The sequence below is a fragment of the Chiloscyllium punctatum genome, chromosome 21 (assembly GCF_047496795.1).
Source record: "Chiloscyllium punctatum isolate Juve2018m chromosome 21, sChiPun1.3, whole genome shotgun sequence".
NCBI lineage: Eukaryota > Metazoa > Chordata > Chondrichthyes > Orectolobiformes > Hemiscylliidae > Chiloscyllium > Chiloscyllium punctatum.
In genome coordinates, this window is record NC_092759.1 from 85,762,810 (window position 1) to 85,906,988 (window position 144,179).

Sequence of the window (144,179 nt, forward strand, 5' to 3'; positions counted from 1 at the left end):
TCACGATGTAAAAGTGGAAAATGTCTCCATAAATACTGTGTGCGGTAGTCACCATTCCCAATACGGTCATTGAACAATGTGTCTGCAGCCAGTAGGTTGATGATGGTGAGGGGGATGGTGATGTTTCTCCCTATCAGTCGTTCCCCCCGACCCGATGCAGACGCAGTGAAGCAGTTGTGTCCTTTTAAACTCAACCACCTCGATCAGCAACGCTGCTGCTGAGCTCCTCTTGGTGGTGGTTTTGAAATGGCCCACCCAGGATACATCCGCCAGCTCTGTCAGTCTCTGTGCTTCCTCCAAGTGTTGCTCAATGTAGAGGGACACTGATCCACCAGCTCAGGCAGGGGAGTCAGCAGGAGGTTTCTGTGTCAGTGTTTGATCTGACACCGTGAGGCTGAGGGAGGGGGGGGGTCAGCAGGAGGTTTCTGTGTCAGTGTTTGATCCGACACCGTGAGGCTGAGGGAGGGGGGGGTCAGCAGGAGGTTTCTGTGTCAGTGTTTGATCTGACACCGTGAGGCTGAGGGAGGGGGGGGGGGTCAGCAGGAGGTTTCTGTGTCAGTGTTTGATCTGACACCGTGAGGCTGAGGGAGGGGGGGGGGTCAGCAGGAGGTTTCTGTGTCAGTGTTTGATCTGACACCGTGAGGCTGAGGGAGGGGGGGGTCAGCAGGAGGTTTCTGTGTCAGTGTTTGATCTGACATAACGAGCTTCAAACCTCCTCCAAACCTACCCCCTTCGCTATCTCTCTCTCCTTCCCCAAACCCTACATTCCTCTCTATCTCTATAACCTCCTCCAAACCTTCCACCCATCCGATGTATATAACTTCCTCCAGCCCCTACTGCCTTTGCTCTCTCTAACACACCCTCCACGCACTGTACCCCTTGTATATCTCTCTAACTTCCTCCAAACCCGACACCCCTCCCTATCTCCTTAACCCTTTCCAAGTACTGCACCAGTTCCTAGCTCTCTAAACTCCTCCAATCACTACTCCCTTCCCTATTTCTTCAACCTACTCTAGACCCTGCACCACACTCTATCTCCTTAACACATTCTAAACCCTGCTCTCCTTCCTATCTTTCTGAACCCTCTAAACCCTATACTTCTCCCTACTTACTCAACCCTACCAAACCCTTTCCCTGTCTGTCTAATCACTTCCAATCCCTCCACCCTTCCCTATCTCACTAACCTGTTCCAAACCCTATGCTACTCCGTATCTCTCTCAAACCCTGCACGCTCCCTATCTCTCTAACCCCTCCAAACCTACACATTTCCCTATCCGTCTAACCCCCTCCAATCCGTAACCCTTCTCTATCTCTCCAACCTCCTTCAAACCCTATACTACTCCATAATTCTCTCAAACCCTGCACGCCTCCCTATCCCTCTAATCCACTCCAAACCCTACACCCCTCCCTATATCTGTAAGCCCCTCCCAAATCATATACTCCTCCCTATCTCTCTCACCCGCTCATACTACCCGCTAATGTTTTATCACGCCTCATATTTACGCTTCTACTTCCGTTTTAAGTTTAGCCCTACACATATGGTAGTTGCCTCCATTGACCTGCTCAATTTGTACCTGCTTTAAGCTTCTCTTTCCGATTTAATTCCCTTCTTACTGCAGTAACTGACTCCATTATGACTAATAATGTATCACCACCTCCTCTTTTACCCCTCTCCTGTGCTGCCTATAGTTCTTGCACCGCAGAATATTGAGTTGTCAGCCCTGACCTCCCTCAAGCACATCTCTGTAATAGCAAAAATGTCACAATTCCACTTGTCACCGCGTTCCCTTATCACATCTGTCTGTCCGATAATATACCCAACATTAAGGGAAAGCACATCCACCCTGGAATATATTACCTGGAATATTCTGTAGCTCGGAGTTCTTCAGTCATTGACTGCTCGTTATCAAGCTGCCTAATTCATGAATCAAAACTGTAACTCTGGGACTTAATGAATATTTGTTGAATAGTAATTTCGTTTTCAGTAAATGTATTCATCAAATGCAACTTTTCAGAACTGAACGGTCAGCTCTAAATACAGCGAGTTTCTGCTGATTAATTGCCTGCTTAGTGTGCAGAGGGGACAGCCCTTTGTAATGAAGGGAGTGAGATCTGGAGATGCTGGTGATCAGAGTCGAAAAGTGTGGCGCTGGAAAAGCACAACATATCAGGTGCATTTGAGGAGCAGGAGAGTCAAAGCTTTGGGCATCAGCCTTTCATCGGGAAGGCATTGGTGCCTTCCCATGTTTTCCATTTCATGATTAACAGGTTATAGGGAACCATATGTGTTCAGGAAAGCAGCACTGTATAGAGCCCTGAAATGGAAAGCAGTCAATCAGATAGTTGGAAAGTGAGTAGACATGGTGAGGTGAAGTACAGACTGATTGAAATACAAACATAGGGATAGATAAATCTCCTAGGCGAGACAGGATCCACCCTGGCTTACTACAGGAAGCGAGCGAAGAGATTACTGCACCTTTGGAGATGATCTTTGCGTCCTCACTCTCCATTGGCGTCGTGCCAGATGATTGGAGGGAGGCAAATGTTACTCCCTTGTTCAGGAAATGGAAAAGGGATAATCCTGAGAATTACAGACCAGTCAGTTTACATCAGCATTGGGCAAAGATTTGGAGAGGATTCTGAGAAACAGAATTTATGATTACTTGTAAATCATAGTTTGGTTAGAAATAGTCAGCATGGCTTTGTGAGGGGCAGGTCATGCCTCACAAACCTTACTGAATTCTTTGAGGATGGGATCAAACACATTGAAGAAGCGAGAGTAGTGGACGTGGAGTAAATGGTTTTTAACCAGGCGTTTGATAAATTTCCCCATGGCAGGTTCATTCAGAAAGTAAGGACGCATCAGATACAGGGACACTGGCCTGTCTGGACGCAGAATTGACTGGCCCATAGAAGACAGGGGTGGGTGGTAAATGGCAAGTATTCTGTCTGGTGCTCGGTGACCATTGGTGATCCATTGGGATCGGTTCTGGGGCCTCTGCTGTTTGTGATATTTATAAATGACTTCGATGCGGAAGAGGGTAGGTGGATTAGGAAGTTTTTCAAATTAACAAAGTATGGTGGAATTGTGGGTAGTGTGAAGGGCTATTGTAGTTTGCACAGGACATTGACAGGATGCTGAACTGGGCTGATAAGGGACAGTTGGAGTTCAAACTGGAAAATTGTGAAGCGATTCAGTTTGTAGTATTCATACGTTGTAGAGTAACAGTGGGATCTGATGATCCATGTCATAGCTCCCACAAAGTTCCACCCAGGTTGATAAGGTTCTTAAGAAACCGGATGATGTTTTCATTAGCATGGGGGTTGAGTTTAAGCAGTGAGGTTATGCTGCAGCTCTATGGAACCCTGGTGAGATCACACTTCGAATGCTGTGTTCTGTACTGGTCGCCTCATTACATGAAAGATGTTGAAGCATTGGTGAATGCACTGAGGAAATTTATTAGGTCGCTGCTTGGACTGGAGGGCAGGTCTTGCAAAGAAAATTCAGGGAACTAGGTTTTTTTTCTCATTGGAACGAAAAAGAATGGAACTTGACTTGATAGAGGTGGACAAGATGATTAGAGGCATAGATAGAGTGGATAGCCAGAAACTATCACCCAGGATGGAAATGGCTATGATGAGGGGGCATGATTTTATGGTAATTGGAGGAATATTTATGGGAGATGTCCGAGGTAGGTTCTTTACACAGAGAGTGTGGGTGTGTGGATAGGCACATGAATGATCGCATAATGAAAGGTATGTAGGTTAGTCTGATCTTAGAACAGGATAAAATGTCGACAGGACGTCAAGGGCTGAAGGGCCTGTACTATGATTCCTGTTTCACCAAGCTTGTAGGTTCTCATCAATTCTTGAGTGTGTGAGGGTGTGATGTGTGTGAGATCAGGAAGCTTTGACGAGGTGTTAGGTCGAAACTTACATTTACGTTGTGCATTGTTACAGTCACCTGAGTGCCAGTACAATATGTGTAGGTCACCACACACCAAACAGAATCCGCCAAGTTCAGTTATTAACGTGCTTCTTGGCCTGCCGTTTGCTGCTGTTTTCTTCAGATATATTCTGTTTGGTGAACCATGTATTAATCTCTGGCCATCCACAGAGATGTAAAATTTCATTTTGATACTGGTGATAATGAAGGTGACATTTATTGGGTATGGTTTTAGAGGTTTCTTTGTGAGACTCAAGATAGTGCATCAGACTGCCAAATTTTTAAAGTCTTTTCCCAGTATCCGGTCCAGGGTGCAGATGTATGCAGTCTGGGAGACAGGCCAGGTGTCAGCACCATCAGTAAGTTGTGCGGTGTGATTCTGACATTGCATGTCGACACATCTGCCCACTGGGCCAGGCTCTGACTGAAGATGGTTTTTTAAAACTTTGTTGCTGGTCAGCCATTGATTTGGACATTATTTGTAGCTACACTGAGACCAGTGATAGTCTGTTAGCGAGCTCCCACCTTTCCCAGGGTGGATTCGAAATTATTTGTTGTGAAGAAATGTTTGACTGACTGCCCTGACCCAGGTTAGAAACTCTTTGCACAGATTTAGGAGCAGGTCAGTGTGTCACTCAGCATCACATGCAACTGTGAATTCCAGTAACACTGTAAATGATTCAAAATCTTTTGGAAGCCATTTTTAGCGTAGCTCATTGCAAGGTGTTGAGTTTACTGACCCGAACAATAATCAACTGTGAGCTATGTTTCGTGAATTGGGCAAAAATGAGATATGAAGTATGATTATTCAACTGAACTATAATCTCTGAAAACAATTAGGTCGATTCTATATTTATGAGAGTAAAGTATAAGCCCCTTTCAATTTTTGTAACACAAAAATAAAGAATGCACATTTTATTTTATATCGAATAAAGAACATGGTACCTAACTGTTATGATCAGAATTATATATTCAATGTCAGGATTCAAAACAATGCATTGCCACTCCAACATTTTGGAAATGGTAGGCTACTGAATGTTTACATGATCGGAGTGAGTAAACGATTGGACAATCAAATAGAATTAGCCTTCTTATACATTTATATATAAACAATCAGTTAAATTTCTCAGTGAAATGTACGAGCTTCAGCTAATAGCCAGCAATTTAGAAATGGCAATGATTCAACATGCACTGTGAATGATTTATGTTATCAAATTTTAGCGAAGAATAATTTGAAAACTGCCGACTTTTAGAAAGAATGATACTTAATATGAAATGTGGACAGTGAAAGAAAAGGACATATTATGGTGTGAAGGGAAAGTCAGAGCTTTTCAAATAGATTTGTGCCAAAACAGTGATATATTTGTTTTCGTTATCAGAACATAACATTTAAAATATTCATGTTCTGAGTAATAAATAGACTACATAATGAGACTGACCTTGCAATATTTGCATTTTAAATGTTTATCCTGCCCAAGTAATCAGATATTTGCGAGCAATTAAAACAGGAAATAATCCGAAACTGATTTTTATTTGCATCAGACACATGATAGAGTATAAGCCTTTAAAGTACAGGAGGAGGCCATTGGCCACTGTGTGTGCACCAGCTCCAGTAACGTTTCCCAAGCACCTTCCATTTGCCAGCCCTATCTCTGTAGCCCATTAAATTCATAATTTCCAATTATATATGTCCAATTCTTTATTGAATCGTCATCTACAACTCTCCCAGGCAGTCTAATCCAAATCCTAACAACTCTCTCAATAAAGAAGTATTTATGTATCTCAGCCCCAGCTCTTTTGCTGACCATTTTGAAATTAGAACTCCTTGATGCTGTAATGCTACCAAACGGAAACAGAGTTTTCCTGTTTTACTCTGCAGCTTTATTAATACTTTTGAGCACCGCGATAAGTTCACATCTTTGTCTGTTCTGCTCCAGGAAGAATAAGCCTTGCAAGTACTGTAACAAACACTACATTGGATAAACAGGCAGAAAACTAGCCACCTGGATGCATGAAAAACAACTAGCCAGAAAAAAGACATGACCCACTATCACTAGATCCTTACATACGGATGAGGAAGTATATCATTTTGACTGGGTCTGCACATCCATCTAGGACAAGCCAAACAGAGACACGCACGAGAATTCCTAGAAGCATGGCAATCCAACCGGACCTCTATCAACAAACACATCGATTTTGATTCCATCTAACACTCTCTGAGGAAACGGACCAGGCATGAAATCACCAATACTGGAAATTATGTCACTGAATCAAGGAAACCTAAATACTTAAATAGAAAGTGGGACATAAACTAGCATTTCACCGGAGTCTCACGATAATGTTCACTAGGATAGTGATGAACCATCGGAAAATGAAGTCTCAAACTCAGCGAGCAAACTGACATCCAGAAGAAATATAATTTCTCTCGTCCTATCTTTAACTAAATCCTTCATTCAAGTTAACATTCTGACTATTTAGAAGGTTATTGGTATTCCTCTGCAAAGTAATGTAGTGTCGGTCTGATTGTGTGTGTGAATGTGTGTGTGTGTGTGTGTGTGTGTGTGTGTGAGAGAGAGAGAGAGAGAGAGAGAGAGAGAGAGAGAGAGAGAGAGACAGAACAATCGTCTGTAATCTCGGAATTACTCCCTGTGCCACATGGAAAAGAGGTAAGGATTAGGATGGCAGTATAGCTTAACATGTTGTAAAAATTTAGTTCAGGGTTGCTGTTTTCAGATTTTTGGATTATTGGGAATTCTTCCAGGACAGGTGGGACCTGTACAAAAAAGACAGATTGCATCTTAACTGGAGGAGCAACAAAATCCTTTTGGGGAGCTTTGCTATTGCATGTCGAATGGATTTAAACGAATAAACCAGGAGTTTGGTAACCAAAGCAGCGGGTCAGAAACTGAGTAGAAGGTCGAGATGAATAGTACATCAGGCATGGCCAGTTTAATGACCATGCTGAGGGAAGGAATCCTATCAGTTCACATTGTGAGATGGAAGTTGGAATAAATGATAGAGATGAGGCTCAGGTTTATCAGGGATTCACAAATGAGGATGGAGAGTGTGGGGGATGTGAGGGATTGAGGTGTGAGAGATCAGGAAGACAGTGCACAAGAAAATATTAAAGGGTAAATATTGAAGGGGTAGAGTAGAGTGGGGAATTCTGTGATAAATAACTGGCAGCAAAACACAGGAAAACGTGCTGTTTGTCAAAGTGAATATCTGGGAAGTGATTTATTATGCTTCAGAGAAATAGCACCGTCATAGCTAGAAGACTGCATTATATTGATGGAAAATCTGTGTCCATGACACCGCTGTAGCTATAATAATGGTGGTAAACAGCTGGAAAAATGCTCGTGCTGTTGTTCGACAATGCTGCACTGAGCATGTGAATAACTGGATTTTCCCAGAGATGGCTTGGATGCTGTAGATGGAGAAAGGGCTGAAACTCCATGAGATAATTCTGGTTTGTAATCTTGCCACTTACTGAGTACAGTCAAAGGAACAAACCAGCAACTGCCATTGCTTATTGCTTCAGAATATATCAGAGCATTCATGGCTGCCAACGCATAGAATCATGAAACGAATTAAAGGCCTATCACATCTGTGCCAGCAAGTGCACATCCAAAGGCTTTGTCAACGTTTGTGAGGTTACCTCCCTCAAGGACCCTCCTAGACAATGCATTCCAGATTCATACCACCCTCTCAGTGCGAAACACATTCCATAAATCCTTTCTCAAATCCCTGCCTTTCATTTTGAAAATGTGTTCCTTTGTTTTGACCCTTTCACTAAGGGAAACAGCTTCTGTTTATTCATCTTCTCCATATCCCTATACTCCAGTATACCTGTAGCAGGTTGCCTCCTCAACCTTCCCTGCTGCAAAGAAAAAAACGAGCAAATTTAGCCCTTCCCATTCGTAGTTTGAGTACTCACTTGTCTTATTACTTCTGACATGCATCATCCCACATTTATTAGTGTTACATTTCATCGGCCATTGATCTGGCTATCTGAATAATCTATTTATATTCTCCTGATTGTGATCCACTCAGCTCAGCTTTGTGTCATCCACAACATTGGTCAGCATTCCACTGCCCCCCCCCTCCCCATTTTCCACATGCTCACCATCGTCATTTTTGAATATCACAAACAAATTGTGATTTCCTTCCTGTTTCCCAGATGTTATTCAGAGGAAGATTTGAGAATTCCAGTCTCTGTTTTTTCTTATTTTTGTTAATTTACAGAGTGATTTGGTTAACATCTTTTATGAGGAAGCCAGAAATCACAGTTTTGACAAAGAGTTGAATTCATCTTTTACACTTTGCATGTTTTATTCATAAAGCTTGTAAATAATTTAGGATGAACCAGGGTTTGGCATCTTGCGCTGGAACATTAACCTTTTGGAGGCACTGCAATAGCCAGAGCTGGAGACATTTTTCATCTGCAGGATGGAAACAGACGAATTCATTGTTTGTTTAAATCAGCTAGTGTGATGAGGATAAATACTCAATTAAATTCTATGTTATGGACAAACTGAAGGAGATCATATCATATTCTCATGTCTACCTTGAATTGGAAGCAAATACATACTGTAAAGAAAAATCAAAAATGTTGAAACACCACACAAGACAAGAAAAAATAATCCTCTGCACTTGATACGGAAAGATAGAGTACATGTATCATCTTAACAAGAATCAAGTGTGAGAAAAGAAAGAACATGAAATATTTTCTTAATTTTGAATGGAAACCTGATCTCGATTTTCCTGAACAGTGATGTTTTCGCACCCAATCCCGCTTCCCCAAAAACAAGTTTTTCCTTGTCATTAAAACTTCATCCATCATTCTTCCTCCTTCGCTCTACTCTTTCCTCACATTCTTACTTCACTTGCACTACCCCTTCTGCTGTTACATGCTCTTCCACTGATGATTTCCCTTTACACCCTCCTTCTGTCACTCCCACTGTAAGTTACACCAATTCCCCAATTACTCCCACTTCATCTGACCATCGCATTCCCTTTTTGCTTTCCAACTGGGATGATGGGAGCCGCTGGCTTCTGTTCTGCTGTTGATCATCAGCAAATGTTGAGATTGAGACCCTGAGTAAACAGGGGTCAATGGGAATCGGAGGAAATTCTGTCCTGATAATTTCCTCACTGAACGATGATACCTTCCCCAGAGCTTTTGAGAATGACAAATAAACTCTGCCTTTGCTAATACCTGCCAAAACCATGGATGACTTTGTCCAGTTGATAGCATCAACATTTATCATGTTTTCACAGTTTTGTCTAAAATCTCAGAAAAGTAAGACTTTGCTGACTGAGTGTCACTCCAATGAAATCAGGGCATTACAATAAGATTACGTTCATTTTCATTCAGTTACGTCCTGAGGACTGATCATGTGATTGCAGTGCCAGTGATATCAACATTTTATCTGTGCAAAAGCATCACATCTCATTGGCTCAAGGCTGCACTACTCCCCAATTCTATTTCTTTCTCCGCTCATTGGCCATGCTCATCAGATATATGAGGCGCACAAGATGCAATAACACAGAGATGTCTATGACCCCTTGGAACCAGACTCCCCACCCGTGCCCTGCACTCTGACTGCATCCCCTCCCCCAAATGCACCTCCTGTTGTATCTTCACCTTCCCTCCTACCCTTCCACACTCTGATGTTGAATGTTCTGTACTTAACAATGGTCTCAGCGTTATCCCAATATGCCCCGACTTTAATGGATTTCGGGTACGGCATGACGTTGAACTCTTCTCCCACCATCTTCTCGGTGCCCATTTCTTTGGGAAAACATTCTGTTCCCTGTTCCACAGACTCTTCGCCTAGCTCCAATACTCTTCGTCCACCTGGACCTCTCACTCTGCTGATTGCTTGAACTCAATCTGTTCATTGAGAATGTTCGATGTGACATTGATTGTCATAATTTGTCTGCATCCCCTCACCCAATCCAACAAATCACCCTCTGAACAGGCTGTACGCCGTGTGCTTTGATCCAACCCTGACTTTGTTATTCAGCCTGTGCTGGTAAGGGTGATGCTGCTGTAGTCTGGTGGACTGACCTCTACATTGCAGAGACTGAGGGACAGCTCTCAGTTATCTCCTCATATCACCTGCTGGACCATGAACCGACCATGGCAAATCAGGCCATTGTATCAACGATGATAATTGACCACATTTCATCTGGTCATTCACACCATACTTACCCCCACCTAACGGTCCCCAAGCTGATGGTCCTCTGATAGCAGAGCTCACTTCTATCTCCTCCTGAAAATCCACAATCAGAACTGCCTGGGCAGACCCATTGCTTCAGCCTACTCCTGCCACATAGAGAGGGTGCATGGATACACACGTGGGCTCCAGTCATACCTGTTTCTTCAAGGGGTACATAGACAATTCCCTGTTCCACTTCTGCTCCAGACCCATCCACAACCCTTTCTCCAATGCATAGATTGTACCATCGATTCTGCTTGTCCTGAATTTGAAAAAACAACATCGATTTCACTTCCAATTTACATCCCTCCCTCACTTTCACCTCATCTTTATCTGATTCATCTCTTCCTTTCCTTGGCATCTCTGTTTCCATTTCTGGGGATCGACAGGCCACTAATATCCAGTATTAACCAACCGACTCCCACAACTACCTGGAGTATACACCCTTACAACCTGTTTCTTGCGAATACTCCATTCCATTCCACCAATTTTTCTGTCTCCACCGCATTGCTTCTGATGATGTCAATTTCCAAAATTTCCACTTTCTTCCTCAACTGAGAATTTGCCAGCACAGTTCTCGAGAGGGCCCTCAACCAGGTCTGACCTACGTCTTACATTTCTATTTCACCATCTCTCTACCCTCCTGCAACAGCAAGAGAAATCCTCTTGTCCTGGCCTACCATCCCACCAGCATGAACTGGATCAACAGCTGCATTTCCCCCACCACCAGCAAGGTGCCATCACCAGATACATATTTTCCTCCTCAAAGTTGTCTGCCTTCTGGAGGGACGAGGACACCCTGGTTCACTCTTTATTCACTCCCATGACCCCACCCTCACCCCCACCACAGGCCCACTTCACTTGCCCCTGCTGAAAGTGTAACATGTTCGCACTTCTGTCCTCCTTTCTCACTATCCAAGGGCCCAAGCACACCGTCCGATGAAGCAGCACCTTACCGACATTTCCCACAATTGGTCTACTCAATTCGCTTCTCACAATGTGGTCTCCTCTACATTGGGGAAACTAACGGTAGCCTGGGTGACCGCTTCTCTGAACATCCAAAGTGTATCGATACAAATGATCCTGAGCTTCCAGTAGCCTGCCAGTTTAATACCGCATCCTGTTCCCTGGCCAATATCTCTATGTCAGGCTTGCTGCAGTGTTCCACGAAAAGTCTATGCAAACTGGAAGAACAACATCTCATTTACCGTATGAGGACCCTACAGCCCTTCAGACTCAAAATCAAGTTCAATTATTTTCGGCTCTGAACTCCCCAATGTCCTCGCCCCCGACCAATAATACACCAGGCCTAGTTCTCACATCGCCTTCCATGACACACCCTCTATGTTTAGCCACTAACAATCTCCATTAACAGCTGTCCAGCCCCTTCTGCATATCAACCAACATTTTTCTAGCTCCCATCAGTTCTGATGAAGCGTCACTGAACCTGAAACGTTAACTGTGATTTCTCTTTACGGATGCTGCCAGACCTACTGAGCTTTAGAAGCAACTTCTGTATTTGTTTCAACATTTTCATGACACGTTTTCACAATCCAATACGTCATCAATATTTGGAGCCTTGTCAAACATAGGAACTTTGTAATTTCTCATTTAATGTCTATAACAAATTACTCGAGATCCAAGTGAGACAGGGGTTTTGCTGTTATCGTTCAGTTCAGACAATTTGCCGCAGTCCAGAAAGAAAAAGAAATCGAAAGAGCTGGAGCAAAACTCAGCACATTTGGCAGAATTTGAGCAGAGATGCATAGAATTCACCTTTGACTTTTCAGAAATGTCACATCATAATCAATATGTTAACTCTGTTTCTCTCTGCAGATACTTCTTCATGTTTTTATTTCGTTTCTCCACCATTTTCAGTTTGTATTTCATATTTGCATATCATTATATCTCATGTTTCTTGACAGGTCCATATGCTGACCTTGGTTATATTTGGACACTGTGGTCCTATTACAGTTGGTGTGTCTGTGACACGTGTCTTAAGGCTGAAATCTGTTTCTTGTATAAGATTCAAAGAGAAAAAAATCATGTTTCTGAATATCCTGTAAATCTCACAAAACCACTGTATTAAAACACTTTTCATTGCAACTGAACTCCATGATATAATAAGAATCGATTTTTGTTGATGGAACAGTTTGTGTCATTTATTGAACAAGCTTGTCTTACTCCCCACCCCCAATAGGCTTTCAATACATATCACAGAATTATTACAGCAAAGGTTGAGGAAACACAACCCATTGTCTCTTCCAGCTTAGAATGAGCTGTATCTCTACCGTTATTCTGCATACTGGCAACTGAAAGCATTCTATTCTTGTGATATGGTAACTGCTCTGCCCAGGACCATAAGAAACTACAGACGGTTGTGTGCACAGCACAGATCATCACGGAAGGCAATCTTCCATCCATTTATACTTCTTATTGTCACTGAAAAGCTGATAACATAAAAAAACTCTCCCAAACTGGTAATGATCTCCGACAACCTCTTCCAACAGGATGAAGATAGAGAGGCTTGAAAACATGGACCAGCATACTCAGGAACACTTTCTTCCCTACCGTAATTAGACTGACGAATTGACATCTCTAACTTCAAATAATACTAGTCTTGCTAATAGCAATCTTGTTTTGCACATCTCCTGTGCAGCTGTAACCTTATATGCCTCACTCGGTTGAAGTACCTCATGAGCCGTGTTTTTTTGTCTACTATCATGTTCCTGCACTACTCACAAAACAAAGCTTTCCATTGTACATTTGACTAAAATAAATCAAATCAAATAAAATAAAACACGTGGACGACAGTGGCTCACTGTCTTCTCAAGAGCAGCTAGAAAAGTGAAGTAATGCTGGCCCAGCCAGTGATACCCATATCCTATTAACGAATATAAGAAGATGACCACCGTTCAGGGCAGAGAGACAGGGAGATAAAATCACTTTAAACATTGTCTTAAACATATACAGGTTTCCCTTCATTGAACAAGCTTGTCTCCACAACACCCCCCCGCCACCCTCCATAGGCTTTCAATCCATATCACAGAATTATTACAGCAAAGGTTGAGGAAACTCAACCCATTGTCTCTTCCAGCTTAGAATGAGCTGTATCTCTTACTGTTATTCTGTATACTGGCAACTGAAAGCATTCTATTCGTGTGACATGGTAACTGCTCTGTGATTTTAAGTACAGTGTTCCTTTCATAAGCCGATATGGTGTAAAGTGAAGAAACATTAATTTGTATGGGAAAAATTTCGGCAATCTTCGTAAAAGTGAAAATCCTCTTTGGATTTGTTTTGATTAGCGAAAACAGGTCCTCATGTAGGTCATTTGGAAAGGGAAGCGGGGAAAAGCGAACTTTTGAAAAGCAGGATTTACATGGGCATGTCATCAGCGAACTTGCATCTAGCGTTGTTTGGAATTTGGCAACACAGCCGCGTGTGGACAGGGAGTACAGTAGGGGGCTGAGGGACACAGCTCTGTGTGTACAGGGAGTACATTAGGGGACGGAGGGACACAGCTCTGTGTGTACAGGGAGTACAGTAGGGGGCTGAGGGACACAGCCATGTGTGTACAGGGAGTACAGTAGGGGGCTGAGGGACACAGCCGCGTGTGGACAGGGAGTACAGTAGGGGGCTGAGGGACACAGCCGTGTGTGTAGAGGGAGTACAGTAGGGGGCTGAGGGACACAGCCGTGAGTGTACAGGGAGTACAATAGGGGGCGGAGGGACACAGCAGTGTGTGGAGAGGGAGTACAGTACGGGGCTGAGGGACACAGCCGTGTGTGTACAGGGAGTACAGTAGGGGGCTGAGGAACACAGCCGCGTGTGGACAGGGAGTACAGTAGGGGGACTGAGGGACACAGCCGTGTGTGGACAGGGAGTACAGTAGGGGGACTGAGGGACAAAGCCGTGTGTATACAGGGAGTACAGAAGGGGGCTGAGGGACACAGCCGTGTGTGTACAGGGAGTACAGTAGGGGGCTGACGGACACAGCCGTGTGTGTACAGGGAGTACAGTAGGGGGCTGAGGGACACAGCCCTGTGTGTACAGGGAGTACAGTAGGGGGCTGAGGGACACAGCCGTGTGTGGACAGGGAGTACAGTAGAGGGCGGAGGGACACAGCCGTGTGAGGACAGGGAGTACAGCAGGGGACTGAGGACACGGCCGTGTGTGGAGAGGGAGTACAGTAGAGGTGTGAGGACACAGCCGTGTGTGTACAGGGAGTACAGTAGGGGGCTGAGGACACAGCCGTGTGTGGACAGGGAGTACAGTAGGGGACTGAGGGACACAGCCGTGTGTGGAGAGGGAGTACAGTAGGGGGCTGAGGACACAGCCATGTGTGTACAGGGAGTACAGTAGGGGGCTGACGGACACAGCCGTGGGATTACTGGGAGTACAGTAGGGGGCTAAGGGACACAGCCGTGTGTGTACAGGGAGTACAGTAGGGGCTGGGGACACAGCCATGGGTGTACAGGGAGTACAGTAGGGGGCTGAGGGACACAGCCGTGTGTGTACAGGGAGTACAGTAGGGGACTGAGGACACAGCCCTGTGTGTACAGGGAGTACAGTAGGGGACTGAGGACACAGCCGTGTGTGTACAGGGAGTACAGTAAGGGGCTGATGGACACAGCCGTGGGATTTCAGGTAGTACAGGAGGGGGCTGAGGGACACAGCCGTGGGATTACAGGGAGTACAGTAGGGGTCTGAGGGACACAGCCGTGTGTGTACAGGGAGTACAGTAGGGGGCTGAGGACACAGCCGTGTGTGTACAGGTAGTACAGTAGGGGTCTGAGGGACACAGCCGTGTGTGTACAGGGAGTACAGTAGGGGGCTGAGGACACAGCCGTGGGTGTACAGGGAGTACAGTAGGGGGCTGAGGACACAGCCATGTGTGGACAGGGAGTACAGTAGGGGGACTGAGGACACAGCCGTGTGTGGACAGGGAGTACAGTAGGGGGCTGAGGGACACAGCCGTGTGTGGACAGGGAGTACAGTAGCGGGCTGAGGGACACAGCCGTGGGATTACAGGGAGTACAGTAGGGGTCTGAGGACACAGCCGTGTGTGTACAGGGAGTACAGTAAGGGTCTGAGGGACACAGCCGTGTGTGTACAGGGAGTACAGTAGGGGGCTGAGGACACAGCCGTGTGTGTACAGGGAGTACAGTAGGGGGCTGAGGACACAGCCATGTGTGTACAGGGAGTACAGTAGGGGGACTGAGGACACAGCCGTGTGTGGACAGGGAGTACAGTACGGGGCAGAGGGACACAGCTGTGGGATTACAGTGAGTACAGTAGGGGTCTGAGGGACACAGCCGTGTGTGTGTACAGGGAGTACAGTAGGGGGCTGAGGACACAGCCATGTGTGTACAGGGAGTACAGTAGGAGGCTGAGGACACAGCCGTGTGTGGACAGGGAGTACAGTAGGGGGCTGAGGGACACAGCCGTGGGATTACAGGGAGTACAGTAGGGGGCTGAGTACACTGCCGTGTATGGACAGGGAGTACAGTAGGGGTCTGAGGGCACAGCCGTGTGTGTACAGGGAGTACAGTAGGCGGCTGAGGGAATCAGCCGTGTGTGTACAGGGAGTACAGTAGGGGGCTGAGGGACAAAGCCGTGTGTGTACAGGGAGTACAGTAGGGGGCTGAGGGACACAGCCGTATGTGTACAGGGAGTACAGTAGGGGGCTGAGGGCACAGCTGTGTGTGTACAGGGAGTACAGTAGGGGGCTGAGGACACAGCCGTGTGTGTACAGGGAGTACAGTAGGGGGCTGAGGGACACAGCCATGTGTGTACAGGGAGTACAGTAGGGGGCTGAGGGACACAGCCGCGTGTGGACAGGGAGTACAGTAGGGGGCTGAGGGACACAGCCGTGTGTGTAGAGGGAGTACAGTAGGGGGCTGAGGGACACAGCCGTGAGTGTACAGGGAGTACAATAGGGGGCGGAGGGACACAGCAGTGTGTGGAGAGGGAGTACAGTACGGGGCTGAGGGACACAGCCGTGTGTGTACAGGGAGTACAGTAGGGGGCTGAGGTACACAGCCGCGTGTGGACAGGGAGTACAGTAGGGGGCCTGAGGGACACAGCCGTGTGTGGACAGGGAGTACAGTAGGGGGACTGAGGGACAAAGCCGTGTGTATACAGGGAGTACAGAAGGGGGCTGAGGGACACAGCCGTGTGTGTACAGGGAGTACAGTAGGGGGCTGACGGACACAGCCGTGTGTGTACAGGGAGTACAGTAGGGGGCTGAGGGACACAGCCGTGTGTGGACAGGGAGTACAGTAGAGGGCGGAGGGACACAGCCGTGTGAGGACAGGGAGTACAGCAGGGGACTGAGGACACGGCCGTGTGTGGAGAGGGAGTACAGTAGAGGTGTGAGGACACAGCCGTGTGTGTACAGGGAGTACAGTAGGGGGCTGAGGACACAGCCGTGTGTGGACAGGGAGTACAGTAGGGGACTGAGGGACACAGCCGTGTGTGGAGAGGGAGTACAGTAGGGGGCTGAGGACACAGCCATGTGTGTACAGGGAGTACAGTAGGGGGCTGACGGACACAGCCGTGGGATTACTGAGAGTACAGTAGGGGGCTAAGGGACACAGCCGTGTGTGTACAGGGAGTACAGTAGGGGCTGGGGACACAGCCATGGATGTACAGGGAGTACAGTAGGGGGCTGAGGGACACAGCCGTGTGTGTACAGGGAGTACAGTAGGGGACTGAGGACACAGCGCTGTGTGTACAGGGAGTACAGTAGGGGACTGAGGACACAGCCGTGTGTGTACAGGGAGTACAGTAAGGGGCTGATGGACACAGCCGTGGGATTTCAGGTAGTACAGGAGGGGGCTGAGGGACACAGCCGTGGGATTACAGGGAGTACAGTAGGGGTCTGAGGGACACAGCCGTGTGTGTACAGGGAGTACAGTAGGGGGCTGAGGACACAGCCGTGTGTGTACAGGTAGTACAGTAGGGGTCTGAGGGACACAGCCGTGTGTGTACAGGGAGTACAGTAGGGGGCTGAGGACACAGCCGTGGGTGTACAGGGAGTACAGTAGGGGGCTGAGGACACAGCCGTGTGTGGACAGGGTGTACAGTAGGGGGCTGAGGACACAGCCATGTGTGTACAGGGAGTACAGTAGGGGGCTGAGGGACACAGCCGTGGGATTACAGGGAGTACAGTAGGGGTCTGAGGACACAGCCGTGTGTGTACAGGGAGTACAGTAAGGGTCTGAGGGACACAGCCGTGTGTGTACAGGGAGTACAGTAGGGGGCTGAGGACACAGCCGTGTGTGTACAGGGAGTACAGTAGGGGGCTGAGGACACAGCCATGTGTGTACAGGGAGTACAGTAGGGGGCTGAGGACACAGCCGTGTGTGGACAGGGTGTACAGTAGGGGGCTGAAGGACACAGCCGTGTGTGGACAGGGAGTACAGTAGGGGGCTGAGGACACAGCCGTGTGTGTACAGGGAGTACAGTAGGGGGCTGAGGACACAGCCATGTGTGTACAGGGAGTACAGTAGGGGGCTGAGGACACAGCCGTGTGTGGACAGGGTGTACAGTAGGGGGCTGAAGGACACAGCCGTGTGTGGACAGGGAGTACAGTAGCGGGCTGAGGGACACAGCCGTGGGATTACAGGGAGTACAGTAGGGGTCTGAGGACACAGCCGTGTGTGTACAGGGAGTACAGTAAGGGTCTGAGGGACACAGCCGTGTGTGTACAGGGAGTACAGTAGGGGGCTGAGGACACAGCCGTGTGTGTACAGGGAGTACAGTAGGGGGCTGAGGACACAGCCGTGTGTGTACAGGGAGTACAGTAGGGGGCTGAGGACACAGCCATGTGTGTACAGGGAGTACAGTAGGGGGACTGAGGACACAGCCGTGTGTGGACAGGGAGTACAGTACGGGGCAGAGGGACACAGCTGTGGGATTACAGTGAGTACAGTAGGGGTCTGAGGGACACAGCCGTGTGTGTGTACAGGGAGTACAGTAGGGGGCTGAGGACACAGCCATGTGTGTACAGGGAGTACAGTAGGAGGCTGAGGACACAGCCGTGTGTGGACAGGGAGTACAGTAGGGGGCTGAGGGACACAGCCGTGGGATTACAGGGAGTACAGTAGGGGGCTGAGTACACTGCCGTGTATGGACAGGGAGTACAGTAGGGGGCTGAGGGCACAGCCGTGTGTGTACAGGGAGTACAGTAGGCGGCTGAGGGACACAGCCGTGTGTGTACAGGGAGTACAGTAGGGGGCTGAGGGACAAAGCCGTGTGTGTACAGGGAGTACAGTAGGGGGCTGAGGGACACAGCCGTATGTGTACAGGGAGTACAGTAGGGGGCTGAGGGCACAGCTGTGTGTGTACAGGGAGTACAGTAGGGGGCTGAGGACACAGCCGTGTGTGTACAGGGAGTACAGTAGGGGGCTGAGGGACACAGCCATGTGTGTACAGGGAGTACAGTAGGGGGCTGAGGGACACAGCCGCGTGTGGACAGGGAATACAGTCGGGGGCTGAGGGCACAGCCGTGTGCGTACAGGGAGTACAGTAGCGGGCTTAGGACACAGCCCTGTGTGGACAGGGAGTACATTAGGGGAATGAGGACACAGCCCTGTGTGGACAGGGAGTACAGTAGGGGACTGAGGTCACAGCCCTGTGTGGACAGGGAGTACAGTAGGGGGCTGAGGACACAGCTGTGTGTGGAGAGGGAGTACAGTAGGGGGCTGAGGGACACAGCCGTGTGTGGACAGGAAGTACAGTAGGGGGCTGAGGACACAGCCGTGTGTGTACAGGGCGTGCATTAGGGGGCTGAGGACACAGCCATGTGTGTACAGGGCGTACAGTAGGGGGCTGAGGACACAGCCCTGTGTGGACAGGGAGTACAGTAGGGGGACTGAGGGACACAGCCGTGTGTGGACAGGGAGTACAGTAGGGGGCTGAGGGACACAGCCGTGTGTGGACAGGGAGTACAGTAGGGGGCTGAGGGACACAGCTGTGTGTGTACAGGGAGTACAGTATGGGGCTGAGCAACACAGCCGTGTGTGGACAGGGAGTACAGTAGGGGGCTGAGGACACATCCTTGGGGTATCCAGTGTTGAGTGTGATTGTGGTCGTGGTGCAGATACCTCTCTTCACAGATTGTGATCTGTGGGTCAGAAACCGGGGGATCAAGTTTCAGAGGGTGGAGCCGAGACTAATGTCACGGAATTTTGAGATCAGTCTGTAGGGGATAACGATGTTGAAGGTGGAGCTCTAGTCAGTGAGTAGGAGTCTGGTGTAAGTGTCCTTGTTGTCTCGATGTCCCAGGGATGAGTGCAGGGATCAGGGTATGGCATCCGTTCTGGACCTGTTACATCAGTAGGCAAATTATAAGGGATCAGATCAGGCTGGGAGACTGGAGCTGATGTGGGCCATAACCAGCCTTTCAAATCACTCCATGTTTATTGAGGTCAGAGCCACTGGGCGGTAGTCATTAAGGCACGTTACATGTGCTTTCTCACTTACGAGGATGATGGTGGTCTTCTCGAAGCGGGTTGGGACTTCGGGTTGTAAGAGGGAGAAGCTGTAGTTGTATATGAATACCTCTACCAGTTGGTCCTCATAGGCTCTGATTACACAGCCGGGAACATCGTCCAGGCCCGTCGCTTCCCTTGCCTTGACTCTCAGCCCCCTACTGTACTGATCATGTCTGCAGCGGTGACAGCGGGCACAGATATATCCGGGGCTGTCGGGGCAGGTTTCAGCCTGGCAGTCACACAATCATTCATCACAGACATTCCTTCCCCAACCTCCCTCCATCATCATCAACAGACAGTTTGTCCAGACAGAATGCTATCAATAGACTGGGATTGTGCACAATAATGAAGTAAACTCACCACAAAACGGGGCAGGGTGTGCTTCTACTGAGAGTCAGTGGAGCAGGGAGTGAAGATTTTGCAGGTGTAATTCCACTCAAGCCATTGCTTCAACATGAATGGAGTCAAGCACCTTGAGTGTTGAGCCTTGTAGATGGTGGACAGTCCTTAGGGAGCCAGGAAATGTATTATATCTGGACAAATTGGACAAAGGAGCTGAGGGCAGTTTTGCTAAGTTTGAAGATGATGCAGTGATGGTTTGTTGGGAAGATGATATTGAGGAAGTGGGGAGGCTGCAGAAAGACTTGGACAGTTTTGGACTGTGGGAAAACATGTGGCTGATGGAACACGCTATGGAATCGTGTGAGATTATGCACTTTGATAGGCGGAATAGATGCAGACACTATGTTCTAATAGGATCCATTAAATCTGAAGCACAAAAGGATTTTGAAGCACTCGTCCTTTCTTATGGTTAATGTGCAGGTTCAGTTGGCAGTTCAATGTTCACGTTCATTTCAAGAGAACAAGAAAACAAGAGAGGAGACATACTGTTGAGAATGTAATGGGCAATGGTCAGACGGCATCTGGCATATTGTGAACTGCTAGGGATGACGGCTTGTCATGTGAGCGGCAGTGTGTGTACTCGATGGAACTTTGAAGAATGGCGGGGAGCGGGGGGGGGGCATCTGATTGAAACTGATCGATTACAGCAAAGATTGATACAGTCAGTGTGTAGAACATATTTCCACTAGACAGAGAGACAATGCTAAACCAGCACAGTGCAGAACTGTAAGTCTCTGATCTGCTCTTGTATTTATAAGTTGATTTGACTTCACGTTCTGGTCAGTGGTAACCCCTGTGATATAGACGGTGGGAGGATTCAGTGTAGCCAGTAGTCCATTAATCTGTTGAATGTAAGCTACTATCTGTGAGTCTTACTTGGCGGGTGTACATTGTCTCCATTATGATTGTCATTTGTAATCTGGTCATTTTGAAGGATTGAGCCTGTTACACCAGTATTGTTGATTTTAACTAAAAAGGTGCAATTTATCACAGCACTCAGCAACAATATGTCATCGAATACGGAACACCTTCCCAATAACAGAAAAAGTCTAAAATATTCACTATTAGAAACACTGTTTTCCTGTTCGTGTTCAAATCAGATAATCTGTCCCATCGAGATGCTCAACTTGGAACTATTTATTTTTAAAAATATTTTTTGGATGTGGGCATCACTGGATGGGCCCAGCATTTCTTGCCCGTCCCGAGTTGCCCTTGAGAAGGTGGTGGTGAGATACCTTCTCGAACTGGTGCAATTTACGTGCTGTGCGTTGACCCACTAGTGATTAAGAAGGGAATTCCAGTGTTTTGAACCAGCAACAGGGAAGGAACTGCGATATATTTCCAAATCAGGATGTTGACTGGTTTGTGTAAGATCAGGAAGCTGGGGAGGGGCGTTAGCCCAAAACTTCCAGTTATGTTGTTCATTGTTTCATTCACCTGTATGCCAGTGTGTATGGTGTCCTACATCAGGCAGGCTCCGCCAAGTTCAGTTATTAACGTGATTCTTGACTTGTCATTTGCTGCTCTTTTCTTCAGATACAATCTGTTGGGTGACCCATGTATTAATCAGATGTTTGCTAAGTTGAGTGAGTTAGGCAAAAATAAGACATCAACTATGATTTTTCAACTGAACTATAATCTCTGAAAAGAATTAGGTTGATTCTATATTTATGGATCAAAAATATAAACTTCTGTCAAGATTTTCTAACACAGAAATAAAGAATGTACATTTTATTTTGTATCGAACATACAACATGGATGTAACTCTTTTGGCGATCAGAATTACACACACAATGTCAGGATTCAAAACAATGCATTGTCACTCCAACATTTTGAAAGCGGTTGGCTTCTGAATGATTACATGTGCAGGGTGAGCAAACGATTGAATAATCAAATATAATTAGTGTTCTTATATATTTATACATAATCAATCAGTTTAATTTCTCACTGAAATGTACAAGCTTCAGCTATTTGCCAGCGAATTACAAATGGCTATAATTGAACATGCACTGTGAATATTCAACTAAATAAATGATTTGTGTTATCAAACTTTAGTGAAACAATAATTTGAAAACGTTTAATTTTTAGAAAAAATGTTGTTTAATTTGAAATGCAGACCGTGAACAAAAACGATAAACATATTATCGTGTGAGTGAAAAATCAGACCTTTTCAAAGAGACTTGTGCCAAAGCAATGACCGATTTGTTTTCGTAATTGGGTTTCAACATTTAAAATATTAATGTTATGAGCAATAATTGGACTATATAATGAAGATGGACTTGCAATACTTGCATTTTAAATGCTTATGTTGCACTAAATAATCAGATATGTGCGAGCATTTACAATGGGAAATAATCGTATACTGACTTTTATTCACATCAGACACATGATAGAGTGTGTGCATCAGCTCCAGGAATGTCTCCAAAGCCCCTCCTATTTGCTAGCCTTATCTCTGCAGCCTGTTAAATTCATATTTCCAAATACATATCCAGATCTCTTTTTGATCTTCATCCATAACTCTCCCAGGCAGTCCATTCCAAATCCTAACAACTCTCTCAATAAAGAAGTTTTTCCTTATCTCAAACCTGGTTCTTTTGTTAACAATCTTGGAATTAGAACTCCTTGATGCTGTAATGCCAACTAATGGAAACAGAGTATTCCTGTTTTACTCTCCAACTTTATTTCATACTTTTGAGCACCACAATAAGTTCACATATTTGTCTGTTCTCCTCCAGGAAGAATAAGGCTTACAAGAACTGTAACAAGCACTACATTGGAAAAACAGGCAGAAAACTAGCCACCTGGATACATGAACAACAGCTATCCAGAAAAAAAAGACATGACCCAGTGTCACTAGTATCCTTACATACAGATGAGGAAGTACACCATTTCGACTGGGTCCATCTAGGACAAATCAGAGACACGAACGAAAATTCCTAGAAGCAGAGCATTTCAACCGGAACTCTATCAACAAACACATCGATTTTGATTCCATCGAACACTCTCTGAGAAAAAGAACCAGACATAAAATCACCAATACTGGAAATTATATCACTGACTCAAGGAAACCTAAACACTTAAATAACAAGTGGGACATAACACCAGCACTTCACCAGAGGGTCACTGATAATGTTCCCTAGTACAGTGATGAACCATCTGAAAATGAACTCTCCAACTCAGCGAGCAAACTGACATCCAGAAGAAGCGCAATTTCTCTCATCCTCCCTTTAACTAAATCCTTCATTACAGTTTTCATTCCGATTATTTTAAGGTTATTTGTATTCTTCTGCAAAGTAATTTGGTGTCTGTCTGTCTGCCTGACTGTCTGTCTTCTGAATGTGTGTGTGTTTTTTTTGGGAGGGGTGGGTGCGAGAGAGAGAGAGGGCGAGAGAGACAGACGGAGAGGGAGGCAGAGACAGAGAGATAAAACAATCCTCTATAATCTCTGGATTACTCCCCGTGCCATGTGGAAAAGAGGGATGGATGAGGAAGGCAGTATAGCTTAACACGTTGTTAAAAAGCTCGTTCAAGGGTTGGTGTTTCAGATTGTTGGATCATTGCGATCTCTTCCAAGACAGGCGAGGAACTGTACAAAGAATACAGGTTGTATATTAACTGGACGAGCACCAGCATCCTTGTGGAGAGGTTTGCTAGTGCAAGTCAGATGGATTTGAATAAACCAGGAGAGTGAGAACCAAAGCAGCAGATCAGGAACTGAGTAGAAGGTCGAGGTGAATAGAACATCAGGCACGGCCAGTCTAATGACCATGCCGAGAGAAGGAATTAAAACAGTAAGTTGGGTGTTGATAAAATTATAGAGATTAGGCGCAAGTTTTTCAGGGATTAATAAATAAGGATGGAGAATGTAGGGGATGTGAGGGAGTGAGGTGCGTGAGAGCAGAGAGACAGTGCACAAGAAAATGATAAAGTGGAAAGAGGGTGGGGTGGGGAGTTCTGTGAGAAACAACTCGCAGAAAAAACACAGGAAAACTTGCTGTTTGTCAAAGTGAATTTATTATGCTCCAGCTAAATAACATCCTTATTGCTAGAGGTGTTTATTATAATGGAGGAAAATCTGAGTTCAAATTATGGCTGTAACGATAATAATGGTGGCAAACAGCTAGAATAATATCAGTGCTGTCGTTGGCCAATGCTTGCACAGACCATGTGAATTACCCTGGATGTTCCCAGAGATGGCTGTGCTGACTTTGGTTGAGTAAGTGCTGAAGCTGCACGAGATGCTGCTACTTTGAAATACAGAACCTTACTGAGTACCATCAAAGGAACAAAGCAGCAAATGCCATTGCTTATTGTTTCAGAATATACCAGAGTGTTCATAGCTGTCACTACAAAGAATCATGCAATGAAAAACATGCTCATCATGCCTGTGCGAGCAAGTGCACATCCAAAGGCTTTTTAAACGTTTGTGAGTTTACCTGCCTCAACCACCTTCCTAGGCAACGCATTCCAGATTCAGGCTACCCTCTCAGTTCGAAATACATTCCACACATTCTCTCTCAAACCCCTCCCTTTCTCTTTAAAAGTGAGTCCCTTTGTTTTTGATCCTTTGACTAAGGAAAACAGCTGTTGTCTGTTCATCCTCTCCATACCCCTTATGCTCTTGTATACCTGTACCAGATTCCCTGCTGAACCTTCCCTGCTGCAAAGAAAAAACAAGCAAATTTAGCCCTCCTCTTTCATACTCACTTTTGAGTACTTACTTGTCTTGTTATTTCTGACTTGCATCTTCCCAATTTATCGGTGTTAAATTTCATCAGGCCATTGATCTGGCTATCTGAATAATTTGTTTATATCCTCCTGCAGCCTAACCCTTCCCTCCTGACAGTGACCCACCCCCAGCCCATCTTTGTGTCATCCACAACATTGATCACCATTTCACTGCTCCCCACCTCCACATTCTCACAATCGTCATTTCTGAATATCACAAACAACCAGTGATTTCCTTCCTGTTCTCCAGATGTTACTCAGAGGATTATTTGACAATTCCAGTTTCTTGCTTTCCCTATTTTGGTGAATTTACGACTGATGTAATTAACACATTTTATGAGGGAGCCACAAATAGCATCTTCGACACAGAGTTGAATTCACTTTTTACACTCCGCCCCTCTGCATGTTTTATTTATAAATTAGGATAAACTGGGTTTGGCATCTTGCGCTGGAACATTAGCATTTTGTGTGGCACTGTTCTTTGTAATATTCCCTGCAATAGCCAGAGCTGATGAAATGTTTCATCTGCAGGATGGACGTGGACTCATGCATTGTTTGTTTAATTCAACGTGTGTGATGGGGATAGATATTCAATTAAATTCTATATTATGGGCAAACTGCAGAAGGTCAAGCCATATTCTCATATCCACCTTGAATTGGAAGCGAATACATACTGGAAAATAATCAAAAATATTGAAACACCACGTTGGGGGAAAAAAAACATGTCATCTGCACTTGATGGAGATTTAGAAACATATAGTACATGTACAACCTGAACAAGGACCAAGCGATAGAAGAGAGAGTACAAGAAATCCTTTCTTAATTTTGAATGAATTCCAGATCCCGATTTTCTTGAATAGCGATGGTTTTTCATCCAAGCTTATCATCCAGTCTTTTCTGCATTTAAACCAACATTTTCCGTATTCCCATCAGTTCTGAGGAAGGGGCACTGGACCTGAAACGTTAACTCTGATTTCTCTGCACAGATGCTCCCAGACCTACTGAGCAGTTGCAGCAAGTTCTGTTTTGTTTCAACATTTTCATCGCAAGTTCTCATGATACAATACGTCATCGATATTTAGAGCCCTGTCAAACATAGGAACTTTGTAAATTATCATTTAATTTCCATAACAAATTACTCAAGATTCAACTGAGATAACAACTTTGTTATTATCATTCAGATCAGACACTTTGTCACAGTTCAGAAAGAAGAAAGAAATCAAAAGAGCTGGAGCGAAACTCAGTGGATCTAGCAACATCTGAGCAGAGATGCAAAAAATTGACCTTTGATTTTAATATGACTTTTCAGAACAGTGTCACATCATATGACATATGTTAATTCTGTTGCTCTCTGCTTATACTTCCTCATCTTTTTCGTTTCTCCAGCAATTTCTGTTTATATTTCATGTTTCCATTATCTCTATATTTCATGTTTCTTGACAGGTCTACACGTTGAACTTGGTAATATTTGGACAATGTGGTCATTTCTCGTGGTATTACTGTTGGTATTCCTGTGACACCTGAATTACAACCGAAATCTGCTTCTTCTTTAAGATAGAAAGTAAAAACAATTCTGAACATCCTATAAATCTCAGGAGATCTATGTGTTAAATATATATTTTACAGGCAGCTGAACTTCATGAAAAAATACGGATAGATTATTGATGATGGAACACTCTGTGTCCTTCATTAAACAAGCTTGTCTCCCCACTCTACAAATGCTTTCAATGCATAAAATAGAATTATTACAACAAAGGTGGTGAACGCTTAGCCCATTGTCTCTTCCAGTTTGGAATGAGCGATATCTCGACAATTATTCTCCTGTATTGTCCCCATAGCCCTGCACATTTTGTTATTAGTATCTGTTTTTAATTGTAAGCATCCTGCAAGATATGAACAATATGATCAACCTCAAACAAAAATAGACGTTGGAGGGAAAGCTCAGCAGGTCTGGCAGTAGCTATGAAGCGAAATCAATGTTAATGCTTCAGGTGCGGTTACCCTACTCAATCTGTATTCCCAATGATTAAATGGTGTGTATATAAAATATAAAATATCTTTGTTGTGAACTATATTTAATTCTATCTGACGTTAAGAGTGTTGATGACATGTGGAATATCATTGTACTCTCCATGCAGTCTCCACAGCCACTGCCCCCATTCCGCCCTATCTCCCAGCCAAACGTGACTCATCAATTCAAAATTCTTAATGAATAAGTTCACTTTTGGTTTGGGACTGAGGAGAAAAAGCGTAAAAATTACTGCTTTATAGCAAATAAAACTGCATTAAAATGTTTGTCCATTTGTATAAATTAATTACTCAAGCATATTATGAATGGAAGGTCCAACATTTCTTTATTAGTGCAGGGAGAGGAACATTCGGAGAAGTCCACACTTCCTGTCTAAGTGCAGAGCAACTGCACCCAGTGACAGTGTGTTGGCTGGCGTTTCTTCCCGTGGAGGAGAGATCAGCACAGTAACAACATCCTGATTGTGTTTCTTTTTTTGTGGAGCGGTGAAAATTCGGGGTAAGATGGTTACAGCATTGCAAACGTACAACAGAGCAGAGTCATCTAGCCTGCGAAAAGAAAACATCCATCATTCTCCCTCACAACTGACTTCACTGGAGCAATTAGTGATGGGAGATGTGACCAATAGCCAGCGATGTCAGCATCCAGTCCAGTCCAGATATATTATGAACTGAATGTGCTGTTTTGAAAGCTAGAACTGTTTGTTCAGTGACTGTGATTGATGTCAGTCTGCATGCATTGTAATTGTGTCACTGGAGGGTATCCCTCTCCTATTGGTGAGGGACTTCACTCAGTGCATACTATCCCAGTGTAGGTGCAGATGCATCAGCTCCAACAATAACAAAGACCAGCAGCTGCACAGACGTGGAGAGGACAGATCTGAATCTGAGAATAATGGACTGGATAATTAAACCAAAGGAGAGGAGGCTTTCCTTGGGACTTTTCAAAATTTTTCTCTGTTGGGAATTTCTACCATATCGCATATTAGCGGTACTGATTATTATTTTGGGCGGGGTGGAGGGTGTGTTACTAACCTATTCTCGCTATTTGTTGGTGTTTTCTACCTCTGTCCATTCATTAATCCCATAAACAATTTTGAACTTCATTGCAATTGCTGTTATCCATATTTGTCAAAGAAAGAAACTATTATCTTCAATTCAAATTGCAGTCTTCATTCATCTGAAATGCAGATCACTCCCTTACAAACATCTGAGAACAAAACTGTGGACAACCTCAAGATCCCGTTTGGCCCTGAATTGATTTATGTCTCGTGTTCTGTCTGTCACGAACCCTGTCAACGACCAGCTCATAATATCCCCAATCTCCACCTCTGCTTCAGTGCTGTGTTTGAACAAACCATTGTCTGCACGTTGGTAAAATTCAGACTTTATGTTTCAAGCTCTCTTCTGGCCACTTTTCCAGTTACAAGTATTTCAATCACAAAATTGTTCTTGTCTTGGACGTTACTTCATGATAAGGACAATGTATCAGAGTAGGAATGTCACTGGATATAATTCAGGAGCAAAGCTTATTAAACGAAAGACATTGTTTCAAGAGATTTGTTTCAAGAACTACGACAGCTGATGGCAGAACTTCAATAAAAATGATAAGAATTGGAATAAAGTGCATTTCACGAAAAACAACCATAAAATCCAGATTTTGTCTGAAAATCTTGCTGTTTCACTGATGACTTTAAAGAAGTCTAATGTTCCTACCCAGTCTGGGTTATGTGTGACTTCAGACCCATATCAATGTGATTCACTTTATATTGGTTTGTGGAATGGCCTCACAATCAGGACAATTAGTGATGATTAACAAATGCTGCCCTGGCAGAGATGCCGACTTCCCATGGAATAACAAATTTGAAGCTTAAACCAAATAAAAGAAGATGCTGGAGATCAGAAATTACTTAAGAAATGCAAAGCAAAGAACAGAAAGTGCTGGGAGCTTTCCTGAACTGAAACCAGTTGGATAATAGTGTGAATAATGATGGTGACAGGGAAGTCTGCTGTGAAAGAGAGGAGAAGTGAGCTAAATCGATAGAGAAAGAGAGAGATAGAAGAAAAAGAACAAACAGCAGGAATGATGATCAGCTGGGATGGAAATAAAATGTGAGATTCACCTCATTTATTTTTAACTTTTCCCATCTTCCTGAATATCATGCCCATGCCGGTACATGTATACCTTACTTTTCAAACATTCGCTTTTTGCCACTTCCCTTTCCGAAAAAACCTCCATTTGGTCCTCTTTTCACTAACCAAAAGAAATCCGAAGAGGATTTTCACTTCTACCAAGAAAGATGATTTTTTCCCACATAAATTAATGCTACTTTGCTTTATGCCATATCGGCTTATGAAAGGTTTTGTAGGAACACTCTACTTTCAGATACCGAGGGAAACCTGTATATATCTAAGATCACGTTTAAAGCGATTTGATCCCACTTGTCCGTCTTTGCTGAGTGTCATCATCTTCTTAAATTTATTAATGTGAAACAGGTATCGCTGGCTGGGCCAGCACTAGTTCACTCATCTGATTGCCCTTGAGAAGACCTTGAGCCTCAATGGCACTTACACAGAGTGAGGCACTCAAGGTGTCAGCTTTACAGGAGGTGTGCAAAGCAAGATCGACTTTCGCAAGATTAATATTGTTTGAAAGGTCGAGATGTCAATTCGTCAGTGTAATTAAGGTAAGGAAGATGGTGTCCCTGAGCATGCTGGTCCATGTTTTCAAGCCTCTGTATCTTCTCCCTTTTGGAAGAGGTTTTCGGAGATCATTACCAATTTTGGAGAGATATTTGATGTTGCCCGCCTTTCGCTCACAGTGAGAAGTATAAATGGATGGAAGGTCGACTTTCATGATAGTCTGGGCTGTGCACACAACCGTCTGTAGTTTCTTCTGGTCCTGAGAAGAGCTGTCACCGTCACACTATTATGTACATGAATAGAATGCTTTCAGTTGCCAGTATGCAAAGCGTGGGAGAAGGCAGTTCCATAATATTTAGATGTAGCAATTGGCTATTAAATGGATATCCAAGAACAAACAACAGGTTGCTGTTTTGACAAAATTGAAATTTAACCAATATTGCCAACATCCAACCAAAGAGCCATCACATGCTTCAAAACAATAGAGATGCCATCACCATCACAACGAGGGAGAACTAGACAGACACGTATAAGGAGAGAGAAAACAAAGCGAGGGAAACAGAATGACAGTCAGTAAAACAGAGAAGGGAAACGAAGCAAGAAACAAACAGTCACATGGACAGGGAGAAATGGAGATAGTAAGTTCAGGAAAAAGACAGAGAAAAGGAAAATACCAGGAAACAGACAGTGTGAGAGAAATAGTGAGAGAAAAAGCACACAGTGAGCTGGGGATGGAGTCACAGTGTGCTGGGGTGGGGAATGGGAGGTGCTGGGGGTGAGGACCAGAGAGAGCTCGGAGTGAGCTGAGGGGAGGAAGATGAGGATTTACTTTGACCTGTACCAAGATATACAGGCTGGTCATAGTAAGCAAGGATGTGCAGAACAATGGCTGTAAAACATGTCTGAGAGGCATGTAGGTTACGCTGCACACGGCGTGCGCGAGGCGAGATCAACATGAACCAGATCAGTATTATCTGAGATTAGAGAGTACATTCATCAGTCTAATAACAGTCAGGAAGAAACTTTTAATGAGCCAGCTGCTCAGTGTTTTCAAGCTTCCATATCTTTTAGCCTGATGGAAGAGGTTGTGGGAGAACATTACTGGGATGTGATGGGTCTTTGATAATGTTAGAACAAAACATTCCAGCACAGAAACAGGCCATTCGGTGGGCCGAGCCTGCGCCGATCCAAATCCTCTATCTAAACCTGTCGCCTATTTTCTAAGGATCTGTATCCCTTTGTTCCCTGCTCATTCATGTATCTTTCCAGAAACAACTTAAATGGAACCACTGGTCACAGTTCTCCATTTTGAGAAACTCCCTCCCCCTACTATTGTCTGCCTCCTGTTGCCCAGCCAGTTCTTTCTCCACGTAGCTAGCGCACCATGTGACTTTCACTTTCTCCATAATCCGACCGTGGGTGTACAGGGTGGATCGTGGGGAGCTGAGGACACAGACGTGGGTGTACCTGGAGTACCATAAGGGGCTGAGGGCACAGACGTGGGAGTACATGGAATTCAGTAAGGGGCTGACGGCACAGACGTGGGTGTGCATGGAGGACAGTGGGGGGCTGACGACACAGCCGTGGGTGTACAGGGAATACAGTAGGGGGTTGAGGGCACATCCGTGGATGTACAGGGAATACAGTAGGAGGTTGAGGGCACATCCGTGGATGTACAGGGAATACAGTAGGAGGTTGAGGGCACATCCGTGGATGTACAGGGAATACAGTAGGAGGTTGAGGGCACATCCGTGGATGTACAGGGAATACAGTAGGAGGTTGAAGGCACATCCGTGGATGTACAGGGCGTACAGTAAGGTGCTGAGGGCACAGCCATGGGTGTATAGGGAGGACAGTAGTGGGCTGATGGTACAGCCGTGGGTGTTCAGGGAGTATTGTCGGGTGTTGAGAACACATCCTTCAGCAGCTTTAGTGTTCATTGTTATTGTGGAGGAGGTGGTTTTAACCTATCTTCACGATTGTGGGTCAGAAATCTGAGGAGCCAGTTGTAGAGGATGGAACCGAGACCAAGGTTGCGGAGTTTTTGATTAGTCTGTAAGGGATAATGATTTTGAAGGTGGAGCTTTAGTCAATGTGCAGGAGTCTGGTGTAAGTGTCCTTGTTGTCCAGATCTTCCAGTGATGCGTGCAGTATCGGATATGGCATCTGTTGTGAACCAGTTACATCAGTCGGAAAATTATAGTGCAGCAGGTCAGGCTGGGAGACTCGAGTTGGTGTAGGCCATAACCAGCCTCTCAAAGCACTTCATGATTATTGAGGTCAGAGCCACTGGATGGTCGTCTATAAGGGCACGTTCCATGTGCTTTCTCACGAGGATGATGATACCCTTCTTGAATCATATTGGGACTTCGGCTTCTGGAGGGAGAGGCTGAAGTTGTATGTGAATACCTCTGCTAGTTGGTACAAACAGGATCTGAGTGCTCAGCCAGGAACACTATCCAGGCCCATCACGTTCTTTGATTTGACTCACTAAAAGACTGACCATGCCTGCAGGGGTGACAACAGACACAGGTATATCTGGGGCTTTCGCGGCTGGTGTCAACCCTCAGTGACAGTCACGCAGTCATTTATGATCGACATCCCCTCTCCACACCTCCCTCTGTCGTCTTCAACACATAATGACATTGGTTGGTGTGAGCACCACACAGTCAGCATTGAGACAGATTGCCATTAATAGACTGGGATCGTGTGCCATCAAGTTCTGTGTCACCATAATGCGGAAAATTCAAAATAAAATAGTGAGCCGGGTGTCAGTGCGAGTGGTGCAAGGAGTGAAGGTATTGCAGGTGTAATTCCAATCATGCTGCTTTAACCAAAATTGAGTCAAGCATCTTGTGCATTGTGCATTTTCAATGCTGGATAGTCCTTAGGTAGTCAAGAAGTACCATTTACGTGAACCATCTTACCTGACGGCAGTTTTACTAGGTTTGCAGATGATACAATGATGATTGGATGGGCAGGTGATATTGAGGAAGTGGGGAGGCTGCAGAAAGATTTGGACAGTTTAGGAACACATGGCTGATGGGACACAATATGGGAACATGTGAGATTATGCACTTCAGTAGGCGGAATACAGGCAGACACTATGTTCTAAAAGGCTTCATGAAATCTGAAGCACAAAAGGAGTTTGGAGTCATCGTCCTCTCTTACGGTTAATGCGCAGGTGCAGTTGGCAGTTAGGAAAGAAAATGTAATGTTAACATTCATTTCAAGAGAGTGAGAATACAAGAGCGGAGACATACTGCTGAGACTGTAATGGGCTATGGACAGACGGGATTTGGAGTATTGTGAGCTGTTCTGGGGAAGGATCTATGGGTGTTGGACATGATCTATCCTGGGAATGATGGCTTGTCATATAAGCGGCAGTTGAGGGCTCTATGTCTGTACACAATGGAATTTAGAAGAATGGGGGGTGGCGCAACTGATTGAAACTGAGCGATTACTTCAAAGATTGATACAGTTAGAGTATAGAAGATATTGTCACAAGTCTTAGAGACTATGACAAAATGAGACAGTTTCAGAGTGAAGGGATAGGCTGAATGGAGTAAATCTATTGCTATATAGCATGCCTGTATTGTCATACAGTCTATTATTCAGTGCAGAATTGTAAATCTCAGACCTGCTCTTGTAGCCGTAGTATCTGTATTTTGATTTGAATTCACCTTCTGGTCAATGGTAACCCCTGTAATATGGACGGTGGGAGGATTCAGTGTTAAGCAGTAGCGCACTAAAATGTTGAATATGAGCTGCTATCTGTGAGTCTCTTCTGGCGGGAGTACATTGTCTCGACGATGATTGTCATTTTCAGTCTGGTATTTTTGAAGGATCGATTCTGTTACACTAATATTACATTTAATAAAACTGGTGCAATTTATCACAGCACTCAGCAACAATATGCCATGGAACACTGAACACCTTTCTAATAACAGAAAGGTCGAAAATGTTCAGGATCAGAAACATTGCTTTCATGTTCATGTTCAAATCAGAAAACCTGTTACATCGAGGTGTTCAACTTGGAACTTCTTAAACTTATTTTTTTGGTTATGGGAATCGCTGGATGGACCCACCATTTCTTTTCCGTCCCTAGTTACCCTCTTGAGAAGGTGGTGCTGAGTTGCCTTCTTATACCGCTGCAGTCCACCTGTTGTGAGTTGATCCACAATGCTACGAGGGAGGGAATTCCAGGGTTTTGACCGAGCAACAGTGAAAGAATGGTGATATATTTCCAACTCAGGATGTTAACTGGTTTGGAAGGGAGTTTGAAGGTGGTGGTGTTCGCCAAAGCCTGCTGCCGTTGTCATTCAAGATGTAAGTGATTGTAGGATTGAAACGTGCTGTCTTGTAGATAGTACATACTGCTGCTACTGAGCAGAGGTGGTGAATGGAGTGAATGCTTGTGGATGTGGTGCCAATCAATTGGGCTGTTTTGTCCTGGATGGTGTCAGGCTTCTTCAGTGTCGTTGTGGCTGCACTCATTCAGGCAATTGGGGAGTATTCCATCTCACACCTGACTTGTGTCTTGTAGATGGTGAGCATGCTTTGGGAAGACAAGAGGTGAGTTAAACGCACAATATTCCTAGCCTTTGATCTGCTCTTATATTTATGTGTCGAGTCTAGTTGAGTTTCTGGTCATTGGTAACCTGAAGTGTATTGATAGTGTGGTGGGGAGGGGAATTTAGTGACAAAAATGCTGCTGAATACCAAGTGGTTATTTTGTTCCTTATTGGTGATAGTCATTGTCTGGCATTTGTGTGGTGCCAGTGTTACTTGTCACTTATTAGCCCAAGCCTGGATATTGTCCAGATCCTGTTGCCTTTAGGCATGGACTGATCCATAACTGAGCATTTGCAAATGGTGCTGAACATTGTGCAGTCATCGTCGAATATCCCCACTTCTGACCTTGTGATGGAGAGAAGGCCATTGATGAAGCAACAGAAGTTGTTTAGACCTAGGTTTCATCCGGAGGGCAACTGAAGGTATTGCCTAGTATGGTGGCGAAACATCTGAAAATGACCATTCCAGCTCATGGAGCAAACCTACGTCCACATTATCCTGAGGGACGAATGCAGAGATATTCTGGAAGTGTGATGACTGACCTCCAACAACAATCACCGTTTTCCTATCTGTCAGGTATAACTCCAATAATGAAATACTTGATCGAAATATCCTTTTTGCTTGGGTTCCTTGATGCCACATTTGAAAGAATGCAGCCTTGATTTTCAAGTGCTGGAATTCAGTTCCTTTTTCTATGTTTGAACAAAGACTGTGGTGAGGTCAGGAGCTGAGTGTCCCCGGTGGAACCCAAACTGGGCGTCACTGATAAGGTTATTGCTGAGCATGTGCTGCTTGATAGCATTCTTGATGAGTCCTTCCATCACTTTATTTTATGCTGGTGGGTAGACTGATGAGGCGGTATTTAGCTGGTTTGAATTTATCCTAAGTTTTATGAACAGAACATACTTGAGCAGTTTTTTCTCATTGTTTCACTCTCTATTGCACTAGGGTTAATCCTCTGGTTTGATGGTAATGATTGAGTGGTTTATATGCTGCACCATGAGATTACAGATTGTGCTGGGATATTATTCTTCTGCTATTGTTGGACCACAGCGTCTTATGGAGACTCAGTCTTGAGTTGCTAGATCTGTTTGAAGTCTGTGCCATTTAGCATGATGATAGTGCCACACAACACAATAGTGTTTATTCTCAATGTGACCGTGAGACTTTGTCTCCTCAACGACAGTGTGGTGGTCAGTTTTACCGATGCTGTCATGGACAGATGCATCTGCAGTTGGTAGATTGGTAAGGATGAGGTCAGGTATGTTTTTTTCCCCTCTCGTTCATTCCCTCACTACCTTCCACAGACCCAATCAAGTAGATATGTCCTTTAGGATCCGACCAGCGTGATCGGTAGTCCTGGTGCCAAACCACTTTTAGTGGTTGACTTTGAAATTCCTCAGCGAGAATAAACTTTGTGCCCTTTTCACAGTCAGTGCTTTCTCCAAGTGTTGTTCAACATGGAGGAGTACTGATCCAGCTGAGGAATGACGTTACATGTTAATCAGTAAGGCTGCTTTGCCCACGTTTAATCTAAATCCATGGGACTTCATTGGGTTTGGTGTTAATTTTGGGGACTCGCAGTGCAACTACCTCCAGAATGTATTGCACTGAGCTGCCCCCTCTGCTGGATTGGTCCTGACCTTTGGCCAGGACATATCCAGTCATGGTGACGGTGGTTTCTGGGGTATTTCTGTCAGTTATAATTTCATGAGCATGACTATGTCAGGCTGTTGCTTGACTAGTCTGTAAGGCAGTTGTTCCAATATCGGCACTAGCCCTCAGGTGTTAGTAAGGAGGACTTTGCAGGTCCAACAGTGATGTTTCCAACTGACGTTTTCGGTGATCAGATCGATAACTGATGGTCCACCTGGTTTCATTTCTTTGAGATTTTGTAGCGATTGGTATAACTGAATGACACGCTAGTCCATTTCAGAGCGTGACTGAGAGTCATCACATTGCTTTGGGTCTGGAGTGAGGATGCAAGATTACTTCATTGGAGGATATTAGTAAGCCAAATGGTTTTTCTTTTCACACAAATGACAAAGATTTCATTCTCATCAGTAGATTCTTAATTCCAGTTTTTAAAAAAAATAGAGTTGAATTTCCACTTTCTGCAGTGGCGGGTTTCGAACCTGGGTCCACAGAACAAGAGCTGATTTTCGGGATTGATAATCTAGCGATAATACCATGAGGCCTACTTGGTGCCAGATGTTGTATTCATGTGCTATTTCTTGTGTTGCCCTGTTTTTCTTTCATTGCTTAGGTTTTTCTAGAATCTCATCCTTAATTAAATCCTAATTGAAATACACCATCATGAACGTGTTCTCGACTGCTCGAATTTCATTCAGTCTATTTTGTTTGCACAGACATTTCAAGGCAGCTGTACATCAGAGAAGAACAGGAAGAGATAATGGGTGATTGTGCACTGTACCTGTCACCGCACCAGCTTATCTGACCAGGCACCTAAAGTATTTATTGTGGATCAGAGAACTGCCGAATTATTATAACACCGATGGAGGTCAGTCAACCCATTGTGGGGTCACAAGCTCTCCAACTGCATAACTGGAGATAGAGAGAGCGTGTGGAGATAGATGGCGTGAGAGAGAAATAAACCGGGGAACAGAAAGTGAATGGAGATAAACTGAGAGAGGATAGAAAGGGGAGCGACTGACTGAGTGGGAGAGGAAGAGGTGTTAGATGAGAGTGAAGTCAGATAGATCAGAAGGCAGCATTAGGGTAGATAAATACGGACAGACAGAAGTTGGAAGTTTTATTTAGAAATTCCTCTGAACTGCAATCCATTTGTCTGGGTGCCATTCCCTGTGACCACTCTGCCGATACTGGCTGTCGTCCCAGATCATTCTTTTCCAATAATATCAAGAGCTATGTTACTGACAGCTAAACAGAACCCAAAAGACCGTAGATTAGTTATATGGCGAAGGTGGATTTTTAAAAAAAGTAAACTGTGCCATGAGCAGCAGGAAATGATAACCCCACCCAACACTCCCACCCACCTCCAGATACTGTGTGAGGAACTGGGCCAGAGAATTTTAGTGAGGGGGATGACTGACAGAAAGGAAATCAGCATCTCCGCTGTGGATCAAATAATGATTGATAATTTGCACATCAATTTTCCAGTTTTCACATCCACATTTCAATTTATATAACTCAATATCAGGAGTGCATTTTAACAAACTTATCTCTTTATACTTTGCATATTTTGGTTTGTATAGAAAATCATTTGGTCCCTGTATTTTGCATTGCCTAATTATATTTCAGTAGTATTGTCTCTGCTAATTTCTCATTGTCGATGTGTCCTAGAATCTGTTCTTCATATGAGTTGTAAAGTGTAACGTTCCAATACTGATAACTAGGGAACAGCCATGTCCCCCAGTCCTCTCCATCTTTTCCCCAATGTCATAATCACAATGTAATTGAAATCAGTAAATGACACTTCATCACAGTTCCTTAACATTGAAAACATCAACACCCACGCTTGCCCTCTCTGATTCTGGAAGAACAATCTGAATTGTATTTGTCATGTACAATTCTCTGTTAACATACGCATGCTGTTTGATTGTTATAAACCCACATTGTCTTAGGCACATGTTGGCATCAGATCACGGACGGAAGATGTACTCTCAATGTTTTAGTGATTTTGCAATGACTGATCAGTAATTATTGGATTTACTTCTCCATTTATGAGCAGAGAAGCATGTTTATGTTCAGTTAAACCTCTGGCATTACCTCTATATCCAAGGCAGACTGAATGATTACACACAAATAATATGTCATCTCCGACATTCCTTCCTTCAGTCACACTCACATCTCACATCCAGAATGCATGTGTTCAAAGTTATTTTGAATTTTAGTCAAACAGTATCACATTGAGAGAGGTCAGCTGGAGCTGTTTGTTCAGCGATTGTGATTATGCGAGTCTCCATGGATCCTATGGGTCGCCAGAGAGTTTCAGTCATCTATCAATAATGGAATGTGATCAATGTGTAATCCCATAGTATGAGCGGGAGCATCATCCACACCAGTAACAGGGATCAGCAGCTTCAAGGAGAGGGGGAGGAGAGATCAGAATCTGGGAAGAGTAGACTGGAGTGTTCCAACAATGGATCAAGATCTGAGAACATTCAAATGGAAATTTGCAACAATGGACAGGAGTTTATTCTCGGGTCTTTTCTGGCTTTCCCAGCCTTGGATAACATTAGCATCATAGATTGAAGATGTACTGATGGTTATTCAAGCTGGTTACTATCCTATCCTTGCGATCATTGGTGTTCCTGCTAAGTCACTCGAGCTGTCTAGTGAAACGGTCTGAACTGAATTAATGGTCATGATATGTAAATTTTGGAAAGGTGCAAGTCAATGTTTTCAGTTCCAATCAAAGATTCCATTGCTTACATATTATAACTAGCAAATGATTACTTAAAAATTACACGCCAATATGTGAGGATGAAACAAACTGTTCTCCTTGATTCGTTTCCTCCTGCACAGGTTTACATTTCCATATCCTCCCCACTCACCATTTCTGTCCAGTCCCACCAACATGACATCCCAGTCTTCTCCTCAGCCTCAGTACAATTCCTGAATAAACTATCATTTGTGCCTTTGTTAATCTCCGTATACAGCTGTTTCAAGCCCATTCTTACCATGTGTCCATTGCAAAATAATTGTACTTGAGATGTTTACATTGTTATCCGCACAGAATTAGAAAGATGGGAAGACGGTGTATGATGGTTACATCACTGGCTCATAATCTACAGCCACAAAATAATATATCAGCTTGCCTCATGCCCATTAGAGAAGGCAATGGGTGATTCTTCTCTGGTCAGGTCTCTGTGTGACTGCAAACCCACAGCACTGTGTTTTAATCTTTACTGTCCTGTGGAACAGCTAAGCAGCTACTCAGTTCAAGGTCAACATCACATGCTAGCCTGACCAGGGCTGAATACATCCCGTGAGGGCAGATGGAAAGGAAAGATAACCCCCTTCCTCTGCCTGTATCCCATATTCCTGCAGCTGAAGTACATTCAGGTAGGTGGCCACTCACACTTTTAGACGTATTCTTTCTGATTGAGTCTGTCTCCGTGAGTGTTTTCCATCTCGATAGGCACCTCTGGTGCTGGCTTTATTGATGTTTACCTACAGATGTAAGGATATTTTAAATTCCACGTCAGTGGCTGTGCATTGTAAATGAATGGTATCCTGTGTCACATGAAGGACATGGAGCCAGCTAAGTGAGGGAAAGGAGTTATTGTGATCAAATGCGAGAGCGTTATTGAGGCAGGGTTTGGGGTATTGTGGACAGATTTTATCTCCTTTATATGGAGTGATCTCCTTACCACAGAGAGAATGAACAAGCGTCCAACCGGATGAATCCCTGGGATGATGGCACCATGAGGAGTGAGTAAAGGTTGATCTGTAGCGCTGTGAGATAATAAGAGTTGATTGCATTGAACCTTGAGGGGGATGGACAATCACTCCTTATATTCGAAACAGACAATGAGAAGGTGATAAATTCCATGACTGTTGATTCATTCAGGATGCATGGTTCTGGATAGTTTAAGTGCCTCTGAGGACGTTACGCCTACCCACCCCAACCCCAACTCCCCACGGCGATTGACAAAGACAGAGACGTCCAGGTTTTGAATAAACTATCACCACATTAATACAGTGCAGTTAGTGTGTGATCCTGCACTGAATGTCATATTATCCACCACCCTGATAGCAGCCAAAATATCTTCATTCAAAAACAGTCAACTATTTTTGGCCCTGGTGAGACCACACCTGGAGTACTGTGTGCAGTTCTGGTCTCCAAATTTCAGGAAAGACATTCTGGCTATTGAGGGAGTGCAGCGGAGGTTCATGAGGTCAATTCTGGATTGGCGGGATTACCTTACACTGAAAGACTGGAGAAACTGGGCTTGTATACCCTTGAGTTTAGAAGACTGAGAGGGGATCTGATTGAGACATATAAGATAATTAAAGGATTGGATACATTGGTGGCAGGAACGATGTTTCTACAGATGGGTGAGTGCCGAACCAGAGGACACAGCTTAAAAATACGGGGTAAGCCATTTCGGACAGAGATAAGGAGAAACGTCTTCAACCAAAGAGTAGTGGCTGTGTGGAATGCTCTGCCCCAGAGGGCAGTGGAGGCCCAGTCTCTGGATTCGTTTAAGAAAGAGTTGGATAGAGCTCTCAAGGATTGTGGAATCAAGGGTTATGGAGATAAGGCAGGAACAGGATACTCATTAAGGATGATCAGCCATGATCATATTGAATGGTGGTGCAGGCTCGAAGTGGAGAATGGCCTACTCCTGCACCTATTGTCTATTGTCTATTGTCTATTTCCACCAGCTTCTGACCTTCATGAAGAACACGAATCCATATTCTCAGAGATGCAAAAAGACTCCTTAAAGTTTAAACCATAATACTATAAGACATAGGGGCCGAAACTAGGCCAGTTAGCCCATCGAGTCTGCTCCGCCATTTGGTCATCGCTGATAAGTTTCTCAAACCCATTCTCCAACCTTCTCCCCGTAACCCTTGATCCCCTGGATAATCTGAAAATCTATCCCCGTCTCACATATATTCAATAACCTGGCCCCACAGCCTTCTCTGCAAATAAATTTCAAAGATTCACCATTCCCTGGTTAAAGAAGTTTCTTCTTAGCAACGTTCGAAAAGATGTTCCATTTAAGGTTAGGCTGTGTCCTTGGGTCCTCATCTCTCCTATCAATGGAAGCATCTTATGCACATCCACTCTGTTCAGGTCATTCAGTATTCTGTATGTTTCAATTAAATTTCCTGTCTTCCTTCTAAACTTTATCAAGTATTGACCCAAAGACTCAAACATTCGCCATACAACAAACTTTTCACTCCTATGACTATTCCCGTGAAAATCTTCTGAACACACTCCAGGGGCAGTATACCTTTGGGCTCAACAGTGCGCTCAACACTCCAAATGTAGTCTGACCAAAACTGTATACAGCCTGTTCTTATATTCAATTCCTCCCGTAATAAATGCCATCAATAATAAATGCAATTGCCCTCTTAACTACTGCCTTAACCTACAAGCTTACCTTAAGAGAAGCCTGCACTAGAACTCCCAAGTTCCTTTGCACTTCACAGTTCCGAATTTTCTCCACATTTAGAAAATAGACCATGCCTCGATTCTTCGTGACAAAGTGCATGACCCCACACTTTGTGACGTTGGAATCCATCTGCCAACACTTTTACGGGGTCAAGTCCTTCTCTATGCGACCAGTCCATCTGCCTATCTTTGTATCATCTGCAAACTTAACCAGACTGCCCTCAGTTCGATCATCTATATTGTTAACGTAACAAGTAAAAAGTTACGATTCCAACACTGAGCTTGTGGATCACTTCTTGTCACCAGCTGCCATTCTGAGAAGGACCATTTTATCCCCACTCTCTGCTTTCTGTCAGACAGGCAAGTTCCTATTCATGCCTCTACCTTGCTTCTAACACCACGGACCCTTATCATACTCAATCATCTCCTGTGTGACACCTTGTCAAAGGCCTTCTTGGCGTCCAGGTGATTAACATCCATTGGCTGTACTTGATTGAGCCTGTTAATTTCTTCTTCAAAGATTTCCACCAAATTTGTCAGGCATGACCTTCCCTTGATGGAACCATGCTGACTTTGCCCTATTTTTCCAAACACTTCCAAGTATTCAGAAATCTCATCCATCACAATGGATTCCAGGATCTTACCCACGACAGAGTTGAAGCTATTCATTGCGGTTTTATAAGTAATTTTTCCTTACTCCCTGCTATAGCTGACTTCCCTCAGCAGTCATGGTTACCTCATTCTCCATGTACTCTGCCTCATTTTACTCAGGGTAAATCTCTGCTGCATCCCGAATTACTCAAAAAGTCTCCAGTCATTGCTGCTCCACTGTCTCTCCTGCTGGGCCCTTCTACCAGTCAATTCTACCAAGCTCCTCTCTCATGTCTCTGTAGTTGCCTTTATTCAGCTTTAATACCGTTACTTCGGAATATAACTTCTCTATCTGAAATTGCAGAGTAAATTCAATCTTATTACGATACTACCTCCTATGATTTTCTTCACCTTAAACTCCCTCATCTAATCTGCCTGCACAAGCTGATCCAAAAAGCTATTCCACAAATTCCATTTCTTGCAAACTACCATCAATATGAATTCACAGCCCACCTCCATAATGAAATCCCACATGATCACTGTAACTTTGTATTTCCTACACATCTTTCTATCTCCTGGTGTATCATACACCCCAACTCCTGAGTACAGTTTGGAGGCCTGAACAGAACTCTAACTACTTGTTTTTAACCTTTTTGATTCCTCAATTCTACCGACACAGATTCTACACCATTTTAACTTACATCATTTCTTATTATTGATTTAATTGCATTTCTTATTAATAAGACAGCCCCATCCCCTCTGCCCAACTGCCTATCTTTTTGATAGGATACACATCCTTGAATATTCAGCTCCCAATCCTGATCCTCTTGCAGCAACGTCTCCGTGATGGCGATCTGCCAATTTGTGTATGACCCACAAGCTTATTTACCTTATTCCTTATACTGCATGCATTCCGACATAACAGGTCAGCCCGGTATTAACCATCCCTCTTCTCATCATCATTTGTTTGTCCTGACTGTTTGAAGTTTGATTGCTAACACTTTCCATACTCTGCGTCTGTGCTGAAGATTTGAATAACTTAGAGTTTTAGAGTCATCGAGGTGTACAGAATGGAAACAGACCATTCGGTCCAATCTGTCCATGCCGATCAGATATTGCTAATCCAGTCCCACCTGCCAGTACCCGGTTCATATACCTCCAAACCTTTTCTCTTCATATACCCATCTAAATGCCTCTTAAATGTTGCAATTGTACCAGCCTCCACCACATCCTCTGACAGCTCATGCCATACACGTACCACCCTCTGCGTGAAAACGTTGACCCTTAGGTCTCTTTTATATCTTTCCCCTCTCACCCTTAACCTCTGCCCTCTAGTTCTGGACTCCATGACCCCAGGGAAAATACTTTGTCTGTTTATCATATCCATGCCCCTCATAATTTTATAAATCTCTAAAAGGTCACTCCTCAGCCTCCGATGCTCCAGGGAAAGCAGGCTCAGCCTGTTCAGCCTCTCCCTATAGCTCAAATTCTCCAAACATGGCAACATCCTTATAATTTTTTTCTGAACCCTTTCAAGTTTCACAACTTCTTTCTGATACGAAGGAGATCAGAATTGCATGCAATATTCCAACAGTGGCCGAACCAATGTCCTGTACAGCCACAACATGACCTCCCAACTCCTGTACGCAATTCTGTGACCAGCAAAGTAAAGCATACCAAACGCCTTCTTCTTGAGATCTGCAGTCTTACCCCTCCTTTAATTCGGGTTTTATAATTTTCCCTATAACTGACACCACCCCACCCCCATTTAGCTTAATGCCCAGTCTACAGCCCTAGTTATGCGATTTGCTTGGATTCTGGGCCCAACACGGTTCAGATGAAGACCGTCCGATCAGAACAGTGCGCTCCTTCCCCAGTGTCTAGTGTCAATGTCCCATGGTACAAACCCATTTCTCCCACACCAAACTTTGAACCACGCATTTTCCTGCTGACCCTGTGCTAATTCGCTCAGGGCTCAGGCCGTAATCCAGTGATTATTTCCTTTTTTATTCTGTTTTCTAATTTAGCTCCGAGCTCTTCGTATCCCTTAGCAGAACGTCTGTCCTAGTTATATCTCTGTCGTTGGTACCGACACAGACCATGACGAATGGATCTTTACCCTCACACTCGAAGTTCCCCAGCAGCCCAGATGAGATATCCCTTACCCAAACACCAGCCGGTAACGCCGCATTCAGGACTCTCAATCCGGGTCACAGAGAACAGTGTCTATGCCGCTAATTATACTAACCCCAATTACATTAACATTTCTCTACTCTTGCCCCACTGGAAAGCATTCCTCAACTCGGTGCTGTGGCCAATCAGCTCATCCTCCCTGCAGTCCCCATCCCATCCACACAGGGAACAAAACTCTTGAACCTGTTAGACACGGACAGGGGCTGAGGCTCCAGCAATTCTACGTCCTGGATCCCTTTATCTGCCTCACTCATAGATAATCTCTCTGCTTTCTAACCACGGGCTGAATTGGAGTCAGTTGATCGAAGGAGTGTAACTGTCTCTTGAATCACTGCATCCCGGGAACTCTCCCCCTCCCTGATGCCTCGCAATGTTGGAAGCTCAAACTCCAGCTCATCGACTCAGACCCAGAGTTGTTCTTGCATGCGACATTTACTCCAGACATGGTCACTGGGAACCACAGTGGGTTCGACCAATCCCACATCATGTAGAAACAACACATCACCGACCCTCCATCCTCAGTTTATTTATCTACTATTGAATTGTTCCTCTGGAATTTTATTTGTTAATGTACGTCTGCTTATGTAAGTTGTAACCAATAAATTAACATGCGTCAATTTAACACAGATTCAAAGTTAACACACTGCCTATTAGCAAATGAGATCACATCCTCCCTTTGTCAAACCTGCTCATTATCTTCTGATAGAATTCTGACAGACTTGTCAGCGGGACCACTCCTTGATGAAGCCATGCTGACTCAGCCCTATTTTACCATGCACCTCCAAGTACTCTGCAATGTCATTGCTAGCAATGCATTCTAAATCCCTAACAATGACCGATGCCAGGCTATACTGCCCTATGATTTCCTGTATTTTGCCTTTCTTCCTTCTTACACAGAAATTTTAAATTGTCCATTTTCCAGTTCTCTGGGACTCTGTCTGATGATAGTTATTCCTGAACAGTCGCGACCAATGGTTTCACAATCTCCTCCGCTAATTCCTTCAGAACATTGGTTGTTATCCTTCCAGTCTGTGTGATTTATCCATTTTCAAACATTATGAGCTTCCCCAGTACCTTCTCCTCAGCGTTGATCACTACATCCATTCCTCACCCTTGACTCACTTTAAGTTCTGGAATGTTCATAGTATCTACCATTGTGAGGATTGACAGAAAGTACCTATTCAGGTCATTCTCCAATTTTTTGTTTTCCATTTCTCTGCAGCCAGCCTCAATTTCTGGTTGTCCAAAGTTCACTCTCCCCTTTTATATATCTTAACAAAACTCCTGCAATCTCCTTTTCTAAAGCAAGCTAGCTTACATATTTCGTGTTCATCACTTTATTTCTTCTTGAATTGTCCTCTGCTGCTGCATAAAGGCTTCCCAATCTTAGATAGGCTGCGTGAGAGCATTCCTGTTAACTAACTGTCGAAAATATACTAATGTAACTGTCCTAATCCTGTTGTTCATCATTGGATAGCGTGGTGACACAACACTGCTTCCTCACAGTGCCAGAGATTCGGGTTCAATTCCAATCTCTGGACCCTGTCTTTTTGGAGATTTAACAATCTATGCATTGGGAGAATTGCCTCTTTTCTCTCTCCACAGTATGTTTCTGTGTTTGTTTCAGGTTTCTGCCATCTACAGTATATTTGCTTGTGTTTGAAGGAGAATTGCTGCAAATATGACAGATTTATTGTAAAAGTGGCTCTGGTCCTCAGGCTTCCTGAGTGTTTGGGAATCTTGCCCAGCTACTTATGTGAGTGCATGTCCCTGATTACCTACTCTGTCTCTCTCAATCCCTGAGTCCATCTGTCACTGCATGCAGCCTGTCATCGAGCCACCCCGGGATTCCCCACCCCCAACACCTGGCACTGGATGCTCCCTACGCAGTGAGCGCACTTTCCGACGCGCTAGGGATCCGGGGTAAAGACCCAGCCATTAAAAGGAACTGAATAAATAAAATCCAATTGAACAGCAAAGCAGAGTAAACAGGCTGAGTGGCACCCATCTGTTATGACATTTTCATGTCTTTTGGACTAATTTCTGTTTATCCTCGTCCATGTACAAATAGATGCTCCATAAGTATATCTTGTCACACAGGTTTGGTGGAGGTGACAGATATCAGATCCTACCATCATTACGACTGATTCGTTGGGCGCCACGTTCCTGGTTAATGAGATCACACTTAAGTTTTTATTGTCAAGTCTATCCATTTTAAAGTAAAGGTCTTGCTGGAGTTGTGCTGAAAGCATATTTAAATGTTGGGGAGACGAGATTATGCCACGTGCCAGTGAGGTTAGGAATAGGAAGGCAGTATAGTTAAAAACATGGCCAAATAGCTGGTAGGGTCGGCAGCACTTCCAATATTAGATTACTTACAGTGTGGAAACAGGCCCTTCGGCCCAACAAGTCCACACCGCCCCGCCGAAGCGTAACCCACCCATACCCCTACATCTACATCTACCCCTTACCTAACACTATGGGCAATTTAGCATAGCCAATTCACCTGACCTGCACATCTTTGGACTGTGGGAGGAAACCGGAACACCCGGAGGAAACCCACGCAGACACGGGGAGGACGTGCAAACTCCACACAGTCAGTCGCCTGAGGCGGGAATTGAACCCGGGTCTCTGACGCTGTGAGGCAGCAGTGCTAACCACTGTGCCACCGTGCCGCCCATATAGAAAGAGGCCATTTGATTAGATTAGATTACTTTACAGTGTGGAAACAGGCCCTTCGGCCCAACAAGTCCACACCGACCCGCAACCCACTCATACCCCTAACCTAACACTATGGGCAATTTAGCATGGTCAATTCACCTGACCTGCACATCTTTGGACTGTGGGAGGAAACCGGAGCACCTGGAGGAAACCCACGCAGACACAAGGAGAACGTGCAAACTCCACACAGTCAGTCGCCTGACGCAGGAATTGAACCCAGGTCTCTGGCGCTGTGAGACAGCAGTGCTAACCACTGTGCCACCATGCCGCCCAATGTGGATCATTGTGGATCATTGGGATTCCCGGGACGGTAAGATAGGCACAAGAAGGACGGGATGCAGCTGAACTGGCAGCAATCTCCGATATGTGGGTCATTGGGAATCCTGGGTCAGTATGAAATACACAAGAACGACGGGATGGACGTGAACCGGTAGCAATCTCCTGGCAGGCAGGTTTGCTATTGTCACTCAGGAGGGTTTAAACTAATGTGGTGGTGGGGGAGGGAGGGTGGAGCCAGAGCAGTACGTCCACAAGCACAGTGACTGAAGAGCAGTTGGAGACTAATCCCAGTACAGCTAAGACCAACAACAAACTGGCAGAGGTGAGTGAACACAATGGGACTGGAAGTCTGAAGTATGCTGATTTTAATGTGCGCAGTGTGGCAGGCAAGACAGATGAATATATATAACCATGAGACAACTATTAGAGAGATTTGGTTGAGAGACGGATCAGAAAACTATCAATCCAATGGGTCCAGAAAGAGTTGAAGAATGTGCCGTGAGAGGCTGGAGACTGTTGTTTGAAGCAAAATAATTATCCAGCAGTTTATTGGAATTGGACAGTGGGGGATGCAGTGTACAGATTGAAGGGACAAGGGAGGAAACTGAAATTGTCTGTTTCCAATATTTTCCACTTTACTGACAGTCCTTTGTAATCTCCTGTTACCAGAGAATAGACGAGGAGGAATTTACATCAGGGAAACTCAAACCAAATATCAGGTCACAATCTGATGGAGTTTGTCTGAAGTGTATTTGTTTCAATGCAAGAATTGTTATGGGTAAGGACGATGAACTGGGAGCCTGAATCCATACATGGGACTATGATGTTGCGGCTTTACAGAGACTTGGTTGAGAGAGGGAAAGGACTGGCCGTTCAAAGTATCCAGGGTTTCATTGGTTTAGGCGAGATAGAGAAGAAGCTAAAAGAGGTGGACGAGTTGTTTTACCGATCAGGGAGAATGCTACATCTGCACGTGAACAGGACATACAGGAGGGAACATTCACTGCAGCAATATGGGTCAAGCTCAAAAATAAGATGGATGCAAGCACTGCGTTACTATAATCTCTCCAACAGCCATGGAGGGATTGAGGAACAGATATGTATGTCGATTAAGGAAAGATGTATTAAAAACAGAGTGGTCATAGTGAGTGACTTTAGTATCCCCAATAATGACTGGAAGTCCATTAGAGCAAGGGGATTAGACGGGGCAGAATTTGTTAACTGCAGCAGTATGTGGATAGTCCAACGAGAGGAAGAACCATACTGGACCTCGTATTGGCTAATGAGCCTGGCCAGGTGACTGACCTTTCAGTGGGACATAATTTTAGAAACAGTGGTCACAGTTCCTTCAAATTTAAGATAGCCAAGAACACGGATATGTCAGGACCTTGTGGGAATCGACTGAATTGGCGGAAAGCAAATTACGTCAGCATCAGGCAGAGCTAGGACGTGTCAATTAGGAGGAGCTGCTATCAGGCAAATCCAATTTTGTAAGAGGGAACTGCTTGTTAAATCCTGACAGCAAAATCATCTCGTGAACGTTCTCTCAACTGCTTGAATTTCTACCTTTTTTTTGAACTGATATTTCAAGGCCGCTGCATATCAGACAACAAGAAGAGATAAGGGATGATTCTGCACTGTGTCCTTCTCAGTATCAGCTTGTCTCTCCAGGCACCTGAAGTCTTTATTGTGGGTCAGAGAACTTCAGAATTGATAGAGCACTGAAGGAGGCCATTTAGCCCATTGTACACCGACGAGCTCTCCAACAGCACAATTTGTCAACAGAAAGAACAGAATGTGTGTGTGCGTGAGACAGAGAAAGATTAAAAGAGATAAAAGGAAGTGAAGAGAGATAAAAGGAATGGGGAGAAAATGGAGCGACACAGTGAGTGAGAACAAGGAGTGTCAGACGAGTGTGAAGTTATATCAGAAGACAGCATGAGGAGAAATACACAGATATTTCATTTAGAAACATCCACAGACTGCAAGCCCTTTGTCTGGTCCGTACCCTGTGAGTGCTATGCTGTCATTCCAGATCATTTATCGCCAATAATATCACAGAGCCGGGTTGCTGACGCTGAACAGGATCCAAAAGAACAATAGATTAGTTCCAGGGAGAAGGTGAATTAATTTAAATATTCTGGGCCAACAGGAACTTGTAGTCCCTCTAGACCCGGTGTGAGAGACAGGGCGAGAGATTCTCAATGAGGGGGATCACTGACAGGGGGGAGATCAGCATCTCAGCTGTGGGTCAAATAATGACTGATAAAGGTTGAAAACCTCGCCCGTGGTTTTTAAATTCACATTTCAATTCATATGACTCCAGATCGTAAGTGTATTTTAACAATCTTGCATCTTTGTAGTTTTCATGTTTTGGTATGTACAGAAAAGCTTGTTTTTTGTCCCTTTATTTTGTGTTGGGACCAGAGTCCGATTGAATCATAACTAAGGCTGTAGACAGAGGACTAAACTGATTAGGAGTGTGTGTGTGTTGGCAGGGTAGGGGGGTCCGTTATAGGGTTTAATTAGAAAAGAGGAGGTAAATGCACAGAGCTCAGGAGAGGTTATTAAAATCTCCAGCACAGACGCAAATAAGACAGAGTGTATGGAAAGTGTAAGCAATCAGACTTCAAGCACACCGGACAAACAAATAACAATGAGAAGAGGAACCGTTAATACAAGATTGAAGGGGTTATATCTGAATGTGAGCAGTATAAGGAATAGAGTAAATGAGCTTGTGGCACAGATTGAAATTGTTAGGTATGATGTGATGGGCATCACAGAGAAGTGGTTGCAAGGGGATGAGGATATTCAAGGACATATATCCTATCGAAAAGATAGGTAGCAGAGGGAGTGGGTTTACATTATTAATAAGAAATGAAATTAAATCAATTGTAAGAAAGGAAGTAAAGTCAGATGGTGTAGAATCTGCGTGGGTAGAATTTAGGAATCACAAAGGTAAGACAACCACAGTTGGAGACTTGCACAGGCCTCCAAAGAGTAGTCAGGAGCTGGGGTACAAGATAAACAAGGAGATAGAAAAGATCTGTTGGAAAGACAAAGTTACAGAGATCATAGGGGGATTTCAATATGCAAGTGGAATGGGAAACCAGGTTGGGAGTGGACCGCAAGAAAACGAATTTGAGGAATGTCTATGGGATGGCTTTTTGGAGCATCATGTGGTGGAGCCCACTCTGGAACAGATGACACTGGATTTAATGACGCAGGCTAGACAAGGGAGCTTAAGGTGAAAGAAAATTTCAGAAGTGGTGATTAGAACAGTGTTGAATTTATTCCGCAATTTGAGAGAGAGAAAGTAGAATCAGAGTTAACAGTATTTCAGTTGAATAAAGGCGACTGGAGAGGCACAAGGTAGAAACTGGGTTGAATTGACCGGAACAGGGGTCTAGCAGGAAAGACAGCGGAACAGTCATGGCAGAAAATTCCAAGATTAATTCATACATGCTGAGCAATAAAGGCATGGTACAGGGAGGATGAGGCAACCAGAGCTGACGAGAGAAGTCAAGGATTTCGTATTAGTAAAAGCGCAAGCAATGTGAAGGGCAAAGGGAAACTGGAGAATGGGGCCAACAGAAGGCAAGGAAAAATAAATAAGGAGGGAGAAGATTAAATATGGGGGTAAGCTAACCATTAATATAAAGAAAACTTTAAGAGATTCTTTAGATATATAAAGTGTAAAAGAGAGGTAAAAGTGAACATGGACGACTGGAAAATGATGCTGGAGAGACGGTAGTGGGAAACAAAGAAATGGCTGAGGAACTTTGCATCAGTCTTCATGGTGGAAGACACGAGTACTTTCACAAGAATTGACGAGAGTGAGAAGGCAGTCCTGAATATGGTGGTCATCACCAAGAAGAGCATGTTAAAAAACGGAATGGCCTGAATGTGGATAGCTCACCTGGACCAGATAGTCTACACCCCAGCCTTGTAAGGGAGATAGCTGAAGAGTTAGTGCAAGTTAAGTGGTAATCTTTCAGGAATGAATAAAATCAGGAAACAGCAAAGTGGCTGTATAATTACTAACATGACACCGCGTTTAATAAAGGAGTTAGGTAGAAGATGGAAAACTGCAGACTGATTTGCCTAACGTTGGTTGTGGGTAACATCCTGGAATCTATCGTGAAGAATAGGATTTCTGATACTTGGAGGTGTTTGGTAAAATAGGACAGAGTCAGCATGGTTTCATCAAGGGGAGATGAGTCCTGCCAAACCGGCTAGAAAACAGTGAGGGAGTAATGAGCAGATTAGATCAAGGCGAACCAATAGATGTTAACCATCTGCACTCAAGATTCCTTTGACAAAGTGCCATGCATGATGCTATTGAGAAAGGTATGGGCCCATGGTATTAGAGGCAAGGTGATAGCATGGATAGACGTTTGGCTGCCTGAGAGAACGCATAGAGTGGGGATAAAAGTGCTCTTCCCTGGATGGCAACCAGTGACAAGTGGTGTTCCACAAAACTCAGTGTTGGGACCACAACTTTTTACTTTGTGCATTCATTATCTATATGAAGGAACTGAGGGCATTCTGGCTAAGCTTTCAAACAGTGCAAAGATAGACAGAGGGACAGGGAGCATTGAAGAGGTGGTTCGGCTGCAGGAGGGTGGTCTCGTGCATCCTCTCAACTTCCCGCACCTCCGCCCTTACACTCCACCCTTCCAACGACAACAAGTTAGAACCTCTCTGGTGCTCGCCTTCCATCCCACCAAACTCAGGATACAATGCATCATCCTCCACCATTTCTGCCACCAACAGTCGGACCCCAATACCAGAGATATACTTCCCTCCCTACCCCTATCATCATACTGCTGAGACCATTCCATCACAACTCCTTCGTTAGGTCCACACGCCCTCACCAAGTCACCTTCCACTCCCAACACCATCCCTTGACACTGCAAGAGATATGAAACCTGTGCTAACACCTCCCTCCTCAACTCCACGCAAGGCCCCAAAGGATCCTACCACATCAGGCAGAGAACGTCCTGAGCATCCAAACACCTCTTCTCGTCAGTCCATTACTCCTGTCTCCTATACATTAGCGAGACAGGATGTCAACTTACAGAACGGTTCAGGGAACACTCTCGGACACAGAAACCCAACAACCCCACTTCCCTGTGGCCGAATACTTCAACTCCCCCTCCCACTCCGCCAAAGCCCTGCAAGCTTTTGGCCTCCTCCACTGCCAAATTCTAGCCACCTGGCTTCTGGAGAAAGAACGCATCATCTTCTGCCTTGGGACCCTCCAAACACACGGTATGAAGGACAATTTCACCAGTTTCCTTATCTCCCCTCCCTCCACCTTATCCCAGATCAAACCCTCCAACTCAGCACCGCCCTCTTGAACTGTCCTACTGTTCAACTACCTTCCCAAGTATCAAATCCACCTTCCACTCTGACCTATCACTATCATCACCCACTTTCATCTCGCTGTCGCCTTCCAAGCTACCTTCCTCCCAGCTCCAGCTCCCCCCCCCCCCGCCCCCATTTATCTCTCTGCCCTCTTCCACCCACCCCACATTCCTGATGAAGGCTTTATGCCTGAAACGTCGAATCTCCTGTTCCTCGGATGATGCCTGACAGGCTGTACTTTTCTATGACCCCACTTTTTGACTCTGATCTCCAGCATCTGCGGTCCTCACTTTCACCTGCTGAAGGACTTTCACAGGTTTGGAGAGTGAGCAAAGAAGTGGTAGATGGAGTACAATGTGGGAAAGTGTGGGAAAGCATTTTGCCAGGATGAATAGAGGCATGGACTATTTTCGAAATAGCAAGCAAATTCAGAAGTCTGAAGGGCAAAAAGACTAGGGAGTTTAGTCCAGGAGTCTTGAAAGGTTAACTTGCAGGTTGTCAGTAGTTAGGCAGGCAAATACAATGATGGCATTTATTTCAAGAAGGCTTAAATATAAAAGCAGGGATGTACTTCTAAGGCTCTACAAGGCTTTGGTCATGCCACATTTGGATTATTGTGCGGAGTTTTGCGTCCCATATCTCAGGAAGGATGCACTGGTCCTGGAGCGTTTTCCAAAGAGATTCACGGGAATGGTGCCAGGAAATAAAAGCTTATCATATAAAAAATATTTGAGGGCTCTGGGTCTGTATTTGGTAGAATTCAGAAGGATGTTAGGAGGTCTAATTGAAACTTACAGAATACTAAATGACCTGGGAGAGAGGGGATTTTGGGAAGATGTATCCAATGTAGGAGATTCTCGTACCCGAGGGGACAGTGGAAAGAGAAGATCTTTTCGAACAAAGATAAGGAGAAACCTCTCCAGCCAGACAGCGGTGAATCTATGGCATTCACTGCTACAGAGGGCTGTCGAGTCCAGGTCAGTGAGTATATTTAGGTGTGAGACAGATAGGTTCTTGACTGTAAAGGGGATCAAGGGTTACAGGTAGAAAGTGTGAGAATGGGGTTCAGAAGCTTAACAGCCATCATTGAATGGCGGAGCAGACTTAATGGGCCTAATGGCCAAATATTTGCTCCAATGTCTTCTGGTTGTGTAGTTAATATTGGCTCTCCTCATTCCTCATTGGAGATGTCCCCTTGAATTTGATCTTCATATGATTTATGAAGAATAAAATTCCAATACTGATGGCTGGGAAATATCATGTTCCCTCCCTCCACTCTCAGCAGCCATGCTCCTATATCATAATCACACTGCAATTGAAATCCAGTGAAATTTACTTCAATACAGTTGATTGACATCGATAGCATTAACAGCAGGACCCTTACCTGCCGTCTCTGATCCTTGAATAACCATCTGAATTGTGTGTCACATCATATTCTCTGTTAACATATCCATGCCACTTGTCTGTTATCACTCATGTTGTCATAAGCAATTTTCTGTCAGATTATGGACTAGAAAAGTTCTCTACATATTTTACTGACATTATAATCACTGATCAGTAGTTACAGACAGTATATTTCGATTTATAATCCGAGAAACTTGTTTAAGTTCGGACAATCCTTTGACATTACTGTCATATCTAAGGCACATTGAATGATTACAAACAATCAATCTACCATCTCAAATATTTCTTCCTGTTCATCCCCCACACATATCCCATGCCAAATGTGTAAACTTTAAAAGTTCTTTTGAATTTTAATGAAATCATTATTGAATTCAAAGGGGTTAACTGGAGCTATTTGTTCAGTGACTGTGATTAATATCAATCTCAGTGGATCCTAATTATGGCAGTGGGAGTTTCCATGGTTGAAATATAAATGGGCTCTGTTCAATGTGCTATCACATAGTGTGAGTAGGAGCATCACAGACAGCACTAAAAGAGATCAGCATCTTGAGAGAGAGAGCGGGCGGAGAGATCAGAATCTGAGAACATTAGACAGGAACGTTACAATAATGATTCATAATCTGAGGACCATGGATTGGAATGTTCCAACAATGGATCAGAATCTGAGAACATTTGACTGGAATGGTACAGAAATGTATCAGAATCTGAGAACATTAGACTGGAAATTTCCAATAATGGACAGAAGTTTATCCTGGGGTCTTTACTACCTTTCTCAGCGTTGGATGTCATTAGCATCACGGATCCTGTATATCCTTTGGATTATTCAAGGTGGTTACTATCCCATCCTTGCAATAGTTGGTGTTCCTGGTAAGTCATTATATTTATCTACTAAACTGGGTTGAACTAAATTTCTGCTCATGATATACAAATTGTGGAAAGTGCAAGTCAATGTCTTCAGTTCGAAACAAAAAATCCTTTCCTTATAAATTATAACTATCAAACTACTATTTATAAATTACTCACTGATAAGTGAGAAGGACACGGAATGTTCTCAAACTCCATAATCCATTTTGTCCTTCACGGATTTACATCTCCATGTCCTCCCCACTCACCAATCCTGTCCAAAACCACCATCATGATATCTCAGTCTTGTCTGCAGGCTCAGTGCAACTTCTGAATGAACCATGATTTTTGCCTTTGTTCAATCTGGATGCATCAGTTTCAAGTGCCTTCTAATCACATGTCCATCACTAAATAATTGCTCTTGAGGATGTTTGACGTGTTCCCTGCACGTACAGGAAGACAGTTTATGGTAGTCAAGTCATTGACTCATAATCTAGAGCCACAGAATAATAGTCTGTTGATATCTCATGAAGGAAATTGGTGGAATTTAAAAGCAACCATTAACATTTGTTATAAAAGTCCATCGACTTGGCTGAAGTCCTTTAGGTAAGTCAATGTGTCAACCTTCACTAATCAGGTTTCCGTGTGACTTCAGTGATGAACATGTGGGTGTACTGAACCTTTAAACTACCTGACAGCACCAAGTCTTCTGAAAAATAGATATAATTTAACATTTGATCGAACAACTCGATTAGCTCATTGTCTTGAGACAAAAACAAATTCAGCCAAACAGTTTAAATTATACCTCAAATGACCCACTTCCAATCAAGTTTGAATGTAATAGATTGATAATCTTAAAAGCCAATGACACAATTCAATAGTTTGGAGGTACAAGACCGTGGAAAATTGAACAGTTGAGAGCAGAGCTGCCAAGCTACCAGCATGCAAAGACTGCCTGAAAAATAGTTCCCTTAAAAGTATATTCATTGATTAGTAACTAGTGAAGCAGAATTCCCCACAAGAAAAGAAGACAGGACTATGGAGAAGAACCGAAAGCTTCCTGGTTTTGAGATAAGAAGTTTTATTTTGTAAATCTTAATTAGGAATCTTATCTGACTCGTATTGTGGAGGGGGGAGGTCAAAGATAGTTTAGAGGAAGAAGTTGTAAATATTTGTTCGATTATTATTCTCTGTAAAACTTTAAGAAATAAAGTTGTTAATTTTTACTTTAAATAGTTCTTAGACTCTAGAAACATCACACATTGGATAAATCTTTTCTGTGTTGCTGGTTTTAATTAAGCAGGAGAATTTATCCTGAATTGTAACACTACATGCCCACAGCAATGTGTTTTACTCTTTACTCTCCTGTGGAACAACTGAACCAGCCACTCAGTTTAAGATTGGTGTTACATGCTGCCCTGACCAGGGCTGCATACATCCTGTGAGAGAAGAACAAAAGTAAAGATAACTCCCTCCCTCTACCTGTTTCCCGTATTTGTACAGCTCATTTCTATTCAGGTAGGTGATCATTACATCTTTTAGGGGGATTCGATCTCATTGAAATGCTCCCCGAGTGTGATGCACATCTCCATAGGCAACTCTGGTTCTGGCTTTATTGATGCTGACGTACAGATATAAGGAACTTATTAATTCCATGTCAATCGTAGTGCATAGAGAAATAATGGCGTTTCATAACACAGGAAGGAAACGGCGATGTCTAAGTGAGAGAAAAGGATTATTGTGATCATCCCTGAGTGTGTTGAGGCAGTACTTGGGGTACTGTGGATAAACTTTCTCTCAAGTCTCACCAGACTAATCCCTGGGATGATGGCGACATGAACAGTGAGTGAAGCTCAGTGAGAGAATAAGGTGATTGCATTGAACATTAAGGGGAATGCACAATCACTTATGATGTTCTAAACAGACACTGTTAAGGGGATAAATTCCATGGCTTTTTTTCAGTCGGGTTACATGGTTCTCGATAGTTTAAGAGCCTCTGAGAACGTTCCACCCAACCACCCCCACTCCCTATTTCGATTCAGAAACAGAGAGAGAGGTTCAGGCTTTTGAAAAAAAAAACTCTCCCAACGTTAATACAGTTCAATTGGTGCGTGATCCTGCAATGAACGTCATGCCATCCATAATACCGACAGCAGCAACAGTACCTTCATTATAAAAGAGTTAACTCTTCCCAGCAGCTTCTGACATACATAGAACACATGGGAGTGTCTTCTCTGAGATAGAAGATGCCTCCTTGACACTTTACACAAAATATTTGGTTTCCATTATCACTGCCAGCAAACCATGTGAAGGTAGCACACGTTCTACAAACAATGGAACCATGATTAACACCATGGAGCCCCCGATCAATGCAGTCTCGGTTTCATTGGTTTGTCATGTTAGAGTATCAATGACCCCCTCCTGTTTCTGTATAACTATCTCGTGAGGCTGAATAACCTCCTCCTGGTCTCATGGAACAGGTTTAAGGGTCTGATTAGGCTCTCCCTGTTCCTGTTTAACAGCTCGATGCACTGACCAGTCCCCTCTTATTCCTGTGGAATAGGCAGGTGGATTGAATGGGCTGTCCCTCTTCTTGTTCAGTAGTTTCCACGGGCTCAATGGCTTCCACATATCAGTGTGCAACCAGCCTGGGATGCTGATTGAGCTCCTCTATTTCTGTGGAAATGTGTGTGGTCTGGCAGCGCTGTTACATGAATGTTACCGACACTTTACCAGCACAAACGGAATGCTGTCCAGGTCTTGCCGCACATGGACACAAGATGGTTCAGGAGCTGAGGGAGCACAAAATCTCAGAATATTGTGTGATCTTCAGTCATCATCCTTACTTCAGATCTTATGAAAGGGAAAGATATTGATATAGCAGTTGAAGATGTTTGTGCTGAGGAGGCTAAACTGAGGATGTCCTGCAGACATGTCCAGGAACTGTTAGGACTGTTGGCCACCGACCACAAGCATCTTTCTTTGTGCTCTGAAAGACCCAGACAGGTGGGAGGTTACACCTGATATCCATTCAGCTCAAATAAGTGGGTGGTCCTGATGCCATCCTCAGTCAAATACTCACTTGATATCAAAGCCATTCACTGTTTGCTGAGCCCCTGTGTTCACCTCTTGTTCATATCAATTAGGTGACGATGTATGTGTAGGGAATGTTTTCCTCTCACAGCAGGTAATCAATGTCAGGAATTATCTGGGCTAGCGAGTTACGGGATCTATGTCACTGAAAGCATTTAAGGAGGAGGTAGATGGATTTTTGAGCTGTCAGACAGCTAAGGGATGTGAATAATTGGACATTAAAAAGGAGTTAATGCCAATAGTAGATCAGCCATGATGGTAGACAATGGCTTGATCGTCCGAATTAGCTGATCCGGTTTCTTATGTCCTCATATTCTGTAATTACAAAGTTAATGGTTGTAATTTTCCTAAACGTTCTGCTATTGAACGTTGCAATCAGACAGAGCAAAGTATTTTGTGAGTCATCTCTGGGTGAGATATGAGGGTTGTATTCACAGTGAATCTGGGTCTGTATTATGACCAACAAATCAAGCACAAGTTGCAGTGAGGAGACACTCTGCAAAGAGACCAGAGGCGTCTTTCGAACCCAGCCTGGATTTCCAAATAGTATTTTCCAACCCACACTAAACCGTGTATGTGTGACAGTCTTGAGGGACTGAATGAGATGCTGTGTTACTGTAGATCAGGTATTTGGAGCAAGTGGCCTCCAACTGCTCCTTGCAGGAGCTGTGAGTGGTTGGATGGAACATAGGAACATCGGACTGAGCAGCAGGAGTGTGCCATTAGACACTTTGTCCCCGCTCCACCATGCACAAAGACTATGGGTCATGTGATTGTGATGTCCCCAGCACTTTTCTGTCTGTATACCATTTTCTACATTCACTTTTCTGTCAAATGTCAACAAATACAACTTTGAATAAATGTAAACATCCAGGCACCACAAACTTCTGGGGAGGGAATTTCTACTTGGACAGCCCTTTGAAAATTTCTCATTTGTGTTCTAGCCAATGTTGGAGGGTCACTGTTTCCTTTTCCGTCTCACTCCTCCACTGGTTACACCAATCTTAAATGTAACCAGTTTAATGATGTAACCAATGATATCAGTCTCAGATTAGGTCATTTTCTAGAAAAAAAAAGTAAGACACAGAACGTTGAACTCATATCAAATAGTACAATGACAGAGTGTTCCAAATGTTATTCTGCCATTGAAGTTATTCTGTTCAACTAAGCTACTGGTTGTGGGATTTCTTTCTGGAACTGTTGGATTTGGCTGATTCCCTTTGTTTCGGGCATATGAGAGTTTCCAATGAATCCTCACCAGGAATCCACCACAAGTGGCAAAGATAACTCAGGGATTTTATAGACTGACAGTTTGCTATCTGGTCGAACAAAGTAAGAGAAAGGGATCAATCGACTGTTGTTTCTCAGGAAGGGAACAATTTTCTCCCTCTCTGTGTTGAAACATACAATAATATCAACTGAACACCAAACTGGACCATGTGTGCTCTCCTGGAACATTCTCTGGAAAACCTGAATATGGATTATATGCAGGGGCATCATTGCTCTTGTTGTACACAATTCCATTCAATCTCAAAAAATGTCCCCATTTTATAATTTGATGACATACTTACACGTGTCTGTGTAATTTGTAAATATTGGTAGGTGTCTTCATAGTATGTGTGTTAATATCAATACATCTTTTTCTTCAAATATTTTCTCTAGCTTTAGTCTCCCTGACAAGAGATAATATGCATCCAGCTGATGCACTTTTCTGAAGGTCATGGTGGTTCAATACTATTTCTAGGCTAAGATCGGAACTGATTATCCCCCATAACGAAAGGCCGGCATCCCAGGAATGAGAAAAGGGAAACCTCTTTGAAAATTTCAAAAAAATTATAACCTTTTATTTTAGTGTTAGGGAATCAAAACTGTACACAGTGCATCAGATGTGGTCTCAGCAATGCCCTGTACAGATGCCATAAAACATTCCTGCAATTAAAACCTTAACCTTTTGTCAAAAACAACATCATTCCACTTACCTTCCAAATCAATTGCTACATCTGCAGACTGACTTCACATGATTCATGTCCCAGGAACATGGAAACCTCCTGTATCACAGAGTTCTGCAATCTCTCTCCATTTAAATTGATTACCATTATTTTATCCTCCATGCCAAAACAGACAATTTACCTTATGTTATTTCTACTGAAGGTTTGCACACTAACCATCCCTGTCTATAATCATATTGCAGACTCAGTATCTCAATTTGACGACACAATGAATCTTGGTGTACGTGCTAATTGAGCTCCAAGCCATTCCCTCCCCTTCCTCCAGATCTTTGATACAGATTATTGGTCATTGATGACCCCACTGTGATCTCTCAGGCACTCCATCAGTTAGAACTTTGCAGCCTGAAAGTAAACAATTCTCTCTACTCTCTATTTCATGCTAGCGACATATTCCCTGTTCCTGTGTAGCCGCTCAGGCGGGTGGAATGGCCTCGTCCTGGTCTGTGTCATGGACTCAACGATCTGAATTACTTAATTCTATATTCCTGTGTAATTTCTTAGAGGGGCAGAATGGTCTCCTCCTGTATCATTGTAACGATCCTGTCTGATGGATTGGGGTCGTCCCCTACCCTGTAACAGCATCGAGGAGTGGATTGAAGGAACAACACATGGGTTCGGGGCAGCAGTATATCTCTGTCACAGCCTCTATGGTGGATTGAGGGAATAACACATGGGGTAGGGGCAGCAGTATATCTCTGTAACAGCTTCGAGTGGTGGATTGAGGGAACAACACATGGGGTAGGGGCAGCAGTATATCTCTGTAACGGCACCGTGAGACGGATTGAGGGAACAACACATGGGGTAGGGACAGCAGTGTATCTCTGTAACAGCTTCGAGTGGTGGATTGAGGGAACAACACATGGAGTAGGGGCAGCAGTATATCTCTGTAACAGCATCGAGGGTGGATTGAGATAACAACACATTCAGAATGTTCATGGCTGGTCCAATTGTCTCTGATCATCCCTCTCTTGTCTGCTCCCGATAAACATTGACTCTCCTGTCCAGCAAAGATCAGTCGAGCTCAGTCTAGAATATCCTCAATATTCGCTATTCCCTGAGGATGAGGATATCACAGACCGCACAGCACTAAATGGAAAGGGTCATCTTTATTTCATTGTCGGACCCATTACATTAAAACTGTGCTAACCTCACATCAAATCACCACCTCTTTTCATACTTAAGGATATAATAATTATGAATCACCATAAACCATTCTGCCCTCCAAACCTGTCCCACATTCCCATTGACTCTTTCCAGTCAAATATGTATCAAATCCAGCCTCTGCTGCAATCTCAGAACGTGAATACTTGACAGCATAACACCACATGAGCCTGAAAAAAGGAGCAGAATGAGGCAATTCGGCCCATCAAGTCTGAAATGCCATTCAATAATTTCTTGTATGTACCCCAAACTCAATCTCCTGCCTTCTCCCAAGAATCCTTGATCCCTTTATAAACCAAAAAAAGTGTCGATTTGTGTCTTAATGACACGAGTGCTTGTGTCTCTGTGTGTATGTGTGTATATGTGTGTGTGTGTGTGTGTGTGTGTGTGCGTGTGTGTGTGTGTCCGTATGTGTGTGTCCATGTGCTTGTTTTCTGTGTATTTGTGTGTCGACATCTGTGTACCTATGTATCAGCCTCTGTGTTTCTATGTGTGTTTGTGTCTATTTGTGTGCAATTGTACATGTCTCTCTGTGTTGCAATGTGTGTGTATGCCCATCTCCTTATATGTGTTGTGCATGTTAGTATGTTGGGGTGTTTACCATTATGTCTGTGCATTTCAGTGTCTGCATCTCTGTGCAGTGAGGTATCTGTTATTGTTTGGGAGTGAATGGACTGAGGTTGGAACTGACAGTGGGTTTAAAGTGAGAACTGAATGTTGCTCTTTACTTAGTTGATGGGAAGTGGATGTTTCAGAAGCTCCACATGAGCCATCTTGTTTCTGTCCGACTCATGCCAGGTTCCTCCCCACTTGGCGGGAGAAGGGGGTGTGAGGGAACAGATATCAGGCACAGCACCACACGGCTTGGCCCTTTCTGTCCCATTCCAGGCCGTTTCTTCTGGAGCAGGAGAAAGGGAGAGAGGGAGGGAGAGTGGAAATGGGTGGCCCTGCTGTTAGTGCTGTTGGATGTGGGGCTGGGGGGAATGGTGAGGTGTCCGGAATGAGTTAGTTGACAGTTGTAAATCAATTTAGTATTATTAGTGTGGTGGGTATTGTGTAGGTGACAGAGAAAGTGAGGAATAAAGTTGCTGAATTCAATAGTGAATTTCGAAATGCCTGAGCCTTATTTGGAAACAGAGTGTGAGCCTTGTTCGGGGGTCAGTACTATAACAGGTATACAGGGAGTGTGAAGGAGCAGATAGAATATGGTGACCCTTATTCTGACAGAGCGGAGAAGGTTATTGACGCTTGGCCTGTATCACAGCGTCAAGGTGACCCTTCCGGAATGTTTTGTCCAAGTCTATCACCAATAATGCCACAGACCATGTCCCTCAGATTCAGGTTAAGGGGAGCTTAGAATTAACAAGGAGAAGCAAACATTGGTGTATTATATATCGAAACTAAAATTGTTGCAGAAATTCTGAGCGTTATATGCTCTGAAACTGAGACATGCAAATATCATCGATACTGCATTCTTATCGGATGGTCTCAAGTTGCATCTCAACTGCGTTAACTAGGTGACTGTGAAAAATAAATTCCCTAAATGTATATCAGGTGTGTTGAAGAGTATGTATTGAAACAAACTAGAGATCAAGATTTTTCGGATTAGGTGTTGTGTGGTCAGGAGGACTAATCGATGTCCTTGCTCTGAAGCAGCTTTGGAGGAATAGTGACATTAATATGTTGTATTTTACACGGCGTCTGCATACAATATAGAATGTTTGTACATGGAGCCGAGTGGGTCAAGTTTGTTCTAGTGAACTGGGAAAATACAAAATAACATTCAGTGGGAGATAAGCAATGGTTGTTAGATTCATAGAGTCCTATAGGCCCTTCGGCTCAAACTGATCCATTCTGATCAAAATGTCAATTTACACTTACCCCATGTCCCAGCCATTGCCCCGTATCCTTCTAATCCTTTCCTAACCTGTATTTGACAAAATGCATTTTAAATGTTGTGAATGTACCCACCTTCACTACTTCTGCTGGTAGCTCATTCCATATGCGTATCACCCTGTGTGCAAAAAAGTTGCTCCTCAGGTTCCCTTTTATTCTTACTCCTTTGACCTTAAACTGATGCCCTCTAGTCAGTGATTGTCCAATTCCGGGAAGTAAAGGCTGAGTGCATTCACTCTATCCATGCCTGTTATGATATTTTACCCTTCAATAAGATCCTCTCCCCAGTCACATACACGCAAATGTAAAACGTCCTAGCTTATCCAACCTCTCCCAAGAACTCAGAGCTTTGAGTCCTTGGCAACATCCTTGTAAATTTCTTCTGCACTCATTCCAGTTTAATGACATCATTCCTATAGCAACGTTGCCAAAACTGAACATAACGCTACAAGTTTGGCCTCATCAGTGCCCCATATTCTGCAGCATAGCTCCCCAAATTGGCTACCTAGTGCCCTGACTGATGAATGCCAGTGTGCCAAAAGTTTTCTTCATTGCCCTGTCTACCGCTGAATCAACTTTCAGAGAACTATGTACCTGAATTCCAAGGTTTCTCTGCTCCAATATATTCCTTAAGACCCAGCCATTCACCATAAAACTCTGATATTGATTTGAGTTTCTAAAATGCAAGAACTTACACTGATCTGCATTAAAATCCATTTACCATTTCTCGGCCCATTTCTCAAGCTGATCAAGGTACTGTTGTAAGTTCTGAAATTTCTGATAACCTTTGTCATTCTCCATGTAACGGCCTATTTTATTGTCACCTTCAAACTTACAAATCATGCACGTACATTCTCATCTAAATTATAGATATATGTAATATGTAGTGGTGCCAGCATCGCCCTGATACATTCTATTAGTCCCAGGCCTCCAGTCTGACAAGCATCCTTCCACTATTACTCTTTGCTTCCTAGCATCAAGCCAATTTTGTATCCAATTTGGCAGGTCCTCCTCCATTTTCATGCGATCTAACCTTCCAGAGCAGCGTACCATGTGGAAGCTTATTGAAGGCCTTACTTGAATCCATATAGACGACGCATACAACCCTGACCTCCTCAACGTTGCTGGTCACTTCGTCATAGAACTCGAACAGATTTGTGAGCTATGGTATCAGATGCACAAAGCCGTGCTGCCTTTGATGATAGACTTTTGCCCGAAAGGTTGATTTTCCTGTTCCTCGGATGCTGCTTGCTCTGCTGTGCGTTTCTAGCACCACTCTAATCTTGCTCAGAATCACACCCTGTCTTTCCTAATGCACGTATATCTTATCTCTCTGAACCTTTTCCAGTAAGTTACCTGCTACAGGTTTTAGGTTTAGTGGTCCATAGTTCCCAAGTTTTTCTTTTTAGCCCTTCTTGAGTAAGGGCAGAGCATTCGCTACCCTCCAATCCTCCGGGACCTCACCTGTTGGCCAGCGATGATGAACAAATATCAGCCAGGGCTCCCGCAATTCCTTCTCTGTCCTCCTGCAGTTCCTGAATATATCTGGTCAGGACCAGGAGATTTATACAAATAATGCAAAGTCTGAATAATACATCTATTTATTTCAGGTATAAACACCAAAGAAAGGGAAAGTGACACAATGATGTTTAACATAACAAATCAGAAAACGTATTAATCATAGGAAGTGACTTCGGAAGAATTTCAGTCATTGTGGAAACTTGAGAATTCTCACAAATTCACGATCGAGAAACAAGGGCCATGAAATTGATAAGGAAATCAAAAATAGAACATGAATGCGAACAAAGAAGAACAAAAACACTGCATAAATCTACAATCTGTATTTCAAAGGAAACACAGTAAAAGCAAGGTCAAATATGGAAATTGGTAATCAGGAGAGGAGAGTTTATTGTGAAAAACAGGGAAATGGCCAAGAAAATAACCAGTTACTTTGCATCTGTCTTCATGGAGGAAGATCCACAAAATCACCCAGTAAGATCCAGTGATCATGTTGGGCTTGTGCAACTGAAGACATAAAGTCAACTTATATCAGTAACAAGGTGGTATTTGAGAATGTAACTGGATTGAGCATTGCTAAGTCTGACAAACCTAATATACTTCATATTAAAATGTCAGACATAAATCGGCAATAGAAATATTAATTGCACAGTCGATTACTGTGTTTCATTTTCCTGTGCATTCTGCAGAGGCGAGAAGCCATTGTGGATAAATGGAAGTTAGCAAACCTGGTCCAAGCACTATAGATGGATGGAAGGGATCCAAGCATCTATAAAGGGAAGAAGACATAGTTTGGAGAACTGCCCAACATTAACTTGACATCTGCAAGTTGGAAACTGTTGGAATCTATTATACAGCGTTTGATACTGGATATATGGGAATTAACAGCAACAATGGAGAAAATCCGTCTGTATTTCTGACAGATGTCTAACTCGATGTGCTATTAGTTTTTAGTCCCCATCAACCACCCTCTGTGAAAAGGAACAGGAAATGACTTCGCCACAGGAAATAGCATCACCAACACAAAGAAATCCAAACATATAAATGGAAAGCAGGAATTTTAAGCATTGTTCCGCATGAGGTCCACTGAAGATGTTACCTAGTAAGATAACGAAACGTCTGGAAATGTAGCGAGCAAACCAACATCCATTGTGTAAAGTGGTGGTGACCCAATCTGAGAAAGAATATACTGACCACAAGAAAGTGCAATGGACGTTGTCCAGATTAATCCCTCAGGTGGTGAGATTGTCTGATGAGGAAACTCAGCCTGTGTTCTTTAGAGTTTGAAAGAATGAGAGGAGGGTCACAATGAAGCTTGGAAACTTCACAAAACATATGCCAAGTTGGAAATAAACAGGACGTTTCCCTGGCTGCCCGTTCCACATTAAAGGCAAATAATTGCAGTTTAAGGGACAGACCATTTAAGACCGCAATAATGAGGAAATTCTTCAATGGTGAGAACTGCCTAAAACATGGGCATAGAAACCTGCTGGTAGGGCAAGATTAGGGAGAATTCCTAGATATTCTGCAAGTGTGTCAAGCGGAAAAGAATAACAAAGGAACAGGTCGGAAGCATTCGTGATTTGCCAAGTTGCTTCCAATTCACCTTACTGTTAGGAGACAGAGGGTAGTGGTTGAAGGCTGTTAGTGTCATTCAGAACCGAGTCCAATGGTGTATCACAGGGATCAGTCCTGTGTCCCTTATTATTTGTGATAGGGAGCTGTTGGTGTTAGACTGGGGTGGACAAACTTAAGAATCACATAACACCAGGTGATAGTCCAGCAGGTTTATTCAGAGGCACGAGATTTCAAAGCGCACAACCACTTGATGAAGAAGCAGCTCTTAGAAGCTAGTGCCTCCGAATAAATCTGTTGGACTATAACCTGGTGTTGTGTCATTTTTAACCTGATTATTTGTGGTATTCATAAATGATGCAGCTGTGAATATGGACGGGTGTGGCGGGAGTGTGAGAACTAAGTTTGTGTTTGATACAAAGATTGGCTGGGTGGTTGGCATTGAGGAGGAAGGTCTTATGTTACAGGGAGATACAGATGGAATGGTCAAATGGGTGGATCAATGACAGATGGAATGTAACCCTGATGAATATCAAATGATGCACTTTGGAAGAAGGAACTGGACAGGGGAGAACTCAGTGAATGGCAGCACACGAGGAAGCTCAGAGGGTGCTTCACCACAAATCCCTGAATGTGACTAAACTGGTTAATGCACAATGTGAGAAAGCATAGGGGACCGTAGACATAACCTTTACTCATCAAGGCGTAGATTATAAGAGCTATGCGGAAGTTTGCTTTAGCCAAGATGGAATACTGATTGTAGTGCCAGGAACCACATTACAAGAAGAATGTGATTGACGTGGAGAGGGCTCTGAGGAGATTCACCAGGATGTTCGCTGGGATGGAGCATATTAGCTATGGAGATAGGCTGGATAAGCTCGGGCTGTTTAGTTTGGAGGAGAGAAGGCTGAGTGGGCCGAAATTCAGAAGGATAGGATTACGAGGGGCCTGGACAGGATGGATAGATAGCAGCTGTTCCTTTTAGTCAAACGGCCAAGAATAATGGAGCACATTTTAAAGTGAAGGATTTGAGATGTGGAGAGGAATTGAGGATTGTTTTTCTCTCAGAGGGTTCTGGGGTCAGGAATGCACTTCCTGAGAGAAGAATTGTCATGGTAACTTCACAACCATTAGAAAATACACAGTTGTGAACTTGAAATGACATAAGATTCACGGCTACGGTTTTGTATCGGAAAGTGGGGCTAATGTCGACCGTGCTGTATTGTTGATGGGACAAAGTCTGTGCTTCTGTGTTTGTATGGCTGTGGAAGATCAATCAGTGAGTAGCTTAAGGTAGGAATTGATGGGTTTCTGAAGAGTATATTAACAAGGGTTTTAAGTTTGAGCTTGTAATATCTTCTGAAAATATGTCAATGGCAAAATTACGGGAAAAAAGGTGCAACTTTCTTACAGTCTGATACCAAAGAATTCAGGACAGGGAAAAGGCAGAACTGTGGACCAAATATTTCAGTTATGTCTTCACATAAGAAAACGAAACAAAAAAGAAAACTTCCCAACAAAACTAGTGAACATTAGTCTGTTTGGAAAAAGGGAATAGAATGAAATTAGCACCTGAACAGTTTTCGAGGAAGTATTGGAACTGAAAGTAATGAGCACAGACAAACTCAACAGAGATTGAACAAGTGGGAACCATATTTGAGAAAGTGCCTTTAGCATAATTATGGAGAAGCAATCAATGAACTATGTGCATTTTCAGAAAGATTTTTGATAAAGCCTATTATGCAAATTCAAATCCTATGGGACTGGGACTAATATGGTTTTAGAATGGGGGAGCTGTCAGGAAGCAGTGAGTAGAAATAAAATAATGTATTTTTTGAATGGAAGGCTTGGAGGATATAGCAAGGGTTGGGGTTTGGGCCCCAGCTATTCCCCATGCACAGCATATGTATGATTGAGTGGATCAAGTACAATATTTTCAAGTTTGCAGATGGCAATAAACAATATCGGATTGTGAGTGGGTGAGCAGGATGTCAAAAATCTCCAAGGTGATTGAGACAAGTGTAGTATCTGGGCAAATACGTGGCACATGAGGAGCAATGGGGTGTGGAGGCGGGAGATATGTGATATTGTGACCCTTTGATGGGAAAAACAGAACTGGAGCCTATCATTTGAAAAGGGATTGGTTGAAAACTGTCAATCTATAAAGGAACCTAAGCTGCATTTTTGTTTCTTCTGTGCAGCCCCCCGAGGTCAGTGTAGGGCAATGAGATCTGAATCATGAAGTCAATACTGGGAATGGCATTGGCACGCAGACCCAACAAGTGGGGAGCTGTAACATTGAAAAGGATCTGGATCTCCCTGTACACCAGTCACTGAAAGCAATATTGCAGGAGCAGAAAGCAGATAGGCAGATAAATCATGTATTCAGCTTCATATCAGGGTGATTTGAATACAAGAGTAAGGGTGTTTTACTGCAGCGGTACAGGGCGTTGGTGAGACCTCATCTAGAACACTGTGCAGTATTATGTACATTTTGGTCTCCTTACCTAATAAACGACAAACCTGACATGGAGGGAGAGTAGCGAAGATGACCAGACTGATCTCTGGGATGATAGGCTTGTTGTGGGAGCAGAGATTGGGGCGGCTGGGCCTGAATTCTATGGGCTTTAGGAAAATGAGTGGAGATCTCAGTGAAATATATAAAACTCTGTTAGGGCGAGACAGATTGGAAACAGGGGTGACAATTCCACTGGCTGGGACATCAAAACAAGGGGCCACAGTATTAGGTACAGACAGGCCACTCTGCATTGAGATGAGAATAAATGTCTGCGCTCAGAGACTGGTGAACCTGAGGAACTATCTCCCAGACCAGACTGTGGAAACCAAGGCACTGAATATAAAAATGGATTTCTGGAAACTATAGGGATAAGGCGAGAGCAGGGTATGGTATGAAGATAGAGGATCAGATATCATTACTGGTTGCTCTTCAATAACGTGGTAGCTGTGTTCCTGTGCATCACTGTGTTGCAGAAAATCATGCAATATTAATAATGTGGTCTATGGGGAAAAGAGAATAATGGGCGAACTGCAAAATATCAGTTAAAAAAAACAAAATTAAAGTTCGTCTAACACACATACTAGCATATAGTGCTGTAAACGCAATACTTTCACAACACAGTCACTGGCTACATCCCTGTACCTTTCACCAAATTCTTCACCTGAAAGTGCGCAGGGCTAACTGACCACGTGATGCCAACATGGAATTCTATTTCTCCTCAAGATACTCCCCCAGTTTGAAATAAAGTTCCTTCTAATTGGAGAGAACACTTCCCCGTTTCAGGCTCAGGTTCAAGGCTTTGCAGAGCGGATTGCATTCCTGTTTTAGCTGAACACTCAGAGGGTGCATTTTGCAGACAGAGGATCCTGAAGCTGGGTTTTGTTGTTCAGCTGGTGACTGGCAAGGAATCGCGTCACAGTGAGCGGGAGTTCACTTTATAGAAAAGAGGTGCTCAATTCACGAATCGCATTGCAGTCAAATCACGTTTAATAAACCCACGTTATCTGAAAACTGCTTGTATATTGAATCAAGGAGCAAGATTGATGTACTGAAGGGACGACAACAGTTCTGATTTTATATTTCACAATGTTTAAACATATTAATGGATATGAACACTGTGTCGGGAAAATTGCATTGAGGAGATTTTCTCAATGAACAAGAATGGGGAAGGCTCAATGTGTTGAATGGCCTACTCCTTTCCCGATGTTTTCATGCAGCCTGTGGGAAAGCTCTGTAAATGTTGTCACAAGCTCTCAGATGTTAGGAAGGAGGACTCTGCAGGGTCAACAGGACTGTGATTCCTGTTCCCTTTTCTGATATCGAGCCTGGTGCCGGGTATTCTGTCTGGTTTTATCCATTAAGACCTTTGTCCAGTATGATACAATTGAGTATCTTGCTTGGCCGTTTCAGGGACCATTGACGACTTTATCACATGGTTCTGTGTCTGGAGTTATTTTTAGGCCAGACCAGGAAAGCACGGGAGATTCACTTCATGAAAGTACGTTGGGGAAGGAGATCGATGTTGACAATCAACATTGGATGCAAGGTCACTGTTGCCATCACCAGATTCTAGATCATGATATTTTTTTTTTAACTTCCACCAGCTGCCCAGAGCATTATCCTGTATTGGATTAGCAATCCAGTGACATTTCCACAACAGCACCATGTCCACAAAGGAACCTATCGGAAATCACACTGAGCGGGTTTTTCTCTACTGCTTGACAGCTCTGTCAACATGAACTCCCACCAATGTGATTATCGTGAAGGCACTGAGGGAGTGTTTTATGGTCAGAATGTAATTATTAATCTATTAGGGGACAGGACATAGTGTGAGTAATTTTCCACATTGCCAGGGAGTTGTCAGAGATGGAGCTGGAATGGAAAAGCTTCCCCAGGGACACGGCTTGTTGTGCAGCACAAGTCTTCAGTACCATTGCGGGAATGGTGTCAGGGCCCATTGCCTTTGTCGTATCTACGTGTCCAACTGTGTCTTCATGTCAAGTGCGGCGAATCAAATTCGTTGAAGACTGGCATCTGTGATTCTGTGTCATCATGACGTGGGTGACGTGGATCATCGATTCAACACCTCTGGCTGAGGATGGTGCAGATACTACATCCTTGTCATTTTCACTGATGTACAGGGCTGTTCCATTATTTAGGATGGGGATATTTCTGGAGCCCTCTCCTCCAGTAAGTTTTTTAATACTACACCGACATTTATGTCTGGATGTGGCAGGACTGCAGAGTTTAGATCTGATCTGTTGGTCTTGGGATCATTTCGTCCTCTCTATCAGATGTTAGTTCTGCTGTTTGGAATGAAACCACTCAAGTGCGGTAGCTTTAATGGTTTGTCATCAGTTTAAGGTACACATGGTCCTGATCTTGACATGTTCACCCACACACATCACTGAACCAGCACTCGGCTTGCTGGTAATTGTAGACTGATGGAATATCCTGGGGAAAATGATACAGATTATGTTTGAATATAATCCTGCTTTTATTGCTGCTGTTGTCAACAGCATCACGTGATAGCCCAGTTTGATTTGCAATATCTGCAATTCGATTCTACTGACTGTCCCCCAGTTCACATCGAGATGCATTCACCGATCAGCCGTGAACTCAGTGACATCACCTGGTTTCTGATGCGATAATCCTTCAGTTTTCCTACTCTCATTCTGCTGAGGGTCTCTCCTTGGTGTCATGCTTCCAATTTGTTACATTACTCAAATCCTTTAACATTTTCATCTGAATCTTCTACTTTACCTTATTGTCATCTTCTGCGGTTGAATTGAATGTGTATCTCTCTGGTTTTCTCCCTGACCATGATGAAGAGCTCTGTGGTTCAGTGATGCCAGCCTTATGCAGTTTCAGAGCCAATGAATGTGTGCACTTTGCATTATCGTTCAGTTCCCAGTGTAGGGCGCTCGGTGTTGGACAGGGCGTTTGAGAAGCTTTCACAAATTGGAGCTTGTTCAAAAATTGCTGAAGAAATAAAACAGGTCTGCGGGCGTCTTTTGTAGTGAATGGAGAGTTATACTTTTGGGTCCAGTGACCCTTTTACGAAGCTCTCAGTTTCTCCAGCCATTTTTGTGTTTTTAGTTCCAGTAAGCTTTGCTATTTCTTTAGTTGAAAATTTGTGCTGTGCCTATTCGTTTCTGGAGAAATCCAGCAGGTCTGGCAGCATCTGCAGAGACAGAGAAACAGAGTTAGCGTAACAAGTCCGTGTGACTTGTTCAGAACTGAAAAAGGTCGGAAACTGGGCTTTTTAATCCCTTGCCGGAGTTGGGGGATGCATGACTTGGAAAAGAGGGCATGGCATAAGATAAACGGGATATTAGCAGTTGTGAAGGAGAAGATGATGCAAAATGGGTTTAAATTAAGATGTGAATGGGGGAAAGGGGTTCTCTCTAACTGAGTGTAAGATAAAGAAACACAACCACATAAGGTCACAGAGAGAACAGGAGAGAGAATGTTGACCATGTGGTATTATATAGATCTAGCAAGAGATAGGTTTGCACTCTATAGATCATCATCTCCTTCACACGAAAGAATTCAGGTGCTTGACCTCTTATTGGCACTAGTAACAGTTTCATGCTGCCTCAGTTTTGTAACAGAGCAAAACTGACAGTATGAAGTTTGTGTTGTTTTCTTTACCTGTCATCTTTATAATTCTTTCAAATTTGAAGTGCTTATTGTTAAACATTTTATCTCGACGTTAGTATCACATGGATTGTAGGAGGTTGAGGGGTGACATTCTCGAAGTTTATAATGTCATGGGAGGCATGCTTAGGTTGAATAGCCAAGGTCTTTTCTGCAGGATCGGGGAGATCAAACATAGATGCATAGCTTTAAAGTAAAAAAAAGGGAAAACTTGAAAGGGACAAAGGGGCAACTTTATTTACACAGAGGGTGATGTAAGTATGGAATGAGCTGCCAGAGGAACAGTCGTAGATGCAAGTACAGCTACAATATTTCAAAGACATTTGGATAAACATATGAATGGGAAACGTTTAGAGGCATATGGGCCAAGTGCAAGCAGATGGGATTAGTTTCGTTTAGAAAACCTGGCCAGCATGGACAAGTTGGACCATATGGTCTGTTTATGTACGATATGGCTGTATGAATCTAGAAAGCGAGGAAGATATATGAAAAGATATGATGTAATACATTTGCAAGAAAGATAAAAGCAAGCATCATGAGCTTTTCCGTCTATATAAAAAAAGCTTAAAAATGTGTTTGTGAGCTGAGGCAGAAGTGCAGTCAGGAAAGTACATTGAGGCCATATGGAGGGTGTAACTAGGGAACTGGCCACAGGGAACAGGCAAATAACTTACATCAGTATTTTAAATCGTTCCTCAAAGGGAAAGTACTGTAAGCATGTCAATGGTATAAATAAAATGGTAATAGGAGGGAATTTCTTGAACTGTCTGTAACAAAAGTAACAAGGTTTTTAACTAACAGGTGAGAATAAGGGTAAGCAGGTCAGCAGTAATTCATAGTTAATTTTAAAAGAAGTGGTCACAGAGTGACTAGCAGGACTGTGTGAAATATTCCATAACTCTCTAGATTACAGGAGTGTTCCAGCGAAACTGGAGAACCTCCAGTGTGGCACTTGTATTCAAGAAAGGAAAGAGACAGAAAGCAGGAACCATTTAGCCTAACCATTATTGCTGGGAATCTGCTCGAGTCTGCTATGAAGGAAGGAATCCCAGGTCATTTAGAAAAACTTAATGCAGAGTTGGCATGGTTTTATGAAAGGGAAACTATTTTTGTTCTGTGAAGATAGACACATTCTTTTCTGGAGGTCCCTGAGAATGTCAAGATTAGAGTCATACTGGAAAAGCAGAGCATGTCAGGCAGCATCCAAGGAGCAGGAAAATCAATGTTTCAGGCAAGAGCCTTTCATCAGGAACTCCTGAGAATGTGACAAGCAGACTTAATAAAGGGAACTGGTCAACATAAGACTTTCCAGAGGTTTTTCACAATGTATCACAAAATAAACGCGCTGACACAAGACAGAGGCTCCTCGTATGATGGATAATATATTAGCATGGGATGACGGTTAGTTAACACATAGAAATCAGAGAGTCAGGATTGTTAGATCTTCATGATAAAGGTGTATCTGTTGGATTACCAAAAATATCAGTCCGATGGCATCAGTTATTTACAATCAATACTGACAGCCTGACAGTGGGAGCGGAGTGCAATACACATCCCAGTTTATAGATGACACTGAGAACCAAAATGCAGGCTGTTATTTAATGGAGGGGACTCACAAAAAACTGGAGCACCACAATGGGATTGGAGTGTTCCTGTGCATGAAACGTAACGTCAGCATGCTCATGTTCCTAGTAACTAGGTTGGTTCATGAGGCGGATTCCTGGGATTAAAGGGTTGATTTATTGAGTGTATCTAAAATGGTGAGGCGATTATTCATTTTGGTTGAAATGAATGAGGGTGATATTACTGAAATGTACAAGATACAGAGGGGGCTTGACAATTAGATGCTGAGAAGGTGTTTTCCCTGAGTCTCGAACTCGAGGCGGTGACAGTTTTCAGGATAACCCACGAGCCTCCCAACTCACAGTAAGGTCTGCCAGACCCAGGAACTCACTAAGACCGTGCAGGTGATAAACCCAACAAGCAACAAGACAGAATCCCTTCTGGTACACAGTCTATTAGCATAAACAGTCTCTTTAGAATGCAGAATCCATTCCTAGAAACAGAGTCCAGTCCAGTGTACAGAGTGCATTGTCAGAAATAGAGTCTACAACCAAATGCAGAGTCCACTCTTGAAGGCAGCAAATGCATACTCCACAGCATGCACACACATGTCTCCAGTTTCCATAGATGTCTGGTTTGTCTAGAGAGAACCAGGACCAAGCATAAGAATACAGTTCATTGTAAAAGGTGCAGTTAACTCACAGAGGATGGTCCACTCAACAGGCTGAGGCAGATGCACCAAATGCTCACATCCCAGCACACACACAGGTGTTCAACCTTTGCAAAGGCCTAGCCTACCCAGAGAAACTGTGGGGGTTCTTTGACAATGACAACAAGTTTAGACAATGCAAACACCCAGTGAGGGGTATCTAGTTGATCCACTCACCTCAAGGCTTTGTATGTTTCAATAAGATCAGCTCTCATTCCAAGGGTAACCTGTTAAAGTCTCCATATTGTCAGCCCTTCATTCATGGAATAACTGAAGTGAAACACCTCTGTACTGCTACCAATGTTACTATATCCTTTCTCAGATAAGGATACAAAAATAAAACTAATCTCACAACCGATGAGTCGGTTTATTTTCGTATACTCAGGGTGTAGTGAGTCTTTGAAACACTCTTCCCTGCAGACCATTCGAGGCAGAAATATCGAATATTTTTGAGGCAAGGTTCACGAATCACAGATGAGTCAAGGATTATCGAGGAGTGGGCAGCAATGTGCAGTGTTGGGGAAAATGTAGACAGTGGTACTGAATGACACGGCTCCAGAATATCCAGGAATTAAATGAAATGATAACATCGATAAAGTTTTAAGGGCTAAACAAGATGGCAGCGATCTGAAAGGTCTGCTTTGCTGGGTTCTGCATCACAGTAATGCTCTAATGCACCCCCACCACAGTCATTTACTTAAAATTCAATACTCAAAGAGCTACAGAATCCTTACTAATCCCGTTTTGTCAAGTGGAAATGACAAAACACGGGAAAGGATCGAGTAAGCCCCAACACACGGGGCACCCATCAGAAGCATTCAGCATGCCTGGGGCCGCACCCGTAAACCCCTCTGCTCGTTTGATGGACTCAGTTTCTCACCAGTCCCCGAGTTCACCAAGTTACGTGAAATGATTGAAGCCATGATTGAAGAAAAGTTCAGCAGGAGGATGTAATCTTTCTCAGCAGTGCTCCAAAAACATGAACAGCAAATTGCAAGCCTTGGAAACAGAACTAATGAGGTTGAGCGCCAAACTACAGGGGCAGAGACTGCGATCGATTCCTGTAAGGAGCGGATCCTCACCCTTGAAAAACAGGTCCGCACCTTAACTGAACAAGGTGACGACCTCGGTAACAGGGGAAGGATGAAGAATGTTCATATCATCGGTCTGCTGGACCGGACATAAGGTGATCAGCCAGTGAGTTTTTTGCGAGAACTGGTTGCCATGATTCCTTCACTTCAAAGCTGAAGAGGGACAGGTGAAGAGTGAGACAGTTCATCGGGTTACAGTGCGCAGGTCAGGCTCAGACCAACGCCCTCACCCTGTCCTTGTGCGATTACATAGTTGCAGGGACAAACAAAGACTTATGGAAGCTTCCAGAACACAGGGGAAAGACCCGACGAAGGCTCCAGGATTATGTTCTTACAGGTCTTTTCAGCGGCAGTGATTCATGAAAGAAAATCTTTTGATGAAATCAAGAGAGGATTAAGGGAACTTGAGATTCAGCATTCCTGAATAAACTCAGCGGTGCTCCATAGATCCACGCACTTGTGGATCTTTCAATATATCCACTGACTCTCCAGAGGATGCAAAAACTTTGTGGACACTTTAAAGTAGGCTGGATGCTTTAATGGAAAGCGATAGTCTTGTTTCTATTTTTTAAAAGAAAGTTTGTTGAATGTTTCTGGTATTAAGCAGTGTCAAATTATAGACGGGGATGGGTAGAGTACACACTTTTAACTTCTTCATTAGTAATACTACTCGTTTTTCTATTGCTGAGTTTGTGTGTCTGGTTCGGTTCAAGCTGGAGGGAGTTATGAAGGTGATCGTGATGACTGAATGCCTACCTAAGTGCAGTTCAGTCCCGATGTTTGTGATTAATTGCCCTGGATGCAGTATTGATAATGGGGCAGAAGATAAGTATTTGTGACATGCAAATGCCCCCAGTGGGCGGGGGGTAAATGCCCCTTCTGAGTGCCATTTGCACTTTGTATCCTTTTATTTGTTTTTGTATGCATTTAGATTTGGAACGTTTTGAGAGCTTGTTATTTGTAGTAGCTTTAGTTTGTATGTTTTTTTTTAGGCTCTATGATTCTGTTTCCATTGGTGCTCAGCGATTTTTAATTCGAGTTCTTCCTCTCTGGAGTTCAAATATTGTTTCAGTCTGCAATGGCTAATGTCGTGCTTAAATGGTGTATCTGGAACATTAAGGGGAGCCATTCGCCAGTTAAGAGGGAAAAGGTACTTTTTGTCTTAAAAAGGAGAGGGTGGATATTGTCATATTGCAGGAGATGCACTTTGATGACAAGGAACATTTGACATTACAGCAAGGTGGGTTTGATCGGGTTTATTTCTCGTCTTTTTTACTAGGAATAGGGGAGAAGCCATACTGGTGAGGAAGAATCTTTCATTTAAATTACTAGATTGTATTAGACACCCACGGGAGGATCATAAACCTCAAAGATATATGGGTATTTGAATGTTTATTGCCCCCTGTCTCACTGCGTTAAATTCCTGATAGATGCATTTTCCAAATTAAGTAATCTTTCTTCACAGCACATTATTGTAGGAGGAGATTTCAATTGTCTTTTGCACCCACGGTGGACAGCATGCCCAAAGGCACCCAGCACCATCTTTCCAATCTAAGCAATTAGTGGATTTTTGTGTGGAACTGAGGCTGGTGGATGTATGGAGGCAGATCCACCTCATAAACAGGGATTTTACTTTCTTCCTTAACCCGCAGAAATGCCACACTAGGGTTGATCTCTTCCTCACCGTGCAGCAGTCTTCGATTCGGTGGTGTTCTGTACAATTGCGAATATTACCATTTCTGACCATGCAACAGTATACTTATTGGTTAAGATTAAGGGCAATATAGCAGGTTCGAGACACTGGCGAGTGGTTCCCTTTATTCTTAAGGATAGTAAGTACATTGAGTATTTCTGTAATGAATTCAGATCTTTCTTAGCCATTAATTCAGATTCAACCAGTAACCCATCCATTCTATTGAAAATTGCTAAGGCTTATGCCAAAGGAATAATTATTCTTTAGGATGCGGGAAGCTGGAGCAGGAACGCTTGCTCCAGGCACGGTTGAAGGCAGCCGGGAGGGCATACTGTGATAGACCCTTGGTGGCAGGACTGCGGAGGATCACAACGCTTCAGTCTGTAGTGAATTCTATGCTCACACAGACAGCCAAGAAGGAACTTACTTTTGCAAAACAAAGGCTTTTTGAGCATGGTGATACGTCTGGTAAGTATTTAGCCTATCTTGCGAAGGAAAAGTCAGCCCCAAAGACACTACCGCAATTAGGGAAGGTACTGGGTCCCTTACCTGCGATCCCAGAAAGGTAAAAACAGCATTTTGGAGATTTTACTCCGAATTATATCAGACTGAGCATTATGTGGATAAATGGATTAAGATGGAATCTTTCTTCAACAACTTGGATCTTTCAGGGGTAACTCCCAAATAAGTGTCTTGCCTTAATGCACCATTGTCAGTGCAGGAAGGCGTAAACCAGCTTCCAGGCGGAAAGGAGCCTGGTCCTGACGGATATCCAAGTGAATTTTATGAGGAATTTATAAACCTATTGTCAGGGCCGATGCTTACAATTTTAGTCACTCTCACAGTCACGACTGCCTCCCACTATCCTTAAGAGAGGCTCGTATCTCTCTTATTCTTAAGAAAAGGAAGACACCAAAAGATTGTCCTTCTCGTAGGCCCATCTCACGTCTAAATATTGATTTCAAAATTCTGTCTGAGTCTCTTGCATTAAGCATGGAAACTATTTATCCTTCCATTGTCAAAGTGCACCACACCGGCTTATAAAAGGCTGCAGATATTTCAACAATGTTCGGAGATTGCTCAATATGGTCCAAGCGTGTCAACAGCAAATTATACAGGTATTAATAATCTCTTTAAATGCAGAGAAGTAATTTGCTTGGGTTGAGTGGCCATATCTCTTCTATATGTTAGAATGTTTTGGTACAGGCAAAGTTTTTATCAAGTGGGTGAGGGTCCTTGAAAGTGATCCTCTGCTTGCGATTCCTTAAAATTAATATATCTAAAGGCCGTCGACAACGTTAACCCCTTTCGCCAGTGTTGTTTAAGTTGGTGGTTGAGCCACTGGCGAAGGCCATCTGCAGGGACCCCAACATATCTGCCACAGAAGTGGGATAGAGGTCACGTAAGATTACATTGTCTGCAGATGATGGTCTTAAATTTTTGTTAAATCCTACAGTTTTGGTACCTTACCACATGCAATGCATCAGCTCGTTTGGTGCCTTTTCCGGCTTTACCATTGATTTTATAAAGTCGGAGGTCATGTTTATGGGCGAACTCAGGGAAATAACTGATGCTGTGGGAGAATCCTGATTTCCTTTTCAGTGGTCCCGAGGGTAATGGGCATGTTTCCTATTTATGTATATTAGAACATAGAACATAGAACATAAAACAATACAGCACAGAACAGGCCCTTCAGCCCACGATGTTGTGCCAACCACTGATCCTCATGTATGCACCCTCAAAATTCTGTGACCATATGCATGTCCAGCAGTCTCTTAAATGTCCCCAATGTCCTCGCTTCCACAACTGCTGCTGGCAACGCATTCCATGCTCTCACATCTCTCTGTGTAAAGAATTCGCCCCTGACATACTCTCTATACCTTCCTCCAACCAGCTTAAAACTATGACCCCTCATGTTGGTCATTTCTGCCCTGGGAAATAGTCTCTGGCTAACGACACTATCGATGCTTCTCATTATCTTGGAGACCTCAGTTAGGTCGCCTCTTCTCGTCTTTTTCTCCAATGAAAAAAGTCCGAGCTCAGTCAACCTCTCCTCATAAGATAAACCTTCCAGTCCAGGCAGCATCCTGGTAAACCTCCTCTGAACCCTCTCCAAAGCATCCACATCTTTCCTATAATTGAGCTACCAGAACTGGACCCAGTATTCAAGTGCAGTCTTACCAAAGTTTTATAGAGCTGCAGCAAGATCTCACGACTCTTAAACTCAATACCCCTGTTAATGAAAGCCAAAACACCATATGTTTTCTTAACAACGCTGTCCACTTGGATGGCCATTTTAAGGGATCTATGTACCTGCACACCAAGATCCCTCTGTTCCTCCACACTGCCAAGAATCATATCCTTAATCCTGTACTCAGCTTTCAAATTCGACCTTCCAAAATGCATCACCTCGCTTTTATCCAGGTTGAACTCCATCTGCCATCTCTCACCCCATCTCTGCATCCTGTCAATGTCCCGCTGCAGCCTGCAACAGCCCTCTATGCTGTTAACGACACCTCCAACCATTGTGTCATCTGCAAACTTGCTGACCCATCCTTCAATCCCCTCATCCAAGTCATTAATAAAAATTACAAACAGTAGAGGCCCAAGGACAGAGCCCTTTGGAACACCACTCTCTGCAGACTTCCAGGCAGAATATTTTCCTTCTACTACCACTCGCTGCCTTCTGTTGGCCAGCCAATTCTGGATCCAGACACCTAAGTTCCCCTGTATCCCATTCCTCCTGACCTTCTGAATGAGCCTACCATGGGGAACCTTACCAAACACCTTGCTCAAATCCATATACACCATATCCGCAGTTCGACCCTGATCAAAGTTTCTAGTCAAATCCTCAAAGAACTCGATAAGGTTTGTGAGGTATGACCTGCCCATCACAAAGTCGTGTTGACTGCATTGAATCAAGCCATGCTCTTCCAGATGGTCATAAATCCTATCCCTCAGAATCCTTTCTAACACCTTGCAGACTACATATGTGAGTCAAACTGGTCTGTAATTGCCGGGAATTTCCTTATTTCCTTTCTTGAAGAGAGAAATTACATTTGCCTCTCTCCCGTCCTCAGGTACGACTCCAGTGGAGAGCGAGGATGCAAAGATCTCCACAAGTGGCGAAGCAATTGCATTTCTCGTTTCCCAAAGCAGCCGAGGACAAATCTGGTCCGGGCTTGGCGACTTGTCAATCTTAATGTTTGACAAAGTTTTCAGTAAATCAGCTTCCTCTATCTCTATCCTTTTTCAGGATACACACCTGCTCTTCAAAGGTTTCATTCACTACAAAGTTCGTTTCTTTCGTAAAGACAGAAGCAAAAATCTCTTTTCGGGCTTTTCCTACCTCCTCAGACTCCACACGCAAATTCCCTATGCTATCCCTGATCGGCCCTACTCTTTCTTTGACCATTCTCTTATTCCTCACATAAGTGTAAAATACCTTTGTGTTCTCCCTAATCCGTTCTGCCAAGCCTTTCGCGTGCCCCCTCCTGGCTCTCCTCAGACTATTTTTGATCTCCTTCCTCGCCTGCGTAATACTCTAGAGTTGAGCTTGACCCTAGCTTCCTCCACCTTATGTAAGCTACCTTTTCCCTTTTGACGAGAAGTCCACCGTTCTCGTCATCCAAGGTTCCTTTATCTTATCAGTTCTTGACTGACTTAGTGGGACATATTTATTCATCACTTGCAACAACTGCTCCTTAAAAAGTCTCCACTTGTCTATAGTGCCTGTACCATGGTACAATTGCTCCCAATCCATGCTTCCTAACTCATGTCTAATCGTGTCATGATTTCCTCTTTCCCAATTAAAAACCCTCCCATTTTGCCTGATCCTCTCTTTCTCCATAACTATGTAGAATGCGAGGCAGTTGTGGTCACTATCACCAAAATGCTCTCCCACCACAAGATCTGATACCTGCTGTGGCTTGTTTCCGAGCACCAAGACTAGAATGGCCTCTCCCCTCCTCGGCCTGTCAACGCACTGAGTTAGAAAACCCTCCTGAATACACCTTACAAATACAGCTCCATTCAAATCTTCTGCTCAAAGGAGGTTCCAATCAATATTGGGAAAGTTAAAGTCCCCCATTACAACAACCCTACTACGTCCACACTTTTCCAAAATCTGCCGACCTATGCTTTCCTCCATCTCCCTGCTGCTATTGGGGGGCCTGTAGAAAACCCCTAACAATCTGACTGCTCCCTTGCTGTTCCTAATTTCCACCCATACTGACTCGGTAGGCAGATATTCCTCACCAATGGAAGCTTCTGTTGCTGTGATACCCTCTCTGATTAGAAGTGCTACACCCCCTCCTCTTTCCCCCCCTCCCTATTCTTTTTAAATTCTCTAAACCATGGAACATCCAGCAACCATTCCTGCCCCTGAGAAACCAATGTCTCTGTTTTGGCCACAACATCATAGCACCAGGTACTGATCCATGCTCTAAGTTCATCACTTTTATTCCTGATACTCATTGCGTTAAAGAAAACACACTTTTACTGATCCCTTGGTTCCTTCCCAGGAGAATCCTTCCCACCAGCTGGTCTACCTCTTGCTATTGCCTCACCTGCATCAACTCTCACCTCCGGTATACAGCTCAGGTTCCCACCCCCGTGCCATACTCGTTTAAACCCTCTAGAACTACTCGAGCAAACCTTCCACTCAGGACATTGATCCCCTTCCAGTTCAGATGCAACCCGTCCTTCTTGTCCAGGTCCCTCTTTCCCCTGAATGCATCCCAATTATCGACATATGTGAAGACCTCTCTACTACACCAGCTTCGCAGCCACGTGATAAGCTACGCCCGCTCCCTGCTCCTTGCCTCGCTATCTCGTGGCATCGGTAGTAAACTAGATAACACTACTTTGTTCGTCCTGCTTTGCAGCTTCCATCCTAACTCCCTGAAATCACTTTTTATGTCCTCGATCCTTTTTCTGGCTGTATCATTAGTGCCAATATGTAACACGATTTCTGGCTGCACGCCCTCCCCTTTTAGAACCTTATACACCATTCGGAGACGTCCTTGGATACTGGCACCAGGGAGGCAACATGCCTTCCGGGAATCCCGATCCTGACCACAAAATCTCCTGTCGATTCCCCTAACTATTGAGTCCCCTATCACGAGTACTTTTCTATTCTGCCCCTTCCCTTCTTTGTCACAGTGTCAGGCTCAGTGCCAGAGAACTAACTGCTAAGGCTTTCCTCTGGTAGGTCATCCCCCCCAGCAGTATCCAAAACGGTATACTTATTGCTGAGGGGAATGTCCACAGGGGATCTCTGAACTGTCTGTCTGTTCCCTTTCCTTCCTCCTAACTGTACCCCATCTATCCTTGTCCTGAGCCTTAGGAGTGACTAACTCCCGGTAACTCCTCTTAATTATCCCCTCAGCCTCCCGAATGATCCGTAGTTCATCCAGCTCCAGCTCCAATTCACTAATACGGTTTTCAAAGAACTGGAGTCGGGTGCACTTCCCGCAGATGTTGCCAGCGGAGACGTGTGCCATGTCTCCCACCTGACACATTCTGCAGGAGGAGCAAGCAACTGCCCTCGCATCCATACTGGACCTATCTGAACACCCACTCAGTACTACAGTAGTATATCAGCCGCCTTGCTCATATATATGGTCACTGCTTTCCTTCCCTGCTGCCCTGCTGGTCCTCGTCACTTCCTCCGCTGGTCCCACTCCTTCTGTGAAAGGGAAAATACCGCTGTGCTGTCCGCTACTGGTAAGTAATTTTGAAAAACTGCCTTACCTTAGCTGCAGTCTTTCGGGTTCATCTTACTCCGGTGATGCTCGCACTTAAAAATAAATCACTAATCCTATCTTTGAACTTATATTAATGTGGGATTTGTCCATGTATTTGACAAAATTAAACAAGACCTTCGAAGATGGGAGACACTTCCAATATCCTGGCTAGGTCGGATAGCTCTTATTGACATGAATTCCCTCCCTTGTTTGCAATACCCCGTGTGAATGCTTTTTTTGATGTTTCCCAGACAAACATTTAGGCGACTAAATGGATGATGTAGCTCTTTGATTTGTCAACATAAGCAACCCCTTATCAAGTTAACCAAATTACAACGACCCAACAGTTTATGGGGAGTAGATCTCCAGGATGTTAAAAGCTATCAATTAAGCTCTTCGTCACCCGATGTTCGTGAGGCCTCAGCATCAATATGGTTAGATATTGAAGATTCTCAGGCAAAGTGCTCTCTTATTAGATTGCTATTCATAGACAAATGAGGACAGTTACGAAGTATTGTCATTTCGCAATAAGTATCAATAATTTTAAAGTAGGGAGGGCAATGTGTCCGAGCGAGTACAATATAGTCAAACCTCATTTCTTACCCTTAAACGTGGTGTACCGTGTTTCTGACGGGGATACTGGATTCCATGTTTAAACTGTGGGCAACTCGTGGGTGTATCTTGCTTTTATGATTTATCTGAGGGAGAAACAAGGATGTCCTTTGATCAAATAAGTCGTAACTATAGACTACCAAGTAGAGATCTCTTCTGTTTTCTTTTTATAAGATCAGAGATGTTATTCAGAAAAGAACCACGCTTTTAATAGACGCCCACAGATCCGATACAGAGAAGAGGGTGCTTATTGCTAAGAACACACTCTCTGTCAGTACCTTTTATCATTTGTTGGAGTGTGGCCCCTTAGACGAGACTTTGTGCCTTTCTGAGGTCTGCAAAGAGAGTTGGGGTTTGAGATCTCTTCGCACAAAGGGGAGGATACTTGTGAAAATGCAAGAAGTATTTCGATCTGTAAGAAGACTCTTGCCATGTCGTTGACGATTCTTCATAGAGTCTATCTGACCCTAGATCCTCTCTCAAAATTCAAGATGGGAGTATGTCTTTAATACAAAATGACTATGGACACTCTTACTCATTGCTTGTTGACCTTCCACTGGCGCTATAGGAGCGGTGTGTTCGCTGGGATGGAGAGGATCTTGCGGACTGAATTGGAGATGGAACAGGTTTGCCTTTTCCTGGGCCTTCCCAGTCTACCTTACTCAGATGTGCATAGGAAAAACACTTTCATACCCTCACTCTCTAGGTTCAGAAAAAAAAAAGTTCTGTTGTGTTGGGTGTCTGAAAACCCCCTGGGTCTGTTGGATTGTTGTAACCTCGTCATGAGCATAGCCCTTTGGACTTTTTTAAAGGTATGTTGCACCATAAAATAGAGGATTTTTATAAGACATGGCAGCCCTTTTTGAATTACCAAGGTACAGGCTGTCTGACACTCTAATAAGTACTTGCATATAGCTACGACGAACTTGACTAATGAATCTAATGTCCAGAGAGGAAGAATTATGAACAAATGAACGTGTATTAGTTAATGCTCTTGAAGTTTGAGAGCTATAGTTTTGTTACACTGAGTTCTACTATTCGTTTTTAAATTTTTTTTTGTTTTTCTTCGGTCCGTTGATTTACCTTGTTTTTCTTTATGTACATGCACATGGGTGTAATTGTGTTCAATTTGCATTGCTTTTTGAGTTGGGTACTTATTGGTTCATTGAAGCATTAAAAAGATTTTCTCAGAATAAAAAATATTTTTGAAAAAATTAAAATGTTAACATGGATAGAATAGACTCCCAAAAAACCACTTTCTCATTAGTGAGACCACAAATTATGGTTTATCTTAAGGGTCATCACACCTCGGGTGACAGGACGATGTTGAGAGAGCGTCCCCTTCATGGCAACCACTGTCTGTGTGGGAAATTGAAAATGCGGTGTTGGCTTTCCTCTGTATCACAAGCCAGCCATCCAGCCAACAGATTGCGAGACTGTGTAACTGCTATAGACAGAAATAGCCAAAGTCAAAGTAAAATATAAACTTTAATAAGAAGGAAAAAAGGTACAATTCAGATAAGGGTCAAGATAATAGCTGAGGAAAAAAAATACTTCGCTGGAAATTGTATTTTATAGCGAGACAGATGATTGGATGCTATCTTTGTAAGAATAAGTTGACCAAGTGAAATAACCAGAATTACTAATTGTGATTAGATATCGATAACTATAAAATATGAGTACATTTTTGATTGGTCTGTGTGAAGCATGCTAACCATTGTCTGAAAGTAAAAAGCTGATGGAATATATTTTTTGAGGGTTGGTCCCCATGGGAAATGCCTCCCGAACACATGCTTGAAGAAACCGAAGGTAGGAAGTGCGTCAGTGTTGTCTGGTCAGTAACAGGAAACCAGAGGGCTGAAAATGATTGAAAGTTCCTGCAACGTGAAGCTCAGGAGACATTCAGATCGCCCTCAATTTTCTTAAATGGTACAGCACATTTGAAGGGCTGAATGGACTCATGATGGATTTTAGTTGCATGTGATTCAAAAAGAAACACTCTGTTCCTTCACCTAATGCTTTACACACTGGGGCACTACCATTTTCCTGAAACTGGGAATTATTTGGAATATTATTTGGAATATTCCATAATCAGCATTCTCCAGAGCATTCCACAATCTGTGGGGATATTACAAAGGCAAGAGACACAGAGAGAGAGGGGTGGGTGCTGCATGCAGGAGTGAGAGTGGTGGAGCATGAGCCTTGTTCGGGTGTCGGTGCTGGAACAGACATACATTTAGCATGAGGGACCAGACAGCATACAATGACCTTATCCTCGCAGAGTGGGGAATGTCATCGATGTTTGTCCTTTATTGCTGGACATTGCTACAGATTGTAGGTACTGCACTGAGCTGGGTGGTGAGCTCAGGTAATACTCGGTGGGTCTGGTGGTGTGGCCCACTCTGTGAAGAGATGTACGAACCCATCCACCAGGATATCTGTGACCCAGTTGACAAACCGTGGTGTTATTGATTCTTATCTGCATGTCGTGAAACAAACTCGCTACCACAGCCACATTCGCTTCCTCAGTGCCTGCCTCCGGAACCAACTCATCCCACACGGACTCCGGACCACCTTTAAACCAGCAGAGTTCGGACCCGAACAGGACAAACAGTACAGACTACAGATTCAAAAACACCTGCAACAGTTCTCCTTCAAGATCCTCCGCTCCACGCTTGCAGCAATGCGCCGGCACCTAACCTCTCTACAGTCAGCCCTGCCTCAGCTGAGGGCCACACTCTCTCAGAATTGCAAAGGACCCACTCTGTACTATATCCTCAGGAGAATTCATACTCTCAACAAACAGTATTTCATTTCAAACTCAAACATCAAAAACTGTAAGTACAACAAACTTTTATCCACCCACCTCCTTAACCAGCGCTCCTCAAACATTCCAGCAGATTCCGCTGGCCTCGGAACCTATTCCAACATAAGCCATGCGGCTGATGCAGCTACCACCCCCACGCTGATTGATGATGTCACTTGCGCCCCCATCATGGTCACTCCCACAACCAATTGCACCCCTCACAATTCCTCATGCATCACAGCTGACACCACTTCTGCCCTTCACATCATCGCTGATGCCAAATGCTCAGTGATTCCCGCCACCCCTACTGCCGTTGGCACCACCACTTCCGCCCACACCAGCGCCACTCACCTGCATTCTGTTGACATGCCCCCCACAGACCCCACTGTCACGATCCCCAACCCCCAGAACCCGAAAGGGAACACTATCCCTGCTCATGACTCCACCCCCATTCCCCCCACCATCACACCCACTCCAGTTACAGGTTCCACCCCCACTCCCAGCTCTACACCCACACCAGATCCCAGCTCCCAGCCCTGCCGAGTTTTCACCATCCCCCCAGACCTCCCCCTCACAGTGGACGAACGATCAGTCCTCAGCAAAGGACTCACCTTCATCCCCCTCCGTCCACGCATCAATGAATTTAATACACGCCGTGATGTCGAACAATTCTTCCGTCGCCTCCGCCTCCGAGCTTACTTTCACAATCAGGACTCCCCCCCACCTTCCAAGGACCCCTTCGCCAACCTCCAACACACTGCATCCACCTGGACACCCCGCGCTGGCCTATTACCTGCCCTCAACCTCTTCATTTCCAACTGCCGCCGGGACATTAACTGCCTCAACCTGTCGACCCCCCTCCCCCACTCCAACCTCTCACCCTCACAACGCGCAGCCCTCCAATCCCTTTGCTCCAATCCCAACCTCACCATCAAGCCAGCGGATAAAGAGGGCGCAGTAGTAATCTGGCGCACTGACCTCTACACCGCTGAAGCCAAACGTCAACTCGAGGACACCTCTTCCTACGGCCCCTTGACCATGACCCCACCCCCCATCACCAAACCATCGTCCCCCAGACCATACAGAACCTCATCACCTCAGGAGGTCTCCCATCCACAGCTTCCAACCTCATAGAGCGGGAACACCGCACTGCCCGGTTCTACCTCCTTCCCAAGATCCACAAGCCTGACCACCCTGGCCGACCCATTGTCTCAGCATGTTCCTGCCCCACTGAACTCATCTCTACCTACCTCGACACTGTCCTATCCCCCCTAGTCCAGGAACTTCCCAGATATGTTCGAGACACCACCCACGCCGTCCACCTCCTCGTTTCCCTGGCCCCCAACGCCTCATGTTCACCATGGATATCCAATCCCTCTACACCTCCATCCGCCACGACCAGGGCCTCCAAGCCCTCCGTTTTTTCCTCTCCAGACGTCCCCAATAGTACCCTTCCACCGACACTCTCATTCGTTTGGCTGAACTGGTCCTCACCCTTAACAATTTCTCCTTTGAATCGTCCCACTTCCTCCAAACCAAAGGGGTAGCCATGGGCACACGTATGGGCCCCAGCTATGCCTTTCTCTTTGTTGGCTACATAGAGCAGTTGATCTTCCGTAATTACACCGGCACCACTCCCCACATCTTCCTCCACTACATTGATGACTGCATTGGCGCCACCTCGTGCTCCCGAGAGCAGGTTGAGCAATTCATCAACTTCACCAACACATTCCACACTGACCTTAAATTTACCTGGACCATCTCTGACACCTCCCTCCCCTTCCTGGACCTCTCCATCTCCATTAATGACGACCGACTTGACACTGACATTTTTTACAAACCCACCGACTCCCACAGCTACCTGGATTACACCTCTTCCCACCCTATCGCTTGCAAAAATGCCATCCCGTATTCCCAATTCCTTGCCTCCGCCATATCTGCTCCCAGGAGGACCAGTTCCACCACAGAACACACCAGATGGCCTCCTTCTTGAGAGACCGCAATTTCCCTTCCCACGTGGTTAAAGATGCCCTCCAACGCATCTCGTCCACATCCCGCACCTCCACCCTCAGACCCCACCCCTCCAACCGTAACAAGGACAGAACGCCCCTGGTGCTCACCTTCCACCCTACAAACCTTTGCATAAACCAAACCATCCGCCGACATTTCCGCCACCTCCAAACAGACCCGCCTTCCGCAAAGACCGTTCCCTCCGTGACTACCTGGTCAGGTCGACGCCGCCAAACAACCCAACGTGTGGGCGGCACGGTGGCACAGTGGTTAGCACTGCTGCCTCACAGCGCCAGAGACCCGGGTTCAATTCCTGCCTCAGGCGATTCTCTGTGTGGAGTTTGCACATTCTCCCCGTGTCTGCGTGGGTTTCCTCCGGGTGCTCCGGTTTCCTCCCACACTCCAAAGATGTGCAGGTCAGGTGAATTGGCCATGCTAAATTCCCCGTAGTATTAGGTAAGGGCTAGATGTAGGGGTATGGGTGGGTTGCGCTTCGGCGGGGTGGTGTGGACTTGTTGGGCCGAAGGGCCTGTTTCCACACTGTTAGTAATCTAAAAAAATAAAACCTCCACTCCTGACACTTTCCCCTGCCACCGCAGGAACTGTAAAACCTGTGCCCACACCTCCTCCCTCACCTCTATCCAAAGCCCTAAAGGAGCCTTCCACATCCATCAAAGTTTTACTTGCACATCCACTGATATCATTTATTGTATCCGTTGCTCCCGATGTGGTCTCCTCTACATTGGGGAGACTGGGCGCCTCCTAGCAGAGCGCTTTAGGGAGCATCTCCAGGACACCCACACCAATCAACCAAACCGCCCCGTGGCCCAACATTTCAACTCTCCCTCCCACTCTGCCGAGGACATGGAGGTCCTGGACCTCCTTCACCGCCGCTCCCTCACCACCAGACGCCTGGAGGAAGAACGCCTCAACTTCCGCCTCAGAACACTTCAACCCCAGGGCATCAATGTAGACTTCAACAGTTTCCTCATTTCCCTTTCCCCCACCTCACCCTAGTTCTAAACTTCCAGCTCAGTAACTGTCCCCTTGACTTTCCCGGACTTGTCCTACCTGCCTATCTTCTTTTCCACCTATCCACTCCACCCTCTCCTCCTTGACCTATCACCTTCATCCCCTCCCCCACTCACCCATCGTACTCTATGCTGCTTTCTCCCCACCCCCACCCCCCTCTAGCTTATCTCTCCACGCTTCAGGCTCACTGCTTTTATTCCTGATGAAGGGCTTTTGCCCGAAACGTCGATTTCGAAGCTATTTGGATGCTGCCTGAACTGCTGTGCTCTTCCAGCACCACTCATCCAGAATCTGGTTTCCAGCATCTGCAGTCATTGTTTTTACCTCTTATCTGCTATGGTCTGGGTAAACTGTACATGGCAGCTCCAAACTGAGGAAAGCTCAATCGAGTGCCCATTGTCCTTTTAAAGATGGCACCAGTGCCAGGATAATGAAATATCCAGGGGCACCCGGGCGATGCTTGATACCTCCAGCCAAGATGGGTGGGAGAATGGGGCTAGCATTGAATGAGATTGACACCATGGGGTAGGATGGGTAGTTAATGAGGTGAGTTCGATATGATAGCACCAGGAAACCAGCTTGGCCTCGTGCAGACAATCTCCCTGTCACATTCAATGAAAATCACTCCAAGATAAATTATTGTTAGATTCAGCCCGACGAGTTGAAGACTCTGCTGACCCCATTCACAGTTACAGAGCTGCAGAACAAGTCCTCATCCACAACTCTCCATCATCTGTACTCATTACTATATTCCATTCACCATCACTGCTAGTAATACTGGCTTATTTTGCCGGATATTATTGAAATGTCTATTTCTCAGCATTCTGAAACCTGTGAACACATCCTTCCAAGACATTGTTGCTCAATTTCACCCTCTATGTCTATACCCAAAACCACTTTCATTTACAGTCATGCACAGAGACAGGCTATTCAGCCAAAACTGGTCCATACCAACCAAAATGTCCGTCCACATTAACCCCATTTTCCTGCACTTGGCCCATATCTTTCTCTGCCTTTTCAATTCATATTCGAACAAAGTGTAGCGAGGTTTTGTGATGTCAAGAAAGGCCTCAAGAAAGATCTCACTGAATCTACCATTCATCTCATCCCAGCAATAAGATTACACAGAAACAATTTGACTGGAGGTTATAAACAAGAAGGATCAGCAAACACTGGTGGTAGATGCGTATGGAAGTCAATACTGCAGGCAAAAATGCGTACGTTCTAAACAGGAAATTAGGTATACAAGCGTTTGCAGGCAAAACACAATGGGTCTGGTACTATTTGAAGGAAGACAGTCGAAGGTTTGGCCCTCAAAGAGTTTATCAGGTCAGGGCGCATCCATAGAGCAGGAAAGTCTATGTTTCGGTCATAAGCCCTTCATCAGGAATTCATTTCAGAATTCACTTTTTCCTAATCCTCTGGAGGAAGACAGTGAGTCAAAATTTTTAATTTGGGAATTCTTCATCAGAACAGCTTTTGTTTTCAATCTCCAGTATATGCAGCTCTTTGTTTTATTTTAGATCAGCAATTATCTTGCATGCTGCAGTATTAATGGCAACTTGGAAGAAGGGGAAGGGGTGAGGACAGAAGAGCAGGCAATGTGTCAGTCACAGCTTAAGGCCCTGTCCACCAGAATGTGAATCCTGAGGTGAAGGTAAAGGAGGGCTTGTCAAAAGCACCGCACTGGAATTGGACATCATTTGATCAGATGCGACAGATCCAGAGAAAGTGGGAGGATGCAGTTTCTCTCGCAGCTGGTCATTGAGTGGCACAGTGGCTAGCAATACTGGTTTACAGCACCAATGACCTGGGTTAGATTCCACCCTTTGGTGATACTCTGTGCGGTGTTTGTACCTTCTCCCTGTGTGTGCGTGAGTTTCCTCTGGGTGCTTGGTTTTCCTCTCACAGCCAAAAATGTCCAGATTAGATTCAGTGACCTCACTAAATTACTCCGCAGTATCCAGGAATGTGCAGGTTCACTGGATTGTCGATGGGAAATGTAGAGTTACCGGGGTAACCTTCGGGTTTATTGGTCGAGATGTTATCTGGAGGGTCAGTGTGGACTCGGTGGGCCAAATGGCCTGGTTCCACACTGCAGGCTTCTATAATTTCTATGTAGCTGTCTGTTTGAAAACACTTCCCAGGAGCCTAACTATAAGCGCTAATACAATTTACCTCAACTAAATGTTACACCTTCCGTTTGTCTGACATGAACTCCATCCGCCACTCCTTGGCCCTTTAGCCTATCTGATCAGCGTCCCGTTTTACTCTGAGTTAACCATCTGCACTGTCCACTACCTCACCAATTTTGGTTTTATCTGCAAACTCACAATTCCTACTGTATTCACATTCAAATTATTTAAATGAAATGACAAAATCCATGTGATCCTTGTGGTCCACTGCTGGTCACAGAACTCTCGTCCAAAACAAACATTTCCTTCATCTACTATCCTTCGAGTCAATCACCTCCAACTCTCCCTGTATTCCATGTGGTCTCACCCTCCAACTCTCCCTGTATTCCATGTGATCTCACTATGCTAACTAGTTTACCATGCGGAACCCTTTTGAATGCCTTACTATAGTCTATATTCTATTCTACAGTTCTATTTCTGTGCCTTTGTCAATTTTTCTCGTCACTTCTTCAAAACGATAAATCAAATTAGTGGGACACGATTTGCCACACACAAAGTCATGTTGACTATTGCTAATTGGAATTTGCATTTCTAAACACAAGTAAATGCTGTCCCTCAGAATCCCCTCCAACAACTTACCCACCAATGACATCAGCCCCACTTGTCTACAGTTTCCTGGCTTTTCCTTACCAACTGTTCTTAAACAATGACACAACCTTACCTGTGACTGTCCATGATACAAATATCTCATCCAGAGACCGAACAATTACTTCCCTAGCTTACCAACAAATTTGGGGTACTTCTGATTAGTTCATGGATCATAGAACAGTGCTGCACAGTACAGGCCCTTGAGCTGCTGATGTTGTGCCGGCAGTTTATCCTACTCTAAGGTCAGACTAACCTTCATGCCCTTCATTGTACTAAAATCCACATGCCTAACCAAGAATCACTTAAAAGGTCAGAGGGGATTATCCACCTTAATGCATTTTAAAGTATCCAGCTCCTCATCTTCTGTAATATAGACAATTTTCAAGATATCACCATTCATTTCCCAATTTCTCTCCCTTCCATATCCTACTCCACAGTAAATACTGATGCAAAATATTTATTTAGTATCTCACCGATCTCCTATAGTTCCACACATAGATCAACATTGCTGATCTTTAAGGGGTCCTGTTCTTCCCCTAGTTATTCTTTTGACCTTAATGTAGTTGTAGAATCTCTTTGGAATGTCCCTTACCCTATTTTCGAAAGATATCTTATGTCCCCATTTTGCCTTCCTGATTTCCCTCTTGAGCATTAGCCCACATCCCTGGTACTCCACCATGGATTCACTCGATCCCTACTGTCTGAACCAATCACATACTTCCGCCTTTTCATGAACAGAGCCTCAATTCTGCTCGCCATTCAGCATTCCCTACACCTACCTGCCTTACCCTGCTCATAGGCAGGAACATTGTGTCGCTAGACTCTGTAACTCATTTGTGAAGGCCTCCCACTTTCCCGCCAATAGCTTCTCCAAAGCAGCTTTTCAAAGTGTCAAAATAAAACGTTCAAAGTTGGCCTGAGTCAACTTACAACTTTAAAATTTATATTAGGTGTATTTTTGTCCATAAGTATTTTACAACTGATAGTTACTGCATAACAGGCTCAAGAAGCAGAATGGCCTCCTCCTGTCTCTCTGTAACAGACTTGAGAGGTTAACTGACCTCCCCCTGTCCCTTTGTAACAGGGGCATGGGGACAGAATTACTTCCTCCTGTTCCTGCGCAGCAGTCTCGATGCTCTGAACAATGTCCTAAGGTTATGGAGGAATTTGACAACAGTGCACATAAAACCAAGAGCAACATTACACATAGTAAATTGACAATAAATATATACACTGGTTTATTGGCTCTGGAAATTACCCCATCGGTCACCTTATGCAGCGGGTCTGTTATTTTTTCACTGTCGCCCTTTATAGACAGTATGTAATATACACAGTCCTGCAGTGTTCTGGCACTACTCCCACATGCACGGAAGAAACAATAAGAATATTGAAAGATTTATGGTCCATCCCTAAGCAACGCCCATCCATTCCACCCGCACCGAATAAATGTTCACTTTTATTGGGATATGAAAAGTGATGTCAGGAAGGGGTTAACTGGACATGTTTGTTCAGTGATTGTGATTAATGTTAGTCTCCATGGGTTGCAATTATCCCAGTGGACGGTTTCCATCTTTTAATGAAAAGTGGGCTCCATTTAATGTGTTATCGCACAGTATGGTCGGAGCATCACCAACAGTGTTAACAGGAATCAGCAGCTCCAGAGAGACTGGGGGAGAGATCAGAGTCTGAGAAAAAGAGTCTGGAATGTTTCAACAATGAATAAGAATCTGAGAACATTAGACTGGAATGTTACAGCAATGGATCACAATCTGTGAACATTAGACTGGAATGATACAGCAATGGATCACAATCTGAGAACATTAGACTGGAATGTTACAGCAATGGATCACAATCTGAGAACATTAGACTGGAATGTTACAGCAATGGATCACAATCTGTGAATATTAGACTGGAATGTTACAGCAATGGATCACAATCTGTGAATATTAGACTGGAATGTTACAGCAATGGATCACAATCTGTGAATATTAGACTGGAATGTTACAGCAATGGATCACAATGTGTGAACATTAGACTGGAATGTTACAGCAATGGATCACAATGTGTGAACATTAGACTGGAATGTTACAGCAATGGATCACAATCTGTGAATATTAGACTGGAATGTTACAGCAATGGATCACAATCTGTGAACATTAGACTGGAATGATACAGCAATGGATCACAATCTGAGAACATTAGACTGGAATGTTACAGCAATGGATCACAATCTGAGAACATTAGACTGGAATGTTACAGCAATGGATCACAATCTGTGAATATTAGACTGGAATGTTACAGCAATGGATCACAATCTGTGAATATTAGACTGGAATGTTACAGCAATGGATCACAATCTGTGAATATTAGACTGGAATGTTACAGCAATGGATCACAATCTGTGAATATTAGACTGGAATGTTACAGCAATGGATCACAATCTGTGAATATTAGACTGGAATGTTACAGCAATGGATCACAATCTGTGAATATTAGACTGGAATGTTACAGCAATGGATCACAATGTGTGAACATTAGACTGGAATGTTACAGCAATGGATCACAATCTGTGAACATGAGACTGGAATGTTACAGCAATGGATGACAATCTGTGAACATTAGACTGGAATGTTACAGCAATGGATCACAATCTGTGAATATTAGACTGGAATGTTACAGCAATGGACCATAATCTGAGAACATTAGACTGGAATGTTGCAGGAATGGATCACAATCTGTGAATATTAGACTGATAAGTTGCAGCAATGGATCAAAATCTGAGAACATTAGACTGGAATGTTACAGCAATGGATCACAACCTGTGAACATTAGACTGGAATGTTACAGCAATGGATCACAATCTGAGAACATTAGACTGGAATGTTACATCAATGATTCACAATCTGAGAACATTAGAGTGGAATGTTACAGCAATGGATCACAATCTGAGAACATTAGACTGGAATGTTACAGTAATGGATCACAATCTGAGAACATTAGACTGGAATGTTACAGCAATGGATCACAATCTGAGAACATTAGAGTGGAATGTTACAGCAATGGACCACAATCTGAGAACATTAGACTGGAATGTTACAGCAATGGATCACAATCTGAGAACATTAGACTGGAATGTTACAGCAATGGATCACAATCTGTGAACATTAGACTGGAATGTTACAGCAAAGGATCACAATCTGAGAACATTAGAAGGGAATGTTACAGCAATGGATCAGAATCTGAGAACATTAGACTGGAACGTTACAGCAATGGATCACAATCTGAGAACATTAGACTGGAATGTTACAGCAATGGATCACAATCTGCGAACATTAGACTGGAATGTTACAGCAATATATCACAATCTGTGAACATTAGAGTGGAATGTTACAGCAATGGATCACAATCTGAGAACATTAGACTGGAATGTTACAGCAATGGATCAGAATCTGAGAACATTAGACTGGAATGTTACAGCAATGGATCACAATCTGTGAACGTTAGACTGGAATGTTACAGCAATGGGTCACAATCTGTGAACATTAGACTGGAATGTTACAGCAATGGATCACAATCTGAGAACATTAGAGTGGAATGTTACAGCAATGGATCACAATCTGTGAACATTAGACTGGAATGTTACAGCAATGGATCACAATCTGAGAACATTAGAGTGGAATGTTACAGCAATGGATCACAATATGTGAACATTCGACTGGAATGTTACAGCAATGGATCACTATCTGTGAACATTAGACTGGAATGTTACAGCAATGGATCACAATCTGTGAACATTAGACTTGAATGTAATAGCAATGGATCACAATCTGAGAACATGAGACTGGAATGTTACAGCAATGGATCACAATCTGTGAACATTAGACTGGAATGTTACAGCAATGGATCACAATCTGTGAACATTAGACTGGAATGTTACAGCAATGGATCAGAATCTGTGAATATTAGACTGGAATGTTACAGCAATGGATCACAATCTGTGAACATTAGACTGGAATGTTACAGCAATGGATCACAATCTGTGAATATTAGACTGGAATGTTACAGCAATGGATCACAATCTGTGAACATTAGACTGGAATGTTACAGCAATGGATCAGAATCTGTGAACATTAGACTGGAATGTTACAGCAATGAATCACAATCTGAGAATATTAGACTCGAATGTTACAGCAATGGATCACAATCTGTGAACATTAGACTGGAATGTTACAGCAATGGATCACAATCTGTGAATATTAGACTGGAATGTTACAGCAATGGATCACAATCTGCGAACATTCGACTGGAATGTTACAGCAATGGATCACAATCTGTGAATATTAGACTGGACTGTTACAGCAATGGACCATAATCTGAGAACATTAGACTGGAATGTTACAGCAATGGATCACAATCTGTGAATATTAGACTGGAATGTTACAGCAATGGATCACAATCTGAGAACATTAGACTGGAATGTTACAGCAATGGATCACAATCTGTGAACATTAGACTGGAATGTTACAGCAATGGATCACAATCTGTGAACATTAGACTGGAATGTTACAGCAATGGATCACAATCTGAGAACATTAGACTGGAATGTTACAGCAATGGATCACAATCTGAGAACATTAGACTGGAATGTTACAGCAATGGATTACAATCTGTGAACATTAGACTGGAATGTTACAGCAATGGATCACAATCTGAGAACATTAGACTGGAATGTTACAGCAATGGATCACAATCTGTGAACATTAGACTGGAATGTTACAGCAATGGATCACAATCAGTGAATATTAGACTGGAATGTTACAGCAATGGGTCACAATCTGAGAACATTAGACTGGAATGTTACAGCAATGGATCACAATCTGGGAATATTAGACTGGAATGTTACAGCAATGGATCTCAATCTGAGAACATTAGACTGGAATGTTACAGCAATGGATCACAATCTGTGGACATTAGACTGGAATGTTACAGCAATGGGTCTCAATCTGTGAACATTAGACTGGAATGTTACAGCAATGGATCACAATCTGTGAACATTAGACTGGAATGTTACAGCAATGGATCAGAATCTGTGAATATTAGACTGGAATGTTAGAGCAATGGATCACAATCTGTGAACATTAGACTGGAATGTTACAGCAATGGATCAGAATCTGTGAATATTAGACTGGAATGTTACATCAATGAATCACAATCTGAGCATATTAGACTGGAATGTTACAGCAATGGATCACAATCTGAGAACATTAGACTGGAATGTTACAGCAATAGATCAGAATCTGAGAACATTAGACTGCAAAGTTACAGCAATGGATCACAATCTGTGAACGTTAGGCTGGAATGTTACAGCAATGGATCACAATCTGCGAACATTAGACTGGAATGTTACAGCAATGGATCACAATCTGTGAACATTAGACTGGAATGTTACAGCAAAGGATCACAATCTGAGAACATTAGACTGGAATGTTACAGCAATGGATCACAATCTGAGAACATTAGACTGGAATGTTACAGCAATGGATCACAATCTGAGAACATTAGACTGGAATGTTACAGTAATGGATCACAATCTGAGAACATTAGACTGGAGTGTTACAGCAATGGATCACAACCTGAGAACATTCGAGTGGAATGTTACAGCAATGGACCACAATCTGAGAACATTAGACTGGAATGTTACAGCAATGGATCACAATCTGTGAACATTAGACTGGAATGTTACAGCAATGGATCACAATCTGAGAACATTAGACTGGAATGTTACAGCAATGGATCACAATCTGTGAACATTAGACTGGAATGTTACAGCAATGGATCACAATCTGTGAACATTAGACTGGAATGTTACAGCAATGGATCACAATCTGTGAACATTAGACTGGAATTTTACAGCAATGGATCACAATCTGTGAACATTAGACTGGAATTTTACAGCAATGGATCACAATCTGTGAACATTAGACTAGAATGTTACAGCAATGGATCACAATCTGTGAACATTAGACTGGAATGTTACAGCAATGGATCAGAATCTGTGAATATTAGACTGGAATGTTACAGCAATGGATCACAATCTGTGAACATTAGACTGGAATGTTACAGCAATGGATCACAATCTGTTAACATTAGACTGGAATGTTACAGCAATGGATCACAATCTGTGAACATTAGACTGGAATGTTACAGCAATGGATCACAATCTGTGAATATTAGACTGGAATGTTACAGCAATGGATCACAATCTGCGAACATTCGACTGGAATGTTACAGCAATGGATCACAATCTGAGAACATTAGATTGGAATGTTACAGCAATGGATCACAATCTGAGAACATTAGAGTGGAATGTTACAGCAATGGACCACAATCTGAGAACATTAGACTGGAATGTTACAGCAATGGATCACAATCTGAGAACATTAGACTGGAATGTTACAGCAATGGATCACAATCTGTGAACATTAGACTGGAACGTTACAGCAATGGATCACAATCTGTGAATATTAAACTGGAATGTTACAGCAATGGATCACAATCTGTGAACATTAGACTGGAATGTTACAGCAATGGATCAGAATCTGTGAATATTAGACAGGAATGTTAGCGCAATGGATCACAATCTGTGAACATTCGACTGGAATGTTCCAGCAATGGATCAGAATCTGTGAATATTAGACTGGAATGTTACAGCAATGAATCACAATCTGAGCATATTAGACTGGAATGTTACAGCAATGGATCACAATCTGAGAACATTAGACTGGAATGTTACAGCAATGGATCAGAATCTGAGAACATTAGACTGCAATGTTACGGCAATGGATCACAATCTGTGAACGTTAGACTGGAATGTTACAGCAATGGATCACAATCTGCGAACATTAGACTGGAATGTTACAGCAATGGATCACAATCTGTGAACATTAGACTGGAATGTTACAGCAAAGGATCACAATCTGAGAACATTAGACTGGAATGTTACAGCAATGGATCAGAATCTGAGAACATTAGACTGGAATGTTACAGCAATGGATCACAATCTGAGAACATTAGACTGGAATGTTACAGTAATGGATCACAATCTGAGAACATTAGTCTGGAATGTTACAGCAATGGATCACAATCTGAGAACATTAGAGTGGAATGTTACAGCAATGGACCACAATCTGCGAACATTAGACTGGAATGTTACAGCAATGGATCACAATCTGAGAACATTAGACTGGAATGTTACAGCAATGGATCACAGTCTGTGAACATTAGACTGGAATGTTACATCAATGGATCACAATCTGTGAACATTAGACTGGAATGTTACAGCAATGGATCACAATCTGTGATCATTGGACTGGAATGTTACAGCAATGGATCAGAATCTGTGAATATTAGACTGGAATGTTTCAGCAATGGATCACAATCTGAGAACTTTAGACTGGAATGTTACAGCAATGGATCACAATCTGTGAACATTAGACTGGAATGTTACAGCAATGGATCACAATCTGAGAACATTAGACTGGAATGTTACAGCAATGGATCACAATCTGTGAACATTAGACTGGAATGTTACAGCAATGGATCAGAATCTGTGAATATTAGACTGGAATGTTACAGCAATGGATCACAATCTGTGAATATTAGACTGGAATGTTACAGCAATGGATCAGAATCTGTGAATATTAGACTGGAATGTTACAGCAATGGGTCACAATCTGAGAACATTAGACTGGAATGTTTCAGCAATGGATCACAATCTGTGAACATTAGACTGGAATGTTACAGCAATGGATCACAATCTGAGAAAATTAGACTGGAATGTTACAGCAATGGATCACAATCTGTGAACATTAGACTGTAATGTTACAGCAATGGGTCACAATCTGTGAATATTAGACTGGAATGTTACAGCAATGGATCACAATCTGTGAACATTAGGCTGGAATGTTACAGCTATGGATCAGAGTCGGTGAATATTAGACTGGAATGTTACAGCAATGGATCACAATCTGTGAAAATTAGACTGGAATGTTACAGCAATGGATCAGAATATGTGAATATTAGACTGGAATGTTACAGCAATGAATCACCATCTGAGCATATTAGACTGGAATGTTACAGCAATGGATCACAATCTGAGAACATTAGACTGGAATGTTACAGCAATGGATCACAATCTGAGAACATTAGACTGGAATGTTACAGCAATGGATCAAAATCTGTGAACGTTAGACTGGAATGTTACAGCAATGGATCACAATCTGAGAACATTAGACTGGAATGTTACAGCAATGGATCACAATCTGGGAACATTAGACTGGAATGTTACAGCAATGGATCAGAATCTGTGAATATTAGACTGGAATGTTACAGCAATGGATCACAATCTGTGAACATTAGACTGGAATGTTACAGCAATGGATCACAATCTGAGAACATTAGACTGGAATTTTACAGCGATGGATCACAATCTGTGAACATTAGACTCGAATGTTACAGCAATGGATCACAATCTGTGAACATTAGACTGGAATGTTCCAGCAATGATTCAGAATCTGTGAATATTAGACTTGAATGTTACAGCAATGGATCACAATCTGTGAACATTAGACTGGAATGTTACAGCAATGGATCACAATCTGTGAATATTAGACTGGAATGTTACAGCAATGGGTCACAATCTGAGAACATTAGACTGGAATGTTACAGCAATGGATCACAATCTGTGAACATTAGACTGGAATGTTACAGCAATGGATCACATTCTGTGAACATTAGACTGGAATGTTACAGCAATGGATCAGAATCTGTGAATATTAGACTGGAATGTTACAGCAATGGATCACAATCTGTGAACATTAGACTGGAATGTTACAGCAATGGATCAGAATCAGTGAATATTAGACTGGAATGTTACAGCAATGGGTCACAATCTGAGAACATTAGACTGGAATGTTACAGCAATGGATCACAATCTGTGAACATTAGACTGGAATGTTACAGCAATGGATCACAATCTGAGAACATTAGACTGGAATGTTACAGCAATGGATCACAATCTGTGAACATTAGACTGGAATGTTACAGCAATGGGTCACAATCTGTGAATATTAGACTGCAATGATACAGCAATGGATCACAATCTGTGAACATTAGACTGGAATGTTACAGCAATGGATCAGAATCTGTGAATATTAGACTGGAATGTTACGGCAATGGATCACAATCGGTGAACATTAGACTGGAATGTTACAGCAATGGATCAGAATCTGTGAATATTAGACTGGAATGTTACAGCAATGAATCACCATCTGAGCATATTAGACTGGAATGTTACAGCAATGGATCTCAATCTGAGAACATTAGACTGGAATGTTACAGCAATGGATCACAATCTGTGAACATTAGACTGGAATGTTACGGCAATGGATCAGAATCTGTGAATATTAGACTGGAATGTTACAGCAATGAATCACCATCTGAGCATATTAGACTGGAATGTTACAGCAATGGTTCTCAATCTGAGAACATTAGACTGGAATGTTACAGCAATGGATCACAATCTGTGAAGGTTAGACTGGAATGTTACAGCAATGGATCACAATCTGAGAACATTAGACTGGAATGTTACAGCAATGGATCACAATCTGTGAACATTAGACTGGAATGTTACAGCAAAGGATCACAATCTGAGAACATTAGACTGGAATGTTACAGCAATGGATCAGAATCTGAGAACATTAGACTGGAATGTTACAGCAATGGATCACAATCTGTGAACGTTAGACTGGAATGTTACAGCAATGGATCACAATCTGTGAACATTAGAGTGGAATGTTACAGCAATGGATCAGAATCTGTGAACATTAGAGTGGAATGTTACAGCAATGGTTCACTATCTGAGAACATTAGACTGGAATGTTACAGCAATGGATCACAATCTGTGAACTTTAGACTGGAATGTTACAGCAATGGAACACAATCTGTGAACATTAGACTGGAATGTTACAGCGATGGATCAGAATCTGTGAAGATTAGAATGGAATGTTACAGCAATGGATCACAATCTGCGAACATTAGACTGGAATGTTACAGCAATGGATCACAATCTGTGAACATTAGACTGGAATGTTACAGCAATGGATCACAATCTGTGAACGTTAGACTGGAATGTTACAGCAATGGATCACAATCTGAGAACATTAGACTGGAATGTTACAGCAATGGATCACAATCTGTGAACATTAGACTGGAATGTTACAGCAATGGATCACAATCTGAGAACATTAGTCTGGAATGTTACAGCAATGGATCAGAATCTGTGAATATTAGACTGGAATGTTACAGCAATGGATCACAATCTGTGAACATTAGATTTGAATGTTACAGCAATGGATCACAATCTGTGAACATTAGACTGGAATGTTACAGCAATGGGTCACAATCTGTGAACATTAGACTGGAATGTTACGGTAATGGATCACAATCTGAGAATATTAGACTGGAATGTTACAGCAATGGATCACAATCTGTGAACATTAGACTGGAATGTTACAGCAATGGATCACAATCTGTGAACATTAGACTGGAATATTACAGAAATGGACCACAATCTGTGAACATTAGACTGGAATGTTACAGCAATGGATCACAATCTGTGAATATTAGACTGGAATGTTACAGCAATGGATCACAATCTGTGAACATTAGACTGGAATATTACAGAAATGGACCACAATCTGTGAACATTAGACTGGAATGTTACAGCAATGGATCACAATCTGAGAACATTAGAGTGGAATGTTACAGCAATGGATCACAATCTGAGAACATTAGACTGGAATGTTACAGTAATAGATCACAATCTGAGAACGTTAGACTGGAATGCTACAGCAATGGATCACAATCTGAGAACATTAGACTGGAATGTTACAGCAATGGACCACAATCTGAGAACATTAGACTGGAATGTTACAGCAATGGATCACAATCTGAGAAAATTAGATTGGAATGTTACAGCAATGGATCACAATCTGTGAACATTAGACTGGAATGTTACAGCAATGGATCACAATCTGTGAACATTAGACTGGAATGTTACAGCAATGGATCACAATCTGTGAACATTAGACTGGAATGTTACAGCAATGGATCACAATCTGAGAACATTAGACTGGAATGTTACAGCAATGGATCACAATCTGTGAACATTAGACTGGAATGTTACAGCAATGGATCACAATCTGTGAACATTAGACTGGAATGTTACAGCAATGGATCAGAATCTGTGAATATTAGACTGGAATGTTACAGCAATGGATCACAATCTGTGAACATTAGACTGGAATGTTACAGCAATGGATCAGAATCTGTGAATATTAGACTGGAATGTTACAGCAATGAATCACAATCTGAGAATATTAGACTGGAATGTTACAGCAATGGATCACAATCTGTGAACATTAGACTGGAATGTTACAGCAATGGATCACAATCTGTGAATATTAGACTGGAATGTTACAGCAATGGATCACAATCTGCGAACATTCGACTGGAATGTTACAGCAATGGATCACATTCTGTGAATATTAGACTGGAATGTTACAGCAATGGACCATAATCTGAGAACATTAGACTGGAATGTTACAGCAATGGATCACAACCTGTGAATATTAGACTGGAATGTTACAGCAATGGATCACAATCTGAGAACATTAGACTGGAATGTTACAGCAATGGATCACAATCTGTGAACATTAGACTGGAATGTTACAGCAATGGATCACAATCTGTTAACATTAAACTGGAATGTTACAGCAATGGATCACAATCTGTGAACATTAGACTGGAATGTTACAGCAATGGATCACAATCTGAGAACATGAGAGTGGAATGTTACAGCAATGGACCACAATCTGAGAACATTAGACTGGAATTTTACAGCAATGGATCACAATCTGTGAATATTAGACTGGAATGTTACAGCAATGGAACATAATCTGAGAACATTAGACTGGAATGTTACAGCAATGGATCACAATCTGTGAACATTAGCCTGGAATGTTACAGCAATGGATCAGAATCTGTGAATATTAGACTGGAATGTTACAGCAATGAATCAGAATCTGAGAACATTAGGCTGGAATGTTACAGCAATGGATCACAATCTGTGAACATTAGACTGGAATGTTACAGCAATGGATCACAATCTCAGAACATTAGAGTGGAATGTTACAGCAATGGATCACAATCTGAGAACATGAGAGTGGAATGTTACAGCAATGGACCACAATCTGAGAACATTGGACTGGAATTTTACAGCAATGGATCACAATCTGTGAATATTAGACTGGAATGTTACAGCAATGGAACATAATCTGAGAAAATTAGACTGGAATGTTACAGCAATGGATCACAATCTGTGAACATTAGCCTGGAATGTTACAGCAATGGATCAGAATCTGTGAATATTAGACTGGAATGTTACAGCAATGAATCACAATCTGAGAACATTAGGCTGGAATGTTACAGCAATGGATCACAATCTGTGAACATTAGACTGGAATGTTACAGCAATGGATCACAATCTGAGAACATTAGAGTGGAATGTTACAGCAATGGATCAGAATCTGAGAACATTAGACTGGAATGTTACAGTAATAGATCACAATCTGAGAACGTTAGACTGGAATGCTACAGCAATGGATCACAATCTGAGAACATTAGACTGGAATGTTACAGCAATGGACCACAATCTGAGAACATTAGACTGGAATGTTACAGCAATGGATCACAATCTGAGAAAATTAGATTGGAATGTTACAGCAATGGATCACAATCTGTGAACATTAGACTGGAATGTTACAGCAATGGATCACAATCTGTGAACATTAGACTGGAATGTTACAGCAATGGATCACAATCTGTGAACATTAGACTGGAATGTTACAGCAATGGATCACAATCTGAGAACATTAGACTGCAATGTTACAGCAATGGATCACAATCTGTGAACATTAGACTGGAATGTTACAGCAATGGATCACAATCTGTGAACATTAGACTGGAATGTTACAGCAATGGATCAGAATCTGTGAATATTAGACTGGAATGTTACAGCAATGGATCACAATCTGTGAACATTAGACTGGAATGTTACAGCAATGGATCAGAATCTGTGAATATTAGACTGGAATGTTACAGCAATGAATCACAATCTGAGAATATTAGACTGGAATGTTACAGCAATGGATCACAATCTGTGAACATTAGACTGGAATGTTACAGCAATGGATCACAATCTGTGAATATTAGACTGGAATGTTACAGCAATGGATCACAATCTGCGAACATTCGACTGGAATGTTACAGCAATGGATCACAATCTGTGAATATTAGACTGGAATGTTACAGCAATGGACCATAATCTGAGAACATTAGACTGGAATGTTACAGCAATGGATCACAACCTGTGAATATTAGACTGGAATGTTACAGCAATGGATCACAATCTGAGAACATTTGACTGGAATGTTACAGCAATGGATCACAATCTGTGAACATTAGACTGGAATGTTACAGCAATGGATCACAATCTGTTAACATTAAACTGGAATGTTACAGCAATGGATCACAATCTGTGAACATTAGACTGGAATGTTACAGCAATGGATCACAATCTGAGAACATGAGAGTGGAATGTTACAGCAATGGATCACAATCTGAGAACATGAGAGTGGAATGTTACGGCAATGGACCACAATCTGAGAACATTAGACTGGAATTTTACAGCAATGGATCACAATCTGTGAATATTAGACTGGAATGTTACAGCAATGGAACATAATCTGAGAACATTAGACTGGAATGTTACAGCAATGGATCACAATCTGTGAACATTAGCCTGGAATGTTACAGCAATGGATCAGAATCTGTGTATATTAGACTGGAATGTTACAGCAATGAATCACAATCTGAGAACATTAGGCTGGAATGTTACAGCAATGGATCACAATCTGTGAACATTAGACTGGAATGTTACAGCAATGGATCACAATCTCAGAACATTAGACTGGAATGTTACAGCAATGGATCACAATCTGTGAACATTAGACTGGAATGTTACAGCAATGGGTCACAATCTGTGAATATTAGACTGGAATGTTACAGCAATGGATCATCATCTGTGAACATTAGACTGGAATGTTACAGCAATGGATCAGAATCTGTGAATATTAGACTGGAATGTTACAGCAATGGATCACAATCTGTGAACATTAGACTGGAATGTTTCAGCAATGGATCAGAATCTGTGAATATTAGACTGGAATGTTACAGCAATATATCACAATCTGAGCATATTAGACTGGAATGTTACAGCAATGGATCACAATCTGAGAACATTAGACTGGAATGTTACAGCAATGGATCAGAATCTGAGAACATTAGACTGGAATGTTACAGCAATGGATCACAATCTGTGAACGTTAGACTGGATTGTTACAGCAATGGACCACAATCTGCGAACATTAGACTGAAACGTTACAGCAATGGGTCACAATCTGTGAACATTAGACTGGAATGTTACAGCAATGGATCACAATCTGTGAACATTAGAGTGGAATGTTACAGCAATAGGTCACAATCTGAGAACATTAGACTGGAATGTTACAGCAATGGATCACAATCTGCGAACATTAGACTGGAATGTTACAGCAATATATCACAATCTGTGAACATTAGACTGGAATGTTACAGCAATGGATCACAATCTGAGAACATTAGACTGGAATGTTACAGCAATGGATCAGAATCTGAGAACATTAGACTGGAATGTTACAGCAATGGATCACAATCTGTGAACGTTAGACTGGAATGTTACAGCAATGGATCACAATCTGTGAACATTAGACTGAATGTTACAGCAATGGATCACAATCTGTGAACATTAGACTGGAATGTTACAGCTATGGATCACAATCTGAGAACATTAGACTGGAATGTTACAGCAATGGATCAGAATCTGTGAATATTAGACTGGAATGTTACAGCAATGGATCACAATCTGCGAACATTAGACTGGAATGTTACAGCAATGGATCTCAATCTGTGAACATTAGACTGGAATGTTACAGCAATGGATCACAATCTGAGAACATTAGACTGGAATGTTACAGCAATGGATCAGAATCTGAGAACATTAGACTGGAATGTTACAGCAATGGATCACAATCTGTGAACGTTAGACTGGAATGTTACAGCAATGGGTCGCAATCTGTGAACATTAGACTGGAATCTTACAGCAATGGATGACAATCTGTGAACATTAGTCTGGAATGTTACAGCAATGGATCACAATCTGAGAACATTAGACTGGAATGTTACAGCAATGGATCACAATCTGTGAACATTAGACTGGAATGTTACAGCAATGGATCACAATCTGTGAACATTAGATTGGAATGTTACAGCAATGGATCACAATCTGTGAACATTAGACTGGAATGTTACAGCAATGGGTCACAATCTGAGAACATTAGACTAGAATGTTACGGTAATGGATCACAATCTCAGAATATTAGACTGGAATGTTACAGCAATGGATCACAATCTGTGAACATTAGACTGGAATGTTACAGCAATGGATCACAATCTGTGAACATTAGACTGGAATATTACAGCAATGGACCACAATCTGTGAACATTAGACTGGAATGATACTGCATTGGATCGCAATCTGTGAACATTAGACTGGAATGTTACAGCAATGGATCACAATCTGTGAACATTAGACTGGAATGTTACAGCAATGGATCACAATCTGTGAATATTAGACTGGAATGTTACAGCAATGGATCACAATCTGAGAACATTAGACTGGAATGTTACAGCAATGGATCACAATCTGTGAATATTAGACTGGAATGTTACAGCAATGGATCACAATGTGTGAACATTAGACTGGAATGTTACAGCAATGTATCACAATCTGTGAACATTAGACTGGAATGTTACAGCAATGGATCACAATCTGTGAACATTAGACTGGAATGTTACAGCAATGGATCACAATCTGTGAATATTAGACTGGAATGTTACAGCAATGGACCATAATCTGTGAAAATTAGACTGGAATGTTACAGCAATGGATCACAATCTGAGAACATTAGAGTGGAATGTTACAGCAATGGACCACAATCTGAGAACATTAGACTGGAATGTTACAGCAATGGATCACAATCTGAGAACATTAGACTGGAATGTTACAGCAATGGATCACAATCTGAGAACATTAGACTGGAATGTTACAGCAATGGATCACAATCTGTGAACATTAGACTGGAATGTTACAGCAATGGATCACAATCTGTGAACATTAGACTGGAATGTTACAGCAATGGATCACAATCTGAGAACATTAGACTGGAATGTTACAGCAATGGATCACAATCTGTGAACATTAGACTGGAATGTTACAGCAATGGATCACAATCTGTGAACATTAGACTGGAATGTTACAGCAATGGATCACAATCTGTGAATATTAGACTGGAATGTTACAGCAATGGATCACACTCTGTGAACATTAGACTGGAATGTTACAGCAATGGATCAGAATCTGTGAATATTAGACTGGAATGTTACAGCAATGGATCACAATCTGTGAACATTAGACTGGAATGTTACAGCAATGGATCAGAATCTGTGAATATTAGACTGGAATTTTACAGCAATGAATCACAATCTGAGAATATTAGACTGGAATGTTACAGCAATGGATCACAATCTGTGAACATTAGACTGGAATGTTACAGCAATGGATCACAATCTGTGAATAATAGACTGGAATGTTACAGCAATGGATCACAATCTGCGAAGATTCGACTGGAATGTTACAGCAATGGATCACAATCTGTGAATATTAGACTGGAATGTTACAGCAATGGACCATAATCTGAGAACATTAGACTGGAACGTTACAGCAATGGATCACAATCTGTGAATATTAGACTGGAATGTTACAGCAATGGATCACAATCTGAGAACATTAGACTGGAATGTTACAGCAATGGATCACAATCTGTGAACATTAGACTGGAATGTTACAGCAATGGATCACAATCTGCGAACATTAGACTGGAATGTTACAGCAATGGATCACAATCTGTGAACATTAGACTGGAATGTTACAGCAATGGATCACAATCTGAGAACATTAGACTGGAATGTTACAGCAATGGATCACAATCTGTGAATATTAGACTGGAATGTTACAGCAATGGACCATAATCTGAGAACATTAGACTGGAATGTTACAGCAATGGATCACAATCTGTGAACGTTAGACTGGAATGTTACAGCAATAAATCACAATCTGAGAACATTAGACTGGAATGTTACAGCAATGGATCACAACCTGAGAACATTAGACTGGAATGTTACAGCAATGGATCAGAATCTGTGAATATTAGACTGGAATGTTACAGCAATGGATCACAATCTGTGAACATTAGACTGGAATGTTACAGCAATGGATCACAATCTGTGAATATTAGACTGGAATGTTACAGCAATGGACCATAATCTGAGAACCTTAGACTGGAATGTTACAGCAATGGATCACAATCTGTGAACATTAGACTGGAATGTTACAGCAATAAATCACAATCTGAGAACATTAGACTGGAATGTTACAGCAATGGATCACTACCTGAGAACATTAGACTGGAATGTTACAGCAATGGATCAGAATCTGTGAATATTAGACTGGAATGTTACAGCAATGGATCACAATCTGTGAACATTAGACTGGAATGTGACAGCAATGGATCAGAATCTGTGAATATTAGACTGGAATGTTACAGCAATGGGTCACAATCTGAGAACATTAGACTGGAATGTTACAGCAATGGATCACAATCTGTGAACATTGGACTGGAATGTTACAGCAATGGAGCACAATCTGAGAACATTAGACTGGAATGTTACAGCAATGGATCACAATCTGAGAACATTAGACTGGACTGTTACAGCAATGGATCAGAATCTGTGAATATTAGACTGGAATGTTACAGCAATGAATCACAATCTGAGAACATGAGACTGGAATGTTACAGCAATGGATCACAATCTGTGAACATTAGACTGGAATGTTACAGCAATGGGTCACAATCTGTGAATATTAGACTGGAATGTTACAGCAATGGATCACAATCTGTGAACGTTAGACTGGAATGTTACAGCAATGGGTCACAATCTGTGAACATTAGACTGGAATGTTACAGCAATGGATCACAATCTGTGAACATTAGACTGGAATGTTACAGCAATGGATCAGAATCTGTGAACATTTGAGTGGAATGTTACAGCAATGGGTCACAATCTGAGAACATTAGACTGGAATGTTACAGCAATGGATCACAATCTGCGAACATTAGACTGGAATGTTACAGCAATATATCACAATCTGTGAACATTAGACTGGAATGTTACAGCAATGGATCACAATCTGAGAACATTAGACTGGAATGTTACAGCAATGAATCAGAATCTGAGAACATTAGACTGGAATGTTACAGCAATGGATCACAATCTGTGAACGTTAGACTGGAATGTTACAGCAATGGGTCACAATCTGTGAACATTAGACTGGAATGTTACTGCAATGGATCACAATCTGTGAACATTAGACTGGAATGTTACAGCAATGGATCACAATCTGAGAACATTAGACTGGAATGTTACAGCAATGGATCACAATCTGTGAACATTAGACTGGAATGTTACAGCAATGGATCACAATCTGCAAACATTAGATTGGAATGTTACAGCAATGGATCACAATCTGTGAACATGAGACTGGAATGTTACAGCAATGGGTCACAATCTGAGAACATTAGACTGGAATGTTACGGTAATGGATCACAATCTGAGAATATTAGACTGGAATGTTACAGCAATGGATCACAATCTGTGAACATTAGACTGGAATGTTACAGCAATGGATCACAATCTGTGAACATTAGACTGGAATATTACAGCAATGGACCACAATCTGTGAACATTAGACTGGAATGTTACAGCAATGGATGACAATCTGTGAACATTAGACTGGAATGCTCCAACAATGGATCACAATCTGAGAACATTAGACTGGAATGTTACAGCAATGGATCACAATCTGAGAACATTAGACTGGAATGTTTCAGCAATGGATCACAATCTGTGAACATTAGACTGGAATATTACAGCAATGGTCCACAATCTGTGAACATTAGACTGGAATGTTACAGCAATGGATCACAATCTGTGAACATTAGACTGGAATGCTCCAACAATGGTTCACAATCTGAGAACATTAGACTGGAATGTTACAGCAATGGATCACAATCTGAGAACATTAGACTGGAATGTTTCAGCAATGGATCACAATCTGTGAACATTAGACTGGAACATTACAGCAATGGACCACAATCTGTGAACATTAGACTGGAATGTTACAGCAATGGATCACAATCTGTGAACATTAGACTGGAATGTTACAGCAATGGATCACAATCTGAGAACATTAGACTGGAATGTTACTGCTTTGCATCACAATCTGAGAACATTAGAGTGGAATGTTACAGCAATGGGCCACAATCTGAGAACATTAGACTGGAATGTTACAGCAATGGATCACAATCTGTGAATATTAGACTGGAATGTTACAGCAATGGACCATAATCTGAGAACATTAGACTGGAATGTTACAGCAATGGATCAGAATCTGTGAATATTAGACTGGAATGTTACAGCAATGTGTCACAATCTGAGAACATTAGACTGGAATGTTACAGCAATGGATCACAATCTGTGAACATTAGACTGGAATGTTACAGCAATGGATCAGAATCTGTGAATATTAGACTGGAATATTACAGCAATGGATCACAATCTGTGAGCATTAGACTGGAATGTTACAGCAATGGATCAGAATCTGTGAATATTAGACTGGAATGTTACAGCAATGTGTCACAATCTGAGAACATTAGACTGGTATGTTACAGCAATTGATCACAATCTGTGAACATTGGACTGGAATGTTACAGCAATGGATCACAATCTGAGAACATTAGACTGGAATGTTACAGCAATGGATCACAATCTGTGAACATTAGACTGGAATGTTACAGCAATGGGTCACAATCTGTGAATATTAGACTGGAATGTTACAGCAATGGATCACAATCTGTGAACATTAGACTGGAATGTTTCAGCAATGGATAAGAATCTGTGAATATTAGACTGGAATGTTACAGCAATGGATCACAATCTGTGAACATTAGACTGGAATGTTACAGCAATGGATCAGAATCTGTGAATATTAGACTGGAATGTTACAGCAATGAATCACAATCTGATCATATTAGACTGGAATGTTACAGGAATGGATCACAATCTGAGAACATTAGACTGGAATGTTACAGCAATGGATCAGAATCTGAGAACATTAGACTGGAATGTTACAGCAATGGATCACAATCTGTGAACGTTAGACTGGAATGTTACAGCAATGGATCACAATCTGCGAACATTAGACTGGAATGTTACAGCAATGGATCACAATCTGTGAACATTAGAATGGAATGTTACAGCAATGGATCACAATCTGTGAACATTAGACTGGAATGTTACAGCAATGGATCACAATCTGTGAACATTAGACTGGAATGTTACAGCAATGGATCACAATCTGTGAACATTAGACTAGAATTTTACAGCAATGGATCAGAATCTGAGAACATTAGACTGGAATGTTACAGCAATGGATCACAATCTGAGAACATTAGACTGGAATGTTACAGCAATGGATCACAATCCGTGAACATTAGACTGGAATGTTACAGCAATGGATCACAATCTGAGAACATTAGACTGGAACGTTACAGCAATGGATCACAATCTGTGAATATTAGACTGGAATGTTACAGCAAAGGATCACAATTTGAGAACATTAGACGGGAATGTTACAGCAATGGATCAGAATCTGAGAACATTAGACTGGAATGTTACAGCAATGGATCACAATCTGAGAACATTAGACTGGAATGTTACAGCAATGGATCACAATCTGCGAATATTAGACTGGAATGTTACAGCAATATATCACAATCTGTGAACATTAGAGTGGAATGTTACAGCAATGGATCACAATCTGAGAACATTAGACTGGAATGTTACAGCAATGAATCAGAATCTGAGAACATTAGACTGGAATGTTACAGCAATGGATCACAATCTGTGAACGTTAGACTGGAATGTTACAGCAATGGGTCACAATCTGTGAACATTAGACTGGAATGTTACAGCAATGGATCACAATCTGTTAAAATTAGACCGGAATGTTACAGCAATGGATCACAATCTGAGAACATTAGACTGGAATGTTACAGCAATGGATCACAATCTGTCAACATTAGACTGGAATGTTACAGCAATGGATCACAATCTGTGAACATTAGATTGGAAAGTTACAGCAATGGATCACAATCTGTGAACATTAGACTGGAATGTTACAGCAATGGGTCACAATCTGAGAACATTAGACTGGAATGTTACGGTAATGGATCACAATCTGAGAATATTAGACTGGAATGTTACAGCATTGGATCACAATCTGTGAACATTAGACTGGAATGTTACAGCAATGGATCACAATCTGTGAACATTAGACTGTAATATTACAGCAATGGACCACAATCTGTGAACATTAGACTGGAATGTTACAGCAATGGATGACAATCTGTGAACATTAGACTGGAATGCTCCAGCAATGGATCAGAATCTGAGAACATTAGACTGGAATGTTACAGCAATGGATCACAATCTGAGAACATTAAACTGGAATGTTTCAGCAATGGATCACAATCTGTGAACATTAGACTGGAATATTACAGCAATGGACCACAATCTGTGAACATTAGACTGGAATGTTACAGCAATGGATCACAATCTGTGATCATTAGACTGGAATGCTCCAACAATGGATCACAATCTTAGAACATTAGACTGGAATGTTCCAACAATGGATCACAATCTGAGAACATTAGACTGGAATGTTACAGCAATGGATCACAATCTGTGAATATTAGACTGGAATGTTACAGCAATGGATCACAATCTGTGAACATTAGACTGGAATGTTACAGCAATGGATCACAATCTGTGAATATTAGACTGGAATGTTACAGCAATGGATCACAATCTGTGAACAATAGACTGGAATGTTACAGCAATGGGTCACAATCTGTGAACATTAGACTGGAATGTTCCAGCAATGGATCACAATCTGAGAACATTAGACTGGAATGTTACAGCAATGGATCGCAATCTGTGAATATTAGACTGGAATGTTACAGCAATGGATCACAATCTGTGAACATTAGACTGGAATGTTACAGCAATGGATCACAATCTGAGAACATTAGACAGGAATGTTACAGCAATGGATCACAACCTGAGAACATTAGACTGGAATGTTACAGCAATGGATCACAATCTGTGAACATTAGACTGGAATGTTACAGCAATGGATCACAATCTGTGAACATTAGACTGGAATGTTACAGCAATGGATCACAATCTGAGAACATTTGACTGGAATGTTAGAGCAATGGATCACAATCTGTGAACATTAGACTGGAATGATACAGCAATGGATCACAATCTGTGAACATTAGACTGGAATGTTACAGCAATGGATCACAATCTGTGAACATTAGACTGGAATGTTACAGCAATGGATCACAATCTGGGAATATTAGACTGGAATGTTACAGCAATGGATCACAATCTGTGAACATTAGACTGGAATGTTACAGCAATGAATCAGAATCTGTGAATATTAGACTGGAATGTTACAGCAATGGATCACAATCTGCGAACATTAGACTGGAATGTTACAGCATTGGATCACAATCTGTGAACATTAGACTGGAATGTTACAGCAATGGATCACAATCTGTGAACATTAGACTGGAATGTTACAGCAATGGATCACAATCTGTGAACATTAGACTGGAATATTACAGCAATGGATCACAATCTGAACATTAGACTAGAATGTTACAGCAGTGGATCACAATCTGTGAATATTAGACTGGAATGTTAGAGCAATGGATCAGAATCTGAGATCATTCGCCTGGAATGTTACAGCAGTGGTTCACAATCTGTGAACATTAGACTGGAATGTTACAGCAATGGGTCAGAATCTGAGAACATTAGACTGGAATGTCCCAACAATGGATCACAATCTGAGAACGTTAGACTGGAATGTTCCAACAATGGATCACAATCTGAGAACATTAGACTGGAATGTTACAGCAATGGATCAGAATCTGTGAATATTAGACTGGAATGTTACAGCAATGGATCACAATCTCTGAACATTAGACTGGAATGTTACAGCAATGGATCACAATCTGTGAATATTAGACTGGAATGTTACAGCAATGGATCACAATCTGTGAACATGAGACTGGAATGTTCCAGCAATGGGTCACAATCTGTAAACATTAGACTGGAATGTTCCAACAATGGATCACAATCTGAGAACATTAGACTGGAATGTTACAGCAATGGATCACAATCTGTGAACATTAGACTGGAAAGTTACAGCAATGGATCACAATCTGTGACCATGAGACTGGAATGTTACAGCAATGGATCACAATCTGTGAACATTAGACATGAATGTTACAGCAATGGATCACAATCTGTGAACATTAGACTGGAATGTTACAGCAATGGATCACAATTTGTGAACATTAGACTGGAATGTTACAGCAATGGATCACAATCTGAGAACATTAGACTGGAATGTTACAGCAATGGATCACAATCTGTGAACATCAGACTGGAATGTTACAGCAATGGATCAGAATCTGTGAACATTAGACTGGAATTTTACAGCAATGGATCAGAATCTGAGAACATTAGACTGGAATGTTACAGCAATGGATCACAATCTGAGAACATTAGACTGGAATGTTACAGCAATGGATCACAATCTGTGAACATTAGACTGGAATGTTACAGCAATGGATCAGAATCTGTGAACATCAGACTGGAATGTTACAGCAATGGATCACAATCTGTGAACATTAGACTGGAATTTTACAGCAATGGATCACAATCTGAGAACATTAGACTGGAATGTTACAGCAATGGATCACAATCTGAGAACATTAGACTGGAATGTTACAGCAATGGATCACAATCTGTGAACATTAGACTGGAATGTTACAGCAATGGATCAGAATCTGTGAACATTAGACTGGAATGTTACAGCAATGGATCACAATCTGAGAACATTAGACTGGAATGTTACAGCAATGGATCACAACCTGAGAACATTAGACTGGAATGTTACAGCAATGGATCACAATCTGGGAATATTCGACTGGAATGTTACAGCAATGGATCACAATCTGTGAACATTAGACTGGAATGTTACAGCAATGGATCACAATCTGGGAATATTAGACTGGAATGTTACAGCAATGGATCACAATCTGTGAACATTAGACTGGAATGTTACAGCAATGGATCAGAATCTGTGAATATTAGACTGGAATGTTACAGCAATGGATCACTATCTGCGAACATTAGACTGGAATGTTACAGCAATGGATCACAATCTGTGAACATTAGACTGGAATGTTACAGCAATGGATCACAATCTTTGAACATTAGACTGGAATGTTACAGCAATGGATCACAATCTGTGAACATTAGACTGGAATATTACAGCAATGGATCACAATCTGAACATTAGACTAGAATGTTACAGCAATGGATCAGTATCTGAGAACATTAGACTGGAATGTTACAGCAATGGATCACAATCTGTGAACATTAGACTGGAATGCTCCAACAATGGATCACAATCCGTGAACATTAGACTGAAATGTTACAAAAATGGATCACAATCTGAGAACATTAGACTGGAATGTTACAGCAGTGGATCACAATCTGTGAACATTAGACTGGAATGTTAGAGCAATGGATCAGAATCTGAGAACATTCGACTGGAATGTTACAGCAGTGGATCACAATCTGTGAACATTAGACTGGAATGTTACAGCAATGGATCAGAATCTGAGAACATTAGACTGGAATGTCCCAACAATGGATCACAATCTGAGAATATTAGACTGGAATGTTCCAACAATGGATCAGAATCTGAGAACATTAGACTGGAATGTTACAGCAATGGATCACAATCTGTGAATATTAGACTGGAATGTTACAGCAATGGATCACAATCTGTGAACATTAGACTGGAATGTTACAGCAATGGATCACAATCTGTGAATATTAGACTGGAATGTTACAGCAATGGATCACAATCTGTGAACAATAGACTGGAATGTTACAGCAATGGGTCACAATCTGTGAACATTAGACTGGAATGTTCCAGCAATGGATCACAATCTGAGAACATTAGACTGGAATGTTACAGCAATGGATCGCAATCTGTGAATATTAGACTGCAATGTTACAGCAATGGATCACAATCTGTGAACGTTAGACTGGAATGTTACAGCAATGGATCACAATCTGTGAACATTAGACATGAATGTTACAGCAATGGATCACAATCTGTGAACATTAGACTGGAATGTTACAGCAATGGATCACAATTTGTGAACATTAGACTGGAATGTTACAGCAATGGATCACAATCTGTGAACATGAGACTGGAATGTTACAGCAATGGATCACAATCTGTGAACATCAGACTGGAATGTTACAGCAATGGATCACAATCTGTGAACATTAGACTGGAATTTTACAGCAATGGATCAGAATCTGAGAACATTAGACTGGAATGTTACAGCAATGGATCACAATCTGAGAACATTAGACTGGAATGTTACAGCAATGGATCACAATCTGTGAACATTAGACTGGAATGTTACAGCAATGGATCACAATCTGAGAACATTAGACTGGAATGTTACAGCAATGGATCACAATCGGAGAACATTAGACTGGAATGTTACAGCAATGGATCACAACCTGAGAACATTAGACTGGAATGTTACAGCAATGGATCACAATCTGTGAACATTAGACTGGAAAGTTACAGCAATGGATCACAATCTGTGAACATTAGACTGGAATGTTACAGCAATGGATCACAATCTGAGCATATTAGACTGGAATGTTAGAGCAATGGATCACAATCTGAGAACATTAGACTGGAATGTTACAGCAATGGATCACAATCTGAGAATATTAGAGTGGAAGGTTACAGCAATGGAGCACAATCTGTGAACCTTAGACTGGAATGTTCCAACAATGGATCACAATCTGTGAACATTAGACTGGAATGTTACAGCAATGGATCACAATCTGTGAACATTAGACTGGAAAGTTACAGCAATGGATCACAATCTGTGAACATTAGACTGGAATGTTACAGCAATGGATCACAATCTGTGAACATTAGACATGAATGTTACAGCAATGGATCACAATCTGTGAACATTAGACTGGAATGTTACAGCAATGGATCACAATTTGTGAACATTAGACTGGAATGTTACAGCAATGGATCACAATCTGAGAACATTAGACTGGAATGTTACAGCAATGGATCACAATCTGTGAACATCAGACTGGAATGTTACAGCAATGGATCAGAATCTGTGAACATTAGACTGGAATTTTACAGCAATGGATCAGAATCTGAGAACATTAGACTGGAATGTTACAGCAATGGATCACAATCTGAGAACATTAGACTGGAATGTTACAGCAATGGATCACAATCTGTGAACATTAGACTGGAATGTTACAGCAATGGATCAGAATCTGTGAACATTAGACTGGAATGTTACAGCAATGGATCACAATCTGAGAACATTAGACTGGAATGTTAAAGCAATGGACCACAACCTGAGAACATTAGACTGGAATGTTACAGCAATGGATCACAATCTGAGAACATTAGACTATAATGTTATAGCAATGGATCACAATCTGAGAACATTAGACTGGAATGTTACAGCAATGGATCACAATCTGAGAATATTAAAATGGAATGATACAGCAATGGATCACAATCTGCGAACATTAGACTGGAATGTTACAGCAATGGACCACAATCTGAGAACATTAGACTGGAATGTTACAGCAATGGATCACAATCTGTGAACATTAGACTGGAATGTTACAGCAATGGATCACAATCTGAGAACATTAGACTGGAATGTTACAGCAATGGATCACAATCTGAGAACATTAGACTGGAATGTTAGAGCAATGGATCACAATCTGTGAACATTAGACTGGAATGTTACAGCAATGGATCACAATCTGTGAACATTAGACTGGAATGTTACAGCAATGGGTCACAATCTGTGAACATTAGACTGGAATGTTACGGCAATGGATCACAATCTGAGAATATTAGACTGGAATGTTACAGCAATGGATCACAATCTGTGAAGATTAGACTGGAATGTTACAGCAATGGATGAGAATCTGTGAATATTAGACTGGAATGTTACAGCAATGGATCACAATCTGCGAACATTAGACTGGAATGTTACAGCAATGGATCACAATCTGTGAACATTAGAATGGAATGTTACAGCAATGGATCACAATCTGTGAACATTAGACTGGAATGTTACAGCAATGGATCACAATCTGTGAACATTAGACTGGAATGTTACAGCAATGGATCACAATCTGTGAACATTAGACTAGAATTTTACAGCAATGGATCAGAATCTGAGAACATTAGACTGGAATGTTACAGCAATGGATCACAATCTGAGAACATTAGACTGGAATGTTACAGCAATGGATCACAATCCGTGAACATTAGACTGGAATGTTACAGCAATGGATCACAATCTGAGAACATTAGACTGGAATGTTACAGCAGTGGATCACAATCTGTGAACATTAGACTGAAATGTTACAGCAATGGATCAGAATCTGAGAACATTCGACTGGAATGTTAAAGCAGTGGATCACAATCTGTGAACATTAGACTGGAATGTTACAGCAATGGGTCAGAATCTGAGAACATTAGACTGGAATGTCCCAACAATGGATCACAATCTGAGAATATTAGACTGGAATGTTCCAACAATGGATCACAATCTGAGAACATTAGACTGGAATGTTACAGCAATGGATCACAATCTGTGAATATTAGACTGGAATGTTACAGCAATGGATCACAATCTGTGAACATTAGACTGGAATGTTACAGCAATGGATCACAATCTGTGAATATTAGACTGGAATGTTACAGCAATGGATCACAATCTGTGAACAATAGACTGGAATGTTACAGCAATGGGTCACAATCTGTGAACATTAGACTGGAATGTTCCAGCAATGGATCACAATCTGAGAACATTAGACTGGAATGTTACAGCAATGGATCGCAATCTGTGAATATTAGACTGGAATGTTACAGCAATGGATCACAATCTGTGAACATTAGACTGGAATGTTACAGCAATGGATCACAATCTGTGAACATTAGACATGAATGTTACAGCAATGGATCACAATCTGTGAACATTAGACTGGAATGTTACAGCAATGGATCACAATCTGTGAACATTAGACTGGAATGTTACAGCAATGGATCACAATCTGTGAACATCAGACTGGAATGTTACAGCAATGGATCACAATCTGTGAACATTAGACTGGAATTTTACAGCAATGGATCACAATCTGAGAACATTAGACTGGAATGTTACAGCAATGGATCACCATCTGAGAACATTAGACTGGAATGTTACAGCAATGGATCACAATCTGTGAACATTAGACTGGAATGTTACAGCAATGGATCAGAATCTGTGAACATTAGACTGGAATGTTACAGCAATGGATCACAATCTGAGAACATTAGACTGGAATGTTACAGCAATGGATCACAATCTGTGAACATTAGACTGGAATGTTACAGCAATGGATCACAATCTGTGAACATTAGACTGGAATGTTACAGCAATGGATCACAATCTGTGAACATTAGACTGGAATGTTACAGCAATGGATCACAATCTGAGAACATTAGACTGGAATGTTAGAGCAATGGATCACAATCTGTGAACATTAGACTGGAATGTTACAGCAATGGATCACAATCTGTGAACATTAGACTGGAATGTTACAGCAATGGATCACAATCTGTGAACATTAGACTGGAATGTTACAGCAATGGATCACAATCTGTGAACATTAGACATGAATGTTACAGCAATGGATCACAATCTGTGAACATTAGACTGGAATGTTACAGCAATGGATCACAATCTGTGAACATTAGACTGGAATGTTACAGCAATGGATCACAATCTGTGAACATCAGACTGGAATGTTACAGCAATGGATCACAATCTGTGAACATTAGACTGGAATTTTACAGCAATGGATCACAATCTGAGAACATTAGACTGGAATGTTACAGCAATGGATCACCATCTGAGAACATTAGACTGGAATGTTACAGCAATGGATCACAATCTGTGAACATTAGACTGGAATGTTACAGCAATGGATCAGAATCTGTGAACATTAGACTGGAATGTTACAGCAATGGATCACAATCTGAGAACATTAGACTGGAATGTTACAGCAATGGATCACAACCTGAGAACATTAGACTGGAATGTTACAGCAATGGATCACAATCTGTGAACATTAGACTGGAATGTTACAGCAATGGATCACAATCTGTGAACATTAGACTGGAATGTTACAGCAATGGATCACAATCTGAGAACATTAGACTGGAATGTTAGAGCAATGGATCACAATCTGTGAACATTAGACTGGAATGTTACAGCAATGGATCACAATCTGTGAACATTAGACTGGAATGTTACAGCAATGGATCACAATCTGTGAACATTAGACTGGAATGTTACAGCAATGGATCACAATCTGGGAATATTTGACTGGAATGTTACAGCAATGGATCACAATCTGTGAACATTAGACTGGAATGTTACAGCAATGGATCAGAATCTGTGAATATTAGACTGGAATGTTACAGCAATGGATCACAATCTGCGAACATTAGACTGGAATGTTACAGCAATGGATCACAATCTGTGAACATTAGACTGGAATGTTACAGCAATGGATCACAATCTGTGAACATTAGACTGGAATGTTACAGCAATGGATCACAATCTGTGAACATTAGACTGGAATATTACAGCAATGGATCACAATCTGAACATTAGACTAGAATGTTACAGCAATGGATCAGTATCTGAGAACATTAGACTGGAATGTTACAGCAATGGATCACAATCTGTGAACATTAGACTGGAATGCTCCAACAATGGATCACAATCCGTGAACATTAGACTGAAATGTTACAGCAATGGATCACAATCTGAGAACATTAGACTGGAATGTTACAGCAGTGGATCACAATCTGTGAACATTAGACTGGAATGTTAGAGCAATGGATCAGAATCTGAGAACATTCGACTGGAATGTTACAGCAGTGGATCACAATCTGTGAACATTAGACTGGAATGTTACAGCAATGGATCACAATCTGAGAACATTAGACTGGAATGTCCCAACAATGGATCACAATCTGAGAATATTAGACTGGAATGTTCCAACAATGGATCAGAATCTGAGAACATTAGACTGGAATGTTACAGCAATGGATCACAATCTGTGAATATTAGACTGGAATGTTACAGCAATGGATCACAATCTGTGAACATTAGACTGGAATGTTACAGCAATGGATCACAATCTGTGAATATTAGACTGGAATGTTACAGCAATGGATCACAATCTGTGAACAATAGACTGGAATGTTACAGCAATGGGTCACAATCTGTGAACATTAGACTGGAATGTTCCAGCAATGGATCACAATCTGAGAACATTAGACTGGAATGTTACAGCAATGGATCGCAATCTGTGAATATTAGACTGGAATGTTACAGCAATGGATCACAATCTGTGAACATTAGACTGGAATGTTACAGCAATGGATCACAATCTGTGAACATTAGACATGAATGTTACAGCAATGGATCACAATCTGTGAACATTAGACTGGAATGTTACAGCAATGGATCACAATCTGTGAACATTAGACTGGAATGTTACAGCAATGGATCACAATCTGTGAACATTAGACTGGAATGTTACAGCAATGGATCACAATCTGTGAACATCAGACTGGAATGTTACAGCAATGGATCACAATCTGTGAACATTAGACTGGAATTTTACAGCAATGGATCAGAATCTGAGAACATTAGACTGGAATGTTACAGCAATGGATCACAATCTGAGAACATTAGACTGGAATGTTACAGCAATGGATCACAATCTGTGAACATTAGACTGGAATGTTACAGCAATGGATCACAATCTGAGAACATTAGACTGGAATGTTACAGCAATGGATCACAATCTGAGATATTAGACTGGAATGTTACAGCAATGGATCACAACCTGAGAACATTAGACTGGAATGTTACAGCAATGGATCACAATCTGTGAACATTAGACTGGAATGTTACAGCAATGGATCACAATCTGTGAACATTAGACTGGAATGTTACAGCAATGGATCACAATCTGAGAACATTAGACTGGAATGTTAGAGCAATGGATCACAATCTGTGAACATTAGACTGGAATGTTACAGCAATGGATCACAATCTGTGAACATTAGACTGGAATGTTACAGCAATGGATCACAATCTGTGAACATTAGACTGGAATGTTACAGCAATGGATCAGAATCTGTGAATATTAGACTGGAATGTTACAGCAATGGATCACAATCTGTGAACATTAGACTGGAATGTTACAGCAATGGATCAGAATCGGTGAATATTAGACTGGAATGTTACAGCAATGGATCACAATCTGCGAACATTAGACTGGAATGTTACAGCAATGGATCACAATCTGTGAACATTAGACTGGAATGTTACAGCAGTGGATCACAATCTGTGAACATTAGACTGGAATGTTACAGCAATGGATCACAATCTGTGAACATTAGACTGGAATATTACAGCAATGGATCACAATCTGAACATTAGACTAGAATGTTACAGCAGTGGATCACAATCTGTGAACATTAGACTGGAATGTTAGAGCAATGGATCAGAATCTGAGAACATTCGACTGGAATGTTACAGCAGTGGATCACAATCTGTGAACATTAGACTGGAATGTTACAGCAATGGGTCAGAATCTGAGAACATTAGACTGGAATGTCCCAACAATGGATCACAATCTGAGAACGTTAGACTGGAATGTTCCAACAATGGATCACAATCTGAGAACATTAGACTGGAATGTTACAGCAATGGATCAGAATCCGTGAATATTAGACTGGAATGTTACAGCAATGGATCACAATCTGTGAACATTAGACTGGAATGTTACAGCAATGGATCACAATCTGTGAATATTAGACTGGAATGTTACAGCAATGGATCACAATCTGTGAACATGAGACTGGAATGTTCCAGCAATGGGTCACAATCTGTAAACATTAGACTGGAATGTTCCAACAATGGATCACAATCTGTGAACATTAGACTGGAATGTTACAGCAATGGATCACAATCTGAGAACATTAGACTGGAATGTTACAGCAATGGACCACAATCTGTGAACATTAGACTGGAATGTTACAGCAATGGATCACAATCTGAGAACATTAGACTGGAATGTTACAGCAATGGATCACTACCTGAGAACATTAGACTGGAATGTTACAGCAATGGATCACAATCTGAGAATATTAGAGTGGAAGGTTACAGCAATGGAGCACAATCTGTGAACCTTAGACTGGAATGTTCCAACAATGGATCACAATCTGTGAACATTAGACTGGAATGTTACAGCAATGGATCACAATCTGTGAACATTAGACTGGAATGTTACAGCAATGGATCACAATCTGTGAACATTAGACTGGAATGTTACAGCAATGGATCACAATCTGAGAACATTAGACTGGAATGTTAGAGCAATGGATCACAATCTGTGAACATTAGACTGGAATATTACAGCAATGGATCACAATCTGTGAACATTAGACTGGAATATTACAGCAATGGATCACAATCTGTGAACATTAGACTGGAATGTTACAGCAATGGATCACAATCTGGGAATATTAGACTGGAATGTTACAGCAATGGATCACAATCTGTGAACATTAGACTGGAATGTTACAGCAATGGATCAGAATCTGTGAATATTAGACTGGAATGTTACAGCAATGGATCACAATCTGCGAACATTAGACTGGAATGTTACAGCAATGGATCACAATCTGTGAACATTAGACTGGAATGTTACAGCAATGGATCACAATCTGTGAACATTAGACTGGAATGTTACAGCAATGGATCACAATCTGTGAACATTAGACTGGAATATTACAGCAATGGATCACAATCTGAACATTAGTCTAGAATGTTACAGCAATGGATCAGTATCTGAGAACATTAGTCTGGAATGTTACAGCAATGGATCACAATCTGTGAACATTAGACTGGAATGCTCCAACAATGGATCACAATCCGTGAACATTAGACTGAAATGTTACAGCAATGGATCACAATCTGAGAACATTAGACTGGAATGTTACAGCAGTGGATCACAATCTGTGAACATTAGACTGAAATGTTACAGCAATGGATCAGAATCTGAGAACATTCGACTGGAATGTTACAGCAGTGGATCACAATCTGTGAACATTAGACTGGAATGTTACAGCAATGGATCAGAATCTGAGAACATTAGACTGGAATGTCCCAACAATGGATCACAATCTGAGAATATTAGACTGGAATGTTCCAACAATGGATCACAATCTGAGAACATTAGACTGGAATGTTACAGCAATGGATCACAATCTGTGAATATTAGACTGGAATGTTACAGCAATGGATCACAATCTGTGAACATGAGACTGGAATGTTACAGCAATGGATCACAATCTGTGAATATTAGACTGGAATGTTACAGCAATGGATCACAATCTGTGAACATTAGACTGGAATGTTCCAGCAATGGATCACAATCTGAGAACATTAGACTGGAATGTTACAGCAATGGATCGCAATCTGTGAATATTAGACTGGAATGTTACAGCAATGGATCACAATCTGTGAACATTAGACTGGAATGTTACAGCAATGGATCTCAATCTGTGAACATTAGACATGAATGTTACAGCAATGGATCACAATCTGTGAACATTAGACTGGAATGTTACAGCAATGGATCACAATCTGTGAACATTAGACTAGAATGTTACAGCAATGGATCACAATCTGTGAACATTAGACTGGAATGTTACAGCAATGGATCACAATCTGTGAACATCAGACTGGAATGTTACAGCAATGGATCACAATCTGTGAACATTAGACTGGAATTTTACAGCAATGGATCAGAATCTGAGAACATTAGACTGGAATGTTACAGCAATGGATCACAATCTGTGAACATTAGACTGGAATGTTACAGCAATGGATCACAATCTGTGAACATTAGACTGGAATGTTACAGCAATGGATCACAATCTGAGAACATTAGACTGGAATGTTACAGAAATGGATCACAATCTGAGAACATTAGACTGGAATGTTACAGCAATGGATCACAACCTGAGAACATTAGACTGGAATGTTACAGCAATGGATCACAATCTGTGAACATTAGACTGGAATGTTACAGCAATGGATCACAATCTGTGAACATTAGACTGGAATGTTACAGCAATGGATCACAATCTGAGAACATCAGACTGGAATGTTAGAGCAATGGATCACAATCTGTGAACATTAGACTGGAATGTTACAGCAATGGATCCCAATCTGTGAACATTGGACTGGAATGTTACAGCAATGGATCACAATCTGTGAACATTAGACTGGAATGTTACAGCAATGGATCACAATCTGAGAACATTAGACTGGAATGTTACAGCAATGGATCACAATCTGTGAACATTAGACTGGAATGCTCCAACAATGGATCACAATCCGTGAACATTAGACTGAAATGTTACAGCAATGGATCACAATCTGAGAACATTAGACTGGAATGTTACAGCAGTGGATCACAATCTGTGAACATTAGACTGAAATGTTACAGCAATGGATCAGAATCTGAGAACATTCGACTGGAATGTTACAGCAGTGGATCACAATCTGTGAACATTAGACTGGAATGTTACAGCAATGGATCAGAATCTGAGAACATTAAACTGGAATGTCCCAACAATGGATCACAATCTGAGAATATTAGACTGGAATGTTCCAACAATGGATCACAATCTGAGAACATTAGACTGGAATGTTACAGCAATGGATCACAATCTGTGAATATTAGACTGGAATGTTACAGCAATGGATCACAATCTGTGAACATGAGACTGGAATGTTACAGCAATGGATCACAATCTGTGAATATTAGACTGGAATGTTACAGCAATGGATCACAATCTGTGAACATTAGACTGGAATGTTCCAGCAATGGATCACAATCTGAGAACATTAGACTGGAATGTTACAGCAATGGATCGCAATCTGTGAATATTAGACTGGAACGTTACAGCAATGGATCACAATCTGTGAACATTAGACTGGAATGTTACAGCAATGGATCTCAATCTGTGAACATTAGACATGAATGTTACAGCAATGGATCACAATCTGTGAACATTAGACTGGAATGTTACAGCAATGGATCACAATCTGTGAACATTAGACTAGAATGTTACAGCAATGGATCACAATCTGTGAACATTAGACTGGAATGTTACAGCAATGGATCACAATCTGTGAACATCAGACTGGAATGTTACAGCAATGGATCACAATCTGTGAACATTAGACTGGAATTTTACAGCAATGGATCAGAATCTGAGAACATTAGACTGGAATGTTACAGCAATGGATCACAATCTGTGAACATTAGACTGGAATGTTACAGCAATGGATCACAATCTGTGAACATTAGACTGGAATGTTACAGCAATGGATCACAATCTGAGAACATTAGACTGGAATGTTACAGAAATGGATCACAATCTGAGAACATTAGACTGGAATGTTACAGCAATGGATCACAACCTGAGAACATTAGACTGGAATGTTACAGCAATGGATCACAATCTGTGAACATTAGACTGGAATGTTACAGCAATGGATCACAATCTGTGAACATTAGACTGGAATGTTACAGCAATGGATCACAATCTGAGAACATCAGACTGGAATGTTAGAGCAATGGATCACAATCTGTGAACATTAGACTGGAATGTTACAGCAATGGATCACAATCTGTGAACATTGGACTGGAATGTTACAGCAATGGATCACAATCTGTGAACATTAGACTGGAATGTTACAGCAATGGATCACAATCTGGGAATATTAGACTGGAATGTTACAGCAATGGATCACAATCTGTGAACATTAGACTGGAATGTTACAGCAATGGATCAGAATCTGTGAATATTAGACTGGAATGTTACAGCAATGGATCACAATCTGCGAACATTAGACTGGAATGTTACAGCAATGGATCACAATCTGTGAACATTAGACTGGAATGTTACAGCAATGGATCACAATCTGTGAACATTAGACTGGAATGTTACAGCAATGGATCACAATCTGTGAACATTAGACTGGAATATTACAGCAATGGATCACAATCTGAACATTAGACTAGAATGTTACAGCAGTGGATCACAATCTGTGAACATTAGACTGGAATGTTAGAGCAATGGATCAGAATCTGAGAACATTCGACTGGAATGTTACAGCAGTGGATCACAATCTGTGAACATTAGACTGGAATGTTACAGCAATGGGTCAGAATCTGAGAACATTAGACTGGAATGTCCCAACAATGGATCATAATCTGAGAACGTTAGACTGGAAAGTTCCAACAATGGATCACAATCTGAGAACATTAGACTGGAATGTTACAGCAATGGATCAGAATCTGTGAATATTAGACTGGAATGTTACAGCAATGGATCACAATCTGTGAACATTAGACTGGAATGTTACAGCAATGGATCACAATCTGTGAATATTAGACTGGAATGTTACAGCAATGGATCACAATCAGTGAACATGAGACTGGAATGTTCCAGCAATGGGTCACAATCTGTAAACATTAGACTGGAATGTTCCAACAATGGATCACAATCTGTGAACATTAGACTGGAATGTTACAGCAATGGATCACAATCTGAGAACATTAGACTGGAATGTTACAGCAATGGACCACAATCTGTGAACATTAGACTGGAATGTTACAGCAATGGATCACAATCTGAGAACATTAGACTGGAATGTTACAGCAATGGATCACTAACTGAGAACATTAGACTGGAATGTTACAGCAATGGATCACAATCTGAGAATATTAGAGTGGAAGGTTACAGCAATGGAGCACAATCTGTGAACCTTAGACTGGAATGTTCCAACAATGGATCACAATCTGTGAACATTAGACTGGAATGTTACAGCAATGGATCACAATCTGTGAACATTAGACTGGAATGTTACAGCAATGGATCACAATCTGTGAACATTAGACTGGAATGTTACAGCAATGGATCACAATCTGAGAACATTAGACTGGAATGTTAGAGCAATGGATCACAATCTGTGAACATTAGACTGGAATGTTACAGCAATGGATCACAATCTGTGAACATTAGACTGGAATGTTACAGCAATGGATCACAATCTGTGAACATTAGACTGGAATGTTACAGCAATGGATCACAATCTGGGAATATTAGACTGGAATGTTACAGCAATGGATCACAATCTGTGAACATTAGACTGGAATGTTACAGCAATGGATCAGAATCTGTGAATATTAGACTGGAATGTTACAGCAATGGATCACAATCTGCGAACATTAGACTGGAATGTTGCAGCAATGGATCACAATCTGTGAACATTAGACTGGAATGTTACAGCAATGGATCACAATCTGTGAACATTAGACTGGAATGTTACAGCAATGGATCACAATCTGTGAACATTAGACTGGAATATTACAGCAATGGATCACAATCTGAACATTAGACTAGAATGTTACAGCAATGGATCAGTATCTGAGAACATTAGACTGGAATGTTACAGCAATGGATCACAATCTGTGAACATTAGACTGGAATGCTCCAACAATGGATCACAATCCGTGAACATTAGACTGAAATGTTACAGCAATGGATCACAATCTGAGAACATTAGACTGGAATGTTACAGCAATGGATCACAATCTGTGAACATTAGACTGAAATGTTACAGCAATGAATCAGAATCTGAGAACATTCGACTGGAATGTTACAGCAGTGGATCACAATCTGTGAACATTAGACTGGAATGTTACAGCAATGGATCAGAATCTGAGAACATTAGACTGGAATGTCCCAACAATGGATCACAATCTGAGAATATTAGACTGGAATGTTCCAACAATGGATCACAATCTGAGAACATTAGACTGGAATGTTACAGCAATGGATCACAATCTGTGAATATTAGACTGGAATGTTACAGCAATGGATCACAATCTGTGAATATTAGACTGGAATGTTACAGCAATGGATCACAATCTGTGAACAATAGACTGGAATGTTACAGCAATGGGTCACAATCTGTGAACATTAGACTGGAATGTTCCAGCAATGGATCACAATCTGAGAACATTAGACTGGAATGTTACAGCAATGGATCGCAATCTGTGAATATTAGACTGGAATGTTACAGCAATGGATCACAATCTGTGAACATTAGACTGGAATGTTACAGCAATGGATCACAATGTGTGAACATTAGACATGAATGTTACAGCAATGGATCACAATCTGTGAACATTAGACTGGAATGTTACAGCAATGGATCACAATCTGTGAACATTAGACTGGAATGTTACAGCAATGGATCACAATCTGTGAACATTAGACTGGAATGTTACAGCAATGGATCACAATCTGTGAACATCAGACTGGAATGTTACATCAATGGATCACAATCTGTGAACATTAGACTGGAATTTTACAGCAATGGATCAGAATCTGAGAACATTAGACTGGAATGTTACAGCAATGGATCACAATCTGAGAACATTAGACTGGAATGTTACAGCAATGGATCACAATCTGTGAACATTAGACTGGAATGTTACAGCAATGGATCAGAATCTGTGAACATTAGACTGGAATGTTACAGCAATGGATCACAATCTGAGAACATTAGACTGGAATGTTACAGCAATGGATCACAACCTGAGAACATTAGACTGGAATGTTACAGCAATGGATCACAATCTGTGAACATTAGACTGGAATGTTACAGCAATGGATCACAATCTGTGAACATTTGACTGGAATGTTACAGCAATGGATCACAATCTGAGAACATTAGACTGGAATGTTAGAGCAATGGATCACAATCTGTGAACATTAGACTGGAATGTTACAGCAATGGATCACAATCTGTGAACATTAGACTGGAATGTTACAGCAATGGATCACAATCTGTGAACATTAGACTGGAATGTTACAGCAATGGATCACAATCTGGGAATATTAGACTGGAATGTTACAGCAATGGATCACAATCTGTGAACATTAGACTGGAATGTTACAGCAATGGATCAGAATCTGTGAATATTAGACTGGAATGTTACAGCAATGGATCACAATCTGCGAACATTAGACTGGAATGTTACAGCAATGGATCACAATCTGTGAACATTAGACTGGAATGTTACAGCAATGGATCACAATCTGTGAACATTAGACTGGAATGTTACAGCAATGGATCACAATCTGTGAACATTAGACTGGAATATTACAGCAATGGATCACAATCTGAACATTAGACTAGAATGTTACAGCAGTGGATCACAATCTGTGAACATTAGACTGGAATGTTAGCGCAATGGATCAGAATCTGAGAACATTCGACTGGAATGTTACAGCAGTGGATCACAATCTGTGAACATTAGACTGGAATGTTACAGCAATGGGTCAGAATCTGAGAACATTAGACTGGAATGTCCCAACAATGGATCACAATCTGAGAACGTTAGACTGGAATGTTCCAACAATGGATCACAATCTGAGAACATTAGACTGGAATGTTACAGCAATGGATCAGAATCTGTGAATATTAGACTGGAATGTTACAGCAATGGATCACAATCTGTGAACATTAGACTGGAATGTTACAGCAATGGATCACAATCTGTGAATATTAGACTGGAATGTTACAGCAATGGATCACAATCTGTGAACATGAGACTGGAATGTTCCAGCAATGGGTCACAATCTGTAAACATTAGACTGGAATGTTCCAACAATGGATCACAATCTGAGAACATTAGACTGGAATGTTACAGCAATGGATCACAATCTGCGAATATTAGACTGGAATGTTACAGCATTGGATCACGATCTGTGAACATTAGACTGGAATGTTACAGCAATGGATCACAATCTGTGAACATTAGACTGGAATGTTACAGCAATGGATCACAATCTGAGAACATTAGTCTGGAATGTTACAGCAATGGACCACAATCTGAGAACATTAGACTGGAATGTTACAGCAATGGATCACTACCTGAGAACATTAGACTGGAATGTTACAGCAATGGATCACAATCTGAGAATATTAGAGTGGAAGATTACAGCAATGGAGCACAATCTGTGAACCTTAGACTGGAATGTTACAGCAATGGATCACAATCTGTGAACATTAGACTGGAATGTTACAGCAATGGATCACAATCTGTGAACATTAGACTGGAATGTTACAGCAATGGATCACAATCTGTGAACATTAGACATGAATGTTACAGCAATGGATCACAACCTGTGAACATTAGACTGGAATGTTACAGCAATGGATCACAATCTGTGAACATTAGACTGGAATGTTACAGCAATGGATCACAATCTGAGAACATTAGACTGGAATGTTACAGCAATGGATCACAATCTGTGAACATCAGACTGGAATGTTACAGCAATGGATCAGAATCTGTGAACATTAGACTGGAATTTTACAGCAATGGATCAGAATCTGAGAACATTAGACTGGAATGTTACAGCAATGGATCACAATCTGAGAACATTAGACTGGAATGTTACAGCAATGGATCACAATCTGTGAACATTAGACTGGAATGTTACAGCAATGGATCAGAATCTGTGAACATTAGACTGGAATGTTACAGCAATGGATCACAATCTGAGAACATTAGACTGGAATGTTAAAGCAATGGATCACAACCTGAGAACATTAGACTGGAATGTTACAGCAATGGATCACAATCTGAGAACATTAGACTATAATGTTATAGCAATGGATCACAATCTGAGAACATTAGACTGGAATGTTACAGCAATGGATCACAATCTGAGAATATTAGAATGGAATGATACAGCAATGGATCACAATCTGCGAACATTAGACTGGAATGTTACAGCAATGGATCACAATCTGTGAACACTAGAGTGGAATGTTACAGCAATGGACCACAATCTGAAAACATTAGACTGGAATGTTACAGCAATGGATCACAATCTGAGAACATTAGACTGGAATGTCCCAACAATGGATCACAATCTGAGAATATTAGACTGGAATGTTCCAACAATGGATCACAATCTGAGAACATTAGACTGGAATGTTACAGCAATGGATCACAATCTGTGAATATTAGACTGGAATGTTACAGCAATGGATCACAATCTGTGAATATTAGACTGGAATGTTACAGCAATGGATCACAATCTGTGAACAATAGACTGGAATGTTACAGCAATGGGTCACAATCTGTGAACATTAGACTGGAATGTTCCAGCAATGGATCACAATCTGAGAACATTAGACTGGAATGTGACAGCAATGGATCGCAATCTGTGAATATTAGACTGGAATGTTACAGCAATGGATCACAATCTGTGAACATTAGACTGGAATGTTACAGCAATGGATCACAATGTGTGAACATTAGACATGAATGTTACAGCAATGGATCACAATCTGTGAACATTAGACTGGAATGTTACAGCAATGGATCACAATCTGTGAACATTAGACTGGAATGTTACAGCAATGGATCACAATCTGTGAACATTAGACTGGAATGTTACAGCAATGGATCACAATCTGTGAACATCAGACTGGAATGTTACATCAATGGATCACAATCTGTGAACATTAGACTGGAATTTTACAGCAATGGATCAGAATCTGAGAACATTAGACTGGAATGTTACAGCAATGGATCACAATCTGAGAACATTAGACTGGAATGTTACAGCAATGGATCACAATCTGTGAACATTAGACTGGAATGTTACAGCAATGGATCAGAATGTGTGAACATTAGACTGGAATGTTACAGCAATGGATCACAATCTGAGAACATTAGACTGGAATGTTACAGCAATGGATCACAACCTGAGAACATTAGACTGGAATGTTACAGCAATGGATCACAATCTGTGAACATTAGACTGGAATGTTACAGCAATGGATCACAATCTGTGAACATTTGACTGGAATGTTACAGCAATGGATCACAATCTGAGAACATTAGACTGGAATGTTAGAGCAATGGATCACAATCTGTGAACATTAGACTGGAATGTTACAGCAATGGATCACAATCTGTGAACATTAGACTGGAATGTTACAGCAATGGATCACAATCTGTGAACATTAGACTGGAATGTTACAGCAATGGATCACAATCTGGGAATATTAGACTGGAATGTTACAGCAATGGATCACAATCTGTGAACATTAGACTGGAATGTTACAGCAATGGATCAGAATCTGTGAATATTAGACTGGAATGTTACAGCAATGGATCACAATCTGCGAACATTAGACTGGAATGTTACAGCAATGGATCACAATCTGTGAACATTAGACTGGAATGTTACAGCAATGGATCACAATCTGTGAACATTAGACTGGAATGTTACAGCAATGGATCACAATCTGTGAACATTAGACTGGAATATTACAGCAATGGATCACAATCTGAACATTAGACTAGAATGTTACAGCAGTGGATCACAATCTGTGAACATTAGACTGGAATGTTAGAGCAATGGATCAGAATCTGAGAACATTCGACTGGAATGTTACAGCAGTGGATCACAATCTGTGAACATTAGACTGGAATGTTACAGCAATGGGTCAGAATCTGAGAACATTAGACTGGAATGTCCCAACAATGGATCACAATCTGAGAACGTTAGACTGGAATGTTCCAACAATGGATCACAATCTGAGAACATTAGACTGGAATGTTACAGCAATGGATCAGAATCTGTGAATATTAGACTGGAATGTTACAGCAATGGATCACAATCTGTGAACATTAGACTGGAATGTTACAGCAATGGATCACAATCTGTGAATATTAGACTGGAATGTTACAGCAATGGATCACAATCTGTGAACATGAGACTGGAATGTTCCAGCAATGGGTCACAATCTGTAAACATTAGACTGGAATGTTCCAACAATGGATCACAATCTGAGAACATTAGACTGGAATGTTACAGCAATGGATCACAATCTGCGAATATTAGACTGGAATGTTACAGCATTGGATCACGATCTGTGAACAATTGACTGGAATGTTACAGCAATGGATCACAATCTGTGAACATTAGACTGGAATGTTACAGCAATGGATCACAATCTGAGAACATTAGACTGGAATGTTACAGCAATGGACCACAATCTGAGAACATTAGACTGGAATGTTACAGCAATGGAGCACAATCTGTGAACCTTAGACTGGAATGTTACAGCAATGGATCACAATCTGTGAACATTAGACTGGAATGTTACAGCAATGGATCACAATCTGTGAACATTAGACTGGAATGTTACAGCAATGGATCACAATCTGTGAACATTAGACATGAATGTTACAGCAATGGATCACAACCTGTGAACATTAGACTGGAATGTTACAGCAATGGATCACAATCTGTGAACATTAGACTGGAATGTTACAGCAATGGATCACAATCTGAGAACATTAGACTGGAATGTTACAGCAATGGATCACAATCTGTGAACATCAGACTGGAATGTTACAGCAATGGATCAGAATCTGTGAACATTAGACTGGAATTTTACAGCAATGGATCAGAATCTGAGAACATTAGACTGGAATGTTACAGCAATGGATCACAATCTGAGAACATTAGACTGGAATGTTACAGCAATGGATCACAATCTGTGAACATTAGACTGGAATGTTACAGCAATGGATCAGAATCTGTGAACATTAGACTGGAATGTTACAGCAATGGATCACAATCTGAGAACATTAGACTGGAATGTTAAAGCAATGGATCACAATCTGAGAACATTAGACTATAATGTTATAGCAATGGATCACAATCTAAGAACATTAGACTGGAATGTTACAGCAATGGATCACAATCTGAGAATATTAGAATGGAATGATACAGCAATGGATCACAATCTGCGAACATTAGACTGGAATGTTACAGCAATGGATCACAATCTGTGAACACTCGAGTGGAATGTTACAGCAATGGACCACAATCTGAGAACATTAGACTGGAATGTTACAGCAATGGATCACAATCTGTGAACATTAGACTGGAATGTTACAGCAATGGATCACAATCTGAGAACATTAGACTGGAATGTTACAGCAATGGATCACAATCTGAGAACATTAGACTGGAATGTTAGAGCAATGGATCACAATCTGTGAACATTAGACTGGAATGTTACAGCAATGGATCACAATCTGTGAACATTAGACTGGAATGTTACAGCAATGGATCACAATCTGTGAACATTAGACTGGAATGTTACGGCAATGGATCACAATCTGAGAATATTAGACTGGAATGTTACAGCAATGGATCAAAATCTGTGAACATTAGACTGGAATGTTACAGCAATGGATGAGAATCTGTGAATATTAGACTGGAATGTTACAGCAATGGATCACAATCTGCGAACATTAGACTGGAATGTTACAGCAATGGATCACAATCTGTGAACATTAGAATGGAATGTTACAGCAATGGATCACAATCTGTGAACATTAGACTGGAATGTTACAGCAATGGATCACAATCTGTGAACATTAGACTGGAATGTTACAGCAATGGATCACAATCTGTGAACATTAGACTAGAATTTTACAGCAATGGATCAGAATCTGAGAACATTAGACTGGAATGTTACAGCAATGGATCACAATCTGAGAACATTAGACTGGAATGTTACAGCAATGGATCACAATCCGTGAACATTAGACTGGAATGTTACAGCAATGGATCACAATCTGAGAACATTAGACTGGAATGTTACAGCAGTGGATCACAATCTGTGAACATTAGACTGAAATGTTACAGCAATGGATCAGAATCTGAGAACATTCGACTGGAATGTTACCGCAGTGGATCACAATCTGTGAACATTAGACTGGAATGTTACAGCAATGGATCAGAATCTGAGAACATTAGACTGGAATGTCCCAACAATGGATCACAATCTGAGAATATTAGACTGGAATGTTCCAACAATGGATCAGAATCTGTGAATATTAGACTGGAATGTTACAGCAATGGATCACAATCTGCGAACATTAGACTGGAATGTTACAGCAATGGATCACAATCTGTGAACATTAGACTGGAATGTTACAGCAATGGATCACAATCTGTGAACATTAGACTGGAATGTTACAGCAATGGATCACAATCTGTGCACATCAGACTGGAATGTTACATCAATGGATCACAATCTGTGAACATTAGACTGGAATTTTACAGCAATGGATCAGAATCTGAGAACATTAGACTGGAATGTTACAGCAATGGATCACAATCTGAGAACATTAGACTGGAATGTTACAGCAATGGATCACAATCTGTGAACATTAGACTGGAATGTTACAGCAATGGATCAGAATCTGTGAACATTAGACTGGAATGTTACAGCAATGGATCACAATCTGAGAACATTAGACTGGAATGTTACAGCAATGGATCACAACCTGAGAACATTAGACTGGAATGTTACAGCAATGGATCACAATCTGTGAACATTAGACTGGAATGTTACAGCAATGGATCACAATCTGTGAACATTTGACTGGAATGTTACAGCAATGGATCACAATCTGAGAACATTAGACTGGAATGTTAGAGCAATGGATCACAATCTGTGAACATTAGACTGGAATGTTACAGCAATGGATCACAATCTGTGAACATTAGACTGGAATGTTACAGCAATGGATCACAATCTGTGAACATTAGACTGGAATGTTACAGCAATGGATCACAATCTGGGAATATTAGACTGGAATGTTACAGCAATGGATCACAATCTGTGAACATTAGACTGGAATATTACAGCAATGGATCACAATCTGAACATTAGACTAGAATGTTACAGCAATGGATCAGTATCTGAGAACATTAGACTGGAATGTTACAGCAATGGATCACAATTTGTGAACATTAGACTGGAATGCTCCAACAATGGATCACAATCCGTGAACATTAGACTGAAATGTTACAGCAATGGATCACAATCTGAGAACATTAGACTGGAATGTTACAGCAATGGATCACAATCTGTGAACATTAGACTGAAATGTTACAGCAATGAATCAGAATCTGAGAACATTCGACTGGAATGTTACAGCAGTGGATCACAATCTGTGAACATTAGACTGGAATGTTACAGCAATGGATCAGAATCTGAGAACATTAGACTGGAATGTCCCAACAATGGATCACAATCTGAGAATATTAGACTGGAATGTTCCAACAATGGATCACAATCTGAGAACATTAGACTGGAATGTTACAGCAATGGATCACAATCTGTGAATATTAGACTGGAATGTTACAGCAATGGATCACAATCTGTGAATATTAGACTGGAATGTTACAGCAATGGATCACAATCTGTGAACAATAGACTGGAATGTTACAGCAATGGGTCACAATCTGTGAACATTAGACTGGAATGTTCCAGCAATGGATCACAATCTGAGAACATTAGACTGGAATGTTACAGCAATGGATCGCAATCTGTGAATATTAGACTGGAATGTTACAGCAATGGATCACAATCTGTGAACATTAGACTGGAATGTTACAGCAATGGATCACAATGTGTGAACATTAGACATGAATGTTACAGCAATGGATCACAATCTGTGAACATTAGACTGGAATGTTACAGCAGTGGATCACAATCTGTGAACATTAGACTGGAATGTTACAGCAATGGATCACAATCTGTGAACATTAGACTGGAATGTTACAGCAATGGATCACAATCTGTGAACATCAGACTGGAATGTTACATCAATGGATCACAATCTGTGAACATTAGACTGGAATTTTACAGCAATGGATCAGAATCTGAGAACATTAGACTGGAATGTTACAGCAATGGATCACAATCTGAGAACATTAGACTGGAATGTTACAGCAATGGATCACAATCTGTGAACATTAGACTGGAATGTTACAGCAATGGATCAGAATCTGTGAACATTAGACTGGAATGTTACAGCAATGGATCACAATCTGAGAACATTAGACTGGAATGTTACAGCAATGGATCACAACCTGAGAACATTAGACTGGAATGTTACAGCAATGGATCACAATCTGTGAACATTAGACTGGAATGTTACAGCAATGGATCACAATCTGTGAACATTTGACTGGAATGTTACAGCAATGGATCACAATCTGAGAACATTAGACTGGAATGTTAGAGCAATGGATCACAATCTGTGAACATTAGACTGGAATGTTACAGCAATGGATCACAATCTGTGAACATTAGACTGGAATGTTACAGCAATGGATCACAATCTGTGAACATTAGACTGGAATGTTACAGCAATGGATCACAATCTGGGAATATTAGACTGGAATGTTACAGCAATGGATCACAATCTGTGAACATTAGACTGGAATGTTACAGCAATGGATCAGAATCTGTGAATATTAGACTGGAATGTTACAGCAATGGATCACAATCTGCGAACATTAGACTGGAATGTTACAGCAATGGATCACAATCTGTGAACATTAGACTGGAATGTTACAGCAATGGATCACAATCTGTGAACATTAGACTGGAATGTTACAGCAATGGATCACAATCTGTGAACATTAGACTGGAATATTACAGCAATGGATCACAATCTGAACATTAGACTAGAATGTTACAGCAGTGGATCACAATCTGTGAACATTAGACTGGAATGTTAGAGCAATGGATCAGAATCTGAGAACATTCGACTGGAATGTTACAGCAGTGGATCACAATCTGTGAACATTAGACTGGAATGTTACAGCAATGGGTCAGAATCTGAGAACATTAGACTGGAATGTCCGAACAATGGATCACAATCTGAGAACGTTAGACTGGAATGTTCCAACAATGGATCACAATCTGAGAACATTAGACTGGAATGTTACAGCAATGGATCAGAATCTGTGAATATTAGACTGGAATGTTACAGCAATGGATCACAATCTGTGAACATTAGACTGGAATGTTACAGCAATGGATCACAATCTGTGAATATTAGACTGGAATGTTACAGCAATGGATCACAATCTGTGAACATGAGACTGGAATGTTCCAGCAATGGGTCACAATCTGTAAACATTAGACTGGAATGTTCCAACAATGGATCACAATCTGAGAACATTAGACTGGAATGTTACAGCAATGGATCACAATCTGCGAATATTAGACTGGAATGTTACAGCATTGGATCACGATCTGTGAACATTAGACTGGAATGTTACAGCAATGGATCACAATCTGTGAACATTAGACTGGAATGTTACAGCAATGGATCACAATCTGAGAACATTAGACTGGAATGTTACAGCAATGGACCACAATCTGAGAACATTAGACTGGAATGTTACAGCAATGGATCACTACCTGAGAACATTAGACTGGAATGTTACAGCAATGGATCACAATCTGAGAATATTAGAGTGGAAGGTTACAGCAATGGAGCACAATCTGTGAACCTTAGACTGGAATGTTACAGCAATGGATCACAATCTGTGAACATTAGACTGGAATGTTACAGCAATGGATCACAATCTGTGAACATTAGACTGGAATGTTACAGCAATGGATCACAATCTGTGAACATTAGACATGAATGTTACAGCAATGGATCACAACCTGTGAACATTAGACTGGAATGTTACAGCAATGGATCACAATCTGTGAACATTAGACTGGAATGTTACAGCAATGGATCACAATCTGAGAACATTAGACTGGAATGTTACAGCAATGGATCACAATCTGTGAACATCAGACTGGAATGTTACAGCAATGGATCAGAATCTGTGAACATTAGACTGGAATTTTACAGCAATGGATCAGAATCTGAGAACATTAGACTGGAATGTTACAGCAATGGATCACAATCTGAGAACATTAGACTGGAATGTTACAGCAATGGATCACAATCTGTGAACATTAGACTGGAATGTTACAGCAATGGATCAGAATCTGTGAACATTAGACTGGAATGTTACAGCAATGGATCACAATCTGAGAACATTAGACTGGAATGTTAAAGCAATGGATCACAACCTGAGAACATTAGACTGGAATGTTACAGCAATGGATCACAATCTGAGAACATTAGACTATAATGTTATAGCAATGGATCACAATCTGAGAACATTAGACTGGAATGTTACAGCAATGGATCACAATCTGAGAATATTAGAATGGAATGATACAGCAATGGATCACAATCTGCGAACATTAGACTGGAATGTTACAGCAATGGATCACAATCTGTGAACATTAGAGTGGAATGTTAAAGCAATGGACCACAATCTGAGAACATTAGACTGGAATGTTACAGCAATGGATCACAATCTGTGAACATTAGACTGGAATGTTACAGCAATGGATCACAATCTGAGAACATTAGACTGGAATGTTACAGCAATGGATCACAATCTGAGAACATTAGACTGGAATGTTAGAGCAATGGATCACAATCTGTGAACATTAGACTGGAATGTTACAGCAATGGATCACAATCTGTGAACATTAGACTGGAATGTTACAGCAATGGATCACAATCTGTGAACATTAGACTGGAATGTTACGGCAATGGATCACAATCTGAGAATATTAGACTGGAATGTTACAGCAATGGATCACAATCTGTGAACATTAGACTGGAATGTTACAGCAATGGATCACAATCTGTGAACATTAGACTGGAATGTTACAGCAATGGATCACAATCTGTGAACATTAGACTGGAATGTTACAGCAATGGATCACAATCTGTGAACATTAGACTGGAATGTTACAGCAATGGATCACAATCTGTGAACATTAGACTAGAATTTTACAGCAATGGATCAGAATCTGAGAACATTAGACTGGAATGTTACAGCAATGGATCACAATCTGAGAACATTAGACTGGAATGTTACAGCAATGGATCACAATCCGTGAACATTAGACTGGAATGTTACAGCAATGGATCACAATCTGAGAACATTAGACTGGAATGTTACAGCAGTGGATCACAATCTGTGAACATTAGACTGAAATGTTACAGCAATGGATCAGAATCTGAGAACATTCGACTGGAATGTTACAGCAGTGGATCACAATCTGTGAACATTAGACTGGAATGTTACAGCAATGGATCAGAATCTGAGAACATTAGACTGGAATGTCCCAACAATGGATCACAATCTGAGAATATTAGACTGGAATGTTCCAACAATGGATCACAATCTGAGAACATTAGACTGGAATGTTACAGCAATGGATCACAATCTGTGAATATTAGACTGGAATGTTACAGCAATGGATCACAATCTGTGAACATTAGACTGGAATGTTACAGCAATGGATCACAATCTGAGAACATTAGACTGGAATGTTACAGCAATGGATCGCAATCTGTGAATATTAGACTGGAATGTTACAGCAATGGATCACAATCTGTGAACATTAGACTGGAATGTTACAGCAATGGATCACAATCTGTGAACATTAGACTGGAATGTTACAGCAATGGATCACAATCTGTGAACATCAGACTGGAATGTTACAGCAATGGATCACAATCTGTGAACATCAGACTGGAATGTTACAGCAATGGATCACAACCTGTTAACATTAGACTGGAATTTTACAGCAATGGATCAGAATCTGAGAACATTAGACTGGAATGTTACAGCAATGGATCACAATCTGAGAACATTAGACTGGAATGTTACAGCAATGGATCACAATCTGTGAACATTAGACTGGAATGTTACAGCAATGGATCAGAATCTGTGAACATTAGACTGGAATGTTACAGCAATGGATCACAATCTGAGAACATTAGACTGGAATGTTACAGCAATGGATCACAACCTGAGAACATTAGACTGGAATGTTACAGCAATGGATCACAATCTGTGAACATTAGACTGGAATGTTACAGCAATGGATCACAATCTGTGAACATTAGACTGGAATGTTACAGCAATGGATCACAATCTGAGAACATTAGACTGGAATGTTAGAGCAATGGATCACAATCTGTGAACATTAGACTGGAATGTTACAGCAATGGATCACAATCTGTGAACATTAGACTGGAATGTTACAGCAATGGATCACAATCTGTGAACATTAGACTGGAATGTTACAGCAATGGATCACAATCTGGGAATATTAGACTGGAATGTTACAGCAATGGATCACAATCTGTGAACATTAGACTGGAATGTTACAGCAATGGATCAGAATCTGTGAATATTAGAATGGAATGTTACAGCAATGGATCACAATCTGCGAACATTAGACTGGAATGTTACAGCAATGGATCACAATCTGTGAACATTAGACTGGAATGTTACAGCAATGGATCACAATCTGTGAACATTAGACTGGAATGTTACAGCAATGGATCAC